This window comes from Netta rufina, assembly GCF_964035555.1.
Source record: "Netta rufina genome assembly, chromosome: 21".
Lineage (NCBI taxonomy): Eukaryota > Metazoa > Chordata > Aves > Anseriformes > Anatidae > Netta > Netta rufina.
Genome location: NC_140145.1, coordinates 8,204,187 through 8,336,491, shown reverse-complemented (window position 1 = coordinate 8,336,491; position 132,305 = coordinate 8,204,187). Strand labels below are relative to the sequence as shown.

The window sequence follows — 132,305 nt, the reverse complement described above, 5'->3', positions numbered from 1 at the left end:
TGCATTCATGCACGAGCACCTAATTAGCTCACACCTGAGCACTCAATTAGCTCAGGGGGCTCGGTCAGGACCAGAAAGGCTCTTGAGATTTCACAGCAGGCGCCTGTGATACGCACCTGGACAGAGGTCAGGAGAGGGGGTCACAGCCACCCGCTGGATGTGCACAACTGCCACGTTATCAAGGCTGCAGGCAGTGCAGTGAGCTGAGCTGCTCCAGCATACACACGTCCTCCCTGAGCAACTCTTTTCCTAGGGAGAAGCATTTCTCAAGATCCCAGGCTTTATGGAATTGTAGAAATTTTCCCTTTCATTCTCCTTAAATTCTGTATCAAACTTAAACAGACGGATCAGACGTTTAGTGAATGTGTGCCAAGATTGCTCCAAATCACAAGAGAATCACGAACAGTTTAATAATGAATATCCTCAAAATACCTCATTTTGTCCCTCATCCTACAGCCATCCCTAGAGTTTCCTACCACAAAGTGAAAGAAACCTTTCTCCAGGAAGTGAAAAACTAGAACAGAAATCTGCCCGTGAGCTCTTTTAACCCAGAGGCTGCTGCTCTCCTCTATTGCCAGCCCCATGGCACGAGATCATTTCAGCACCCGGCTCTTCCCCGAGGAGTCTCCTGGGCGACACGCAGGCTGCCGAGGGACACCCACGGGCACCCTCTGAACTCTGCCCCTGGCTCGGGGTTAGCCCAAACCCCCCTCCCAAACTTTGCAGCCACCCTTCAGCCTCAGCAGAGGCAAGAGGCTGCTCTTGCTCACCTCCTGCTCACCAGGACCCCTCCTTTCCCTATCTGCTCCCTCCACATGGGCAGTATCTTTCTGCCTCGCACCACTAATCTCACAAAACATGTTTTTTGCTTCCCAAGCTCCTCCTGGAGCCCTCTTTCTCACTCAAGAGTTCATGGTTTCCCACTTCCTCAAATGGTAGTTGATGACTGTATCTACTCCTCTTTACCTGCAGACCAGACTGTCACTACTGGCAGTTTCAGAGATCCTCTCTGTGAAAGCCTGAAGCACAAACAAAAACTCTTCCAACATCTAATAACCCAAGGAAATAAAAATCTCCAAGAAGACACACTTCTGCAGGGAGGAAGGAGGCCACAGCAGTCACTGGGGCCAGAAACAAGTACGGAAGAAATGCAGGCTGAAGGAGCCACCACCTCACCTTCTGCTCACCTGCTCCTAAATCAGACAAGTCCACAAGCACAAGCCACCCAGCAGCACACCCTGTGTCTCAGGGCTATGTGCCATTGGCTCACAACTGCTTCCAGCACTGCTCCTGTTGCACTAAGAGTATTCAAAGTCACGAACAAAGAAAGTATCAGATCAGTGAAGACAAGTCAGCCCTTGGTGCTGTCTAGAGACCCCTCTCTCCATCCTCATCTTCCCTGGAGGCACATCCTTATCTGTCTGGGTGACTGCACAGGCTACAGTCAGACCAGGAACCATGCTAAGAGTTAAATAGTGTGTTGCCTCCTGGCCTGGTTTAACTCAGTGGCACAGACATAGGTCTGCTATGAGTTTTTGCAATTACTTTCCAGGTTAATTAATCTGAGAATGGATTTACACAGGTTAGAAAAAAATGCTGCTTAGAGAGAGAAGTGTTCCTGTTACAGACGTAACCTGAAGATGTCAACCACACTTGATCACTAATGAAAAAGAGCATGAAAAAATGACTTTTTTTCTTTTTTTTTTTTTTTTTAGAGCCATCAAGTAGAAGCAGAATTGCAACTGCTCTTTTTGAACAAGAAGTTTCAATTTTTATCAGATGCACCTGAGAATATTCTGAACGTTACTTGACACAGGAAAAGATTTCTGCTGACAACAGTGCTGCTGGCATGCTCTTGCAGTTATTGATTTCATCACCTTGTACTTCTCACGACCTTATTTTTTTGTTGCTTGGAAAGCAAGATGACTGGCGTGTTTCTCAAAGTATCCACGGGCTGTTCAAACAAGCAGTTTCATGAAGCAGGGAGTAAATAACTTAAAATCTAAACATCAGTTACAGACAAAGAAAAGTAGTTTCTCTGTGTCCTTCTCAAGGGACTCAGGCTGGATCTCTTCTGCAAGATATCTCCCTTCTTGAGTCCACCATCTTGGACTCTATTGGACTTCCATTTCCCGTGGAAAAACAAAGAGTTCTTCTCCTTTCCCATGAGGGCTATTTACTCAGTCTGGAGATTCTCACAGGGAGGATTTATCCTCCACTGCTGAAACTCTCCCGTTCTCTCTCTTTTTATTCCTGACACACACCTGCATGTAACTCCTTGTACTGCTGTCACTAATTATTCTCATTATTCACATGTAGGTATAAGATACATCTCTTGTCTGCCCAGACTGCTACTCATCTACATTCCTCTCCATCTGCCAGTAGCTCTTTGGTGTTAATCCAACCCACAGCTGATTTCAGTCCAGTCATGAGCCCGTAAAGGCCATGTAAAGGGACTGTGGAAATTAAACTTTAGACCCCTGCCCTGACATAGTGACATTCAAAACGTACCAAGGTCACATCTGTCTCTTTATGGCATTGTAGGTTAGAAACATTTCACATTCCACCCAGTAACATGGTCTAGTGCTACCTTTAAGTGACGCCCAAAAGGGACCACACATTTTCCAAGCAATAGCAGACAACCCTGACCAGTACAGACCTCAAGTGGCTGTTGGAGGTACCCATTTTAGGCACTTGTCTTGTTCTCTTTCAGTTCCAAGTGATCATCCTCTAGGCATTACTGCTGTCTGCAATCCCCAGTCCACCCTTTACTGGGCTATCAAGTGCAACAGAAAGCATCAGCTCCCAACTGAATGACAGCTGAGTCACAAAACACTCAGACATTTCTGAAGCACTGAATATGCTCCTGCAGCAAATGCCTGAGCAATGCAGATGCATCATCCAGAGAGGCGCCAGAGCAGCTACTGAAATAGAAAGGAGGCAAGGAGCAGAGGACGTAAATAAGAGATAAACTATTTTGGCAAGGAAATGAACAGTGGAAAAGGGAGAAGTCAGCTCTCCGTTAACATTTTGTTTTTCTTTCTCACAGTAATCATACCTTTAGGTCAACATCTAAGGAAAACAAGGGCAAGAGTTCAACTGGTTGAAAGAGGAAACTGCTTCTAAACCACAGCACATGCACACTGAAGCACAGGAAATCAGCAACATCAGCCTGCATTCTGAAAATGAGTTTGAGAATAAAGAAACGTGCAACCTGCAGTGAAAAATGTTCCATTCAACTTCCTTTTTAATACTTGCTGTGACTTTGCAGTGTAAATAAGAAATAGGTTACTACTTGCCAGTGAAAAATTAACAGAAATCAGCCTCAGCCTCAATATATATCCTTGTAACTGGCACTTGTGCACACCCAGCCACAATGGAAAATGAAATCTTTCAGGAGTTACTAGAAAAACATACAGATCTTTTTTTTTTTTTTTTTTTTTTTCTCCTCCCCTCACCTTAGGAAGAATATTATTTGCCAGAGGCTTGTAGAAAGGTAATGTGTTGGCTAGCGGAGAATTTCATCATGTAAAGACCCAGAAAGCCAAGACTGAGGCCTCTGCCCTTCCCTCTCTGGAATTACCAACTGGCAATTCTTTCCAGCTGTAGGAAAACAAAACATTCACGGTACTTAGACTTGACCCACATAGGAAAAGGTTCCAACAGCAACACCCTCAGCCAACCAGCCCGGCACCTGACCTTGCCTTAGCTCTGGAGGCTGATGGTGCTCTAAGCCCTTACCTGTTAGCACAGCTGACGTGTCCCACGCACGCTCAGACAACAGAGCCACAGCACAGGGAGCAGCGGAGCACGGACATACTGGAGCTGCTCTGGCCAAGCCGGCAGTGTCGAAGCAACCCGCTAGCAGCTGCACAGCTCCATTCCAGCTTATCCATCCTGTTATAATAAGAGACAGGAAATTTCTTTTTTGAGAGTGTAATCCAATTAACCTCCAAGTAAATCTGCCCCAACAGGCTCTCAGGCCTAACAAAACACTTCATTGCTCCTATCTGATGCTCTTTTACGTCAGCACCCAGCGCTTAATGAAGAACTACTTATGCCCTTTTTCTGATAAGCTTTCCTGAACAGCAGACTTCCATTTTACTTACTCCTGCTAACCACCATGCTGTCTGCACTCCCAGAGTCCAATACAAGAACCTGCCAGCTTCTGACCACATGGAAGGAATTATAACCCAAGGTTTGTGAATCTTCCTGGCATATGAGAAAGACATAAGCAGCTGATATCACTCCTGATTAAAATAGCATTACGAAATGTATCCATCCTCCCCTACAAGTTAAAAAATAAAAAGCTACCTCAGATGCAGCAATTCTTGTCAGCCAAGACCCACTGTCACACCTCCTACTCCTTGGCTATATATCACAGCAAAAAATAGCCAAAATCTGTCAGGCTGAGCTGACCTACTAGACGATAATGTTCAAACCTGGAATGATTTAGAGCCAGGACCAAAGCTAAGACAGCTGGTGTGATGGGGATGGGTGATCAGCACTCTTCCATATGTGTGTGATGTACAAAGGTCATTCATTAATGACCCTCACAGCTCAGAGGCCTCCCAGTTGTCTGCAGCAGCTTCTCCACCTGTCACACCTGGACCCCAAACATCCTACTAACGCATGAGGCTGGCAATTAATGACTCCAAAAGAGTCACTTGCAAATCTATGGAGATGGCATAACTGTGCCACTGTCAGAGTGCACTGAAGTCAGGCCTATGCAGCAGGGCCACAATGTTGACAAGGCTTTTGCACAGGGGATTTTATTCAAAACGCAAATCACAAATAAATTTAGAAGCAGACACAGCAAGACTTCCATGGAAACAGCACAAAAACCCAGCTGTGGCTTGGATGACTGAAAAATCTTGGCCGTCTTCACTAATCCCTTAAGTGCCATCCAATTACTGCAAATGTGTTTGGCATCTACTACAGCAATTGTGAAGAATTAAATGATCGAATGGCACTCATCGGAAATTACAAGTCACAGAACACTGTAATGCATTTACGAAAAAACATCTAAAAAGGAAAATAGCATAACCCACTGCAAGAACTGACCTCTTTGAGAGCCTTAAGGGACAACAAAAGGAATCTGAGTAATGAGGGATAGTTAATTCAGAGAAAAACCTAGAAGAAGAAGAAAAAAAAAAAAAAAAAAAAAACGAAGAAGAGAGAGTATAACAAGATTGGCTGAAGGAGCTGGGCTTGTTTAGCCTCAAGAAGAGAAAAGTCTTCTTGCAACTCCTTATTCTTAGCACAAACTTATACAATTAGCAATCTTTCCTAAGGGAAAGTAATCAAAAAAGTACCAACAGGTTTTTTTTTCTGTGCAAAATCTTACGAAGTGTGATCTGAGTGTAGAGATCTCTAGGTGCTTCAGACAGATAGGACTTTGGTATGGAACGGTGAAGGTCTGGTAGGGAGGATGGGCTAGATGGCTCCTAGGGAGACTGGCAGCAAAAGCACAGCTGCTGGCATATCACAGTCCTTTCACAACAGCACAGCTATCTGTCCCAAGTGTTGCTCAGTACAAGACCTGTCTAGAGCTGTGGAAAAAAACAGGCAACAAATTTTCTTCTCCTAAGAAAAGCCAACATGGCCCACAACTTAAAAATAAATTAGTAAGTGAATAAATAAGGAAGCTATGAAAAAGTAGGTGGCTTCTTTATAATGCTGCCACCTCAGTCACTCAGCTGCTTGCTTGCCTGAAGCCCTTCAAAGGCATTCTCTTTCCAACCAGCACATTCTGCTTTTCATGTACTTAATGCCTCATTGAAATCCATTCACTCAGGAACATGCAAACTGTTCTACCAAAACATAGACTGAAAGATGGACAGTAGCTCCAGAGATGCTACCTGGGAAATGGTACGACAAAATACACAAACTTTTAACCATGAAGTGTTATACACAGGCAGGGGTCTTTTGAAATAATTTATTTAAAAAATATATATATTAAATAAAAATAAAAAAAAAAAAGAGGAGTAACAGTTAGGGGGGACAGTAAAGCCATTCGGACCAGACAAAGCACATTCTTTCCAAATGGTACAGAGCTGTTATCATAAAAAAACCTGCCATAAGTGGTTCTTTGATTCAAGATGAGACTTTCTGTTCTGAACTCTCTCCTAGTTAGTCTCAATCCCTGACAGTTGTAAACAGATTTGGAGTGACTCACACCTTGTATGCAGCTCCAAGGAACTCTACAATCAATCAGAGAGAAAAAATCAGGAAAGAATGGCTGCTGCTGTTGACTGAGCTGGATGACAGCACAAATTCTCACCACCTCTCTCTCTCTTGTACAGCTGAAACTGACATGGGCGCCTTACACTCCTCAGCTAATACCTTTGCTCTGGTTGTTTTCTCTTTTGCGCTAAGCAAGCAGGCCAGTGCACTTAGCACCTTTAACTTCCACCTGTTTGGCAGCCAAATTTAGAGGTGGGACATATCCAGAGTTGTACAGCCTGCAGAATGCCTAACACATCATGAAGGTGATCTCTGTAATAGCTTTGAAGAGATATATTAATAGTACTATCCAAGTACTAAACACAAATAATACAAGGAAACTTAAAGGCAGACCACAGCTCGTTAACTTTAGCTTTCCGTCAGGCAATACTGGTTAAGCCAAAGGAGACAGCAAATAGTTTTGCCTTCTGAAGGTCTGGACAAAAATCTGTGTTTATTCTACTGCTGTGTGTAAATGCATATCAGATTTGTGAGGTTTTTGGTTAGCCAAACATGACAGAAAAAGCCAAGAGGAGACCTTTCATACAGGAAGAGACTGTCTAAATTGGCAATAAGGCCCATAATGCAAATTTTTATTTGTGACCATATCAGGATCTGAAAGCAACTGAAAACGCAAAACCAGAAACGACCCTGTAAAGTACAAAACCCAAATTACCACATATACACTTCTCATTCCAAGAACCAGAGATATCAAGGAACATATTCTACTGTATTAAAATAGACAAATTTATATATATATTCTCATATATAAGTATATACACTTATATGCAAAATGCTTGTCTCTACATTTTCATTAGCAATAGCAGAATAGGAAGCTTCCACTAATCTATTTCTATTTTAATCTATTCAGAAGCTACTCAGTATTAAAATCATTTTAAGAACCACTCAGCATCACAATTAAGACTATAATCCAATATAACAGGCTCCAAGCTGATTTTTTCCTAGCATTTCTACATTAAAGCAAAATATGTCATGGGGAGTCTAGTTTATCAACGCCAGACAGCCCTTCTATGATGAGTGGTGAGCTCAAATTAAACAAGCATGCAACTAGATTGCCCAAAAGCGCAGGGCCCCTATGGTCAGAACAGGAACTTGGAGGAGTCCCAAAGTCTGGAGTCCTATAGATCTACCCCAGCTCAGGGAACAAGAATCATTTTGCATCTTAGCCAGACTTTGACTCTGGTATTTCCAAAAAGATGGTGGCAGAATGCAGAGGGTTCTACTTTGGCCAGCTTAGTCTTGTGCAGGAAGTATCTTCTTGCTGCTATCTTCTTGCTCCATCATGATCTTGTATTTTCTTTTGAAAAAGCCAAACTGAGAGAAACAAACAAACAAACAAACAAAAACAACTTAAGTCTTTGTGAATGCATTATTTTTTCCCTTTTCTTAAAAATAAAAAGAAAATTCCAAGTTTTTCCCTGTCAGAGTCGCAGTAAGTGAATGAATAAATGCAGGATGCAACCCAGGTATGACTTCTGACAGTGTTATAAGCCTAAAGGCTGACATTGTTCAAAACTCTTCAGAACATCTATAAACACCTCAAAACATCCAAGCATTCGGGAAAGCACTTCAAAACAGGTCTTTAGAGGCTACACTGCAACGCTCAAAATAGCTCAAAATGTAAGACTGAGGTCTTTCAATGAGCATTTGAAAAAAATGTTTTCATACTTGGAGAAATCTTAAAATCATGCATGCATCTTACAAAAAGATTTCTGTTTTGTTGTGTGTGCGTGAAGGATACCCACCTTCCAGAGGAGCAGAATAATGAACAACAGCAAGAGAAGTCCACCAATAGAGCTTTGTATGACAATAGGTACAGGATCAAACACTTCCTCTTTCAGGAAGATAAGAGTTATCTGAAACAGAATCAAGGCCAAATTATCACATACTGAAGCCCGGTTATCTTTTTCTCATCAGCTTTTAACTGAGAAAGCTATTTAGTTTGAGCTAGCATTCAAACTTTAAACTCTATGCTAGATGCTCCATTAATCTACCTCTGCAGATACTTTGTAATGCAATATGAAAGGGTTTTTTGTTTTGTTTTGTTTTATGGTTTTTATTATTCCAAGACTAGTCAAGGGAATTAAATTTACTAAGTCTTCATTAGGAGTTTACAGTGATTACAACAGTCACCAGTGACAATTTTCAGAATAAAAACCATGACTTTCCAAGGGAGAGAGGACTATTATTCATGTTGAAATCCTTGAGAAGACAAGAGGTCTCTGTATTAGCCAGACATGTTAGAGGATAAACAGAGTTCCACATAGAACTTCTCAGATTGTTGATCTGCACTAGCAAATATCCTCCCTTTGTTTTCATCCTATGATCAAAACCTGATTTTACTAAATTCAATAGTGGAAAAGCTATTTGCTTTAAAGGGCCCAGGATTTAATTTTGGGGACCTCATTGGTTCTCTGGGTTCAGCAAAACCATCTGGATTTGTCACTTGTTACTGCCCCTAAAAAAGGACCAAGCTGCCTGCACAATGCTCAGATACCTCAGTATTATGTTCCTCTTCTTTCAGCCCCTGATATAGTTGCCTGTCGAAGGTGATTTTTGCAGGGATCAGGAGGTCAATTCTTCTTTTTAAGAACTATGTAGTAAGAAGTAGAAGGAACAAAACATGAAAAGACTTTTTAGTCTTTTCTGGAGGGAAAAGAAAAAAAAAGTGTCACATGTTGCAACAGCAAATCCTTCTTCAGACTACAAGAACTACCCTGTGTAGTGCTGCCACCAAGCTGAACACTGCGTACATCTCCTTCCACGCGACTATCAGTAATGAGAAATTGTCTAGACCAAACCTTGTGGTATTGGAACAATCATTTCACGGGCGGCAATTTCTGAAGGAAGTAAGGAGAATGCAGCAGCTCTTCTAAGAGCCAAGTGCCTCCTGGGAGGCTCTGCCATGAATAAAACATCACTTTTGCTCCACAGGGTCAGAAAATAGCATCATACGCAGAAGAGCAAAATCTCTGCTGGGATGCAGAAGAAATCCTTGCATGAAACCTCTGGCAGCTAGCAGATTTTAGCAAACAAACCCAGAGAAGTGTGGTCTTTCGCATATACCTGGTCTGCATTAATTAAGGACAATTCAGCTGCCACGGTGATGTTTTCATTATCTGCTTGGATGGAACAATACACACACTGATACTTCACGTCCTGAGTGACCTGCAACGAGAGGGATGTCAACCACGGGTAAACTCCCTGGATGCCACGGGTACCCACCCTGTCACCTTGTGGTAAACTGCTGCAACAGCAGCAGGGACCAACCTGGCTCACCTCTAGTTCTGTGCTGTTGGAATAGTCCCTTAGATGAAGCACCAGTTCATCGCTGATTCTGCACTCTGTTGTACCCTGAAATTGAACAGTTACAGCTCAGTGCCTTGACCACGATGCCGATGCATACAGAGCGGTGTGGTAGCGCTGCAAAGGCTGGGACAGCCCCAACCCAGAGGAATCACAGAATCATTAAGGTTGGAAAAGACCTTCAAGATCATCTGGTCCAACCATCCCCCTACCACCAATACCACCCACTGAACCATGTCCCCAAGCACCACATCCAACCTTTCCATATACAACCCCAGGGCTGGTGACCCAACACCTCCCTGGGCAACCTGTTCCAATGCCTGACTGCTCTTTCTGAGAAGAAATGTCTTCTCATTTCCAACTTGAACCTCTCCTGATGCAACTTGAGGCCATTCTCTCTTGTCCTTCAGCACAAGAACCGGGCTGCATTTGGAAGAGTGTTGCCAGCAGGCCAAGAGAGGTGATCCTCCTGCCCTACTCAGCTCTGATGAGGCCACACGTGGAGTGCTGTGTCCAGTTGTGGGCTTCCCGGTACGAGAGGGACATGGAACTACTGGAGTGAGCTCAGAGGAGGGCTAAGATGATTAGAGGACCAGAGCACCTGTTTTACAAAGGCAGGCTGTTGTACCAGGCCTGTTTACCCTGGGAAAGGGAAGACTGAGTGGAGACCACATTAATATACATAAAGATCTGAGGGGAGTGTGTTGAGAGGATGCAGCCAGACTCTTTTCAGTCGTACCCAGCGTCAGGACGAGATGCAAGAGGCACAAACAGGAGGTTCTGGCTCAATATGAGGGGGTCACTTTGCTGTGAGGGTGACAGAGCGCTGGGACAGGCTGCGGATTCTCCTCTGGAGAAATCCAAGCCCCGCTGGACGCCACCCTGCGCAAGGTGCTCCGGGCGATCCCTCTCACAACATGGTGCAGGGACCGCCTCCTCTCCCCGCCTCCCTTCCACCATCGGCCATTTTGAGCCCGTCCCCGCCCCGCCCCGCTCCCGCCCGCCGCAGTCTCGCGAGGCCCCGTTTGAAACGGCGGCGGGCGGGCGGGCTCGGCGGCTCCCCTCAGGCAGGCCCGGCCCGGCCATGCCGCTGCAGCCGCGGCTCCTCCGCACGTACTCGCGGCGCGGCGGCCACCTCCGCCCGCTGCCTCAGCCCTCCCGCTGGATTTCGCCGCCTCAGGACCGCAGGCGGCTCTTCAGCTCCACCTCGACCGCCTCCAGCTCCGCTTGCTCCAGCGCCCCCTCCGCCGCTTCGGACGACCCCGATTTCTCTCCTCCCGACAAGCGCCGCCGGCAGCCGCTGGGTGAGCGCCCCGCCCAGGCTCGGTGTCTGCGGAGCCGGCGCGGCGCCGCCACACAGGAGAAGGATGGGAAGGAGAACCGGCCGCCCGCCCTCAGCTCCCCGTCGCCTTCCCCGCTGCCTCCCTGCGCCGCCCGCCGCCGCCGCTGCCGCCGCCAGGGGCCGTCCCGCGGGGCTCGGCGCCCCCTGCTCTGCAGCACCCCGCAGTGGGCGCCCCGCCGGGGCCGCCGCACGCCGCCGGCCGAGCTGAGCGGCAGGCTGGAGGAGGGGGGCTCGGGGCTGCAGGGCAGCCTGGAGCTCTTCTCGTCGCCCCGAGAGGGGCAGGACGCCTCGCTCGGCAGCGGGCCCGGCACGCCCGAGTCGTCGAGGGGAGAGGTGGAGGTGGAGGCGTCGCCACAAAGGGCCGGCAGGGTTCTGAGGGCGTCCGTGCGGGGAGCCCTGTTCCTGCAGCAAAGCACAAGCGTTCCTCCCGCTCACGGCGAGCCCCTGCACTCCACCCCCTATGGTGGTGGCAGGGCTGAAGAGCCAGGCGATGATGTAAAGAGAGGTTCAGCAGAAGGAAGCCTGAGTGCTCAGGGAGGGAAAATCAAGCTCCAGCCGACGCCGGTGGTGGTCTTGAACCGTCAGGAAGTGCCACTGTGGCTGACGAGCATGAAAGCTGACAAAAAGGCAGGTGCTCAACCTTCCTGCCAGAAGCCAGCGTCGCCTTTGGGCCCTCAAGGAATGGTGGAGTATAAAAACAAACGAACCAAGGTCGGTTCTGCAGAGGGAAGTGCCTGTAGAAGAGCTTGCATCAGTGGCTTCAGTGCCAGGCGGTGGGATAGGCAAATGAGGCTCTGTCCCCAAAGACTCAAAAACAAGAGACAGCAGCAGGCTAATAACTCTTTTTTCAGACCCCAACTAAGACCAAAAGGAAGGAAGAAGGGTGGTCAGGAAATGTCTGTAGATACAAGAGACAACGATTGTTCATTCCTCAGTAACTCCTATGCCTGGGGTAGACTTCGAGCGTCTCTGTCCTTCCATAAGAAAAAGAAAGTTACTGCAGATGAGTGTTCCTACAATAGCATCCTTTGTACCCCTTCTGTGAATTCCGAGGTTACAGGGCACCAAGCAACCCCAAATTCTAGTATGGCTCAGTACTGTGCTTTATCTGCTTCCTCCATGGTACTGCTGGTTCCCAGGAATGCCTGTTCAGGCCTGGAGGTAATGCTTACAGATGCAGAGAAGGTTTTGGGGGAATGCCAGCAGGAGAGACCTATCACTTTTGAGGAATGCATTCCTTTAGATAAGATGAAAGATTGCAAGAAAATTGGAGAAGGGGTGTTCGGAGAGGTTTTCCAGATTGACAGTAATAGAGGACCTGTGGCCTTAAAAATAATTCCCATTGAGGGGACTGAAAGAGTGAATGGTGAAGCTCAAAAAAGCTTTGGAGAGATTCTACCAGAGATAATAATTTCAAAGGAACTCAGTCTTCTGTCTGAAGAGTCTGTGAACAGGACTGTAGGGTTTGTTAGCTTGTACTCTGTGCACTGTGTTCAAGGGGCCTATCCTAAGTATCTCTTAGAAGCTTGGGACAAATATGATAAAGTAACAGGATCAGAAAATGATCGGCCAGACCTTTTTGGGAAAGAGCAACTCTTCATGGTTCTGGAGTTTGAATTTGGAGGCAGTGACTTGGAGAACATGAGAAAAAGATTGAATTCGGTGGCTTCAGCAAAAAGCATTTTGCACCAGGTGACTGCTTCCCTGGCTGTGGCAGAACAGGAACTGCACTTTGAGCACAGAGACTTACACTGGGGGAACGTGCTGGTAAAGAAAACAGATGTCAAAGAGCTTAATTATGTGTTAAATGGGACGACGTGCACAATCCCCACAAGTGGGATCCATGTCAACATCATAGATTATACCTTGTCTCGGCTGGAGAAAGATGGGTTAACTGTTTTTTGTGACCTTTCCACTGACGAAGAGCTGTTCCAAGGCACAGGAGACTACCAGTTTGATATCTACAGGCAAATGAAAGCAGAGAACTCCAACAGCTGGACTGACTATAATCCACACAGCAATGTCCTCTGGTTGCACTATTTGTCAGATAAACTTTTGAAAGATGTGGTTTACAAGAAAAAAGAATCAAATTCTGCCTTGAGAAAAATTAAGCAGCAGCTCGTTAAGTTTCGTAAAGAAGTATTGACCTTTGGGTCTGCCAGTGAAGTTTTGCATAGCAGCAGCCTCTTCCAGTGAGTAAAGGAGCACAATGCTTCCAAGAACTAAGTCACTGATGCCCCTTTCCCCTTTGTCATTTTTCTCTATGGTCTTTTTAAATGTTGGCATGATGAAGAAATGTTACAATCAGTTACCAGTATGAAAAATGTGTAAAAATGCACAAAAAAAGCCACCTGCTTTAAGATGTCTCCATATGTACTTTTTTGAGGGGTGAGGGTGAAAGGGAACAGACTTGAGATTGGAGGTGGGGGAAAAAGATCTCTTCAGGCTTATTAGTTCATGTCCTGAATTCCACTTAGATTATTAGAAGCTCTTCCCTTACTATATTTATTTCTTACAAATTAAAACAAACAAACAAAAAGATAGGCAAAGGTAAATATTGTTAGCCCAGTTAGGGATAGAAAGGGAGAGAATACCTACCTTTTGACTTAGTTTTTAAAATGAACTTTTGCTCAGTTTGCCCCAACATGTACTTGGAATAATGCTATAAAATTTCCTGAAGTTTCTGTAGTGTAGTTTTTAAAAAAATCCTAATCTGCAATAATACAACCTTTTTTCCTCTGTAAGGGCCAGTGAAGAGGTATTGTGTTATGGGGAAAAACAAAAACAAAAACAAAAAACACAAACAAGAAGTACCTGTGTTCCTGATGCATTTTTCAGAGTTGCTATGTTCTGACCTTGTACAATGACAGGAACCCAAATCTGTAACTTGATGGTAGCATTAAAGCGATTTTCTCCATTTATCTACGGAAGAAAATGCACAAGGTAAGTGTTCCTTAGTCCTGATTGCAGACAGATGAGATGAACTAAATTTGAAGCTATACTTACATTAAATTTAAATTCTTTGTTTTCAAGTAGTCCTTGGCGAACGTTCATGTACATTAAAGACACTGGCCTGCAGAGGAAGATAAATTAAAACTAAGTGAACGTTGAATTTAATTATTATTGAACATCAGTACATCCAGTGACCCACATGCATTAAGGAATAAGGAGGTAGCATGATCAAATTTGTTAAACAGGAATGTTAGTTTCACAGTCTGTATATGGGCATATATGCAGTCTATCAATTAGATGCATCTTTGAAGCAATCTTGAAGGTATTTTTAAATCAGTTAAATAGTTAAGGGTTTATATTTGACCCTAGTTATCTCCCTGCCTATGATGTTTTGTTGTTCCATCTTCCAGACTCTTTACTTTTGCTGTCTTATACCACAGAAAGCAACTTGACAATCTGCAGCGCTTGAAACTATTAAGATGGAAATTGTGCTGGAATCCTACCAGGCATCCTCTCAACCCTTTTTCCTCTAATTGACTAAAGTAATATAATGTAATTGAATATTCTTAAAACTTACTTGGTAAGAACTGCAGTGAACGCATATCTGACATCAAGGACATGTTTTTCAGTCAGAATGGTGGTATTTTCATTTATGCTTTAAAAGAAAAAAAAAAAATAATTTGATGAAACAGCTTTATTATCTGCCTGCCTTGGTTTTCTATTTCTATGGTTGCCAGATTGTGGATATTTGCTATACAAGAGGGATGGAAACACGGAATGGCAGTAACTTATGAAAGAAGGGGTGCCATCCTGCTCTCCTGTGGGTTAACATACTGCAGTAATGTTGGAGTAGCCCTTCATTACTATGGATTTTGGAAGCTGCCATTGCCTTGGAATATTTCTCTACATATTCCCATTTGTGAATATGTAATAATGCCTTAATTAATCAAAATTTAAAAGCTTCTCACGCTTCAAAAAATTTGGACATTAAACTCATGTATAAACCTTTGCCTTAAAGTGTACTTGCAGTGAAGTTGCCAGAGATGAGTCCTCATTTCCTTTTTAAAAATGCTTTTTAATAAAGTGCTGTGTGCTAATCAGTCCCATTCAAGTTAATTAGAGGAATGTGACAAGAAAGGAATAGTAACTTCCCTGTATTAGAAAGCCCTGATCGAGAAAAATAACTTGAATACATCCTCATCCTGACTATTTGGAATAATAGTTCTACTTGGAACAGAGCTGGATTATGTTACTCATCTGTTTTCTCTGATAACAAAGGAGGATGTCAGAACCAAGTTTTCCAGTTTAGGAAACACAAGGTTTTAAATATATACTATACTTAAATTAGGAACTTAAGGGATATTCTATCTTTTACTGAAATAATGAAGTAAGAGCAAAGCTAAAATAATAAAGGAAAGATTTTTTATATGGGTCCAAATGCTTTAGAAGATTGAAAAGGACAAGTACAATTTTGTGAAACTAGTGACAGATAAATAGTATGGATACTGAATAGGAATTACAGAATTTCTTTTACAGTGTATTTTGTGTTGAAAATAGCAATACTCACTTGGTGATATTAACAGTGATAGCAGACTTATTTGGGAATACACTTTCATCTAATTGCCAAATCACGGAGAACTTTGCCTATTTTGAGGAAAGAGAAAGATATAACAAAATATTGATTACCCTGTAAATACAGTCTTTAACTCACCAGGATACTGTTAAAACGTGATGGATAATGTATTTTCTGCTCAGCATTCCTTTCTGGAAGAGTTAAAGTGCAGGAATTTGGAAACTATCACTTGTGCATTTGGGTGATAAGCTGAATTTGAAAGAAGAGATGCTATGGCCTAACTGTAAAGGTGGGGGATGCCAGCACAGCTACTCAAAGTACCATTTAGAGGAAGGGAAAAATGAAAATTATCATCTCCACTTACTGTTGTCTTCTTGAATACTGGATGCCCAATTCTGCAGTTCAAGGATAACTCCACAGAAGTGAATGGTATTGGCAGGCCACAGTGAACAGCAGGAGAGGATGGCTGCCAACAGAACAAGGATGCTCTTCAATAGCAATAAAAATAAACTGGGAAATTCAATTCTGTCTGCTCCCATAAAATGAATTAGGTGCAAGTAGCCCAATAAAAGCTTGGGAGTCTTAGATAAATCTAGTAATTCAGGCTGTATTTCTGACGACTAAAATACTGTCCCTCCCCCAACCTTGCTTCAAGATTTACTTAGGTAGTAAATGAATGGGTGGCAGAGTTGTGTTTTCTTTCAGCACTGTTTTCTTTCTGCAACTAGCTGAACAATTGTTTTGTGATCTTACCTCAGCTGTCACCTTCTTAAAATGGAGATTTTTAGGATAGTACAAGACCATAGTTGTCATGTATGAGTCATCTCCACTGTTATTTAGTAAAAAATTCATGGACACTTCTTTAGTGTAGCCCACCACTAATTCGTTTCTAGAAGCAAAGAGAAAAGTATTAGGCTTCATGTAAAAGAAGTTACATGTAATTTCATAAAGTTTGTTTTTAAATAAGAGACCTATTTTGGTTCTGGTAATAACTCCCTTGAAGTACTTTCACACACAGGATAATGCAACAGCTCAATTAATTATTCATTATTGTTCAGGGTGTGTAGGAAAATGCTTTCTTCTTAATATTGAAAGCAGTTATCTCCAAACTTTAGGTAACATTTTTTCGTTTCTCTTTTACATCAACAGCTTTTAAACATTGTTCCAGATGATTAATTTTCCAGTGAATCTCTAGGGTGACTTTTTACAATGAAGTAAACAAAATGCCTTATGCACAAAGATGGCCTTTAAATATGAATGCTAAATAAAAAAATCCAAGTAATACAACTACTTTGACTCACTGAATCTGACTTGTCAAAGTTAAATGAGCAGTACAGATGGTCTTGTTGCAGTCCTTCTTGTAAGGCAACTGAAAGCAAACACAGATCAAGTTAAAATTTAACAGTCCTGATTTTTCCAAGGTAGCAGGTTTAACACATCTTTACGTATACACATACATACAGGGGTCCTTCTCTGAAAATCAAAATTCCCATGACCTCAGTTAAGGAGAAGTTGGACAAAAAGGACCCTCTAGTGATGTAGTAAGTAGTGAAGTTTGTAATTTAACTCCCAGGAAAAGTTCTGATTTCATTAGGACATAAAGTCTTCAGCGGGGGTAAGGTCTTGTTAAACAATTGCCAGTTGTTTACACCTGGATTGCCACAGGACAATAATGTTAATTTTCAGGGACAATGTGTTTTTCTTGAATAAACATTTTCATATGATACATGTATGCCATTTTATAGGCTCACTATTTTGTAGCGATGAGGTTACTTCCTTTAGCAATAGTTTTATTCAACAATAAAAATCTGTCTGTGGCTGATGTTTCTGCAGAAGTTCAGTGAAAATTAATAGTTAGCTTTGGGGTGCACAAGTAATACGCCAAACTGACCAACAATCAAGAATCTCATGAATTATTCTTAGGATATAAATGTATCATCATAATGTCTAAGTCTATGGCAACTATGGTAATTAGTGTTCATTATCACTCAGTGCTAAGTGTGATACTAACTTTTCTGTCCTACACTTTATTGCCTGCTAATTAAATATTGAACTGTGGTTTAAGACACCTATTAAGCAGCCAAAGATGCCTCTTTACAGAGCTTTGTGATTGGGATTTTAGACTAACTGTGAAAAAGGGCCAGATTAATGTGTACTGAACTGCAAGTGAGGAAACAGGATCTCAAACTTAGAGGTTCAGTTTACTGGGAGTTTGCAGCCTTCCAACTATTGCTTTGAAACGAGTAAATCTAAACAAATTATATACGTATAGCTAATTTTCATTATTTTTAAAATCCATTCACTCAAAAATTTTGTAGGTATTACTACTAAATACACCGTTCAAATGATGAAAAGTATTTCACAAAACATAAAACCAATCTGCCTGCTTCACAGGTAGCATCTAATCTCATCTTAAACAGAGACCCAGGAGGAATGTGGTCAAAAGTGAAAGGTTGGATCCTAGAGAGGAGATTCTCTTAATAGGGTAATAGTATCTGTTTGGGGGAAACCCGGGCCTAAAGTCTACCTGGAATACAATAATGATAACTAGAAAAGCTAGCAGAGGGGAGAAGGCAACATACATAGGCTAAGAAAAACATGATTATTATTATTTTTTTTAATAGTAAAGACTGCATTCTGGAAAGAGAAGAGCTCTTCAGTATTTTATTACCTGAAAATGCATTTCTGATGGCTGATATTTATCAAGCACAGGAACAGCAAACTCCGTACTATCGTTTTTCTCACAGAGCTCATATTTAACTCTCAGATAAACATTGGAAAAACAGTCGAAGTCACATGGCTACAAGAAAGGAAGAACATGAAACTGATAAAATATCTGGATATTAAAATGCAAAACAGTCTTCACACATTACATCTGTTTCAGCTTCTGTCATGTGGCAAGTTTAGGGACCTTCTGACTCAGATGTTGCCTTTGGGCCACTGATTTTAATAGCCATCAGTGGACCATAAATTTGTCAAATGTTTTTTGAGGGATTTTACACATTTGGCTCTCATGACATCATCTGGGTAATGCATTCACTGATTCAGTTATACATTGTAAATAATGGTTTCCTTTATGTTTGTTTTAATCCTTTAGAGCTTCATGACTCTCTGACAACTCTTGCATTATAAATAGTTCACACAAACCCAACAGGATGACAGTTTGATTTATAGGAATACAAATCAAGATGGTACACATCCCCCTCAGCTATAAAACATGCTTAGCAAGTCTAACACCCAGAAAACCACCCAATTATAGTAATTTTGCATTTCAAGGGAGATTAATCATCATGCAGATTCCGTTAAAAATCCTCTCTCCTCTTAACCCTTCTTTCTGTAGTGAGTCTGACCAACATCACCTACCAGCGTGAAAAGCTGCAGCTCAGAGCATGTGTGCTCTCTGACTAAGAGCTTTCCACTTGTTGTGGTGTTCTGATCCTTAAACTGTAATCTCTTCTTTGCCATTTTCACGTCTAAGTCCACCGTGTAGAGAATATGTAACTGTGAAAACACTGGAAACACAGACAGGAATTTCTTGTGTGCTCAGAACAAAGCAATTGCAAAGCGTCAGTGAATGAAGGGGAACAGAGTTCGGATCTGTAGCTCCAGCATTCACAGAGGATGAAAAAAACATAGTGATATATTTCCAACATCTTCCCACAAGCCAAGCAAAATGGAAAAGCTTTTCCAATGACCCCTACATTGCCTGCTCATGCACCCTACAAAGGATCTGAAAGTTTAGGCTGAGATAGAATATGCAAGATTTTCAAAATTCTTTTTCAGATGTACCAGAAATTGTCCACAATGCCAAGTTTCTAATACGGTGTAGGACCATAGATTTTAGTCTGATCACAATTCCCATTTATTACCTTGTTGAGACACTGGTAAAGCTGAGGTTATATTGAAACACAGTTTTGCTGTAACAATGCTGCTGTTCTGGAAAATTACTATTCTCTCAGGGTTGAATCTCATGCTGGTGAGAAAGTGAACAACTGGTCTCGAGCTAGTCAGTGGAGAGCAAATAAGAAACAAAATTAAATTTTTGAAACATTCAGGAAAAAATATTTTAAGAAATCCTGGCAGCAAGCTTAACAAGTGCTCAGCTTTTCCATGATATTTCACCTGGACCAAGCTAGCCTATTTACAGAAGTTCCAGTTTCTGCTGGGAACACTGAGAATGTACAAAATCCCATGAGCCTGAAGGAACAGACAGCCAAAATACACCAATATAGCTAGAGTTTCAGAATTAAACTCACTGTTTATGTTTCCATTAGATGAACTCATTATCTAGTGGTAAAAATTCTCTCTTTATCTACAATTTGTTTCCAAATACAAAATGCAAGAACAAAATCAAATCTGCTCATCATGTTTTAGCCCTTGCAAACTCCTCAAGTCATTCAGCTACCAGACATCTGACTGAAAATAAGGCAAGGTTTGTCAAGAAGATTTTTTGTCTAAATGACTAAAACCATCAGTGCTGAATTATAGACGTTAACCAATTAACATACATCTTAATGTTCATTATCTCATACTTGCTCGAAGCCTTAGGCATTCAAAGGCAAAAGCTTTTGCAACTTGAGCTAACAACTTTACATTTTATATGATTTCTTCTAGCACTGGGAAAGATTTTTTAATGTCTGTCCAATGCCAAATTAAAAATAGAATCATTACACAGTGCTTGGAACACAGATTCTAAATTTGTCTTTGAAACATTTCCCCAACACACTAAAATGTAGCACTCATTACCTACCGGAGCACAACCACATTCTCCAGTGATCCTACTGTAATATCATGGAGACCATCATTAGTGAAATCAAAACCACCATCAATGGATTGTCCAAAATACTGGAGTCCTGCTGATATTTCAGAGGCTTTTACTCTCTAATAGGAGAGACACAACAGCAAATATAAGTCAGGATCTCCCTCCTGTCCTTTGAAAAATACACTTCTTTTCATAAGGCTGTTGTGAGGTTGATTTTGTAACACTCCTGACACACAAAATATTGGCTATTAACTTATAATAGATGGGCAGGCTTAAAAAATAATACATTTTTCTATAGGCAGCACATGAATCCAGCTCCCTTGCCTAAGCAGACAAGCGAATAACTGCAATTAAGGAGCAGGTCTGCTGCAGAAGCCTGTGGACTCATATAAACCATCCAACACCTGCAAATTTCTCACTCATCAACAGAAATGTGATGTGAAAGTCCTTCCTCCCAGCCTCTTGCTACAAAAACACAAGCTTTTCCCTCCCATAGTGGACTGGAGGCAAGTCCCAACAAGACACATACTTGAGAATAAGAGCTCCTGATCTTGTCCTTTTCACCATTAAAGATGTAAATGCTGCCAAAAGAGGAACTGTTTGAAAGATGACCTTCAAGGGGGGCACCAACTGCAATATCCTCATATCCGTCCCCGTTGATGTCTCCAATGCTGGCCATGGTAAACCCAAACCTTGCAAACTGAGTGGTCACCTGCACATTTAAATGTCCTTCCAAGGTGAATGAACCAGTCTGAAATACACCCGAGAAAGAAATCCCTTTAGACAACTGTAACTTTAGTAACTCTTACATAAGGGGGAAAAAAAAAAAAAAAAAAAAAAAGGCCTCACTACACATTGGTAGTACTTAAAATGTGAACAATAAAGCCCTAAACAATAAGAGATTCAAGATAACAGCTAATTTTCAGACCAAAAGCTTGATCCAACTCCATGCAAATTCTCCCACAGAAGCAGTGTCCCTGGACAGCCCTATGCAAGCAGACACACTTAAGGTACTATCTGTTTTTAAATCATGAGCAGATTGAGTTGATCCCCTGCTCGTTTCAAGCACTACGTTACAGAAATAAGCCACAAGAGGGTGCAAGTTGTTTGAATTCGAATGGATGCCCAGACCGTTTTCTGCTTCCAACAATTTGGTACGTGCCCTGAGCAAATTTTAGCAGTGCACCACCGAGAGCTTATCCTGGTCTGCATGTTCAGTTCTCACTCAAACTGATGCAATTAACATATATCCTGGATATATGCATCTGGTATACTGGATCCAGTAGCTGGGCCCACAAAAAGTTTTGTTTTCTTCAGTCCTGGGAAGTAAAGTTTTAGCAGCCACCAATGTATACATTTAGTGCAAACATTGAAAAAAAAAACCACAAAAACATTGTTTGGCAGAGCAAAGTATACACCAAAAAATGCCTAGGTACAGGCAAAAGACACAATTTTATCACACTGTGATATCTGTGTACCTCAGGCACAGAATGGTTTTATTTCTATTTTTTTTCTCTTTCATATTCTAATGACTAAGACAGGACTGCTGGCTTCATCCTGCAGTCCTCTACCATACAGGGAGAGCACTCTCAGTGAGAGCACAAAGGAGGAATGTTTTATTTGTCACTACTTAGGCATGGTTGGAAAATCCCCAACATGGAGTGTTTACGCTACCAGTGTTTTTACCTCTGTCTCCAGGCGATAGACGTAAACCCTTCCTTCTTCCCCTTGGATGTGATAAAATGGAGCTCCAACAAGGAGAAGATCTGTCTCCCCATCACGGTTCACATCAAGCGGGCAGAGCTCAGAGCCAAAATAAGATCCGACCTGGGCTCCAGAAAAAGACAAGCAGCTCTTTCACTGGAATTCTCTATATATAGCTTTGTAGAATTAGCGTCCTTTGCAACAGTAAGGCAATTTTTAGAACAAAACATCACATATCTACTTATATGTGGATCACTTCACTATTATTTATTACATTACTGCCATCCTCGGGGACAGATCCTGTAACCAGCATAACAGTACCAAAACCATTATTCAACAATGTGACAGAATAAAAAGTAAAATAACACAGTTGATGACGTCTTTCCCCATGAGCCATGAGAACAGAACATAAATATAGTACACCCCACTTAGCTAAATGTCTTCCCACTCTTTTTCCAAATTTCATGATTTCTTCTGGTGTTCCCAAAGTATTATGGAGTGAACTAAGACTGTATAATCCACATCTAGCTAAATCAGATGCTTGGCAGTTCTCTGATTCCTACTTGTAAGACCTCTAACCAATGAAAATATGGTGAGGTAAGTGTGCCAGTACCCTCCAGCAGCCTGCTGCGAGCAGTTCAACTTTGATAATTTCCCCCAGCTGAGCAACTTGTCCCAGAAACTTAGACTTCAACAAATCTCATCTAAAAAAATGAGGCTGCCTGACCATAGTGGGTTTAACAGTGATAATAAGGCTAATGGATTTATTCAAACATTTATAATGGCTTTACTCTTGCTTCAAAGGGTGTAAATTTGTCTGGAGAAAATGAGGCTGTTGCTTGAGCAATCTAGATGTATGCAGCACCCCTGACCCCTACTGACTTGCTTCCCCCTGCGTGAGTGAAGCACCGTACCTGTTCTCCTTGCAGGGTTTGTTTCAAGTGGCCATCCTGAAACACCAATACCTTCCCTGTCATGCTGTGCCGTGGAGCTCCAGCCACATACAAGGGTCCATATGCTGTGCGCACCACTGCCACGCTGTATCCTGGTGCATTCACACAAGGAGCAAAAAGATCATACATGTCAGTACCGTACTCTATACCTGAAGGAAGAAGCCCACAGAGCTTGGACTGAGGTAATCGACTAAACTGCTGCTCTGAAAAACCTGCTTGAACTCTTGAGGACTTTTCTTAGCATTTGTCGCAGTTCCTGAATGCTTATCCAATACACAAACCTTTTTTTTTTTTTTTTTAATTATTATCTCTGCAAGCTAGCAGGCTTAGAATCCTTCATAGAAGTGAGGGAAACATTATATTCCATATAAAATGCAAAAATAGATCTGTTATGGGGCTTTTGTAACAGGAAGGTAATGAGAGAAGGATTATCCTGACACAACCAGTCCACAGCACCTCATATGACCTGGAAGAACTGCAAGACCAAGGCTACAGTCAGGAGATACAGGGATCATAAGGCTACAAAGCACTGGGGTGAATAAGCAAGGCCTTATTTGTCACTACGCCAAGAACATTATTGATTCACAAACTGTTTCTTCTCCAGACACTCACAGCAAGTCATTTATACTTATCAGCTCACAAAAATGCCCTTCACTGTGTTCTTATGCTGTGAAACCAAATGGATGCGTTAACAGAATAGCACCACAATGCATCATAAGAGCAAATAGGCTGTACAAGGAGACAGTGTTTGCATTAGAATCTCTGTTCCTGTTATGGAAAATATTAAAAATTCAGCTAGAGCTGTAGATGGTCTCCACGTAAATGCTGTCAGTGCCAGCACACGCTGCAATACATATAAACAAACAGAACTGCAGTCAGGTTGTCACTGATCTCAAGAGAGGGGTAAGTTGCTTACCTAGGTAACTATACTTTGCTTTTTTGGCTTCTTCTTTTGATTCATTCAAGAAAACAGCTTTCTTGGCTGCCAGATCATACAGCAGAATTCCACCAGACCAGTCAAAGGCACCAACAGCACCAAACATTAAGACTCGCTGCAGAAATAACATAGTGCAAATTAAAATGGAGGAAGAGAGGGCAATTGCCAGTGCTGGTGACCTCTATCAGTCTGCAAAGCTCCTTAGTAGGTTGCAATGTTTTCTGGATTACAACTCTGCACTGTTTCCTGGACCATGTAGCATGGGCAGTTTTACTGGCTCCTAGTATTGAAGGTGCAAGGTGACTGCCCAACACCAGAGAAGCAGCTGCACATCTCCCAGTTCTCTACACGTCATTGTTTGCAAAATCTGATCACTGTTATCCCTACAGCCAATGCAACTAAATGTTCATTAGCTACCTCAGCTTCCACTGTCTTCCCCTCCTGACAAGGACAGAGATCATGCTTTTCTTGGATGGACCAGTGTTTTAAGCCAGAGGATTCTGAAAGAGCAGAATTATTTTATTTGCAACATGATGGAGTCCCTGATCTTGTACTCTGGAGACACAAATGCCAACTAAATCAAAGCTGTCAACTGAAGTTAGCTCTTTCATGCATTGGAATAAAAAGGATCCAGTAGTTATAACAGGGGTCATGTGAGACAGATCCCATCCTAAAATAAAATTCACAACTGACATTTAAAAAGTGATATTTTTTACTTAATTGACACATTCAAAGCAAGCAATGGCTTGCAAATGAGATTTGACTGCATAGTTCTCAAACTTCTTTATCAGCATCATTTCTTGCGTAAGACCTTCTGAATCCTTCCAAGTATCAAAACGGCAGCACAACATGCAACTATTTAGCAGGGTTAAATGCAGAACACTTGCCTTATCCAAAATCTGCACACTGAAACCAGATTGTGCAAGTTCATATTCCAGAGCATCACCCTGAGTACCTGACAATGCAAAAGAAACAGGGTGAGCCACTTTTTCCTTATACCTCAGAAGTTATCAACGAAATAGAAAAACTTCTGTTTACCTTCTATCCCAATAATACTCTGCTGTAGGGTCGAAAGCAGCCCATCTAATGCTGAATAATTGGTCACCTGAAATACATTAGTGTCATCTGGACCAGATGCAATCAGCCGCAACTCATTCAGGGCCTTTGGTTTTTTGAAGGCATCCCCCACCTGCAGAAGAGATGCAAATTAATCAGAAGCAGCAACCTTTAGAGTGCTCTTATTCTCCCATGTACTTAAGGATGGAATCACTTGAGTTGGTGTTAAAAATTTCAGCTTCAACCACCCTACATAAACCCAGAAATAGTAATTGATTTGGAAGCCAGTGAATTAGACAATTTGAATGTCTCCTGGAACCAGACCTTTACAAAACATTTACAGAACATCTTCATGTAACTGGCTGGTGCAGTATTTGGTGTATATAACTTTGTTGTACCCAACAACGAAGTTTGGAAATCAGTAAGTCACATGGAATCATAAAATCAAACATCTTCCTCTGTAAGAGAAAGGATGAGAAGAGGTAGCTGAATGACATTACTAGAAGGCAAGGGTAATAAATAGTGTGAGAAGAAACCTACCAGAGACTTGAACTGAGAAACCCTCACGCCTGACATACTTTTTGATCACATTTGTTTTTCTTTATCATTTATCAGTTCATATAATAGCTTTATCTTTCAATTGTTTATTTTATGCATGCTTGTTCCCTTATTTACTGGAGGTGCACATGGTTCAGTTCTCCTTTTATCCCCCTGCCTGGTGCCACCCAGAAATGGAAGTAAGATATGATCCAAGTAGGTTCCCAACTCACCCCAATAGCATAGCGCTCAATTCCTGCCATTTTGGGTGAATTTATCACTGTTGTCAAGTTCATTTCATCCAGAAGTATTTCCCCATCTGTAAGCACGATCATGATCTTGGCTGCATCCTTTCGGGATCCGTGACTTTCAATGAAGATAGAATCCCTGGTAAAACATAAAAAAAAAAAAAAAAAAAAAAATTTGCAGCTAACAGTCATAGCAAGGAGACAAGAAATTTTCTTTCACATTCATTTATCTTAAAATGGCCAAGAGCTGTCTCTTTCTATAACTTCCTGAGTCCCCTCATACCAGCAATTTCACACTGACAGATGACTTTTACAACCTTCTAAAACATGGCACAGAAACTGCTGCCTGCCATTCAACCTCTTCCAAATAAACAGGACTGCTTTCAGGACCTGAATATTCATGGAAGTCCCTCTCCCTTACTCGTGAAATGCCCCAGAAATCACCTTCATCATTTCTTGAGCTCCTTTTTTTCTGTTACTTACAGGGCATGTTGCATGGCAGATGCTGTTTTTGTCACATTGCACACCTGCACAATATCAAGTACTTTCTGGAGGGTGGCATTTGGATTCCAGTTTTCTCGCAGGTCAAACTCAGTTCTGATTTCAAAGCCATACTGCACCACTGCAAAATCACACTGGAAGAAAGCAGCAGGTAAGCATCTGCTTGTGACAACTGTTGATTCAGAGAATGAGAGCTCTCTGCAACAACTAGCCCAGAAATCCCAAAAGAAAATATTGTCCAGACTGTGTAGAAAGAACATATTCCTAATGAGCAAGTGGCTCTTAAATATGTGTAATGCAGAAACAAGGATTGTTGTAAATATTTTATAGGTGAGGAAAATTAAAACACTGTCAGCACAGACAGAAAAAAATTGTTTTGGGAAACACAAATTTGTTTTTAAGTACTTGCATTTTCCTGTTATGTTTTTGGCACATGTGCAGGTTTCAGAGAGGATTATGTAATATTAGTGCATTGTTTCTTCATTTTCCAGGATGATCTGATTATTGTTGCTTTTGTACTTGTGGGTATAGATGTTATGATATGGGAACAGAGACAGGAAACAAGAAAGTCACGACCGTCACCTTGTACGAAAGGAGAGATGGTGCTCACTGGGCTCCAAGCATGACAGCATAGCAGGGCTAGGGATTTCTATGCAAACAAACCACAGACTTTTCTCTCTACAGTGTTGTTAGGATCAAGACTGAGGACCTACTGCTATGTAAGCAAAATGACATCAAGAACACATGCAAGCTACAGAAGTGCCTTCCCATCCTAATGGAAATAAACCTGCACGGTCCCAAATTCTGGCGAAGAGGCAGGTTAAATGAAGCACAGCACACTTTGTACTTTTAGCCTGCTGAAGAGAGTAGGGAGTACCTCAAAGCACTTCTCATACAGTGTTTTCATCATCTTGTGGATGAATGCTTTTGCTCTTTCAAAATCCTCTGGCTCAATGCTCCCTGATCCATCCAAAATAAAAGCAATCTCTGTCCCAGAGCCTGCCAGGATATGGAAAATAAAGGAGTAAGGAGAAGGCTCCCTGGAGCTCAGTAATGTTGGTCAGGACCAAGTTCTTTATCCAGTGTTATCAATCAACACACAAATAATCTCACTCCAACAGCAACTGAATGGCACCAAGACTGCCCACTGTCATTTCAGCGTGAGCCACAGCTCAGCTCTGGAAGCTTACAGCACAGCAACCCCCCAGATTTCATCAGTTCATGACAGTCCACAGCATGATTCTGTTGAAAGATACTTCACCACGTACGCAAGCTATTTTCCTCCTCCTCCTCTTTGTCGCTCTCCATCCAGGAAGGAAGCGTGCTGCCACCATTGTCATTAATGTTTCTGCGTCCTGGTGTCTCAGTTGGCATACTTTCATCTGAAACAGAAAAAAAAAATTGAATATAGGTGACAGGGAACAGGGAGAGAAAACAAAGAGTGAACTGAAACCTTGCATTATTGCCCATGCAGTGTTCCTGCACCTTGCTGCCTGGCAGCTGAACTCTTCCTCATCCCTGCAGGATATAGAGGATCATATTGCTTTCAGGTTCAAGAGTATGGGTGCTATGGAAAAAGCTGTGAGTTTTGAAGGCTGTGGACATCAGGTCTTCATCTTAAAAAAACAGCTACAGTTTAACAGAAATAAATTGCTCCCAGTACACCCAGAAGTGTAAGTATCATAACAGAAACACTGAAAGGAAGATGAATGTGTACATTTTAAAGCACCTATTGCAATCTATCTGTCTTTCCATACTAATGTTTTGGCTGCAGGTCACAGATACAGAATGTGATCTCTTGTCCTCCTGGTTGGCTGGCTAAGGAGGACTGTTATGAATGTAACAGAAATATTTTTTATTTGTTTTACTGTTGCTGGGCAGGTGACTGCAAGAACAGGCTAAGACCTGGATGGATGTATTTACGTTCCCTAAGCAATGAAGCCACCCACCATCACAGATCCACTCTATAAGTTACAGTGAAGAGAGATGTGTGAGGAGTGGAATTTCTTCTACCTGACTCAATCAGAGCGTCTCTCTGCAACTCTGAAAGGAAACCGTCAAAATCTTCATATGCAGACAACATGAGCCAGTCACTTCTAGCCTTCTGCAGATCTTCTGGGACCCACTGGTTGCTAACGAACTCTCCAATCTAGGGAGAAAAGCCAACAGCCATGGTGACTGCACGTTTCATACACACACAGAAAATTGCCTTAATTAAAAACTTGACAGCCTGAATGGGAGGGAGTTTTCTGAAAGCTTGGTAAAGCAGCCCTGATCCTAGATTGCACAGAAAAACCTTATTTGCAAAGAAAAGGCTAAGAAAAGCTTTAGAGCCATAAGAATTATACAAGTCAGACACTTCTATTTCTACAACTTATTCCTTGACACCCTCCAAACCAAGCTCTCTGGAATCAAGAAGACAGAGGCCTGGGAGAGTCAAGGGAGCCACGAGAGCATCTCAGATTGGACATCCTGCAGTTCTAATGCAACACTTTTTCTTCCATCCACTGCTAAAGCATAGAAGTAGACACATGGGGTGGATGGAAACATCTCTATCCAACACATGAGCTTACAAGCAAAAAAATGTGGCTTTGACGTTTCTTCCTACTCACCTTAGGAGCATAGAGTTTGACCTTAGCCATTTTGAGGGAGTTCATCACATTTCTCAGCTGATGGACTTCTACAAACACTTGTCCAGATACCATGACAATGATTATCTTGTCAGTCTGTCTGGAGTCATGGCTTTCATTAAAGACTTCATCCCTGTAGAAAAACAAGCCTAGAGGTATTTTATGGGACAAGCTATGTCTTCAGAGCCAGGAATCTATGCTGCTGGCAGGGTGCTGATGTTCACTGAACTCTCAGCACACACAAGTCTGGACAATACAGACATGCAAAGCACATGCTCACATTATGCTTCCAGGGATGCTGGCTATCCACAACTGATAGCTCTGCCTTCACAAGCAACACACGGGGCATTTTTACAATGAAGTTCAGTGTTGTCAGAGTCATGCTGTTGGGATGAAAATGGAGTCAAGGAGGAAAGCAAGACTCCCAGGGAGACCCAGCAGATGAGTGAAAAATATGGGAAAGGCCTCAGATCTACAAGCACATGCTGAAAGCAAGACCCAGGTGACTGCATTTTCATGCTGACGCTCCTATGTCAGCCAGGAAGGACTTTACACTTTGCCTCTTGGCAATTTCTCCTTGTGAAAGCCAGAGTTTGACCTGAGAGACCCCCAGACAGATAGATTCACAGGCCTCTGTTGGCAGAGTCTGTCACTAAGAGAAGCATTGGAAAAGTGATAGCTGTGAGGGTGTGAGAAGAATAGAGAGGAGGTGCAGGAGGCTGTATTGATGTACACGAAATGCAACAAATCACTTGAGTGTCCCAGGGGCGTCCCGAGACACGTGAACTTACAATACATGCTGCAGTGAGGCTGCAATGTCAGTCTGTGAACTCTGTTGCTTCATATTTCGGACCTTGAAGAGAGCAGTTAATCTGTTGCAGCTTTCTTGCAGGCTCAGTTCAGTTCGGGTCTGTGCTCCATACTGCACCACAGCAAACCTGACCTGGAGAAAGAAGATGGCAAAGCCATCTTGGTCAGACAAGGATCTCTAAGTATCTCAGAGCGTCAAGTTCAGTCCCAAACTTTACTGCACAAACACGGAAGGCCTACATTGCAAATAGTAGGCAGATCAACTATCTTTATCTCTCTGTCACACATTTGTATTCTGGTGTTCCCTTTTGGATCAGCTCCAGGAACTGACTTAATTTTCTTTGGCTTAAAATGATTTTTCTGTCTGAACTTGCTGTATTTATTTTATCTGTCTGGCCAGATCTTTTGCGACCTCATGGCTCAGCCTCACTTTGTCCCCAAATATCAGGCTTTATTTAAATCATTCAAAGTAATGGTTTATAAGCCTCACACATTTGTACGTCTACTGCTTCAAGGTGCCCTGAGAGATGTGCCTGGTAAAACATGCTACTGGCGTGAAAACTCACTCCTAGATCTTCCACTCCCATCTTCAGCTACTCCTCATCCTTGGATCACTAACATTTAACTCTTGCATTACAATATGTAGATTTATTACCAGCATCCCTACGAGTAGTTCAAACAGCAGTATGAGAACTGGGGGACTCTTTCCATTCTTCATTAGAGCTCTGGTCATCCTGCCTACCAGAAAACAAGACTGAGCAGTTTCACACACCTTTGAGCATTTCTGCCACGTTGACTTCATCATATTGATGACTGAGTTCTTGGTGTTTTGAAAATCATCTGACTTGGCGTTCTCTGATCCACCCAGAATGACAGCAATCTCTGTTCCCAGTTCTGTCAATGCAGTTAAATATAAAAGAACATTTGAAAAGGCACCAAAACATCCTAACATTTAGCAAGAGTTCAAGAACATTGACATAAACAACAAATCAGAAACAAACAAACAAATATTTGACCACTTCCAGCCATTCTGAAAGTAGGTCTAGCTGATGATGTGATCTACACGGTAGTAACAAGTTTTATTTTTAAAAAATCTCAGTTAATGATGATGGTAATAGTGATTGAAGTTTACCATAACCTTCAAAACCTCAACCTTTTCCCTCCCCAGCTCTCTCCTGTCACACAAATACAAGCTGCTTTCAAGGAAGTAATGTTTGTTCATGTCCAGTACTTACCTTTGCACATGTGGTTGCTCCATGCACCGCCAAAGTGCTCACCACAAGTAATGCTGACATTGTTTGTGCTCACAGAGCTGCTGGTGGCAGTAAACTTGTCTTTGCTGTTTCTGCTTTGAATGCCGTTTAATTTGGTCTCAACTTAAAAATAAAGAAAGCAAGAATAAAAAAGACAGTCTACATTTAAAAAATACTCTTCTAATTAACATAACTTAAAATCAGCATCTGTTTCCTAGTGAAGATGAAATGAGACCTTATAGGTGTCTAATGTAATCTTCTCAGATTCTTTGCAATGACTGCAAGTAGCAGAGCAAGGCCATACAACCAGCGCTCTGCTCCCTTGATTAAATGCCACAATAGCTCAGGCAAGTTGGAAAGAACAACCTTGACTGATCAAGCATTTTTAAAAATCCCAGTGGATGTCTGTCATATCCATTTGCTAAGAATATAAATGCTTTTCTAAATCCAGGCTTAAGAGCTGGATCTTTTGTATGCACGGGAGACCACAACAGAAAATCCCTGGTGCTTTGTGCTAGTCTTCAGGGCTGAACCCTGTAACCCTGCTGAAGTCAGTATAATACATCATAAAATTCAACTCTTAAGTCTCTCCCAGCGGACCATAGACCTTCCTGCTTAGGAACTCAGAAGGGCCCCGCTGTTAGGTCACAGCCTCATGCTGCTATTTCTGGCCCTCTGCAAAGGCACTGTGCTGGCTCTGCTCCCGTACCCATCCTGGTGAGGTTGAGGAAAGCTGTGCTGCGCAAGTCGGCGGTGAGCAGAGTACAGACTCCGTTCATGTCCTCTGTAGTGGTGAAGGCCCGGCGATGCTTCTTCTGCAGGCAAGTCTGTGGGGTGGCAGGGAAGGCTAATGAATAACGAGCAGAGCCATAGACAGAGGACGACTGAAGATGCCATCTGGTGAAGGTTCAGTATCCCCTGCACAGCACTAAAGGCACCCTAGCAAGAGTAAAAAAGCAAGCGGTGACTCCCTTCCCTGCTGTGATCCCTGCTGCATCAGCTTAGCCAGGACCTGAGCTCCCACAAAGTGTGAGTCTGGGGTACCCCCAGGCTGAAGGTGGCAGCCTCCAAGTCAGTGGCTCTCAAGCCTTCTCTGCCAGTCGTCCCTTCTCTTCTGAGTGGGGCTGGCTGCAGGGAAGTACGAGGTGCACTGCGATCCCCAGATGATGAAAATGAAAAGGACCCTTCTGAGTTTTCTCTCTTGGCTGGCAAGGCACCAGCTGGCTTTCCAACCAATCAGTGTCCAGCCAAGAGCTTTCGGTCTTTGTCCTTCTTTTATGTCTGCTCATTTGTATTTCCCTGCAAACATACACAGTGTTTTGGAAAAATCCAGTCATTCCCAGCCATGGATGTTTTCAGTCCCTTACCAGGATCCAGTCGGAATTCCTTTCAATAGCTATGCCACCATCCTGGACGTTTTTGGAGCCTTTAATTTTTCCTGAAATTGAATGAACGATTGAATGAACAAGGGAGGGAAGGAGGGGAGAACAGTGTGGGTGAAAAAATATTGAAATGGATATGGTACTTATCAGCCTTGGGCAGATAGAATAAGAGTCAGTGTTATCAGCAGCTACAGCAATAATTAATATGTTGGAAACAAAAAACTTTGCCTCTACTTCAACAAAGATTAGGTGAAGACATAGCTGTGGCAGAAGAGGTCTTGCAGCCTCCAAAGACATCACTCCCAACCTCTGGGACAATGGGTTTGCATTTCTCTCCATGAAGTGCTGAGCTAAGGGACCTAGCAATGTGCTCGGTACTCTCTGAAACACCTTCCTTCCACACATCCTCATGCCCATGTCAAATCAAGTGTTGGGAAGTAGGACTGTACCTTGCAAAGGTATCTCCTGGCACTGGATCCTGTCCTGCAGAACAGTGCACTTTCTCAGCCTGCCCAACCCATTGTCTACTGAGGAAGTAACCAAAATCCTGTGGAACAAGAGAAAAAGTGGAAAAGAGGGAAGGTGGCACAATCAGGAAGAGTCCTTTGATACTGAAGAGTGCTAAAAAAAATCTGTGGGTTAGGGTGCCACACCGTATCCTGACAACATGTCTCTCAATTAATTGGACACCGGTGTGGTTTTGAGCTGAACAAGCTACTAAGAAAACATTTATTTTCTCCTATAAATCTTCAACCTTCACATTTGTTCCCCTAAAGCCTCTGAACTGGTAGTGCTCCAAGCTGGTTGCACACCCAGCCATCACTAGAAGACACCAGTAGCAAATTGCATCTTTGGAAATCGGAACATACAATATCCACACCACCTAGTTTGTTCAGTTTCTCTTTCAGATCCTTGAGGAAGGGAAGAATGAGGTTCTCCCTCACCACACTGCTGTCCCAAAGGGGTTCTGTCTGGGCTGTTGGCAGGGAAAGTTTCCACCACGCAGCCAGCAGCTCTTCTGCAGCAGTCTCTGGTCACAGCAGACAGGAGTTTTGCCACTGACTGAACTGGGTTAAAGAAGGGGTTTTACTCTCATCCCCCACTTCTCTGTCACTGCAAGTAGGACTTGATTTGAACAACGAATTCAGGAAAGCTATCCCAGACCAAGGAAGAAGTCTGGAAGTGACTTGCCCATAAAATACTGGAGATAAAAGGAGGCTAGAATGCAGTAAGGAAGTCCAAACCCCATCCTAGGAAATGGCAGCACTGTCATATGAAATGGAGACTGCTCTGTGAGTCAGCCGCTTTGTGCTGACAGGATAGGAAAGGTTTCTTTACTCCAGAGCTATCTGCTGCACAGCCTTACTACTTTGCTAAGCGTAATATAGGTTATCTCTATAGCAACCACTTGTGGTTGGCTTCTATTCACCAGCCTAGCTATCCTTTTCTGTTCCCCTACAAACCCAACAGTCAAAATATAGCAGTTTCTAGCTCTTTATGGTCTTCAGACCAAGCTCACAACATAACTTTTGGCAGCTGGTGGGTAGACACGACTGCTGCAGCCCTAAAAACCACATGATATACCAGGGAGCTCTGCAAAAAACCAGTTGCTTGCTTCTGCCATCTAGTTAAAAGAGCAGACGGCCTTTTTTGCACAGTGCTATGACTTAGCAGAGGGTGAGGGGAGAAGCATCATGAAGGCTAACAAGCTGACAATGGACACGTAATGATTAAACATTAATATCAGCCCCTAAGAACCAAAGAACAATTCTGGGTCCCAGGCAGAGGAACCTGTATTAACAGTTGTAGAAAATGAGAAGCTACATGAGCTCAGACCACGATCATTCACAAAGACCTGGGAAGCCTGGATATGTTTTTCTTTCTTCTGTTGCTTACATGGTTTTGTTCCCATCTGAGTGCTGAAGAACCTTGGGCCACAACGGAGAGTCTGTGTGTGGTGTGATCCACTTCTTGCCAGTGTCAACATTAAAGCTCCTCAAGGACTTGATCACTGAAAACAAAAATAAATGAGCACAGATGGTGACCTGCAGAGTCCTCATTACCAGCACAGGCTCTTGAGCCAGCCGTCCCTGAACCCTACCCACCATGATGGCACAGAGACAGCTGGTGGGAAGGAGAGTTACCAAGCCATGGAGATTTCATTCATTTAGATTAACAAATAATTTTCTTGCCCAACCTAACGGAAGATAAAGAAATGCAAGTCCTGTTTTGGCATCCATGGTCGACCTTTATAACAGAACAAAACATTCCTTGTAACTGACCTGGCACCCTAAAGGCTAAAGGTAATCTTTTATTTTTATTTTTATTTTTTTTAATGAACTTACTTTCTTTGTGCAAGGCAACTCACAAAAACAGGGTTGATATTGGTGTTTTAACTGTCAGATTCTGTGGCAAGACAACCTTTGTTGCTGTTCACATCTCAGCTCTTGATTTCTTGCACAGGCTGGGAGCATGGTGCTATGACAAACACTGTGAGTTCCAGCACTGAGCTGTGCTGTATGACCAAATCCCTATCAACGATGTGACAGCTTCGAAAACCTCATACTAACCTCAGATGAGTGTGGCCACAAACTCCATGCCTGACTGAAACTAGTAAAGAACAAAATGTGAATTTTATCCATCTAGAATCTCTGCTGATTCTAACTTCACTCAGAGCTGAATATGAGGTTATTCAATTAATTCCATATCATTTCCCAGGCTGGCTACGAATGCACCGGTGGAAGAAGTAAAACACCACAGTCAGGGCAAAGACATGCAACATGCCCTGACTGCGGTGAATTTTCAGTCTGCTTCTGCTTCCCGAAACGTCCCATACTTAGGGACATGACATGCATCCCTTTCAGAGTGTAGGCAAACCATCCTGAACTACCTCCTTACTTTGCTTATCTCCTTTCACCAACTAAAAGGCCTAAATTAACTCAGACATGCTTCTAGGCATCTGTATACGCTTTCACTGTAGTAGTCTAAAAATTCCATACATTTACAAAGGCTTCCAGTAAAACTCCTTCAAAGCAAAACAGAAACAGAGCTCCAGATATGCTGGAATGAGTTCAGCTGTCTTTGAAGTAAGGGGCAACTCTCAAGCAGACAACAAAAAAAATAAATAAATGATTGCCACAGATGATCTCACTCGTGAATATTCCTGTGCTCACATGGTATTTGGCCTGGGAACAGGACTCTTCAAGTCTGCACCTAGTTGTGCTCCTGTCATGCTGCAAAGCCACATTATTTAAACTTTGTGCTCCTGACTCCCTGTTCGCAGGGATTTCCAACACAAATGACTCAGCTTTTAGCCATTCAGGTGTTTGAATTAAGCGAAGTGTACTGTACTTAACCTGAGGGGAAAAATTGCGTGTAATAAATTAACCAACTATACCAGCAAATTATTTGTAGTTTACATGCTTATACCCTTGGCACAGATCTTTTAGATAAGTTCCAGGAACCTAACCGAGACCACCAAGACAGACAACTGCACTTTGCTGCACTGCCACTTTGAACAGCAAAACCCACAAATGCTAAAAAGCTTGCTAAAGGAGAGTGATAGAAAAGAACAACTGGAGCACACAAAGAGAGAAGCCTCCACCAGTTACTCCCCCTTACTTTTGCATAACCCAAATAAAGACAGATCAAAATTTGAAAAAAAAAATATTAGTAAGTTCTCTGGGCACCTCTCTTAATAACTTACAAGTTTAACGAAGCTGGGAGCTACCTAAGCTCCTTACGACAAGCACAAGAACAGAAGTACTAGCAGAAATAAAACATCATCATCTAACATGTAGAAGTCAAATGCAAATAAGGAAAATAGTAGAGCATCAACCCTGATATTAACTCTATACTCACAGTAAAACAAGTTACAGAGAACTTTGACTGACATCTCATTAAACAAATAAAATTAATAGCATTTTTTTCCCAAACACATTGGAATTACAAAGCTTGCCAGAAAGTCTGTGATGCTGATGAGGGTGTGAAATGAATACTTAAACAATATTCTTTCTGTACAGATGGAGTAGATCTATACAGTATTGGATCTTTTGCAAAAGAAACCAGACAAACAAGAATTCTGTCATACAGAATCAATCTAGCATTTATTGGTGCTGTTGCTGGAAGCGAGGCCAGTAACATGCCAAGTGCAGTTGTCAATTGCTGGAGTAGCACCAGAAGGGTGTCACCCATTCTGGGACAAGAAGCTAGAGACGACTTCATGACAGAATTGTCCCCCCAGAGCTACAGGACAGAACACTGTGGATACTGACTCTGGCTCGGGAAATATTCCTAATTCATACCTATACCTTACTTTATGCATTCTTATTCTCACACAAAGGTTCTGAATTTTCTTGTAAAAAAAGTCCTATTCTAGAGCACTTATTAAGGAGATCAGTAAGCCAAAAACTCATGGGAAGTCCCTCTGATAGCACACACTGCTTAACCCACAGTGCACCCACCTACTTCATGATGAGCAAACAGCCAAAGAAATAAAAAAATTATAGAAGGCTAAAGATTACTTCTTGTTTTGAATTTGGGTGGAATTTCACCCTGCAGCCACTTTTCTCCCACTAAGGATGAGCACTATAAAACTATAAATGCAGAGATAAGACTCACTCATTAGGAAGAGCAGGTACAAGAACAACCTCATCGTTCCCAGCTTTAAGATGAAGTGAGGAGGAGGAGTGGAGGTACCAGGCAAAAGCAGCTCTCTTCCTCTGATGATTCTCCAGGTCTACACGTCTCATCGTGCTCGCTGAGACAAAGTGACTCTACTGTAGATTGCCTAACCGAGGTTTCAAGGCGTACACTAGTGACATTTTAATAAAACTGCAGATGCAAATAGCTACAGAAAGGCAAACTTATGTTACTGCATGGTAATTTTTAGCATTTCTATTTGTCTCTATCAGCAACCTTAGTATACCTAGCATGATAAGATACATCTGGAAAAGCCTCTAGGGCTTTTGCACTGTCCACCTTCTCCTTTGGTGCTTGCCACGTGGACATGCCACATAAAATAGAAATTTGCAGACAGATCCACTTGAGTGAGCTCACAGCAGCAATTTAAGAAAGATATCAGCTCTCAGATGCCCCTCATCATAGTAATTTTTTAATGCAGAGGTTTGAGTTCCCCCCATCACACACACACACACATAGCACTGGTGTTCCCTTTTTATTTAATATATTATTATTAACAGAAATATTGACACCTTGTGGCAGGATGCCCAGGGTATGTTAAGGGATCCTGCACATTTCTACTCCCTGTACCAACAATTCTTTGGCTTCTATTAATCCCTCATCTCTCTGTATTGTTGCCCCTAGTTTGGAGCAGACTAGCCCAAAATTAATCCCAGATAGTTCATGGTATCAGGGTACTGCACAGCAAGCAGTATTTGTATGCAGGGGGTTGTTATTGCAAGTGCAATGGTGAATGCTATTAACTGGTGAAGTAATAAATAGTAAATACACATTAGTGAATTAGAAATAGTAAATGTTAAGCAATCAGAAGAGTTAACTGCAGAGAAAATCCTTTGCAAAGGTTGGACCAGGGAAGAGAAGAAAGCCATTCCAGAGATATGATGCTCTTTGCTCAGAAAGTGTAAATTCTCCAAATATTCTTAGAAAATAGTGCAATATGTACTTTTTCTAGCTACCTCCAACTCCCTTCCTTTAAGGAATCACTGTGTTTAACACACATGCAACAACCACCAGAGCCTCGCAGTCCAGAAGGGCCAGTAGTATTCCATATTCCACATACCTAAACTGAAAAAGATTACACCAAAACAAGCAAAGAAAACACTCCTTGCACTTCGATTTTAATAACAGTTAGGTGCCAGCCATGAGGCAGCCACAGTCACACCTTTCTGATGCTTTGCTGCTGAAGCAGCCAGGAGGTGGCAAAAGTGAATAGTTTTCTTTAAAATGTTTTTTTTTTTTTTTTTTTTTTCTAATTTATTTATTTATTTTTTTTTAGTCCCAGAGCAACAAATGATATTTTTTTAAGTAGAGCAAAGAACAAAACTGATTACTAATAACAAGAACAGCCCAGCTGAGAAATCTGCCAGCCACCTTGCTTTGGAAATAGCTCTTTGTGGCTGATGTAGACAATATATAAAGCATCTGTTCTTTGTCTTAGCCCTTTTGCTTGTCACATTGTAAAGGCTCCTTTAGCCAGCTACAGAGGCAATGGAAAGTATGCTCAGTTGCACGTCAGGTCATGAAGAGATGAAGAGAGAAGGAATCAGCCAGACAGATACATACACCTCCTCATACTGGCTGCAGCCTCAGAGCATGCTTTGAAAAAACAGGGAAAGGAACAACGATAAAACATGCACAGCATTTGAGTGACAAGAAAAAACTGCTTGAAACCTTACCCCTGAGGAAAACAGCCTTATGGGGAGTTAGGAACCATACAAACTGGGCATGGAGCTTGTTTTAAGAAAATTACACAGATAAGCAGTGAGATGGATCACTGTGCAGTGGGAGATGTTTGAAGCTTGGTAGAGAGGCCACAGGAAGCAATGACCTGGCAAAGTGTGACTGAAAAGTAGTTTGGAAGCAATACAGTCTTGCATTCATCTCCCAACCATACCAGGCAACTTAGACCAAATCACACAGGAGGATTTGAGCATCCATAACCCTGCAGGGAAGGTAATGAGAGCTGCTGGTGTCTTTTCTCCGTGGCATAGCTTGGTTTTCAGTGCCTTTATGGCTCATACATAGAGGAGAGAGGAGAGAAACTGCAGGTATTCATTCACATAGGTTTGATAATAATTTTTTTTTTTTTTTTTTTTTAATGAGAATGTTGCAAAGCCTCCCAGTTAGCATAGGGATGGATTGAAGACAGGTTCCATGTAGGTGAGTAGGTAAATACCAGAAGCAGAAGGGAAAGGACACTTCACCATTTGATAGTTTCTTGTGTAATGGACTGAAGAGTTTCTTGACAAAACATTATGATCTCTTAGGAGTGGATCCCAGAATCTTGTTGGGCCATCAGATCCACGAAGTTGCTTGTCATTCCTTCCTCTTCCAAGGAACAGCAGACGTCCCGCAGAGTAAACCCCAGACAGCCTACCTGTTTGTTACGTGACCAAAATGGGAAGTGGCTTAGATGGTGAAACCAAAGAAAAGCCTTGTGCATTGACTGAGGATACAAAAAACCTAGGAGGTTACTGATGTTGATCTCAACAGTACTGACTTACCTCAGCTTTATAGGAGGACCCCACTGCAGAAAGGGAACTCCTCAAAAATCTTTTTTTCCATGAACACAAATAACTGTACAACAGTCTGGGCATTGCTAAACCTTCTGATCAATTTGATGTAGTTGTTTGTTGCATCTGCCTGTCCCTGTCTACTGTTCATCTTCCTTCATGTGTGAGCTTCAGAGGGCTGGGACTGGTGTTCTGTGCGTGGCTGTGAAACACAAGGACTAGCAAGGGCCTGTTTCACAGTAAGCACTCAAATTATAGGATTTTTTTATTATTTTTTTGATGCAGATCAAAATATTAGTAAGCTTAAGAAAGTGATTTAAAAAGAAGCAGGTCCAAGGAAAATTTGAAGAAGCAGGTGATCTTGAAAGCAAGCTGTCACAGCCCACAGCTACCAAAGCCACTGCTGACAAACCCAATTTCTCTTTTGTTGTATTAAGACTCCAAGCACAGATGGCATATCTGATTCTGCATTTCTTGAGAATCTCAAAGCGTCCCTACTACAGCAAAGCACCATGCACAGCAATAGATTACCATGTCAGATGATCCTTTTGTGCAATATGAGCACCTTGCCAAATCTTGGGAACACTTAGGACAAAGCCATAGATGGAAAAAGCAGCTGAAGGTTTTACAAAGCAAGAAGACAGCAGAAGCTGGAGTGAGAAATGTTCGTTACAATTCAGATACCCAACAGAGGGAAGCTGCAGAGGGAATTGCCCAGCACAGGGGAAGTATCTGTTTGAAGTGACAGGGAATAAATTGTAAAAGCAATGCTTTTGCTGCCAGTCATGTAGGTGTAAGTAAGCAACAGGATTAAAATGGTTGTCTCCAAGAGAGAAACCTCCCAGGTTCGTTTGCTCAGAGAAGAAATGAGAGACAGGAGATCTCGACTTGCTTAGTTTATCTTACTGAAGGAAAGGTGCTGCCAGCATTTGTAGTCTGCAGCGTTTTCAGGTTTGTCACTACCCATTCCTTCTACGAAGCATGCATCCAATGCAACATAGTCTGTTACAGTTTCAGATGTGGCATGAGGCAGGGAAAACAAGAGTTAATTTGCATGGCAGCGAGGTCATCACAATACTGGGTGAAATATAACAAGGAATTTGGTAACGCCTAACAGTCCACACTGATCACATCTTCTATTTCTTTTTGGAAGAGGCTGAGGCTCTGAGAATACATTCAAGGATGAACACTTTCAATTAAGTAAACTTGCAATACTGATAGTTTACAGAAATACTACATTATTTTTAAATATAGGTTGGAAGTGAGACAGTTTCATTTTTTTTTACTCCTCTTCAGAGTTTAAGATGTTTCCCACCATGAAGTGATAGGAAACAATTAAGTTCTGGTAGCCATTTACAGCAAGGTAAGAAACCCACTAAGACTGACAGGAAATGTTAACCACATGAAGCATTTTGGCCCCCCTCTCTCTCAGAAGTGATGTGCAGAATTCTACTGCTGTTTTCTGCAAAGACAAAGCAATCTCTTAAGGGCACGTTTCAGAAATTCACGTTATGAGGTTACAGTTCCAGAAGATTCACATCACTTCTGTGTTTTTAAGTGATGTGCACATCATGCAAATGCTTTCATTACCATACCATAAAACAGGAACTCAGATGTGGTCTAAACACCCAGCTCTGCGGACACTAAGACAAAGACTTTTAGTAGGTATTAAGACAAAGATTTAGTGTGGCTCTTGATGACTGAAGCTAGAGTATTTGTCCACTCACATCTCACACCAGTAGTGTTTTGCACAGAAACCAGCTACATCGTTGGTAACTCTTTATGCCTCTAAAATACTTTTTATTCCAAAGCACTTCAGTGCAGTCTCTTGTGACAAAAGAAAAAATCAACCTGTTCTTAGGCAGGTCAACTCCATCCTTCACTTGTTTATGGCAAACAGCATTATTTCTATGCAGCTGACAAAGCACTGCCCTCCCAAAGGCCACTCCCCGCTGCCACTATGATCTTGCTCTTGCACCTTTAAACATAGTAATAAGAAAGTGTCAGGCAGAGAAGGTTGAGATAAAATGGCTTCTTCAGAGGAAATTCATAATTAAAGTGCTTGAAAACACTTAAAGCCACAGGCTGAACCACAGTCTTCGGTGAAATGCACTTTAATACTGGCAATGCCTTCAATTCTTCAAGCTGCTATAGGAAGACTACTCCTTTGAAGACGCTAAAGATTTCTGGTTTGTCCCTCTAGAGGCATCATCTCAGTTGCTGATAGCTGGGGCTGCAGTAGTGACTGCTCCTCTGAAACAGCTGATCTCAGTTGTTTCTGTGTCACCTGTTTCCTTGATCTTGTCTCTATAGCAGGAGACATAAAAACAGCAGCCCTTTGTCAGCAGGAAGCTGGCAAAGGGATCCAGTTTTTAGAAGAGCGCGGGTTTAGGGAAAATCCAACATATACCAGATAAATTACTTTAAGCGCTGTAACCTCCCCATTCCTAGAATACCAGCATCAAGGAAGAACTTTTGCTGAAAGAGCAGGAGGCTGTGTTTAACTCCAGTAGAGATTCTGACCAAGTTCCACCACCTAGTAAAATATTTCTAGTGAAATTAACAACTGTCCACAGAGAGCTGCTTCCCAGGTATAAGGAGGGAAGCAAACACAATGATCTAAGGCAGAATTTGTCAAAGTTGCCAGTGTTAGTTCCCTGACTTATGTTGTAAAAGCTTTGATTTTTAACACTTGTGGTATGAGCGGACCTATATTTTACCTTTCTTACAAAAAGCAACATGCATTTTGGCTGCTGATCTGAGTCAAAGGGAAGAAAAGCTCTTGCTGGCCTGCCTAAAATGTATTACTGAAGACATAACATGCAAAGAATAGCCACTGAGCAAGAAGCCAAAAGGATACTGAAGAACTTTCTTAATGATTTGATTTACCTTCTGGATTTATTTCTGAGTCACTGGTGTTTCCAGGGTCCTCCTTAAGAACTCCCACCTCCTTTGCCCAATTTGTCCATTTAATTTCCTCTACTCTGGAGAAACAAAATGCAACAGACACTGATGCATGGAACACAGCATTTCATCCCAGATCTCATTGTCCTGCAGCATCCCAACCCAGCTTCTTCCTGCCAACACAATCCTAGTGTAGCAATGGCACCCATGGAGCTTTTCCTTGAGTAAAGATCTTCTGTAGTCTAAGCTCTGGGAGGTCGGTATCTATCTCCCTGCACGTGGTATGCTGGTCTATGTAATTTGCTTGTTTTAAGGTACTCCAGTTCCTCCCAGGGAATATACTTAATACAAAGGAGCATCTTAAATTCCACTTTCTATACTCGTTTCACAGCACATAATGCCCTCAAGTTACAGAAGTGGTGCTAGCACTTGTTTTGCTGGGTGGAAAAAAAGTTCATCTGCACTTCCAGCCCCCGTGCGAGGGGAGGAGTGCTGCCCCCTCGTGTTGCTCTCATGTTGCATGCTCCTGAGCTAAGGGGCTACCAGCCTCCAGACCTCCCACCACAGCTTTACTAGCAGCAGAGAAGAAAGCTTCGTTGCAGACAGCCTGCCACCAGAACCACCTGCACAGATGCAGGTTAGGCAGCACACGTCGTGGTGACTTGCCTTTGAACTTCCAGCACTGCAATCACCAGCCAATTTCCATGCACCCAGGAACATGTGATTGGGTCCCTCTGCCAAGTCACCCCTGACATTCACTGGGGTGGTTCAGGGGAATCCATTACTAGGATGGAGTTCAAGGGGTACTGGTACATCTGGCTTACCTGAAGCACCACCTCTCATCTTTCTTATTGAGGCCCACTGACATAAAGCAGCCAGATCTCCTCTTCCCACCTTGGCGCCACAACCAGGCCTTCTCTATTTCCAGAATAGCAATAGCCCTCTGAAAGAAGAAACCCATGTCAGGGAGAAAACAGGGCATACAGAGCCCAGAGCCTCATTTTGATTAAACCTTCCTGAATCAGCAAGTACTTTGACTTGGAAAATCGCTTTGGAGCTCAATCCCAAAGTGTTCCTTAGCTTAACATTATCAGACCAAAAAAAAAAAAAAAAAAAAAAACAATTCTCTCATGTTAATTATGCATGTGGATCTGAACAGGCTAGTAGTCAAGCAAAGAGCATAAGCTTTAAATACACCTAAAAATGATGTTAGGGTTTATCCTTTGAGTGTAAATTTATATAAAAAAGAGAATTTTACAACTGAGGTTCAGGACTGTCATCTGTCATCTCTGATTTTATGAGACTCGAGTAGGAGTTGGGACCATGACATAACTGCTGAGCAGCACTGTCTCTCACCTGCAGCTTCCAGACGCTTTTGCTATCACCAGAAATGTCAGTGACAGTCTCACTCATGAGCGCAATCAGCATGTTGAGCAAAAGAACATAAGTGAGGATCACGAAAAGCAGCAGCAGAAGCATGACGAAGTATCTGAATCTGGCATGTTCCTGGAAATCCAGGTCACCCATCCCAATGGTGATCTTGAAGAGCTCCAGGGAGACGCTGAGCAGCCCCCCGTACATAGCATGGCTTCCAGCATTCTCCATCTGAGCAACAGACTTGTTCTGAGACAGTGCAGGAGCATCCCCCATCAGGGTAACCAGAGCTATGAGAAAAATAGAAAAAAGAAAGAATCCTCCTTAGAAAAACATTACTTCTTGCAGCCCAGCCTATAACATGATGTTGATTTAAGTTGCTACCTGCAGCAAAGCCAAAGAGGAAGATCATATAAACCAAGAGGAAACGCAGCAGATCTCTCAGGATAGTCTGAAATAAATCAGAAGGAAACGCCATTCTTTATCTCACATGAAATCACCAAGAGTATCTCCTGTTCTCACAAGTCATAAAACAAACCCCTGTAACAATGCCAACACAAAAAGCAAGCAGAAAATGCCTTTATCCAGTTTAAGAAACTACTAGTGCATGTTAAGGTACTTCCTCATGGAAGTTACAGTTTTGAGAACTTAACCTGAGAGCACTACAAGAACATATTTGTTTCTATATTTGTATGAATAGGCTCTTTGAAACTAATAAATAATTCTGTCATTTCCCCAGTATGGCCGTTTCCAAATCACTTCAACGCACATGGCTCTTTCTTTTCTATTTCCATTGGGTTTCACACAAGTGGTGATTAGAATCCTTCTCTGGCACCTCATTTCTACCTTGCCTTTCTAATCCCAGACTCCCATATGGATCTGAAAACACTTCTCAGCCCAAGCATAACAGTTCCAGGGAACTCATGCTGACTTTGACTGTTAGTTTTGAGTTGCTTTCTGACCAACAAGTGTCAGCTGCTCTAACTTGCTATAATTAAAGATAATCAAACTAATGGTTTCCACCATTACGCTTCCTTGAAGAAATCGATCTAATCTCCTTCTGCAACTTCTTTATTTCCAGGCTCAATACATCAATTCTATTATGGTTTTCATGGTCATAAGAGAATAAACATAATTGAAGGACTTCTATTAGTTCCCCACACCTAAAAGTTTTTCACACTAAGTTTCTTCCAAGTACTGACCTTCTGTATCATGACACTGTAAATCCCGGTGCGCTGAAAGCCCCGAGTGTAATACAGCATGTTCACCCATCCCAAAAGCAGGGAGAACACCATCACTGCCACGTAGTTTTCTGAGCTTGCACCGTACAGGACTGCTGACAACAGCAAGGAGAAAGCCTGGATGAAGCTGGAGAGAAATATGATGAGTGACAAACTGACTTACTTCAACAAAAAGGCCCACTTGCAGATCTGTTCTGTTATGCAGGGAAAAGCAAACACATTTTTCCAGGCTACGTGGAGTATATAAAGTCACAGCTAATCAGACTCATAGTTTATATAAGCAAATCCTGTTATAACCAAACCCATACGCTGTTGCAGTTTTGTTATGAACTGGTTAATCTCACTGTGTGGAAACTCTTAACTGTTTGCTATAACAAATGCAACTAATATGAAATGCAAAAGCATTTTCACGTATGAATACATGCACATATACATGCAAACACATGCGTCTGAACATTTCTCTTCAGGAAAATGAGAAATTATCCCCGTTTGACAAAATCTGAGCCACAGAGGCTGTGTGATTAAAAACTTGAGTTCTTTTTCAGCAAGTAATTTTTTTTAACTGTCAAATAATTGAAGACCTGGCCTTTACTATGTTCTGACCAAATCCAAAGACAAACCCTATCCAGCAAAGTCCATTACAACAAAGGGTTACAACAAGATGCAGCAGGTAGGAAAAACAAGCAGGGTAGGGATGGAAAGAGGAGACAGTGGCAGAGAATCAATCTTTCCTGCTCACCATCTCTCTAGTAATGTTAGGGCAACTTAGCTGCACACAGCAGAGAACCAATTTCACCCGTGCTTTCATTGCACTAAAAACCTCAAGAGACATACATCAAGATCTCAATACAGCTGTCAGAACACATAGTCTTCAGGGACTGGCGTCTCCTCCGCAGGTACAGACTCTAAGAGAGAAAAATCAATGGTAGCCATTCATTAGAACAACAGAGCACGTTCGAGGCTGATTGCTGCCTGGCATAGCCTATTGCACAGGAGAGAGGTTTGCTCCATAAGCTTCTCCTCAAGCTTTCATTTTCAAGATCCCAAATTTCAGCTAGTCACTCTTCCAAGATGAAAACAAGGCCATAATTTATCAAAGATCAAGAACAAACAACTCAGCTCTATAGCTTTATCAAAAGCATTAATAGCACTAAATGCTAAGCATGCATTTTAGTATCATAAATCACAAAACCCCCTCCTAATTATTTACTGTTGTGAGCCTATTCTTCCTCTTCTGCAGGAACCTGGCTTATGCCACCCTGTCATTGCCAGATCACACTGATACTGTGTCTCAGAGCAGGATTCTCTCCTGCCACCCACTCACACGTCCTAATGTCAGGAGAACCAAATCTGTTGCCTTTATGTCAGTAATGTTTTGTTTTGTGTTTCCTTTCATGCAGTGCAACTAGATGAGAGATGCCAATACCTGAGCAAAAATTAGATAAATGCCTCCTAGCAAGATAATGATCAGTCCAGAGACCCACAGGAAGCCTCCGGCTGTGAACTCCACTGGAAATGAAGGCTGCAAGAAAAGAAAAGAAAAAAATAATACTGAAGACGGACAGCAGTAGTGGTGATAACCACCCCAAGCCTTTTAAAACACATCTCCATCCATTCAGGCCTTGCTAGATAAAAGAACACCGGGCTTACCTTTACCCGTAAGGGCTGATAGTAGGCAATGGCTGTAAATATGATCATGAATGACAAGTATGAGATAAAACTGAAGTAGAATCTCTTGGAAGCAAATGTTTCCCACTTTTGCTGAAGCAATTTGTTCAGTGGCTCCAAAACCACCATCTTGTACCGATTCTATGAAGAAAAAAAAAATCAAACCAGAAAAACACCACCAACAACAATAAATATATCTATGTGTCAACAGGAATGCAAATTCACCAGAGGATTGTCTTTTTCAGAGTTAGAGTTCAGTGGCTGCAATTATGGAATCTCTAAGAGTTTATTCAATCAGGCCTTTCAGTATGAAAAAAATTAACCATCCCATAGGAATTTAATTCTGCTTGGCTTCACCATGGTATTTGAACAAACCTCAGCTTAGGACAACCAAAGGATCAAAAACACCTCTCATTTTATAGATTATCCAAGTCATTCTAAGCAAATTACAAATAGTAATGTATGCAAATACTTCACCATGCATTTATTTTCCAGAGAAACAATCGTATAAAAGATCGCATTAACTTGAAATTTGCATGATTAAAAAACAACAATATAAAAAGGTAGGAAAAAACATTGCTGTCTTCAACTTTTAGTAAAAAGCACTCACTGGCGTGTCACTGCTGTATGCCAGAATCTCCAGCACAGAGTTTTCCTCAAAGCTGTCTAGAGAGGACAAGTCATAGAGGGAGACGTGGATGGGCCCATATGTCCATTCGGTGAACTTGCGTGACAGGTGCCTGTACACTGGGTCTTTGATCTCTCGTTGGATGATGTGTTTGAAGATCTGAAGAGAAACCAGACTCATACCAGAAAAACGTGTATTTGAGGAAGATACAGACTGACCCAAGCATACACAAATCACCTTCAAACAATGTCTTGCCTTCTGCATTGCATACTTTGTTGTATTCAAACACCAGACTGGCTAAAAGCAGGCAACATAACTACATGTTGTATCAGCTCTTCCAGGAGCAGAACCAATTTCAGACCAGACCGGCTACCTTGACTGGGACACAGCAGCAGCAGCCAGCTGGGGCTCAGCAGGACACTGACTGGGGCAGACAGGATGAGGCCTCTTTTGTGTCTCCTGTGGCACTGCCACTATCAGCAGCTTTACTACAGGTTGGGTACAAGATACTTCTACATCAACCCCACTGCTAGGCTGAGGATGTATGCTGCAGTCACCCTTGTTTCTCAGCAATCCCAGGAATTCCCTTTACTCATCTTTACCTCCACTTTGCCTGTCTTGGCAGCAAGCTGTAGAGGATTTAATCCGTCATAATTCACTATCTCTTCCAGTTTCCATGTTGGGTCAAGCTTCACACCTGCCTTCAAGATCTCAACGTATACTGTGCTCACAAACTTGGTGTTCTCCTCAGTGTCATCTGCAATCATCACCAGGGCATGCAGGACTGTATTGCCCTGTGTGTCTTGCTCCTGGATCCTGGCTTTTTGGTGAGGGTTGTTTAGAAGATATTCCACCACCTCAAGCTGGTTGGTACAAGCAGCCAAGGAGAGGGGAAGTTCACCTGAAGAGATTAGGACAGTAGTTAGAGGGGAAGCAGGAATGACAAAAAAACAAATTTTAAGCAATAAAAAAGCAATTCTGGGAAAATATAGCCTGCAGTTTTACCACTGGACCACAGAACAAATTATTTTCCAGTGTCTCTAGATTCAGTAAGGATTCTACAGTAAACAGTTACTCCTTATTTTTGGGAGCATTTTTCTAGACACTTAATTTGACTGCACTAACCTTACATTTGTCTCTGCGTGAAGCCCCTTGGATGGGGTTAAATACATAAAACCAAAAATGATGTCAAGTGCTCATTGGACACCTTGGTCTGTGAAGTCCAGCCATTCAAATAAGAGAAGAGCTCCTTGATTACAGGACAGTGAAGATGGTAATTCAAACCCAGCTAGAACTAGTGTCATTGAATAAGGCATTAAAAAAACAAAGGAATGTGTTCCACACTGACTCACCAAAATAAAAGCAAACTCCCTCTTTCTTCTTCCTGAAGAATTCGCCATGGGCTCTGGCATGGACGTCAGCTCCATTCTCTACCAGAAGTTTCACTAAGTCCAGGCTCCTTTTCTCTATTGCAATATGGAGTGCTGTCTGGCCTACGGAAACAAGCAAAACCTGTAACTCATTGCCAATACCCAAGGGAACAGGCAAAGGACTCTTCAGTAAAACACTGTTTCCACAGCTGCTTTATGTTCTGCACAGCAATCCTACAGTCTTAGTGCTGGGCAGGGGGTGGGTGACTACTGATAACTTTCAACAACTTTATTGGAAAAGCACACTGCGAACAATGAGCTAGAAAACAAGCCCCAAGACTATCAGGAATTCAGTGCAAAACCAGACAATTCCCCCTGTCTGGTACTAAAATTCCAAAGAGCTAGGAGAGGAGGATAAAGACAACCATACATGTACATGACTACGTTGCATATCTGCTATTAAAAGGATAACCTAGCAAGCAGAACTCATTCGTTAACAGCTATACAGTATTCCTTTTTCACTTTTAGAAATGCATTCTAAGCTTTCCTATTTCTTAAGCAAATTCTCTCATATTTGTGGGTTCATTAAACAAGTATCATTTTTGTTTTATAGACTAAAAACAAACTTGTAGAAATGAAGTGTATAATTCAAGGCTGAAAAGGACAGTAACAGAACCAGAAATCAGATCTAAAAAAGGGTGAGCAGGCTGTTACCGTAATTGCACCAGAACTCTGGAATGGCAGTGCACATAAACACCAGTTCCCTTTCTTTTTGTTGTACCTGCACACCTCACCTGCCTGATGGGGAGACTCATCTGACACAGCATCAGCAAAACCTTACCTCTGTAGTAGCAGTCAGAGCATGCCACATTGACGAGTGGCCTGGGATTCTGTGTCTTTTGGTCTATTTCCAGCAACAGTGGGATTGTGTCATTTTTTCCATTTTTTAAATTCAGCAGGGCTTTCATTAAGCAGGTCTTCCCAGTCTTTGCATCTAGCAGGACAAAAAAGCAGTTTATGGATGTGCTTCACACACACCTATATTACCTGATTCAGCGTGCCCTGGACTTAACTGTCACTGCAGGAGCAAACACAATAGTTACTTTAAGGGCCTCAGTATTTTCAGTCTGCAGTACAGCTGTAGGAACTATTTAATTAATGGCATTCTCCAACCTCAGATGGACATTAAGGGAATAAAAGAATAGACAGAAAGCTGGAGAAAGTAAAAAGACAAGAGCAGATTGCCCTGCTTCCCACTTGTACATTAACAAGTGCTACCTCTGCTCACCCAGTTTATGAAGTACTGAGTAGGAATCTACCTGTGTATTCAGAATTGGTGAGAAATTTTGAGGTCCTCCTCAAATACTCAAGTAAGCCATTCAGTGCCTCGGGGCTGCCCCTGGAGACTGCGCTGAACAGCCTGTCTCTGTCAAAGCGATTGGGGTCCTTCTGGCTGCAGGAGAAATGCAAAGTGTTAATAAATTCTGGAGAGCATAATACAAGCAACAAGTTTTAGAGGGCTGGTATAAGAAAGGAGGGAGGCAAAAGGGTTTGACAGAAAAACAACTATTTTATTTTTGAGTTAAAGGAAAAATAGAGACAGTTATTTCCCACAATGCTTTTAAGTGATTGCTGTTTCCATCAGCTGGAGCTCGTCCCAGATCCAGTCTGATGTGCAACCCTGGAACATATCCAGAGCACAGAAAAAGAGGCTCAAGATAGCTACAGGATCAGAATCAGTCCCATCACAGGGTGTGAAGCTCTCTATAAGCTAGCTAGTTTATATCCCTCCTCAACAAGAACAGTTCAGTTGTATAGGGCTCCATGCTAAGTTGCTCTTACACTCAACTTAGCTTACTTGGTGCTATTTGGTTCAGATAAACCCCAAATACACAACACACACCATACACTTACCTTCCAGGTGCAGAGGGAAAAGGCTAATATGTTCCCTTCTACCTTTTACTACCTCCCACAAGACGCCCATAATATTCCTGAATTGGCATTTTTACTTTCAACTTTGGTAAAGCTTATTGGCAAGGGACAGGATGTATTATATCAGCACAGGTCAGTACAGATCAACAGGGATCCCACCCTTGTGAAATAACCAACAGTCACTCACTTGCTGACAAGTCCAGGCCGATAGTTCAGATTAATCATGACTTTAGGAGGGAAGTCACTGCTTTCCTTCTGATAAGGTGTCTCCAGGGGCTGTGGCTCTCCTTTCTTTCCATGTAGCCCTGATCTTTCTTCCTTTTTACTTGATGTAGGTTTATCTTCAGGGATACTGTCATCTGTTTCTAGCAATCCCATCAGTCTGTTCCGCTGACCCGGGCCTGGCTGCCCATTTGTGAAGTTATCCATTTCTAGCAGAGATGGTCTTGCAGATCACCAGACGTTCCCCACAGGGAGACTAAACCTGTAAGGGAGTGGGAGAATTTACACAATTTGTTCACAAACATAGAATGTGTACTGTGTGGCACAGACATACAGAAAACCATGTTTCCACATCCAGTGTTCCTACAATTGACTACGTGTCTCTTGAGAGAGATATTCAGTAAAACTCTGCACAATTGGGAGTATTTGAGTAAAGGATCAAGGTCTTAAACGGGGTACCCCTGAAGTAGCAGTCCAAAAGCAGTACACGAAATACAGGCTATTCATCTGCAGAACATCTGAACCCCCTTTGTGAGATTACCTCACCTGTTGGCAACAGCACAGGTTCCTTACATAAAAGGCAAGGAGAGTGGATCTTTAGGAGACCATGATCGTTGTTCTTGTCTCAGTGCAGCCAATGCAGGCCAGTCACCAAATGGCTAAAAAGATAAGACTAACCATAGGCTTTCTTTGCAACAGAGTACTAAGTTTGTTCATGTTTTCTGCTGGTAATAAACTGCAGTATTTTGACAGGGGAAACATGCACAAATTATGTTCCTCTCATGTATTTTTACACTGCAACCTGGAGCAAAATGTGAGAGATCTTCGTGGTGTTGGCTATCCCTGTGAGTGTGGGTTTGAACTTTCAGCTCCACAGCACAGGAGTATACACACCACAGGTGCTGCATGGACATTTGGAGCCTAAACACAGCTCAGCACCCACTAGAGCAAAACTGGACCCAGATCTGCTGTACAGAGCACCTCAGTATTCATCAGAGCACCCAGCCAGCCCACTTGTCTCGTCTAATATGGCCTGAACTCCATTTTTACCCTTTTGAAACATCTCCTCATATTTATCTGGATACATCTCAGATCCACACCCAACTCAAGCTATCTGCAGTCAGGATATGACAGAATGTTCACACAGTTCATGAGGCAGCAAGGAAACATCCACAATTACCAACCTGAACCAGAGCTTAATAACTCCGTCTTATTCACATGTACTCCCTCCAAATGGTTAACAGATTTTCTCTGAAGAGAAATCTCCCTTGCTGGGACTACAGCCAGACTCCATAGCCTATACCAGCAAAGAGGTAAACGGACACAGCATAAGCATTCTGGCTTAGATTAGGATGCAGGGAAGCATAGTTAGCTTTAGGCAGAAAACAGCAACAAAACATCTTTATGCAGCTCACAGCAAGAAATCCAAGGGCTGATTCCATGACGAACCGTTATAAGTCAGCCATTCAGTTTAGTCTGTACTCTAATGACAAACATTCCTCTGTACACACAAGCATACACCCTACAATCCCGTTTCAGTCTTATTTTCTCCCCCAAAACACTTACTGGTACGTTCGTCAATCCTTCAGAGGGCTATTTGTACTTCCATAATAGTTTGCTTGTGGTTTTCTGTCTTCCTTTCCCCCAAATCATTTCTCAGCTGCAGTTTCCATTTCTCCACAGCGCTCAAGAGAGTTATTTATTGTCAGTCTTTTACAGACAGAATGTCTGGTTTAAAAGCAAGAGCAAGATGGTTCTTGAAAAAAAAAGACCCTGAAATATATACATCCACTTTGTGTTTTCCTAGGAAACAGACAGCTCACTCTGTCAGCTCAACTTTCACTTCTCTACTCAAGAGCTGAGTTGTTTCCTTCTGCGACTTTACCAAGCCATTTTGAGTAGTGCAGCACAAAAAAAGCCCTGCTGTCAAAAGCGGAAGAGCACAGCACTTACCCCAAGTTGCTGCAAGCTCCACCCAAGAACTGATCTGACGGGGGATCCCAACCGATCCTTCAGAGGTTAAATAATCTCTTCGTAGAAACCAAGTCAAGTAAGTGTTAATAAGCATGAAAGCAGACCCCAAATTATTTACATCCATGGGTGAGAGCCCTCTTCTTCTGCAGAGAAGACCATGCTCATATTAGCATTCTTTTGATGGTGCAGCATTGAACTTCTGGTTGGTGGTGGTCCATGAGAGAATCCAGGCTGCCTGTGAGAAGAAATAACCGCTGACTGTTATTATTTACTCAACTGTATAGCTTTTTGCAAAGTGAAGAAGGGCTTGCACAGGAAATGACTAGATAGATTTCTCAGTAAAAGAGAGAGCCAATGAGTGCGGTGCTCTTATATGGGAAAGCTGGCTGGCTATTGCAAATTCATAATGCTTAACCCCTGCCTGCACACACAGAGAGGCGACATCTTGTGGCTTTCAACAACAGCCCATTTAGATCTCAAGGCAGGAGGCTGACTGGACCCTGACAGCTCTAGAGGCTGTGGTTTAGCTGTGAGGTTTGTCACAAGACCCTCAGCCCCAGGGCAAGAATGCAAAGAAACATGTGAAGTCAACTGTTTCCGTGGGAAGTCAGTTCTCACACAGCTTCACACACCACAGTTACGAGGCAAAGAAAAACAATGGCAGACAAACTAGCCAGGATGTTAGCCTAAGCATCAGCTGCTCATCACAAGGACAAGAGACTTCAAGAAGCACGCCCCACTTCCTAAACACTTCGGCTACTGGTTACTTAATTTGCCACTGGTGCCCACTTCTTAATGTGCTGGTTCTCCAAAGGAAGGGAAGTTTTGGAGAGGCTGCTTCTGGGAAAACGGATGTACAACTGGTCGTAGTTGAGACCATGCATGCACAATAGCACCCTTTCACTTATCACTCCCTATACAGGACCTCTGGGCACAGAAAACCTGAGGCCACATGAAGTGTCTTGGCTCTTTTTGTCCTACTTTTAACAGAAGTGAGACGAAAAAACAATATGATCATTATTTCCAGCAGCATCAGTGCAGGATGACATTCAGCACCTTCTGTGGCCTTCCCCAGAACGAAACGGCTGAGGAGTGATTCTCACCCATACTCTGTAGAGGACTGGTGGTTTACAAAGCCATGTATGTGATTTAGAGCTCACCTAGAAAATCTCATTAACTAACAGAATGGTACCGAGCTCTTTTAATCGATAGCTTGATAACAGGGGCACATCCCACAGGAAGTTTCAAAGCTTAGTCAACACTTGATCCCAAACCATTGAGAACATATGTGCCACATCATAACATGCTGAACTCTGGCTATGGATTTCTCCTTCCAAAGCTGCCACAAGCCCAAACAGAACCCAAAGCAATTCTCTTTTGACAGGACTGCAGGAGGGTGTGGGGTCTCCTGGAATGTGGCCCTGTTGCACTTAATTTACTTAGGTACCAGACATAGAATCAGGCCTGGGAGTTTGGCTCAGACTTAATGGATTTCAATCCTCTTGGGCTTTTCCCCCAGCTTTCATGAGAGTCAGCTCACCATTCTAACTAAGGAACGAACTCAGCCCACAAAAGTGCATCATAACAGACTTCTTTCTGCGCATCTGGTTTTAATAGCTTACACAGAGGAAGGGGAATGTGCAGCTTGCTGGGAAAGGAGTCACTGCCAGCTGAGAGGTCAATGCAGCAAAACAGAAACATGGAGCTGCTGGGAGAACACAGAAACCTTGGTATGCGTGCACACATGCGCACACGCTTTCACAGGGAGGACACCATGGTAAACACTCCCATTTCCATTTCAGAGGAGGGAGAACCGAGGCACAAAAACCGCAAGGTCTGCCCCGATGCATACTTGTCAGCAACTGAGCATTCTGAGGCCAGTAACGTGATTATGTCACTGCTGTGCACTAGCTAGGTGAGCTAGTTATAATGCTTCACAAGTACTTGCCACCAGTATTTAAAGTCCTGGTAGCTGTTAGGACTCAGGAGAAAGCTATCCAAAGCTACATATGAGGAGAAAAAAAAAGAAGCAATTGATTTTCACCTATGTGCTAGCATGAATTTTCAAAAGCAATACATGACCCTCTTGCCTTTTGAGGCTTTTATTTGGGGGAACAAGGAGGAATCTTGCAATTGATCTGTACTTATTCTAGTGATGAAACCAATTCTGATATCACATAAGTTTCTCCTAACAGGAGACACATTCTGTGGAAACCCTGAATCCAGGAAGAGAAAAGTCAAATTCTAAACTTCCAAACTTCTAAATTCTAAATTTAGAATTTCCAAATTCTAAACAAGTGAAATTTTAAGTCAAATCAAAGGAAGCATTTCATGATGATAATTACAGTAAAAGTACAGACAACATACGCTCTATGAAGAAGCACAGTAACCCATGGTAGGAAAAAACAATGACCAGAACCTGCTTAAAGAGAAAGCAACAGAAAGAGTAAGGAAGACCACTTTCTGCAAAGATGTGAACACGCACACCTCCTAAAATATGTATTCTCTGTTCACCTATGTGCCCACCAAATACTGACAAATGTAATGCTCTTATGGTCAATACCACATTTTCTGTAGGCTGTAAATAGAATATCAAAGCCACTTACAGATGTTTGCAGTTTAATGACAGCATTGATCTGCAGCCACTCGAAGAGGTAGCACCATCATCTTCACAGAAGAAGGAAGGCTGTAATAGCAGCATGCAGGTCATTAATGTTTTCTCCAGAACAGGTGGGCAAGCACTTCATTCAAAACTCACGCAGATCACAGGGCTAAAAGAGAAGACTGTTTCATTTAAAGCTGTACTTTCAGGCCTGGAGAAATATCAATTGTTTTTGCATTGCCAGACATTTTTTCATACAACCGTTATGGAAAACCCACACTGAATTGAATGAATTTTAGCACCTTGATTTATGATAGTTACACAGATGGAATCTTGTATCATCAGAGGGATCAGTCCCTGCTCAATTTAAAATCTAAATATTCCTAAATATAATACCTTGTCAAAACATGTCTGATGGCCCCAGTGACTCAGTTTATTTACAAGACGGTATTTTGTCAACCACTAGTCTTATATCATTATATTTAAATGCTCCCATCTACATACTTCTCAAGCCTTTGAAGGAACTATCCACTTCTCATATTCTTTAAATTGTATTATCTTTGTACTCGATGCATCCGTTTCTGTAGGCTTACAGCCTAAAGAAATAACTATCAAAAACCTGCAAAACACGAAATCCAAGGTTTCAAATGACTCTTCCGTGGAGCAATAGTGACATCCAGTGGCTACCACGTGAACCTCAATTCTTGATGCTTAAGAAAACAGCCTCTACAAGACATGCTCGAAAAAAAAGCAGTAGTTGTAGGCATACATTTCTGAGAAATAGTCATTCACTTAGTCTTTGTATTAAAATAGTTATCAGCAATAGTTATTATTTAGAAACTCAAATTCCAACTAAGGCTGGTTTTGATGATGCCTGAAGAATTTTCCATAAATACAAAATTGTGCATCCAAGAATCTTCGAATGCAGATACTACACAGTGACTTTGGAACAGGAGACAATGCACAAATACCGAGGTATTCCCAGTGTTTCCTTGCCTTAACCCTCGTTTTTCCTATAGGACTTCCCCTTTGGGGCAGTTGCTAGCACAGGACACCACTGAACATATCCAAACCCCAGTATAACAGCATTATCTCATTTGTCTTCTTAAAAAAGGTTGAAGGGTTTTTGTTTGTTGTTTGGTTGTTGTTTTTATTTTTTATTTTTTTTAGGTACAAAGGACAAAACCCACGAAGTCCTGGAATTAGAGAGAGTGCAACACAGAACTAGAAATTAACTGAAGCATAAGAAACAATGCAAAGGCCAGTCACAAAGCTCAAGTTACAGCAGGATAAAGGACGTTACTGGAATCTGTTATCTATATGGGGGCATTAGGATTATTCTATTTTAATGGCACTTACATTCTGGTTAAAGCCTATTAAACTCTTTACTTTATATACATTTCCCTAATTCACATAATTTGGGATAAAGTGGTTTTTTGTTTGATTTTTTTTTTTAAATTAATGAAGAAATCTCTTGCAGTCTCCTATTCCACCTCGTGAGATCCACCTCTCCATTAGCTAGCTGGGAGACCAGAAACCACAGCTCCTACAAGAGAAATGGGAACTCCAACACCAGCATCCCTGCGTTCTCGCAGTGAGCCCTTTCAGTCCAGCTCAGACTGCCCCTCCCTCATCTAGGGTAGCACTGCAACGTGACGGCATCCCTGGATGTCACTTGAGTCATTTTGCTGTTCTGGGCCATTTCTAGTAAGCCAAACGCAGAGCTGGTTAACTTTCAGTATGCCCCTCACTTAAGCAATCTTCCTAGCAGGCTGGGGAAAACAGCCTATTGCCACGTTCATTCTGCACATAACCAGTTCAGGCTGCCTGGAGCAGGCCCAAGCTGCTCCCCAGTCACAGCATCTCAACCTTCCTCCCTTGTCCCATGGCCCAGTGCCTCGGGTGCAACAACAGCCTGAAGCAGGATCTGTACGTGTGGCTCTGCCGGTGAGCCGTCCACTAACAGCAGTGGCAACGGCTCAACAGAGGCTTGGTTTGGGCAGAGAAGAGGTGGAGTGAGCATACGCTGGGGGATCTGGTGCAGACCTGCTCTGATGTCTACGCACCACGTTCCCAGTCTCTGCTCTTGCAGAGGGTGTCTGCATTCTACACTGCATTTGAACGCTTCAGCAACAGTTCTCATTCAGTAAACGACTCTGGGAAAAAAAAAAAAAAAAAAAAAAAAAAGAAAAAGGACACCTGCTACTTACTGAATTCTGTCTAACCAGAACCAAAATACCCTTGAACCTGCAGCCTTCATTATCTGATTAGTTAGCAACTGCATCTGTTACCATGCAGCACAGTTTAATTATTAAAAGAATTGAGAAACGGAATCTATTAATTATGAGCCATGAAAGATAAAGCAGCTGGTTTTAGCATAGAGCAAATCAGGAGCAGAAAGAGATAAGTAATGTAAATTTATTTAGGGCCATGTCCCCTCTGGACTGTAAATTGCTCATGGAATTTGTCCACTAAGGACAGCTGGGCTATTAAAGACACTCTGAAGTGTCTAAAGTATGAAAAGCACAAAACCAATAAATTAAAGAAAAAGGTATTGCAGGAAATCAGGTAATTGAAGGAAAGCATCTCTGATAGAAATAGCAATTGTTCTTTGAACTCAGGTTTCTGCTAGCACAGCTACATATAGCAGTCAGGGAATTAAATGTTGCTAAAAAACTATCAGCCCTGTAACCAGCAATACTTCACTTGGTTACAATGGGCAGCTTAACTTTTTTTTTGTCTTTATGACTGCGTCCCTATTAAGAACACACTGCTAATATGGGTACATTACTATACCAGGCATCTCCAACAGATGCTCAGTAACATTAAATTGAAATTTAAGTGGAACAAGCTAGGGCACTAAAGTGGACAAGAAAGTCAGATGGTGCATAACACGTGGTACCAGTACGGAACAAAGTGCACCAGCACAGCGCCACGTACACAGGTACCAAAACTCACTTTGAGCAGCTAAGCAGCTATCAAAATTCAGTAGATAAGTACCTTGAAAGCCACAATCCTTACAACCTGGGCAAAGCTACGTAGAAGGGCACCAGAATGGCTACACTCCCTTTTTAAGACCCACCATTATACATTGAACTAAACCAGTCTCAACATCACCTTAAATCTCCCCACAGCCATTTGGATGTAAGATCCTTTGACACACCCCCATTAAAAAGCCCTTCCGTGCTCTCCAGCTTTTAGCATTAGAAATGCTTCTGTAAAATGCTAGTACTCAACCCAAGGACACCCTTTTACCCAATGCTTCACCATTCAGGGCAGCCACTTCCAGAGCCGACTAGCTATAGAGGCCTCCAAACTTGTCTGCAACACAGCAATAGCACTTGCTGCAGTTCATCCTTCCAGCTGTTCCAGCTGAGTCAGTAGTGGAACACCCCACCTCCCTTTATACACTTCACTTTGGTCACTTCTGGAATAGTGAAACTGCAGTTTCTCTCCATTAAAAAAATGCCTAACTAGCAAGTTTACTTACATAGCTTACACAACAGTTAAAGTGGGAATTCACCTCACGTCAGTGTCAGGCAATGTAATCATTTACTCACTTCTCAGGTCCATTAACCCATTTAAACATACTGCAGTTTACAAACTACAGTAAACCCACCCCAGCGAATTGAGTCATACAACCTTCACTTGGTTTGGTATTGGCTTTCTGGAGCCTTTAACAGAATGCACTATCCTTCCTGGAAATAAATTGTGTTAAATTCTAGGCAGAATTAATATGGTATTACCGCTTAATTTAAGACTTTAATCCATGTATATTTCATCTACAGTGTCATTACCCATGAAAAGAGGCTTGGAAAAGAGCCAGTGTGAGCATGTCACTTAAATATACTCATTTTACTAGCTTGAACAGAGACAAGACAACAAATTGTAATGTGCAACAGAAAACTTTATTAGCATTTCAACACACAGTTCAGCAGTAACTTAAGCTTGCATTAACCTTGCATTTAATTTAAGACATTAGAAGGACTACAGTGCAAACACAAGTGCTACCAGCAATCTCATCAAGCAAGATGCACAGTAACTAACGGCCACCCCTCAGGCGCAGCACAAGGTGGAGGGTGGATTCCTTCTGGATGTTGTAGTCAGACAGGGTGCGCCCGTCTTCAAGCTGCTTGCCTGCAAAGATCAGCCTCTGCTGGTCAGGGGGAATGCCTTCCTTGTCCTGGATCTTGGCCTTCACATTCTCAATGGTGTCGCTGGGCTCAACCTCAAGGGTGATGGTCTTGCCAGTCAGGGTCTTCACGAAGATCTGCATACCACCCCTCAGGCGCAGCACAAGATGCAGGGTGGACTCTTTCTGGATGTTGTAGTCAGACAGGGTGCGGCCATCCTCCAGCTGCTTGCCAGCGAAGATCAGCCTCTGCTGGTCGGGAGGAATGCCTTCCTTGTCCTGGATCTTGGCCTTCACATTCTCAATGGTGTCACTGGGCTCGACCTCAAGGGTGATGGTCTTGCCAGTCAAGGTCTTCACGAAAATTTGCATGCCACCCCTCAGGCGCAGCACCAGGTGGAGGGTGGATTCCTTCTGGATGTTGTAATCGGACAGGGTGCGACCATCTTCCAGCTGCTTGCCTGCAAAGATCAGCCTCTGCTGGTCAGGAGGAATGCCTTCCTTGTCCTGGATCTTGGCCTTCACATTCTCAATGGTGTCACTGGGCTCAACCTCAAGGGTGATGGTCTTGCCGGTCAGGGTCTTCACGAAGATCTGCATGCCACCCCTCAGGCGCAGCACAAGGTGAAGAGTAGACTCTTTCTGGATGTTGTAATCGGACAGGGTGCGACCATCTTCCAGCTGCTTACCAGCGAAGATCAACCTCTGCTGGTCAGGAGGAATGCCCTCTTTGTCCTGGATCTTAGCCTTCACATTCTCAATGGTATCGCTGGGCTCAACCTCAAGGGTGATGGTCTTGCCAGTCAGGGTCTTCACGAAGATCTGCATGCCACCCCTCAGGCGCAGCACAAGATGCAGGGTGGACTCTTTCTGGATGTTGTAGTCAGACAGGGTGCGGCCATCCTCCAGCTGCTTGCCAGCGAAGATCAACCTCTGCTGGTCAGGGGGAATGCCTTCCTTGTCCTGGATCTTGGCCTTCACATTCTCAATGGTGTCACTGGGCTCGACCTCAAGGGTGATGGTCTTGCCAGTCAGGGTTTTCACAAAGATCTGCATGCCACCCCTCAGGCGCAGGACAAGGTGGAGGGTGGATTCCTTCTGGATGTTGTAGTCAGACAGGGTGCGCCCGTCTTCAAGCTGCTTGCCTGCAAAGATCAGCCTCTGCTGGTCGGGAGGAATGCCTTCCTTGTCCTGGATCTTGGCCTTCACGTTCTCAATGGTATCGCTGGGCTCAACCTCAAGAGTGATGGTCTTGCCAGTCAGGGTCTTCACAAAGATCTGCATGTTGAACTGCAAAACATACAGAAATTTCAGCCTTAAGTAGGCAGTAAAATACAGTCTCAAAACTCTATGATTTTGAAATACAACTGCTTCTGCTATTTTGCATTATGTGAATAGTATTTAGAATTTTTCTATGTTATTATTGACCAAACGAGCTCTACAACCTTTCTCTAACCGTTGCTGTTAAAGGAACCATCTTTTCTAACGGCCTGTCTCCTCAGGACAGACCCCTGACATTGTCTCTGGGCAGATGGCCCCCAACTGCCAGCCCCTTCCCCTTCCCCTTCCAGCCGCAGCAATGCGGCAGGGGCACCCAGCAGGGGCCGCAGCTGCCGCAGGGCTTCAGGCGAACAACCCGCGACTGCAGCGCGGAGCCAGCGCCCGCCCCGGCCGTGACTCAGCGCCTGCTTCCGGCGCCAACGGCAGGCTCCGCCATTTCCCCTCAACCGCTCCCTCTTCTTCACCAGGCGGTTACGCGGCCACCCTCCCACCCCGTCTGTAACATCGCTCAGGGATTTAGAGCCGCTCCGCACCTCGCCGCCACCGACCAGGAATACAGAAACACCGCCCGACAAACCCCCGGCTGCACTTTCTACTTCCCCGCCCACAAACCTAAGGCTTTTCACCCCGATTTCCGCCCCCCCGCCCGACTCACGTCTTCGGCCCTGGACTCCGCTCCCTCCGAACTCTGTTTCTTTTTGTCTGTAGCTGTGTCTCTGCGCGGTGACGCAGCCCCGCCCGTATTTATGCAGTTCCTGTCAGGGAGGCCCCGCCCCCGAACGTTGACGTGTCCTTCCGCCTCTCAAAATAGTCCCAAGCCAAAGACCCCCGTTGAGCGAAGCACCCGCCTTCGTTCCTCGGTCGTCCCCCTTCCAGGAGCGAGGGGGGTCCCGGGTTCTTCGCGTCAGGCCCCAGCCCCTCAAAAACCCCCAAATTTTGGGGGGCGCGGATGGATCTGGAGGTGCGGTGAAACGAACTCTGCAACCGACTGGAAGCTCGGCACTGATTGGTGCAGCAGTAAGGAAGGCGGGTGCTGATTGGCTGACCGCGAGGAAAACTCTGGAAGATTCGAGCGCTGCCGAGCTCTGATTGGTGCGCGGTGAGGTCAGCCCTGTTGCTAGGGCGGCTCCTGTGGCGGGGGCAGATTTCGGTAGGGGCGGGGGGAGCGCGCATGCGCGTGGGGGCTGTGGGGCCGGGGTCTCTTTTGGGGCCGTGTTTGTGGGGTCGCCTCGCGTCCCCCAGCGGTGCCCGGTGCCTGGCGGGGGGAGGGGGACGGGCACCCCGGGAAGGGACGGGTTACCTCTGGTGTCAGCCTTCTGTTGGCCTCCAGAGGCCCTGCAGCACCTCGCTGGCCCTTTCCTTGAGGGACACGAAGCGTTTCTGTCAGGGCCCGGCGCGGTCCCGTTGTGTGGGGCCGTGGGGGAGCGCCTAGGAGGGCAGAAATGTGTTAGAAAGACTGGAAAACGCTGGCACTTAGAAATTTGGCAAGTGTTTGTGCCTCCCGGTGCGTCATGCGTTACGGGCTGAGTGTGCGCCCTGTCACGAGGCCGTTTCCTGAGCTGCCCTTTGGGCCAGTTTGGGGCGGCTGACGGCTTTTTAGTGCGAGGCTGTGAAGCCCTCGTGAAATGCTGATGTTTCAAACTGAGGCGGCTGTTTACTTGCCTTCAGAACAGGAAGCCTTGAACAGGTTATGGAATAACTTCCTGCTGCAAGCTGATGTGGCGATGTGCTTCACCGTAATTAAAGCTCATTAACCTTTCAGACTGGCTCGTAACTCAACTTATATCATAACTGGAGTATGCAAGAACCAAAAAGGTTTTTGTGTTTCATTTGCTTCTAGCTCCCTCAGTGAACCCAGATGAACTTTCTGGTAAATCCTCTACTCGGGAAGCATGAGCATGCATGTGAGCAGGCAGGATTTAATACGGAGCTACGTGCTGTATTGCCATTAAAACAAACAAAAAAAACCCCTTTGGTTTCTTCTAGCAAGGCTTATGTCTGCTAGCACTTCCTGTTTTACAGTAAAAAGAAAATAATCTTCCTAACAACAATTATTCACAATATAGAGACAGGAAGGGAGGAAAACAGTAACTGGAAAATTGAGAGACGGTTCTGTGGCAATAACCAACCTCTGGAATATTATTCAGCTACAGAAACTTAGAGCAAATGGCAAACTTGAGCAACACTACATTTGTTTTCGTTACGCTGCCAGTTTTGCTCAGTGTTTCCAATAGCTTCTTTTTGTTTGTGTAGTGCCAAGGTGGAAGAGGTTTGATCCAAAGCAGCCAAACAATGCCTTGGAGCCTTGAGAGGAACTAAAAGTAATATTTATAAATGTGAAAGGCCACGTCTGCTAAACTGGAGATTAACCACAGGCTAATCTTAAAGCCTTGAGCTGTGTTTGTGCACATCAGGCTTGCATTAAGGATTTCACTGTGTATTTCCAGAAAATACTGGAGCCCTTCCCTCTGTTTTTTCTAAGTATGGCTCAAGCCTATGACTAAACTGCTTGTGAAAGCAGTTGTTTGTTTTCTGGCTAAATATTCAAATCAACAGATAAGAATAAAATCCTAGCAAGATGGCTCTACCACAGGCAGTTCTTTAAATACGTTGCTAATAACAGCTCCTGAAAGTCATTCTTCAGGGAAATGACATTACCCAAGGCAAGCACAGGCAGCAAAATGCTGCCATTGAATGTAGGCTCTGTTTAGAAACAACAGTGGATTCAATTTGTCAGTTCCATGCAAAAAGCCTCGTTATTTTCCTCAGGTATCCCTCTGTCAGAAGAGATAAACAAAAGAGTTTGGCTTTGTCTGCACAATTCCACGGCCTAGCAGAATTAAACTAATCTCCATAGCCTGCTGGCAAGCTACTCTATGCAGGCCATCGTTAGCATTTTTCAGCCTCCACTGATTGGATTTGTTTAATTGTCCTAACTGTTAAGCTGGGATAGACATCTACATGCCTGTACAAACCCCACCTCCTTTGTTTCTGGGATCTTAAACATCTCTTTTCCTGTTCCTTGGCTTTTTCTCTGTGGTAAATCCGTGTACTCTGACTGTTACACAATTCCTATCTGCACAGATTCATTATTGTACTTTGATGATATTTTATCATCAGGCTGAAAGGTACAATTTTTTTGAAGTCATAATGCAGTTTTTTATACACTGCATGCCAGATTCTGCCTCGTTTTCACACATTATGTGTACAGAACAGTCTCCCAAGCTGATAGTAACACTCTCATGAATTAATTTTACTGAATTTCAGCATTACCTCGGAATTTCTTCAGAAAATATTTCACTATCCAAGCTTGATACAGAGGAGACATGTTTGTTCTTAAATGGTGTACTGTTACTGTTGTGGTTATTCAAAGCAAAAGTATTTAGCATATATCCTGCCCTTCCTTCAGTAGCTCTAGATGAGTAAGAATCAGCAAGCAGCTGACTGTGGACTGCATATAAATAAATGCAAACCTGAAAAAGCAGAAATCCATATCTTGTGACTGGCCTGACTGCACAGGTGGTTCCAGCCTCTGCCAGGGTACGGGGCCTGCCTTTGGGGACACATATTTGTTGCTGAGTGGTTTCAAAAGTAGGTCACTGGGCAGCAGTATAAAATAACCTGCTTTCAGAAGAGAAGAACCTGGGGTCAGAGAAATGTTTCCAACGAATTTGTACATTCTAGAACACAATGTCTGTTTTTTATGTACACTACTAGGTCTGTTTTTATGTACACTAATGCCCTAGCAACAGCACAGCATTTCGACGTGAGCAATGTCAAATGAAGCAATCTGTTTATCTTTAGCTCCAAGGGTTTAACTTGGGACAGCCAGCAAATCAGAGGATCTGAGTAGGAGTAGCAAGTTCAGTACTTTTCCTTTGTTCAAACAAAAATAGGGCTATTTGCCACCAGGAAAAAACAATGTATTTTTCTACCTCATAATATTACTCATACCTACCTCAGGTCTCTTTCACTGCGTATGACGCAGGATAATTATATTTACCTATTTATGCTTATGGAGATAAATATTTTCTCCCTAAACCTGTAACACTGCAGTAAGGCCCAGTCTGCTGAAGTTCCAGCCTTAAGACAAATAGAGCCGTGGCATGTTATTGCTTGTCCTTGTACTGCCAAGCTCAAGGGTTACAAAAATAACGAGGCACAAATTCAAAGTACAGTAAGATGGGCTGTAATATTGAGATTACCAAAAAAAGACAACTCACCGAGTTTTGTTTTTTTGTAAGCCTTATGCTAAAAATACCTTAATAAACAAAGTCCTTCAGAAGCTACCAACTTTAGGAGCTGAAAACTTAAGAAAAACAAATAGCTACATTTGTAATAAAACAAGGGAAATGGACAACACTCATTTGTTTCTTTGTTTAAAGTAGAGTTTGATCGCAAGACACATGGATACAGCTTTGTTTTTGGGGCTGTGCTGCCACCATGAACATGTTTGGGCACGTCCTTCTCTGTAGGTCTAAATAACCCAGAGAAATATGTGTCAATTCGCATGCTTCTGATGTAAGGAGACTTCTGAAGGGCATTTTATAAAGACACCATCAGCCTAAAATCGCAGGTTTGTGCCTGCACGTTATGCCAGTGAAAGCAACAATAACTAGGTCTATTCTAAAAATTACATGTCTGCGTCTTTGCAGTCTATCTCCTGCTTACGAGTCTCTTGGATCTGATCCAAACTGCACTGCAGTTGAAGGAGCTCTCTTTGTTCACGTTCTCTCTGCTGTGTCTGAGCTGATTGAGCATGTGGTTTCTGGGGTGAGGATTTTCAGCAGTATAGCAGAGAAGCATCTTGAAAAAATGGAAAGATAGAAGGAATAATTCTACAATGCTGTTAATAATTATTAATATGTTTCAATTCAGTCTCTCTAACAGTGAACAAAACCAAATATTGTCAAGGCCATTCTGAACAGCCTTCCTCCATCAGCCCCTTTGTCTCCAGATCCAGCTTGGATCCCTTGATGGTAAGGAGAATGGCCAGAAAGCTTGCCCTTTATTAATATTGAGACTAAAATCCAAGCATTGATATTTTTGTCCTCTGTACAAACTATGTGGTACTAACTACCTTAGTTCTTTTAAACATAGTGTTAGCTATAAACTACTTCTAGTTCTGTGCTTGTTAGATGAAAAACATCCACAGTTCTTAATTTTCTTAAACCCACAAACAGGTAGCTGCTTTTAGTGCTGCTTTTGCTGTGAAAATGCCCTTATAGACAGAATCTCAGTGCAGGCTGCAAGCCAGGTCTACATAGCTGAGTCATTGTTATACAAGCAGAGCTGGATGGGGCAGAAAAGCACCTTTGTACTTTAACACTGAAACAGGTCAGCTGTTGAACTTTGAATATCACAATACTCCTAAAGAGACAACTGATTTACTGGACTTTTCTTCCTCTTGTCTTTCCCATCCTCCTTCTGAATAATTCTTTTTTTTTTTTCTTTTTTTTTTTTTCCCCCACTGTCTCAGAAGCTTACATGTAAGAACAAAACATTCTTCATCAAGCTACTTATTTCTACTAGAGTTTGGCAAGCCTTGCATCAGGCTTGGAAGTAATCAATATCCTAGTGAAAGCTGTTAACTCTTTGAAAACAGAGCATTGCCCAACATCCATGTATACTGACAACACAACATGCAATGACTACAATTTAGGACTTGCAATCAGAATACCAGTGAAATTTATCATCAGCCAGAGACCTACTAAAAAGCTCTTGTATTGTTTATTTATGTGAGACCCAATTTTGAGCTTTAAGAGTCCTTTGTAATAAACATGAAACAAATGAAGAAGTAGAAAGAATATTTTGTCTATAACTTTCTGAAACAAGACTGCATTTTGCTCATCCAGTTTCGTCTTGTAGTTCTTTTTCTTGAAACAGAATTTGGCTTCTCAAAATGCCTTCTACATTTAAAATGTGGCAAACTAATTGTGGAGGTGAGCTGAGAGTAATGTATTTGTATATATTACACAGATTCATTACACACTCACTCTGGTTTTCACACAGGAACTGCTTTTTCAGAGTGGACAAATTTTAGTATTTGCTCATCCTGCAGACAGGAGGCCATTTGATCAGCTCCTAAAATATACTCTGCCTTTCAGTTCAGCGCAGGCCCTGTTTTCAGAGGACAAAGCATGGTTCACTGAAACCTGCAACTGCTGTGGGCCGTGCCCCACACTGCAGGCAGATAAAGCCATGGTACAAACTACACAGAGTCAGTTTCAGCTCACAATCTCCAGTTTCACCTCAGTGACTTTTCCTCCCAAAATATAAGGTGACTAACATGAAATCTAGCGTGACTAAAGGAGGTCTGGGAGTGGCTCAGATCAGGAGCTACAGATGAACATGCTGGCATGGACCAGAGCTTGACACGTACAGTGTATTTAAAATGGTTCCATTACGATGAATAATGAGTACAGAGGTTCACATGAGGAATAACAGGAAATCGTAACTCAGTACCCTTTCCTATCATCAGAGAAGGGACGTGCTGAGCCACAGGATTGTTATTTGAGTCCTGGTATGTGCCATCTAAGGAGGCAGCCTACACACTGTAGACGCGTGTTTTTAAAGCTGTTTTCCAGATCAGAGAGTGCTGATGGTCGCTTCACCATCATCCAGTTGCTTTACTGTCTTCGTGGACGAGACAGGACCTTCTGCCCCATACCAAACTGGCAGCTCTCTTGTTTACATCTTTCCCTGTTGCTCATCTTGAGAAGAGCAAGACATAAAGAACTGTTGAAAATACAAGTTATTGATTGTAACTCAGACAAAATAAACTTCCACTCCTGCAGCACTGGGCATTCAGCCTTAGAGTGATTTTATTTTTCCTACTAAATGCAAGTTGAATGCCTGCAAGTTTTATACTTCTCCCCTGAACTGAACAACTTTACTTGAGAAGCAGCTTTATCTTACAGGTGTGCAATAATCTTTTCTAGGTTATTTATCACTAAAGAGGTGCTTTCAGAAGTGTTTTTTAGTGGTGGTGGTTTTTTTTTTTTGGTTTTGTTTATAAAGTCTGTACTATCTTGATCGTTTTCCTTTTTAACTTAAAGACTCTGGCGACAGAATTTCTGAAAAGTTGTCTAGTGGGACTCAGGTTAAAATCTGTTTCTCTGCGAGGCTGCTGTAGTGACTTCAAACCTCAGGGAAGGACAGGGACTCGACGTGCTTCCAAAGGTGCACACCGATACACTGGAGCGCTGTTAAATAGCAACCTTGTTTTTAAACGATGGTGGGCGCATGGCAGAGATGTGAAGCCACATAATTTTAATAGCACCTCAGATGTGCAAAACACCTGAATACATGAGGTGAGGCACATTGTGTTTATAATTAAAGGCAAAACCTCACGCTATCGCTTGTGAACAGCTGGCATTCCGACCACTATAGGCTATGTTACGAGCCAGCAGGGCACCGAGCTCGCCACCCTGATGCTCTGTGGATCTTCACCTCACGATATTCACCGGGGCGAGAGGGCGCACCCAGGGGCTCGGCCCCACGGCGCCGTGAGGGCTTTTTGGCCGCCCGCCGCCGCTGCCCCCCTCAGCCGGGCCTTTTCCTCGGCTGCCCCCTGGCGGCCTCGCCTCAGCCGGGCCTCATGGGGCGAGCCGCGGCGGGCCGGGCGCGGCGGTCCCGGCGGGGCAGCGCCGCCACAGCTTCCCCCGGGGTCGGGAGCCGAGGGGGGCGAGGGAAGAAGGCGGGAGGCTCCCGGACGGAGCCCGGGGAGAAGGAGGCGGCCCCCGGGCCCGACGCCTTCGATCTAGGGGCGCAGAGCGGGCGCTGGGCCGCCTTCCGTGAGCGGCACCGGCTGAGCTGCGAGGAGGCGGCGCGGCTGCTGCTGGACGCTTTGTGAGTGAGTGAGCGGGGCACGGAGAGCTGCCGGGCGGGGGGATCGCCCCCAACGCAAAAAGCGGGTGTCCTGGGAAGCCTGCGGAGCCTCGGGGCCCTCCTTTCGCCAAACGCCCTTGGGGCTGAGCGAGGCTCACCTCCCACATCTCCACCCGTGCGCGGAGCGCAGCGCATCAGCCCCAGGCTACCGGCGGCGGCCGGCTTTGAAAGGAAAATTTGAAAGGAAAAGGGTTTTTCCTCTGCGCTTGGCGTTTGACCTGGCACGTTCGTCCTGCCGAGTTGCTATGGAGGCGCCCTAGGGGAGAGGGAGAAGCGCAGGCTCGGAGATCCCTCGATTCCTTGAAGCTCCCCTGCAACCAAAATACAAAAGGGTGTTTGAAACGCCAGGGGAGCCGCCTCGTCCCTGCTGATCCCAGCTGTTTAATGTAGGAGTATGAGCGGTACTGGGGCAGTTGTAGAAAAACTGGGGGAAAATTCCTCTCCCAGCTCCAAGAGGGCTGTCTTGTGCTAATACCACTTATTTCCATGCATTGCTGATTGTGCTGCAGCTGAGGTCAGCCTCTTGACCTGGACTGTGGCAGGAGAGCACACGTTCTGTACTGCAGGCAGAGCGTACTCTACTTGGACTGTAGCTCTTCTTTCCTTTTCTTTTCGCCATTTTAATTAAACCAGAAATGCAATTGCTGCAGAGGACAAAAGCCATCCTCTACCTCACTCTGGAGCTTTTTATTTAAATGCATTTGAGTGGATACATTTTCAGTTGTTCTGCAAGTGCTCAAAGCAGAACTGAATAATTTAGCAGGCCATCAAAAACTGCATGCTTACATAACCTCTCTGTTGCTTCTCTCTCCAGTGAATACAGAGGTTTGGTCAAACACACAGGAGGCTGTCACTGCGGAGCCATCCGCTTTGAAGTCTGGGCTTCAGCAGATCTGCATGTTTTTAACTGCAAGTGAGTTTTTTTGATTCCCTGTTCTCATAGATGAATATACGCTCATGGTTTTCCAATCAATGCTTTTTAGCAAAAACAACATAAAACAACTGCAGAATATCCTCTGATCTGTTTCCATAGAATAGATGCCTAATTATGTCCTGATCCAATATGGGATCAGTGCTGAAGATTTCAGGTGCTGCATCTGTGGGCTGGACTTCAGGTCTCACATCCATGCTCATGCAGAAAGTGTTGGGAAAGATCTGATGACTACAGGTGCTCAGCCGTCTGCTTTATGTTTCCTCTAAGTACAGTGTACTCAAAGCACATCAATCCTTTTTTAACTTGGTCTTCTCAAGTGAACATTACATTTCTGACCACATGGGCTTCAAACTACAACAGTGTCTGATTTCAGCAGTGATTCCCCCCCTTGCCTGCAATTAGTTTGCATCCAGCTCATGAGTAGGCTCTGTATCTCATTTCCATGTTTGCAAGGTAATTAATGTTGGCAAAGTTGGCAAACTCTGGTATGAAAGATCAAATGGATTTCTCGGGGCTACAGTTTGTCCTTGTCTATTGAGAACTGCATATGAGAATAAAAATAGCATATAATGTTTGCTCTGAGCAAATACCCTCTTGGTGTACCTGCGTAGGGTTAGTCTGTTCCATGGGCATGCTTAGCCAAACACTGATACCATGAGTCCACTTTTGCCACTTACCTTTGATGCCAACAAGGAGCCATTTTAGCTGTCAGTGGAATTTCAGTTGTCAAGAAGTCTGAGCTAGATCTGATTGCTGCACTACACCTTGTCTGCTGCTCCTAGAAAGGTCTTCTCTTTCTTTTACAGCTGCAGCATTTGCACAAAGAAACAGAACAGACACTTCATTGTCCCAGCTTCGCGTTTCAAGTTGCTGAAGGTAGAGTAAGATTGCAGTAAGAACAGGGCCATGAACACTAGCAGAAAGAAACTATCTAATCCATATATATATAATCCAGTATTATCCTCAAAGATGCAAATGGCAGCCAGTTTTCTTGTCCTAAATTTGTCTGTGGCTGACTGGGGAAAAATATATGGATTTTATGCTGTTTGCCATGAGTGTTAGTGCATCTTATTTACTGAGCTGACATTAAAGCTCTTGGAGTTCTGAGCCTTGACCAGGATGGCTATGTATATACACAAAGCACAGAGGTTCAGGAATGGAGTATGAATGTAGAATTCCATATCTCAAGTAAAGTCAAGAATGTGGTGGTATTTTTAGTTTTACATTTTTAGCTACAAACCCATAGAAAGTAATTAATAAATCTATGTGGAAAACCTATACTGCTTTTTGTTTCTGCTTAGGGTGCTGATAATTTGACAACATACACCTTCAACACACATCGTGCCCAGCACACGTTCTGCAAGACCTGTGGTGTACAGAGCTTTTATACTCCTCGCTCTAATCCCGATGGTTATGGTAGGTAGAAACAGTAAACCTGGCAAACTGCGGTAACCAAAGTTAACCACCAAGCAAAGCTTGGATGAAGACTCCATTGGCTGCTAACACTACTGCAGTGAGCAGGCATGGGCCTTCAGAGTTTTTTCCTCAAAAAACATGTAGACATGCAGGCATCTCCTGCTCTTTAGCTACAAAAAGCAGGTTTGCATGTACTCTCTTCCTTCAGGAATAGCTCCCCATTGTCTGGATGAAGGCACCGTGCACAGCATTGTTACGGAGGATATCAATGGCAAGGAATGGGAGAAGGCCATGAAGGAACATAAGACCATCAGAGACATGTCAAAACCCTGATATACCCGTCCAGCGGCTGAACTTGGAGCACTGCCATGGAAATGTAGCTTGGGCTTTCCTTGGTGGTGACGTTACCTGTTTTTTGTTTCTTAAGTAAATCTTTCTGTTTCCTGTCCCATTCATTTGTGACTCCCAGTTTTCAAACTACCTCTGTTCCATAAACTACCCCAGTGGTGGTATTTTGGTAGTTTGCCTTTAGCTATGGTAAAGTTTAAATCAAAATAAACAGAACAAAGGTTTTAAAAAAATCTAGTCTTGGTTTGTATGCATATTTCCTGTGTTTTAAGTCTGGCTTGTAAAAATGTCCTACATAAGATAATCTCTTGCTTAGGGTATAGTACTACCTTACACCATTTTTTTTCTCCATTGACCTGAATGAATTTACAAAGATTTAGAGTTAAAGGGGATTTGAAAGAGCTTACTAGGCTCAAGTTCAGTAAAGCATTTATACAGGTGCTTAGCTGTGTGCCAGAGAGGGACCACTGAAGTTAGTCGTGTGGTTAAGTACTGTTTTGCTTAAGCCTGGACTCACTCATGGTTTTAAGGCTGAGTAGGGATATGCTTGGGCAATGACTCAGGGCCGGGGCACATAATTCATCAATGTCAAACTCTTCTAACAATGGACACATGCTTTAGTACAACCAGGAGCTCATCTGTTGTCTTCAGCAGGAGGAGGAGGATGCGCTCACAGCAACAGATCAGGATCTGCAATCTGGGCTCTAATCTTGACCATGCAATGACTGGCAAAGTAGATGCAGGGAAGATGCCTCCTGCAGATACAAGCCTACATTAATGAGTGCAAAGGCCTACAAAAATGTGAAGCATCGCTGACTTTGCTAAACATAGAATCCTAAACCACTAGTAAAATCTCTATAGTCTAAGGAATTACATCACTGAAAACTGATTTCTCCTTCGCTTACCTTTTAACATGAAGGGAGAGGATCTTGCAGTTGTCTTTTAGGTAAGTGGAACTGCTTTTGAAACATCTCTTGCAATTTTTATATCTCCACATATGCTCTACAAAAGGTCTCGTGCAACTCATTCTTACATCGTATTGAGTCTTTTCTGAGTTGATCTCAAGCCCCATGTTCTGAAGCAAGAAGAAATGCTCATGTTTCTTGGGGGACACTAGGAAGGGAGAGCCTGCAACACAATGTGTCTGAAAGAAGCAGTAGCAGCTTTATGAGTGCGACTAGAGAAAATTGTGTAATTTCTGATGCTTTATTCATAAGTCTTGGCCTTTTGAAGTTCTTACTGAATAAGACAGGTCTTGTGGTTCTAGTTTTATCTGTGGAGACAGCATAATAGAAAAGTCTCTTCTGATATTTGGATTTTACAAAAGCGCCAAGAGGAAAAGTTCCCAGCCATCTTTGCAGTTGTATCTTCCTGGGGAAAAACAGCGTGTGCTATATCTTCTCTAATGCAGAATACTCCTGCGTTTGAATCTTAACTAGGTTAATTCAAATTTCTTATCCTATTTAAGCTTCTGCAGTGAGAAAATAGAGCAGCTATTAAACCCTCTTCATCTCAATGTATCAGGCGACAGGATATTCAGGAGAAAGCTTATGCAAACTGTTTTTGTAGTCTGAAAGAACGCTACATAGAGAATATTGTCCTCCTGAGTAAACAGTTGAGTTTCCTCCAGTGATTGTCCTGGCACAGTCTTTTTTGGCTCATTCTTTCACTCTTGAAGTTGTGAGCGTCGTCTTTTACAGAAGATGGAGTGAATTGATCACCATATAACGTGAGAAAAGCATATAGAGATGGCGAAACCAGAGCAGCTGGCTGCGATGACACCGCATGGCTCTCTAGAAGGACAAATAGTAGAGAAACCATTACAAAAACACTCCTGACCTAACATGAGGGCAGTTTCCAAAGCCTCCTGTGACGTTCACTTGCAATTTACAGGACAGCCAATTTCAGTGAGCAGGGGAGAAGTTTTAAGAGGTAGAAGGCTACCTGCTCTAGGGCCAAAGGGAAGGGAGAAGCCTGTCTGCCCCTGAGTAGCTGGTGTGCTGCCTGGTGTCCAGAGAGGTCCTGCTAGGAAGGATGTGATCAGCTGCAGATTGGTGCTGTGACAGTTTTGTCACATAACTCTTCCTCCCTACATGATATCTCATGCCCGGGTGTTCACATGCTGGGGAAGCAGAAACATGATAGGTGTGCATCTGAGAACACAGAGTGTGCTGCTTCCGATCATAAGCTGCCAGCTGAAACTTAATCTATTTATAGTGCGCCAGCTTAAAAAGTTCAGATTTCAGAAACAAAAACCACAAGGGAATAACGTCACCCTTATCAGAGCAATTTCCATACATAACACTGGCTTTCAGCAGCCTGAAAAGGCAGGCAAGTTTCCCTACATCTTACATCCTGGACCCAGCATAAAACTCAGTGCACTGAAGATCTCTGAGCTATAAATCTGCTCGGCCCTGTCCTGAGAGCACTTGAAGCAACCCGTCTCATCTTTTTGTGTTTCACAAATCACTGGGGATTGTTCACTAGTGACATTCATAATCCATGTGTGTCATTATTTGTGAAGTTCTCTGTGAGTACAACACTTCTGAGTAAAGCCTTCACAATGACGATGAGCTATTCGAACAGGCTAAGCAGGTATCAAGCACCTCACCCTGGCTTGCTCAGTCTCCTCCTCCGTGAGTACGAAGAGTGCATCGCTGGGCAGGAGGCAGGACAGGGGGACATCCAGGACCGAGAGGTACTTCCGGAACAGATTTACTGACTCAAGTACAAGCACACGGCACCCTAGGCAGAGAAAGAGGAGAAATATTTCAAAACAATAATATTGTCATACTCATCGTAAGGTGCTCATCTCTCCAGTTTCAGCGGGCCTTTGCAGGCTCCTCTGTGTTGCTCTTAATAAAGATCCTTTCTGCATAAAAGGGGAGCAAATGCTACTTGTGCTTCTGCCCGGATTGTGTGGAGTGTGCGTCTATGACCATATGTATTTGTGGTCTGTAAAAGGCTAAGCTAGCTCTGAAGAGCAGAGTGGTTTTTTGCTTATAATTTAAATTATTCCTACATATTTAGGCATCAAGGAAGAAGCACAAGATGGCTTTCTGAATGTTGGTACTGTATCTTATAATGAAAATTTAAAATAGCTCTCTGATTCATTGCCAAAAAGGGCATTTCCTCTTTCTACTCCAATTCCTAGCTACAGAAAAAAAATATTTACAAGACTCAGGAATTACTGTATCAAATACAGTAACTCAGGCAGGCAGTTACAGTTTAACAGAATTCCAGGATACATTGTTCAGATGTTTGTGCTAAAGCAGATGAAGGAAATGTATATAAAAATTCTACTGACTTTTTTTTTTCTTTTAAAGAGCCTCTTGAACTCAAAAATTAATTTATTTTTCTTTTGATCCATGGCTAAATTGTCTTCACTGATGAGCTCAGACCTACTGATGGTACCATTAGGAGCTCCACACTTCAGACGTTAAAGACAGCCACAGTTTACACAGGTGGTCAGATATGCAATTAGATTTGCAATGAGATTTTTTTCAGCGTGCCCTTGAACCGTGAAATTGTACAAAGGAGACAAAGAACAATGCTGAATTGCTACAAAGGCTGCCTAATGGGCCATTTCAGTGGGAGCCTATGCTCACATCCAATACTGCTTAGGCTGTTATGTCCCACTTTCAAACAGCCTTTTCCACTCACAAAACTAAAAGTGGTGACTTTTTTTTTCCCAGCACCACGGAGGGTTCCAGGACCATGCTCCCCTTCCAGCCCTCTTTTTGGACTGATCCTAGACCATGAGTTCCCAGCAAGCTGGATACAGCAGAGCAGACACTCAAAGCAGAGTGCTTTTCTCCTGCTCTGGGCACTAAGGGGCAGGGTCAGAGGAGTCCCAGGACATAGCTGGCACTTCCATACGGCCAGACACCAACACGAGCCCGTGCCGTGCCAGGTACCAGAGGAAAACCCTCCTGCAGCACCCAGCAGCTGCTGCAGCCCCGGGCTGCCGGGAGATGGCGGTGTGAGGCAGCTGCGAGCAGCCACCGGGCTGCCCGGCCTTGGCTCGCTTTTGGTACCCCTCTGCCCTCCTGCCTTATCTGTGTCAGCGCTGCTCCCTGCTGTGGCCTCAGCCGTCCGGCCCTTGCAAGGTCATCATCTCCGTCCCTGCAGAGCAGCAGCTGTGCGACGCCATCTGGAAGGGCCAGTGGCGGTGCCAAGCTCCCTGCAGCGAGTCCTGGGACGTGCAGGAGCGCAGGCAGCGTGTGACCTGCACAGCCTGGGCTGCTCCCTGACCTCCCTTCACGCTCCACCTCGACACGTGAGTTGCCACAAGAGTCCAGCTTGCTGCTGCAAAGGATGCTCCGCAGTCAGAAACGTGCTGCTGCTGCACACAGAAATGCCCTGACAGTTCTTATGTTCCCACTAAAGATATTTCTTGTTTCCAAGTAGCAAACTTGTCCTCTTTTCACCCTAACACGCCAACCCTCACACCCTCAAGGCTTGCAGGTTGTGTGCCTGCTGTACACAGACCTAGGAGAAACCAAACCTGGTGCTGTGCTGCCAGTAGGGCTGTGGCAAGGACTCCTCTCCCTTCGCTGCAGAGATCCTCTGGGCTGCCCAGCAGCCCCCTCTGCTCAGTGCATAGTTTCAGAGAGTTTTTTTGGTGCTGCGCTATGGCTCAGCAGAGGAAAGGCACTGATGCTGATTCTCTTGCTCTCGTAGTTGCCATTCCTACCTGCTTGCATTTTAGTCTTTAAGTGGGGGGGGGACAGAGATAGAGCAAACATGGTGCAATGGGTCTTGCCTTTCCTGGACCCTGGCAATGCCTCGTGAATTCCTGTTTGCAAGGCCTGGTGTAGGGTTATCCACTACCAATCTTTAAAGCCTGGGCTGCTCTGTTAAACAGAGCTCTGTGCTCTCTTTCCTCACCATTTTTCCCCATGAAATACTAATGCATGCAGCAACTGCCCCCTTCAGTTCCCCAAAGCTCAGCCATAAGCGCCCAAAACAACTGGAAGTGAACTCAGAATTATCAGCCCGGCTTTCTGGGCCCCCATCAGCCAGCCAGGCAAAGCAACGGGCATTTGAGCTGCACAAAATGACAGGCACCATGAGAGTCATCTGTGCTAGTGATATGACAAGGATCTCCACATGCTGACAGCAAAGGCTGCTCTGCATGAGAACGTGAGATGAAATGAAGCAGGGAAGGAATGTACAGTCCAGTAAGAGATGGAAAAGGGTTCAGAGAAACAGGCTGCTCCCTGCCAACCAGGGTAAGAGAAGCGCTGCCATTGATGAGTCCACTCCTGTGACACCAGCAGGTGAAGCTTTTCAGAGCCTGTTGTGCCTGTGACCTGGGCAGGACGGGATTAACAGTGTAATACAACCTCTCTAGGTTGGCAGAAAGGGCAAAATCAATATAGCTGGTGGATTAGCCCTAGAATAGAAGTGCATGAAGCCTGAAGCCTATTTGGCTTGGCTTTCTTCTTCCAAATCACTTATGCAGCAGGTATGCCTAGAATGAAAAAATTATTAACAGATGTGTGTGTGCTAAGGGCTTGTACTGCTCCTGACAGACGTTAGCACACCAATTCTTTTGAAAGAGCGGTGGTTATAGCCGGACAGGGCCAGTAGCAGGGGCGGATGCATATCCAGCAGCTGTCTCGTCTTCTTGAAACAAGCCTACGTGCTTGCCCCTAGCCTGGAGAACTTGATTACAGATTATAAAAAGCCTGTTGTCTTTATGCTGGCTAAGGGTATTAGAAAGCAAAGCAGGATATTTAGGGTGCTCATTTGCATATCAGTGAGGCAATGCAAGGCTTAGCTGGCTTCTGCATTTGCAGAGATTTTCTCCGGATTCCCTGATCACATGGGCTTACACAGGTTCACCTGCAAATACTTCCCTCTTACCAACAAGAGAGCAGGACATTTCCATGGCCTGAACGTGCCTTTCAGCTCTACCCAGACAGCCTCAATCCCAGCATCACTCTTGTTTCATTAAGCCCCTCTGATGCACAGCCCTGCACGCCTGCCAGATCAAATTATAAATACCAGGAATTTCAATGAGACTGGAACTATATTTGGAAAGGCTTAGCGTAAGCAGCAGCATGGGAGCTCCCCGTTCCTTTGGCGTTTGTAGGTCATGTCAGATGTGATGTAATCAGAGCAGCAAGGCTTTCATATAGCTTCAGGAGTTTCTTGATGCTGCTACAGAAATGGAAATGTTATCTATATGTTGCTCTGTTTTAAACCTGAACCAATTTGATGCACAGCCCATCCAGCCTATTCCAGACCACAGTGCATCTATCAAACCAGCACGAACAGAGCATGAAGCTGGTTCAGTCTAGATAAGGCCTGACATCCAGCAGTGACATCCACCACTGCAGTTCCTTGTTCCTTGTCCTTACTGCACACAGCATCTACACAGCTCTGCTGCATCCCAAAGATGAACAAATTGAAGTTCCTGGGAAAGAAGTTGGCATTAATACCCATGTTTCGTAGACGGGGGAATTGAAGAGACCAGAGTGAGAAATCAGTCAGGGCATTGTGCCATATTGGCTCCAGCTCTCTCCACTAGATCTTGGTCTGCAACATGTTACTAGCAGGGACTTAAAACTGATTTTGGACTTATATTCAAGCAAGACATCAACAAGCATAGAGCAAACACTGGGTCACACCACTGATACAACCCCAAAGGACAGGAAAGACACCAGCTCCTCAAACCAGACAGCAAAGTGACTGTGGAGGAGCCTGAGCTGGTGAAATGCTGCAGGGATATAAAAGAGCAAGGAAGAGTTCAGCTGTGGGTTTCATTTGCATTTCAAATAGAGCTGAGTTAGGCATAGGAAACCCTGGACAGAACATGCATGTAAAAAGTTGCTTAATGCCTGCAGGGTCGTGGATGTTTTGTGTGACATACCTTCAGGTAACTTCTGCTCTGAATGCAGGTACCTGTGAATGAAGAGAGAAATGTAGGTAAATAATCAATGAAGTTACTCAAATCCTGATTTTATAGCTACAAACTCTGCATGCTACATTAATCCATTTCTCTTAATACACACATTTACAATGGCTGATCAGGAGCAGACACCGGATGCGTATGTCAGGTAGTGGTAAGCCTCATTCCCCACAATTCTGCCTTTACTTTTCTCATGCTGGCTGCTGGGACACAGCACAAATAACTTCCATATATCCAATTCACTCTCAAATACCTCACATTGTACTAAGGGAAGCTGTAGGAGGCTGCCAAAGGCTATTCACCTCTGAGAGCATTTGCTCTTTAAAGTCCTTGCCTGCTGCCCAGGGACATAGCTGGCAGTTCCTGCTTGGGGACCAGCTTCCTTTTATCTAACCCATGCTGGCACTGGAACATCCAAGAAGCTCTGACTGGTTGCTCACTAAGACTTTGATCTTTTCATTACTTTTTCCTGGGAAGATTCTGTATAAAAATGTGTTCCATGGAAATAGAATGAGGGGACAAGCACAGGACACGTGAAAAGTGATGGTACTCCCATTAAGAAGTGTAAGCAAACAATCCTGATATGCTGAAAGTGTCTGAGGGTGTTAGCTTCAATTCTCTTTTAATTCTCATGATTTTCCTGTTCTAGCCTGTGGTTTGTGGCCTCAAAGCACTTATGCTTACATCACCACTTGCACTGCCTCCAGATTTGGCCCATCACAGAGATGGGAGGAAGCAGGCCTCCAGCAGATGGCACTCAGAGCTGTCCCACACCCAGGTTTGCTCTTCCATAAGAAAAATCCAAACAATGGAACATTTGCCAAAAAGAGAAAGGAAATAAAAAAAGGAAAATTATTTAACCCTGTGTAATATTTAAAAAGATTGTTATCATCTTATAGTGGTGTATTTAACGAAGGACAATGTGACAGTTCATGTGTAAATCAACCAGGATAAAACATACATTATATGCAAACTGTTATGTTTCTCTAGTCACTTTCAAACTGGGATTATCTCTGGCTATTGGTTAAGTTCAAGGAAAAGGATTAGCTACACAGGCGTAGACAAAATAGGAAGCACTGAGTAATGAATACCCAAAGCAATTCAAAGCAAAAGTCAAGCCAGAAATGCAGGTCATGACAGAACTCAAACAGCAATCAGAAGACATATGCCTTAAATAGATTCTCCTGATGATGCTCCCTCCTTCTCCAGAGCCAAAGATCTGCAAGCAACACCATTTCATACTAAACAATGGCCTTGTAACACTGACTTGGCCACCTTCTACCCCACCACCCAAACCCTGCTGTTCAGACATTGCCAGCAATTTTTCAGGGCTGGGGGGAAAGGTTTAAGTATCTCCATTAATGTCAGCTCTTCTCTTCTGCTCGAGGCTTCTTTCCCCCAGCGAGGCTGTGGCCACCCAAAGAGGTGATTCAGCACTTGGTAAAGCTAGCAGGGTGGGAACTTTTTAGAACAACCTTGAAGAGAGAAAGCAGTGAGAGGTTGTGAAATTTGGCTAACTATCCCAAGTCCTAGTACCTGTTCTATAGAAGGACCTTGAAAGCACTGACTGACAACAAATGAAAGGTGAAGAGCTGCTCAAAGAGTGAATTATTAATAACTATCCCTGGCCACTAGAAACAGGAACAAAGAGAGATCCAGTCAGTATGGAAAAGTTTCAGCAGGAGTAGAGGGTATCTTCAACAGAAGGACAGTTTTTATCCAGCAGAAAATTAAGGAGCTTGTGTTTCTATAAAGATTCAGAGAGACACAACCTATTTGGTTACTGAAAGATCCGTAATGCTACAGCCAGGCAGACATGACACTGATCTGGAAGAATAGGCACAGAGAAATTCTGATTCTCTCCTTATCCTTTTAGTCCTGAGCCAAATGCTTCAGTACTCAGCAAGGCTCCGTGCAGAGGTCTGGGAATGGGCTCCACCCAGATGCAGAGGAATTGCAGCCTTGCTCATCTGTATTTCTCAGGCTAGAGATGGCAACGAACTGTGGTTGCAGAGAGCGAGAGCGAGAGAGAGAGAGCACAACACAAAACTCTTCCTCCTGCACACATTCATAAAACTAGCCAATCCTCTCCCAAATCAATCTCTTACTCCCATCTCCACCCTGCTGGAGCTGTCTCCATGGGACACTTCCAAGTAGGGGAGAGGTTGCAGCTGTCTGTTGTTGCCATTTTGGGAATGTTGTTTTATGGATTGGACTTGCTGTGGTTTGGGCGAAATGAAAGAGTTTGGCATAAAATCTCGACAAGTCAAACACAAACAGGCTCTTTTTTTTGGAGCTTTTTCCTTTTTTTTTTTTTTTTTCCAGACAGACCTTTTCTAAATTGTTTTTCTTTTCAAATACAAAGTGATCTAAGGTGGTTTGTTCCCACCCACCCACCAAGTGCTAGAGGCCAGCCAACTACAGGACTCCTCGCACTGCACCCCCTTTATTACACCTGTAGGAGGTTTCAGACCCATGTCTGAAGGCAACTGAGACCCTCTGCAATGAACTCTAAGAGGCAGTGAGAACTGTAATGGCACCCACCACCTCTGCATTGCAAGGACTCAGCCCCAGCTCCCTCCCCCAGGACCAGCAGCTATCTGAAAGCTATTGCTCTCCGGAGCTATTACCTGCGTCTGCCCAGCAGAAAAACGGCAACGGTTCATCGACCCCCCTCCTGCAAACTGCAGAGCTGAGTCAGCTCCCACATTCCCTCTTTATTCAGTCAACCTCAAGGAAAGCTGTGAGCAAAGCGGGTGGCTAGCTCCCAAGTACAGACCACTGCTACCTCCCCGTGATGGCAAGAAGGAACAAGTCAAGATGGAGCTGAGACCTCGGTGCTGGGGAATGCAGAACTCCTCTGGGGTAGGAGCAGGACTGACGCCCTGGTGGGTGGACTGCAGTTTTGGTGATGCTCTCTTCAGGGAGAAATTGTTCACTGAAATCAATGACTTCACTCTCCAATTAGTCTCCCGTGCCAAAGGCAAAAACCTTCACTGCGCTGCGCTGGATGCTGTACAGCAGTGGGGAAATGCAGTTTTCAAAAGCATGGCAAAAGAATGGACAATCTCAAAGATATCTTGGGGCTCAGTTTAGGATCCTAACCTCTAATCTGCCCAATCAATCTGATGGAACAGATGTGAAAGAGGAAGAACAGTCAGTCTCCTAGGAATCTCTGAGACATGAGAGGGATATACTTGCCAGATGTTGAGTGTTTACTATCTGGAACGCCTCCCCCCGCCCTAACCGGACTTTCTGGCTGCCTTTCCGTGCACCCTGAAATACACCAAGTAACAACATGCAGCTTTTTAAACACTGTTCAGGCACTCCATACTCATGCGTGCTGCAGCGGCAAAATATGGTTCTGCCAGTCAGAAAAAAAGGTGGCGATTCAGAGATTTTCCAGCTGACAGAGCTTCTCTTTGGCTCTGTGCTTTGGTCCCTGCACTGTCTGGGAGAAGAATGTGCAGTGTCACTGCTCCTGTCATGCTGCTAGCAGCCTAGTGATGCTGGGAAGGGCATTCCTTGAGGCTGTTTCTTTGGAAAAAAATACTTCTTGGGGGGGGGGAATCCCTGCTGACTACCAACAATAGGATGCCCTGCGCTCAACTTTATCCTAACGGCTCTCAACAAGATCACTGAAGGGCACTGAGGTGAATGAGCTTAGTCAAATTAAGGAAGGAGGGAGCAAGGACAAAGGAATGAGATAAAATCTAGGAGGAAATACCCAGCTAGACATCAACAGAATGTATGCCAGGCATGGGGCAGTCACACAAAGGGAAAGGACAGAGAATCAGACGGTAAAAAGAGGAGGACATTTCTTGACCTTATGAGCACAGTGTGGGTGCAATCCCAGCCACCATTCATAAATTCCCCTATTACTTAAGACAATTAAGACTATTAAAACAAACACCAGGAGTGAGCTGGACTGTCAAAGGACAAACAGAAGCATATGATACTGGAAGCTGTTATTTCTTCAACACTGCTCTTTATTTTGCAGAGACTGTAGAACTCTGTCAGGGCCTAAAAAATCCCAAACACACACACCAGGGACATGGGAAATCATTTTCCAAGGTGGAACAAATAATAGCCAGTTTGGAAAAAGGATTTGCTGGGAAAAGGCAAGGGAAATGCAAGACTGCAGCCTGCTTTGAAAACATAAATGAGATGTCACTGATTTGAAATGTGTGGGCTACAGCTGCTTAAAAGGAGCGAGACAGCAGAGTTCCATTCTAGCCCTGCACTGTAAGAAGCTAACCAATAAAAATGGTAGATGGTGTCCCATTCACTATCATCAAGCTAATCATTGAAGAAACAGCTTGCTTCTTGCTCAATGTGTCCTTAAAGACCTGACCTTGGAGACTCAATACGAGCAGAACTGTGCTTTGTAGGGATGTAATCCAGTTGCTGGCTTTTGAGAGCTGTACCCACTGAGTCTGTGGGATTTGTCTGGACACTGCGCTGTTCATTTTGATGTACTTACATGTAATCGGCATTTAATCAATCCTCCTCTTTCAAGGAGCCCTGGTGCAACCCACCTGCACAACGCCATGTCCCGTGGCATTCATAAATGGGGCGTTCAAACGTCAGGCTGTCACACCTAAGTGCAAAAAGGCATCAGTGGCACTCAAGCTGCATCATAATCAACTCCAGAGAGATAAAGAACTAAGCTCACAAATATCACCTCTGCACAGTCTCATTTACAACCTACCACTGAGCTGACGGATGGTAAGAAACATCCTGCAGGACTGAGAGGTGTTTTTCCAAATGGAGTTGACGAGAATAGGCTCAGCTAATGATTCTTTGATGTAGCTTTTTATACGGCATCGTTGATATAAGTTTTATGGATGCAGTTGCTATAACAACATAATGCACAGTGGTTAAATATAGCACCTCCTATTTTCCACTCAGTTTGCTCTGCCCTAAGCAGACAAGGACTATTCTTTACTGTTCTAGCTGGGATGAAATGGATTTGATTGCTTGCTGAAGAAAACAAGTGGTACAGTCCTGCCTCCCCCTCACAAAGACCATTCCTCTCCACCTTAAGCAAGCCAACAACAAAATCAACAGCCCTCCTTTTGCTAGGCTACTGGACAAGAGGGCTTGTATAAAATCAAAACACGCGATGACGTGCAGAACTAAAACTTCTTGATATTCCATGTGATCTCAGTGCAAACGCTGTCATTTCAAATAGCAGGAAAGAGAGGTTGTCAAACATTCCTGTCACGTAGTATTTACCACACTTGTTATCGTAGTGCCTCGCTACTGACCCAATGCTGAGAAAGGGAGCTAAGTGATGGTGATGTCACTCGAGACCTTCTCTTCCTTGTGGGTGTGTGTACAGGGTCCAGCCTCTCTTGGCCATAGGGAAGCTCCTATTGTGGGGATAAGGGAATGATGTTGCCAAGTCAAGGCCACGGGGAAAGAAACAGAGCTAGAGGCCTGTGTCCAATTCTCCCTTCTTTGCTGTAGTGTTTTGTTTTGTTTTGTTTTCCAGTCTGGGAGGCAGAACTGAAATACTCCCAGGGGAGAATTAAATCAAATAGAGATCTCTGTTCCTCAGCAGTCCTCCTTTTTTTTTTTTTCTTCCCTTATTTTTCCCTTGCAAAGGAATAAATCCACCCTCGAACTCTGGCATGGCACAGATCTGAAGCCTAGGCATGTAACAGCAGTTGGGACTCCCCACAAGGTGTCAAGAGGATGTTTGGTGCAAGTGTAAGGCACACTGCTTCCAAGTAGTTCCTGCTCCTCTGAACGCAGCCTCTATCCCAGACCCTAGGAAGGATATTTACACCCTTAGCGGATAATGCCAAGCCATCTGCTCAGTTATGACCATTTCCTGAACTGTTTTGTTCCTTGATGCTGTTCAATAATTTCTATCTCCTGAAGCAAGGACTTGCAGGTTGGATATGTCCTGTTGTACCTCTGCTTCTGCAGCAAGAAACCTCTTAGTGGGCATAAGGCAGATCCTCCCTAGACTGGGAGCATCCCAAAGACCTGGGGATCGCGGCACCGGCCCTCTGCTTCACCCTTTCCACTTACAGCCACAGTGGAGGCAGAACCCTGCAGACCTTGTTTAAAGATGGTTAATAAATACATTGCACATGATACCGGGAGGGAAGAGTTCATTTGCCTTTTTCTTGCCATGTAGCACTGGGGCCCTGGGGGCAGCAAGCACTGTTTTGCAAAGCCCTGCTAGCAGGGAGGTATGTGAGAAGCCTCAGCATATGCTCCCAGTGCTGCCTGCACTAGCTGATACGCGAGAATTCATCAGGGTACTGAAAATCAGGAGCGATACAGTCACGCTCTACTTCCTCCATGACACAAACTGAAAAATAATGAGAGCAAGCAAGCCACTAAAAATAAACTTAACCTTTCAGTGGCCACAGCATCACTCCTGCCAAACACAAATGACTGGGCTGCCATGCTTATTTCTGCTGATTCAGGACCGGAAAAGAGACAAGACACAAACCAGCCCTTAATTACTGAGAGCTGCTTATAACCCCAGTGGCCATTATCAGCAGACATCTCATCTGCCCAGGACAATATTCTGCTGTAGACTAAGGACTAATACAAAGATCTGAGCTCAAGGTGCTTGCAGATAACGAATACTTCCTAGTAACAAACTCTGAAACAAGAAAAAGGTTAATAGCCCTGGTGCTCACTCAGGAAACCTAAAGCGCGAAGGTAGGAAAGTGATTTCTGCACAGCCACAAAGCAAGACAGCAGAAGAGCTGGAATCAAAATCGAGAGCTCTTCCTAAACAGCTGCTAGCTTGTTTTCCCTGTATCTCTTCAGGATGTAGGGGAACACCTCACAGTCTTTCCTCTATTCCTGTTTGCTGGCTGTATGGAGACTGACAAGCAAACACTGAGGTCCAGGCAGCTGGAAGCTCTGCCCTCCCTCTGTGCCAACAGCGTGAGCACTGGCCATCAATCTTTGTCCTTCAGTTGCTCCTCAAACAACATTGTGCTGCAAAGCATCTCCCTGCTTAATGCAAACAAACACACTGTTTGCTTTAACTTCACCTCCTTTCTTTCTGTTAGGATATTTCAGGAGTTACTGGAAAAGGACATGATCTCCTCTAACACTGAGTTCTAGGCATCAGATAGGATCAAAAACTCAGCATCTTCCCAGAGGAGCTCGGTGGGTCACATAAGGGTTATGTGGCACTGCTGCTTTCGTCAGGCAAGTGACAAAGGCAAATGACTGTGATGTTCGAGAGCCAGAGTTATTTGAATTGCACAGATGATTCAGAAAACAAATGTGTGCTAAAAATACAAGATATACTTGCAAAGAGTTCCTCTCATACCTGGAAAAGGCAGGGGCAGCTCTGGGGGAGATCTCTCTAGGACACAATAAAGTCTGAATGAACAGACAGTTACAATACAGTTGTCTTGCCAGGAAACATTTGGGTGATTTTAATACAGGAGATTTTAGTCTAGCATCCTTCCTACATCACAGCACAGAGACAGAGGCTCTCCGAATTTAAAGAATAAAGCAGTAAAACAATCAACTGACTTACAAGAAGCAGTAAATAGGAACTGTTCTAGGGAAAGAGCAATGTCCTTGGCCCAAAGTGGTAAATGCAGATACCCAGATGGGATGGCAACATCCTCTGGAACAATGGTGCAGACCTCTTCAAAATCCACCAACGAGCCCCAGCTCTGGCATCAGCTATTCACACACTCTACTCAAACCAGAAATGAAAAGTTATCTGTTACATATTTTAGTGGAATTGCATCCACTACACAGTGCTAGGAATCAGGAGGTCCTGGTGGATCACTGGGATCAAGAAAAAGAAGAGCAGTAGAGGCCCCAAGGAAAGGAAGACTAGCAAAGCACCAGCAGGTGGATTAATAAAGGATGCTGTGGGTCATTTACAACACTGTGGGAATTCCTCCAAATAATATCATGTCCCATGGCCTGGAACTCAGGTGTAACAGCAAAGTTAAAACTTCTGTTGTCTCTAGCTAGTCATTATCTGCTGACACACGAACACCCCCTTCACTTGCTGTAACACTACAGCAAGGCCTCCAACAAAACACGCAGAACACTGTACCTTAAAGCAGTGTAAAGAGAAATGTGGTTAGCATGACCACTCACTCCTCCTGCATCAAAGCTTACCACCTGCAAAACAAAACCACAGAAACAATAAACGTTTTGAAGAAAGAGACAGCACAGTAACCAACTTCAACATCTAAAGCAGCACTGCCCCAGCCCATTGTCTCCAAAGAGTTGTTTTTGTGTTGCACAACAAAACCTTGTGTGTGAACTCATGCTATAGAAACACAACTAAACAAGTCAGTGAAGACACTTTGGAACCAATGACTACCCAGTCTAAGAGCTTAAACAACAGGAAAAGGAGAAGTATCATGTTCCCAGCAGCAGGATGCACTTGTTACCTATGGTCCAAAGGCTACTTTCAGCTACTTTCAGAGTCTTGACTCAAATGGTCCAGCTCCATGAATCACTTTTGGATCTGAGAACATACCAGAATGCCTGTGGATTGCAAGGTGAAGGCGATAGTTTGCTGTGTTGTGAGCCAGGACATATTGCTCTAACAACAACAACACAATTATGTATTACTGTCCTGATTGTAACGAGGTTTCATCACAGGATAACATAGTGATAAAATAATCTGATATGAGAAGAAGCCTTTTTAAAGAATTGTCTGACTACACTTTTTGTACAGCCAAGTCAGGCTGTTAGCTGAATGAGAAGGTCGTGTTGGTTTTTTTTGCTTCTCTGCAGGGAGAAACGGGCACTTCATAACGCAGAAGTAATGTGTGAATGCAGCATTAACAAGTCACTGTCCAAAGCACAGAGCACCCTTGGCTCCCTGCCCTCAAACCTACCAGTAACGTGTTAGGGGTGAAGCATCCACCTTAAGGGCTCACTGCCCAGTATTGTGAAGAGAGTATTTAAAATAACCCAGAAGACAAACTGGCAGCACAGAGTGTAGAGCAGGCAGGGTATTCGTGGTGCTACTTGTATGCTTTCCAGATGGTGAACAGCCTAAAGTTAGGTTTTCACTGTGCAAGAGGCCAAACAGCAGAGTTCTTCACAGCTCTCTTCCCTGTGACCAGGAAGAAATTACAGCCTCCCTACATTTCAATCAATATCTGCTTCCTTGCCAGCTTGTTCTCTCTTCAGGGAAGGAAATGCTATTGCCTTGCTTAGTCACCACAGCTCCCTTCTCAAAATCTATTCTTTAAGCAGGGCCTGAAGTACTGGGTTAAAGATCAAGGGAAGATCAAAAGCTACCCTGCCCGTCCTGCAACTTTCTACTCCACCCTCCAACAGGAGAGGCCCTCAAACACGGGAGATATTGTGTAAAGAGGGAGAGGAAACACAGAGACAGTGATAAGAAACACTTCAAAAAACAAAAACTCCAGACAAACCTGCTTATAAACCCACCCACCCAGTACAAGTCCGCAGTTAGACTTTCCACTTTGCTCAGTGGCTGTAGCAACGTTGCCACCCAGCAGCAGGGTTATTCATTACCAGCAGGAAGTCAGGGGACCCAAAATGGTTTTGTTCAGGTTCTAAGAAGCATTTCCTGGTCATCCCCTTTATAAGAAAAATTACGTCTTCTGCTTTGGCTGCTTTTTTTGCACATTACCTGAGAGGCTCTCTGCAGGGACTGCATGCTCTGGTATGGTGCTCAGGCCTCCCTAGGATTATCAGCTTTCTGAGCAACTCATCTGGGAAAGATGTTATTAAATTCTGCACAGTTCAGGGAGCCAGCATAGCACCGTGTATTTTACAGATAAGAAAAGACATCCTTGAAGTCACTTCTACCTAGAGTGGCACTCTCCTAAAATGGCAATGTATTCATCCCACCGCCGGCAGAATAAATTCCTGAGCAGGTGATTAACAGTGTGAGTCTGCTTGGGGTTGGGCTCGCACTAAACCTTTTAACTGAACAGGGACAAAGAGAGGTTTTGTCTCTTCTGCCTGACCATTTATGTCCATTTAACCTGTACAAATACAACATCTTTGAGATTACTACTCTGCTGTCAAATGTGGTTGAAATTGGCTAATGGGCTCTAAAGTCTTTTGAAACATGCACATGCACACACACAAATACAATTGCAGTACTCTTGTTTCCTTGGGAAACCAAGCTAAAAACTCAAGGCAAGCCAAAGTACACATTTTCTCTTCTATGGGGAACATGAGAGAACAAACCAAAGACCAAGATAAGAGACTGCAGTGAGCAGATGAAATAAGCTGAACGCTGTTTTGACAAAACTGGCTCAGGCCAATTTTTGGGTTAGGAAAATTTATGTTGGTAGCACGAAGCTGAGTTAGTAAATATTCTTGATGTGGAAATTATCTGTTCAGAAACACCTTTGGAGGTTTTCCTTCTCCACATCTGTTTTGAAATAGGAGCTGCTGTTCTTAGTGCTGCTGCAGTTATATAACAGCTGAACCAACTAAAGGGATCGCATGAAGTTAATTTTCAAATGATGTTGTCTAATTTACTGTTAGGACATTTGCAACTGAATAGCCTACCTCCTCGGTATACAAACCTGTGCACACAATTACCTGCACACTGACCTGGCCACAGTGGCATTTACTTTACCTGCAAAGAGGTCATCTTTGAAACACTAGCCCTTGCCCTTAGATCCTTCAGGCTGACTCTGACTGAGTTCTCCCACCTATGTGGAGCTTCTAGGTCTGTGGTCTAAAGAGGGCATCGATTCCGCAGCATCACTGTGGTGCTCCTTAAAGCAGGCTCCTTAAGCAAGACTTAAAGCAGGCAGCAATCACATGGAAATACATTCCTCTGGCTTCAGGGATTAATTTCATTGATAACAAATCTGAATTTCTTTCTCACATGCTAAAGATATTTTCACATGGGAGCATTTGCTTCTTCCACGTGGTGCAGCTAGCTGGTGTGCTTGCTTGGAACACTTAACCTGAACCAGGCTGCTGAGGAAATCAAGCAAACAATCAGGGCAGGATGAAAAAACCTGAACATCTTGAAACTGTCTGGGTTAAAAACAGGCTTAGCAAGTTCTGGGAGCAAAAGGCTAGGATAGGAAATACACTTGATGTGGAAATTATTGCTCAATGAAATCTTCAGGGCAAGAGGGAGTTCCCTCCCCACACCTGTTCTGAAATGGGAGCTGCTGCCATTGGTGTTGCTGGGTTTTCTTCTGGGTGACCTTGGTATTCAGGAAATAGAGCTTTCACTAGTGGAAACTAGAGCAGCAGCCAAGACAAACAGGTCCACAAATCCCTTCCGGAGGGGGGAGAGCACAGAGGAAATTACTCAATGGCAAGCAGAAGAGAAAACTCCTGAGAGGTCTGTAGTCCATGCTCCCTCTACATACCATGTGTATTGGAGAAGAAAAGCACTCAAAGCTGTGGGTCTCCCTCACTCTTTCTGGCATCATCTAGTGCTTCAAACAGAGAACACATCTGCTCAAGTACACTGGTGGGGATAGAAATGTCTCTTTCTTTTTCAAAAAGGGCCATCTCATAAAATGCTACAGCAAGAAGCTCCGTTTCTAATGTCTTTCCTCTGAGCATCATGTTGTAGTCCCAACTTACACTGCAGAAACCAGTGACATTCAAGCTCCCTTTGATCCTTGATTGTGAAGGTGTTTTTTTGGAGATGTTTCTTATTGCTAGGGAAGCTAAAGATTAAAAAGAATGGACAATTGGATGACAGAAAAAAAATAATCAACTACACTGCATATCCGGTGTTCTGTAAAAGCACTGAAAACTGTGTATAAGCATCAAACATTCAATGCTCCTGAATTTTAGGGGAGTGTGGAGTCCAAGATCCAAAGCATCAAAGCTGAACTCGCCCTCTCAGCTCCTACTTGGATGCCATTTGTAGAAAAGTCTGACTTTCTTGACTGATTTGGAGCTGACCAAAGACAATGGGACTCTTCCACAAGCAGCTGAATGGATGTTTCCATCAGTCTGTAGTGGTTGGCATCTTAAAAGAATGTGGCATTGCTGAATGCTGGTCTTGGCACTGCATCTGCCCCAAACACAGTCTGTATGTTACCTCCTAACCTAAGCTCTGCTATCATCAAACCTGAGATCCTGAAGAGTAGAATTTCACAGCCTAGAGGCTGTCTGGGGCCTGCACTGTACTACATAACTTGTTTTTTACACACCAAATACTTTTTAATACGGACTGAGACAAACTATCCTTGGCTGCCTCTCCCGGTACCACTGGCTTAGAAATACAGCAGGCAGGAAATCATTTCCAAAGTCTATAAATTAGTTTTGGCATTGAGTACACCAACCATTAATTTCTGTGCCTGCACTATACAGCTTGGATGAAATCTGTCCCTGTAGCTCTCAAAAAGATTGAGTTACTCTTGGACTTCCAGGGCAATTGAGGAAATGAGTAACTATGCAATGGAACAAAAATATGCATCGCATGGTGTAACTCCATGCCTTGCAATCTTTCCTTTCGGACACGTCGGAATTACAGCCTGCTTCTCCACTGCCAGATGACACACGTGTTCTGTAAATAAAAGATATCATTGTCTACGATAAGACTATAGGGAGAGCTGGGGAAAGTTGTTCCATCGGGATAGCTAAGACAATATATGTCTTCCAATCATGTGAACTCCACTGTTAGCTTGGTGGGTTTGAAGCTCTGTTAACTTACGTTTTAACAAGGTTCTGTTAACGTTTTAAGTTAATTCTATCAATTTCAACGTTACTGAAAAATAGACTCAGTTTACCCTTCAAGACAAGCCCATTGTCTCAGAACAGCAGAGATGCTCAACTACTGACAAACAACAAGTTCTGAAATTTTAAAATGCTGAATGTTGGACACTGGCAATTAGGTACTTGCTTTCCATTCTTGGCAAACTAGGTCTGTTCCTTCCTGAAAGGTATTACAGCAGACACCTGAGACGTGCGTGATTATTTGTGACAAAATAGTGCAACTTTACAGAGTGCTTCATTACCATCATTCCCATGAAGATGCTTCAGGGGCCACTGATGCTGCTGACGTGTTCTGCTACAGCAATTTGTCCTCACTGCTGCTCAGGGAACTGCTGAGGGAATGCAATGGGCCTGCCGCAGTGCTCCTCATTACTAAAGCTACACCCTCCACCAGCAGCACAGCAGGGTGAGCACTAGTGGTTGTGCATGTTTCTTACTTTGAAACCCCCACACTGGATTTTTCAGCTCACGCTATGTAAGTGCCAGACTCCTGCCTCCTCCAGCACAAACAGCTTGAGTTTAATTTCCTCTGAGGCAAAGATCTAACCCTCTCTAACCATCTAGAGAAAGTTTAAGTGTTTTCAGAGTTTCTGCTGGGATTCTGGTGCACTTGTCCTAGTGCCCTGGAGAGTCACAAACATGCAATACAAATCCTCTTGTGTTAGGAGCTTTCAGATCAGATTAAAACTTTTCTGTTCATTGGATCAAAAGGCACAAAACGACTCCAGGAAAACTGGATTTTTCTCTGTGCACAGCAATGTATTTCATGGAAAATTAAACACAGAATCAATACAGAATTGGACGCATGTTGCTGTTTTTCGTTCTTATGGGGCTTTCATGCTACAGGAGATGTGGCTTCTTGTTTTGTAAATTGCTGCAAGGCTTTAAGGGTTTTGTGATTTTGATGATCAGTGTGTGACAGTGACAGGCATGATCACAGCAAGGTTCAACAGAAAATAATGGAGCACAACTTTTTCTGTACCTTTTTCCTGTTCCGTGGAGAAAATCCTATTCCTAGGAACTGTGGTTCAACACCCTTCAATCCTGACCAGTATGCCTGCTAAACTAGCCTTCTAGCAACAGTGACAAAATACTGCTTTAAAATGTTGAAAACATTTGAGGAGTTACTAAAGCAAAGAAGCAAAACCTTAACTTTGAAGACTTCAAAGAAAGCTTTCAGAGTAAAGGGAAAGCCTAGAACACTAGTTCAAAAGCACTGTGGAAACTGCCCATGCGGTAGGAAATTTCACATTACCAGGTTGATGTTATTGTCTTCTATATGCTTCAGCACAAAGGCAGCAAGGAGCTGTGTGTCCCATTCAACAGAAGGATTATCTGGAAGATCCCTGAAAAAATGAGAAGTGCAATTAGTCACTCAATTCCTGAGAACTTTACAAAGACTATGCCAGAAAAGAGAGATGCTCTTATCAGAGACTGAAATCAAGAAAAACTTATTTACCATATAAAACCACCAAACCTTACTTAAGAGTCTTACAAGCTTGTATACTGGGGGGGTTGGAAGCGAACCAACAGAGAACACCCTTCTCATAGAAGCTCTCTCTCGTACCATTATGGTAGACTTTCTGACTGCTTTACCCCAAGCAACACCTATTTTGTTCAATAATTCCTGTTCTCTGTTCATTCCTGTCAAATTTCTCTCTATATACACAAAGAAATAACCACTAGATCTTTATTTAAAAGACCTTTCAAAACTCATTTACCCCGGAGACTTTCCAATTGTAATCTACTGGTGAATTACATATGAAAAGTAACAATTAAAGTGCTACTCCTTTGTACAGGAATAATCCATTAACCTCAACCAAAGGACAACGTATCTGTAATTACATTGCATGGATTTGATAGTAGTTTGTCATCTTTTTTTTTTTTAATCTTTGCATACCAACTCATCTGTGACTGAACACTCTGCCTGGGTATTTCAGATTGCAAGCTCCTAGGGGCAGGGACCATGAGCCAAATGCAAAATAACACCAGGAAGCCAACAGAATTATTCCATATTTACACAACTGAGAGCTGAATTTGACCCCCTCAGTAATTATGTATGAATGATGCCAAGAAAACACTGCTTGCAAAGTTAGGTTATTAGTAACAGCAGCATAACGTGCAGCTGCTAACGACCGATGATGACATGTTAAACTGGTCTTTTTCTCAGACCTTTTCCGTCCTCTGATAGTCTGATAATTGCTGTGAGGTGGTTTAGCAAAAATGACTACACAGCCTTCTCACACAGACACACCAGGTTGGACTCTGAACTGATCCAGCTGTTTGCTGCAGTGAGCAGCGGCGCCACTTCCCAACACTCTTAGTGCCTTGCTGACTCCCAAGACAGCAAGAACTCTAACATCTGCAACAGAACAACAGGAAAATGTCTCCTTGGCACATTCCAAAATAAAGCTCAGCCTGGGTTTTCGTGAGAGGCCTTCTGGCCACAGATTTTCCCCCTGTTGTTAATAGTAGTTGTAGTAAAAGGAGGAGCCTGAAGTACAAACTGACCATTAGGATGTTGACCACTGTATTAAATACCCATGTTCAGCATGGGCCAAAATAATGTGCTGTTAAAAACCCCTGCAACAAGAGACAGTGTTTCTACAATACTAACATTTTACCATTCTAGTTATGGTCCCGGTAGTGACATTACCAGCAACAGAAATTTTTTCTTGTTGTTTGCCATTCCCTCTTGTGCAGACAGCATCCTCGTCTGGTGTATACAAGGCGCTGAATTTCATCACAGGAAAGGTTCTTTGGTACATCTAGCGGCTGTCTTATCAGGTTAACAAATCTGCATCTAATCTGCTCAAGACAAAAACTTTCACATCTCGTGTTTGAAGATGAAGTGGCCCTGAAGGTATTACAAGTCCCACCATGTCACAGCAAGCTTTAAACAGAGCGCATTTTAAAAATGTGCTTCAACTAAAATATCCCAAGTAACATGTACACTGAGCAGAGTCTAAATGCAAGTCTAAGAGTGCTCCAGTTACTTGAATGGTACCTTTGAGGTTGTGTGAAGGCTTAATCGGATAATACTGAAGTGGTAAATTTGTCTAAAAGGGATTCTCCACTGGCCACTTACAATGCAAATACCATCGCCCATTTTGGGCAGTGGATATATGGAGCTGTGGAAGAAGCGACGAGTCTCATTAAAGCAGGAGTGGTGTTCCAACAGTGAGAGGTCAGAAAAAAAAACAGGGCTTGGAATTTATGATGTCCAGGAGGCTCTTGGTGCCATAGCCACTGCACTCAGCTTCTTTGGGCTGTCTCCAAAAAGGCTGTTGGGTAGTGGAGCAGGTTTTAACTAGTTTAGACAGATAAAGATCATCCTCCTTCAATGGAAATGAACAGCTGGAGGCAAGGGTTTAGAATCCCTGGAAACAAAACAATCTGAAGGCATGAGCAAATTAACTCTGTGAACACCAAACTGATTAAGCGGGAGTATTCTGCAAAGAAAAATCTACTTCTACATACTTACTGCTGCTCACTCACTCCCAGTAAGGAAAATATTTTTTTCCTTGCATTGTACTATTTGTCAAGCACCAAAGACAGAGAAGCTGATCCTGCCAAACCAGACACACATGTACATAAGCATATTTATAACTCATTAATAGCTACGATGGCCCACTGATGTATTCTTAGCTCATTCTGCAAACATGAAAAGTGGCACGCAGGTTAAATGACATGCCCAAACTCACCCAGAGAAGTCAAGAGCAGAGCAGCGAATACATCGATCTCACTCCTCCAGGATTTTTATTTTTATTTATTTCTCTTTTTTGTAAGAGTTTGCATAATATTCCGTAAAGTCAAAAAATTAGGAGTTACCATGATAGTAGGGACCCCATGGAAAGCATGAGAGACCAATGGCTTTCTGCCTGTGCTCTGGAGATAAATAACAGAGTCCAGGTAAGGATGAAAAGATGATGAAGAAAACCAAGTTCACGTACACTGTATGGCAATGCACACAGGAGATATTCTTACAGGAGGTCTCTGCATGCCCTGGGAACTTCTTAGGTGCATACTAAGTTTGAAAACTGCTGTACTTCACAAAGTCTCCTATTCAGTAGAAATATTTTTCCCTAATATTCTAAATCAGTACTTGTCAAACCTGAGAAGTCCACTGACTTCCTAAACTATTCAAGTAAGTTGCATCCGTAATGCTTATACTTTCAGGACTTAGTATCAGAAACATTCAGCATTTCAGTGGTTAATTCTGCAGTCTGCCTTTCTGGCTAAGGCAGATAATACCTCAGAGCTGAAGGTCGAAGGGCTGAGATAAAGGACTACAAAGGAGTGAAAACTAGCACATTCCCTGGAGCAGACTGGAGCTTGTCCCAGGAGACAGCATTCCCCACGCTCTCCCTCCCTGTGCTCTGCCCCAGAGAGCTCCTTGTTGCTGCTGTCAGTCACCAAGACAGACTGAGATATAAATCCTGCATGGGAAGGCCTCCCAGGTCATGCTGCTGGCGGTGCTGGTGGGAAGGGTACAGAGGTTCGGTCACTTGGCCTCATTTCCACCGAACGCTTATGGACTGGGAGCGATGTTTGTGGGATTCCACATGAGTGACAGTGAACGCAGGTGGCTGCTTGGATCCAGCCTGTGGTGACCTGGGAAAAACAGGGAGATGCATAGGAGGCAAAAATATTTTTAATGAAATAAGGTTTCTCTCCAGAAATGTTGCATTTTTCCAGCTGTTTTCAGTGGAAGGCATGTTGTGCACAGCACAGGGAACTGACAGCTCTGCCAAGGGATCTATAGATTGCAAGGAGAGAAATGGCAAATTATGAAGCCGCAGCTTCTGCAGCATGGCGTAGTGTCTGTCTCTGCTCACTGCCTTCAACACACCCAGCCACAGGAAACATTGTGCTTCTGAAAACAAGAATACTCCAGCTTTCCATTGATCCACCCTGGGCAACACCACCATCATCGGTGAGAACCCCATGAGACCTCCTGGTTTCCTCCCTCTCACCTCCTTTCTCTCCTCCTTGCCAAGCTCAGCAGGCAGAGCAGATGCTGGTATCTGCAGTTCCCCTCCCCAGGGTCTGCACAGGAAGAACACCACAGTGGGGAGCCACAGCAAATCCTATCAGCAAGTTAAACCAAAATTCAACCTTGTGCAGATCTTGCCTTGCAGTCTTAGAGCTGGCTGAATGAAAGAAACATAAAAAATCATTGCTTGATGCCAGCTCCTCTCCAGGCCTCCTCCTCTTGCCTGCTGGGGAGCGTAGCTCATCTTCTGCCTCAGCCTTGGCCATTAAAACACTGCGCATGTTGCCAGTGATGCTGTCCCTGCCAGTAGCCCAGACGATTTGTCGGGTCGTCTTTCTAGGAATGTTTAGGCTGAAGACAGCTAGATTCCTGTCATTGGGAAGGTGCCTTTCGGCCAAGACAGAGATGTAAAAACCTTCACAGAGATATATTGCCAAGTGACAACTTTCTTACATGATATACTGCTCACTCCCTGTCCAATTTTCCACTGCTCATCTTCCACAGATCTTCTAGTAACAGCCAGCGCATTTATACAATCTTCTTTCAAAGCCTTCCACGGAATTCATTCTGCTCATAAACTAAGCTCTCATGACTACCCTAAAGGTTAAGTGAAATAAGCAGTCTACGTGATGCCCACGTGCCTTCACAGGGAGCGAATGGGCTGTCCTATACGGGACACTTACAGTTAGAGATCTGTCCGTCCTTCAACTTGTTGAACTGGGAAATCTTCAGGTCCCTGGGTGCATTCAGAAGCTGTGCAGTTGACGTTTACCCTAGTGGGGACCGACAACACCATCTCTGCCTTGACATGAAACCTTTTTAGGTTATAACTCTATAAGGTTCCTTCTAGATGGCACCTAGTTCTGCATTACTACATTATGAAACACCACAGCAAATCTTGCAAGGTACTACCAAGATTTTCCATTCCACTACACACCGACAGGGTCAAGATGAAGGAGCTTTCCCATTTCTTATCGCCTTTTTATCCTGAAGCCCTGCAGCATGACCTTAATCAATCCAAGGCTGGGGACCAGGAAACATTTTTGCATAATTTCTCCTCAGTCCTCGTCTCCCCTGTGAACGATTTTACATTAAACCAGCACAAAGGTCGGGAGATGGATGGCGGATTACATAGGAAACAGGTGAAGTGCTGTGCAATAGGTTCCCAGCCGAGAACAATGACCGCAATGTGTTTGCTGGAACAAAGGATGCCCTTTGTATAAAGTTAACTGTATAAAATGAACATCTGGGCAATTGAAACTGGATCAAAAAGCAAAAGATCCCACAGAACAAAATGACGTGAGTGCACAATTAGTGAAAAAGCCATGTGATGACTAGAGGCAATCAGTGACCTTTATATCACAGCATCAAAGTAATTGAAAAAAACGAGTAAACAGAAATTATTTCATGCTCCCTAAAGTAGAGCAGAGAACTTTTATTTTTGAGATTATACTATGATAAGTTAAGACACGCTAGCCCTAGATCTTGAAGCAGAACCTCTAAATCCCTCCTTCAATAACTATTTATAAATTTCTCTTCCTATAATGGACAATTACAAACAGAAGGGAGGCACTGCTGTTAGGCTACATGTACATCTCGGATACAAACGAAAAGATCCCACTTAGAGAAACAAGCAGCATCTCACTCCATCATGCTAAACAGAGAAGAGATGTGTGCCTGTTGGAATGTAACCATCTACAATTTAGGAGAGGGAATAAAGCGGGGTGCTAACTGTAAAATGATCAAATTAAAGCCAACTAAAACAGAGAAGCCCACGGTGCAGTTTTTACACTGGCAGCTTCCTCCCTTTCCCCATAGTAAAGAAACCCAAATTATTCTAAGATTTGTCTTTTAAGAATAGAAATAAGAATCTTAAGTTTTTGTGTAGGTAGAGAATAAAATAAGTGGCAAAATGTCAATGACTACACTATTTAGAAATTCAATGCATTTCAAATATTTCACAAAAAAAAAAAAAAAAAAAAAAAGAATGGACATAAACCTCTGCTCCCATCCTTAACTTCTGTAATGTATAATTTGGGGCCTACTTTATTCGAATTTCAAAGGTAAGTTAAGTAAGTTTAGATGCCTACAAGACAAGTTAAGTGCTGACCTCACTAACGTGGCCATAGCAGGCAAAAGTCATGCATAAAGGGAAAGCAGACAACAGCAGCACTTCATTCAGCTTCCTCAGGTGTGCAGGCAAGCTGTACGTGCTTCTCCGCTGAGCTATGTAAAAACACAGTGCAGCTCCGTCGGACGGTGCTCCACGTCCCTCTGGGCCTCCCCAGAAGTAACAGGTAATTAGAGCTCTAGGGAACAAAGTTTTTGACATGGGCACGATCACGTGTTTGTCTGAGAAATAATCATAGAACCATAAATCACAGAAATCCCAAGTTGGAGGGGACCAAAAGGATCAGAGTCCTGCCCCTGGCTCCGCACGGGACAACCCAAAATTCAGCCCCCATGTCTACTTCTTGAACTCCATCAGTGCCTGCCTCTCCGCTCCCCCTTGTGAGGAAAATAAGCATCCTTTGGGTTTAAATTCAAAGGAATTATTACAGAACACAGGCCTGCTTGTTTGCAAGACCCATCCAAATGTCCCTGTACTCATTTATTTTTGTAATGAATTATTGATGATTTCTCAGCAGAGTTTAATGTCTATTCACAGAGATGACACAATTGCTTATCATAATTTGAAATCTGGTATTCATTTGACGTCTGTGCCTCAGTGCCCTGTTGATAAATGACAGCACAAAGCTCTGTAGGAACAAGTTCATATTCAATGTCTTTAAACAAAAACAATTGATGGTACCTTTCAAGAACAGAAATGCATAGAAACTACAGTGGCTAAAGCTAGTTTAAAAAGTAACTTTTAAAACCTAGTTTACAGGTGGCATCAAGTCCAGCCATGTAAGGCAGGAAACAAAACTCAGCGCAACTAATCCTGAGCTGACCACTGATTCAGTCGCAGCTTTTCCTATCTTCTACTCATCACGACTGTGAAATGGAAATAATTGTATGTTCAAACCTATGTAAATCAGTTTGAGATCCTTCTAAGAAAAGTGCCGTGGCCCAAAACATACGAAATTCTGCAAAAAGCTCCAAAATGTAGAGCACAGTGAACAGCTCTGCCCCTGTGGCGCAGTGGAACTCTGCAACGAGGGTAATGTCTTCTGGAGCAGTTAGCACTTCCTCAGGGGCTGGCGCCAAACAGAGAACAAACTCCCAAATCAGATGTCATCACAAATCACTTTGCTCTCAGCTGCAAATACCAGGAATACTCCCTGGAACATATCCTTTCTAGCAGAAACACAGCAATATTTAAAGTTTAAAATACCCCAGACACTCCAGTGTGAGTAATAAAGCTGAGACATCTGGGCCAAGCGTTATCCCAACAATGGAGACCCTGCTCGCCAAGGCACATGGCGGGGATTTGGGTGTGTCACCTACAGGGCACCTTGCTCTGGTCATCTAGTAGCAAGGTGTCACCATGCAATGCTGCAGCTAAGGAACAGATTTCCAGCATACATCTCCAGCTCCTTGTTAGATCCTTGGTTTCACCCAGCAAATCTCATCTCTGGCCGATGAACACTTAGAACAGAGCCACCAACGCTGTGCTGCAAACGTGCAACAGGAGGAGAAACATCACTGGGGAGTCTCGTGCAAGTGTCGCACTCGGGTGTGACATCCATGTTATAACTGTGCTGCTGGAATGTGCTCAGGGACTGTGTGGGCATCGCGGCTGATTGATCAACTGCCCATGCCAGTGAGCACCACGTATCTTGGTGTCATGGACAGCTTTGAATTCAGCTGCCAGTGAAAGGAGAGGCCTCCAGTTCAATTGTTTCAATCCACGCTGAGAAGCCCCAGCTTCAATTTAAGCAGAAATCTGCAGTGGGTTATTTGCAAGAACCAGGCAGTGCCACGGCGTGTCAGGAACCCTGATGAGACTGGTAGCAACAAAACAATCAAGTTCAAGTCCCTAAAGAAAACTCAATTATGGAAAAATTGAACAGGTCCTCTCCCATACCTTTCACCCTCAAGCTGGGTGCTGTGTTTTCAGCTACGTTGCCAACTTTCATTCACGTATGAGTTGCATTCATTTTGCACACCCTCGACATGCCATGCCAAGGCCATTTACAGCCCTTTTTCCCTGACAGCCATGATGTGACCAAATACATTGTGTGCACCTGGACTGAGTGGGGCCCAGAGATGCCACACCAGTGGCCTGTTTTCAGCCACTCCCCATTTAACCTGTTTCTGCAGCACCGCAGACTCGCCAGCAGTGACTCGCCAAGCGCTGGACAAGAAACCTCCCTTTCATTTCATAGAAGCTGGATTTCTGCATGATTTCTGCAACTTTGTTGCGGGCCATTATAGAGTTCACTGAAAATATCTGCCAGAGGCCAGATTTAGTAGTCCCTGGAGGTTTGGTGCTGCCATGCTGAATTATGAGTCAGCACTTCTTCCTCTGGCCCACTGAAATGTGGTTTGGGCAGCAGACAATAGCACAGCGTGAAATCAAACCAACTCCTTTTACATCGCAGAGAGGTACAAAGGAAAGCAGATCACTGAAGTTCCTATCTAGTTCAGAAAAACATGCCAGGAAAACAAGAAGTCTCCAGCATTCTTGTGTCTGTTGGTAAAGTGCATTTCTGGCATTGGTCCCAAGTGACTGACAAACAACATCTATCAGCATTATATCTGGCAATCTCATCTGTAGCCTTCCAATAAAAGAAACATCTTCAGACACTCAACTGTCTGGCATGCTGGAGCACAACTGCTGGGCAAAGGCATACCTGAAACAGCACTTCAGTTCTACACCTTCCTATGGCCAAGATAACGTGTGATGGAAACACTCGGTGGAAAGCCTGAGCAGCATGCACGGACTACAGCACTTGGTAGCCTTTGGCAATTTTCTTCCACGTTCCCAGAACAATCTGCTCGTCTGTGTCAGCTCCCAGATGGGGGATAAACTGATCTGAAACCAAAAAACGATGGACTCGCCTCATCAACACCTAGCTCTTGGACCCAACTGTTGACCACTTTGGCATGTCTGTGCCCGCTCTGGTACTTCTGACAGTAATGGGGAAGAACATAGACCGCATCTCTCCAAAATCACCAACTGTACTGTAAGAAATGAGCATCATAAGGCCTAGATGGAGTGATCAGGCAGCTCCCGGAATAGCTCACAGCAGCACTCACTTCCTCGTTATTAATACTGGCTTTACCATAGTGCCTCGGAATTAATCTGGGGCCTGACAGTCTACACTGTCCCAAGTGAGAACAAAAAGCCAGGCAACCCTACAATTAAAACTTATGTTTTAAATTTGAAATACAAATCACCAGCAAAATTAGGACTCTGAGGAGCAGACCACAGGACTTTACTCTTCCCTTACTCATTTCTTTTGTTTTGCAAAATGCTTTGAAAGAAGAACAGAGAAGCATGGCACAGCTTGGGACATAGCACACTAATCCATGCACAGAGAAGCTGTCTCCCACCACCAAGAACTGCCTTCCCCAGTCCTGGCACTGCTGGTTCAGGAAGGACAGATGCCCAGTTTCAGAAGGCAGGGCAGGTGGGCTCACCCTCCTGGCAGAGATGCAGGAAGCAGACAGGTGGAACAGGAAGGCAGCGTGTTCTCCCTAGCTAGGGTTTTACTACAGTGCTGGCACTTGAAGTTCCCAACACACATTGTAACATGCCCAGTGGAAAGGATATAAACCCAAGGGCAAGGAACAGAAAGTCTCTCACAACAGCCAGCAAAATCCTTCAGAGGCAAATGACTGAAATACCATGACCCATATGTGCCACTTTGTGACCTCAGTAGCCAATACTGGGATAATAAACACACCACACTGTACAGGCAAGAACCGCAGTTCTGATCCTGCCCCAGGTAAGTCATACAGAATGTTGCTGATGACTTCATGACATGAGCCAGACCCCCAAAGAGAAGAAAAGACAGAGGTGTAACTGCCTCTACCAAAGATATGGGCCTTGGTCAATTTCACGTAGCACGCAAATGCTGTCAGATGCTGTCAGAAACCTTCAGAGAAAGCCTGTAGCCAAATCAATCCCTCGGCCATTTCAATTAATCATCTAGGAAAAAAAAGTGCAGAATAGTCACTTCGTGGACATTTATTTCTCATGCCAAAACTAACGTAAATGCAGATGCAACTTCAGCAGAGATCTCAACAGGATGATGGCCTAATTCCAAACGCAGCTTCCCATGTCACATTTCAGCTTCCCAGTACCAATTCTATCCAAAGAGAGGTTTCCCAAATCCCCAAACTCCCACAACAACCATCTCCTGCAATCCATTTGACCTAAGTAATGAGAAAGGAGCGTTATTTCTTGAAAGCACAGCACAGCCACCCTTTGTAACACTGAGGTACCGATGCCTTGAGCTCTCTAGCTAGGTGCCAACTTTGTTATAATCATCAAATCACTTCCTTTTATAAGACAACTTGTATCTAGAAGTTAAACATCTCTCTTAACTGCGAGCTTGATCCCACAAACTTTACCCACATGCAAAGTTTCTACTCATGCAAACGATCCTCTGCAGGCACCGTCTTGCCAGCCCCATTCATGTGAATGCCCCAATTAAACGATTACATGAGCAAGCTCCAGGCCAGGTCCCGCTCATTCCCTGGAGCTGGTGAATAGCTGCGCTGCCTTCCACAGCAGCCCAGCCAGAAACTATGCTTGGAACTCGATTTGCAACAGCTAAGTGGGACTCGGCAACAATGCACAAAACGAGCACAACGCGACGACCTTTATCGGGTGGCCTTCCTCTCCTCCTCGCTCGGATTTAATGCGAACGTTATGCAATGGCTTTGCTATAGCAACAGCTCCGGCGATCGGCAGTAACCCCGGCGCTGCCCGGCGCTGCCGCAGGGCCGTGATGCAGCTGCTGAACTTTGGCCCACTAGCGAGCCTCCCACTCGCCTGGCACTGCGCTCCGGCCTGTTTACACTGCTCACATGATGGGAGGCTCCTGGCAGCCTTCTGCAGCCAGCAGGATTTCTAGGACCAGGCCAAGATTGCCAAAGGCTTGAAACGATTAACTCTTGCGAGCAGGGGCTGCACGCTCCAGCAGCTGCCTGCGAAGGGCCCGGGAGAAAGGAAGCTGCGCAGCGGGAGGGGAGCTTCCCTCTGCCAACACCGCTGGATGCTGAGCACGATGAAGACACTCAGCGAGGGGAGGAGGGTGGTAAGGAAATCAATAAGCTTTAGAGAAAGAACAGGATCTTTTTTTTTCTTAATGAGCAGCAGATGAGCGAGGATAATGAACTGGAGCTGGGAACTTAATACCCTCATGGAGCCAAGCACCGCATGCTGCGAATTGCATGTACCTGGGTCACACAGGGGGGCACGAAGCCACCGGTGCCCAACTGTGATCGTGCAGCCTCTGAGCCCTGGCCTCTGCAGCACTGCACATACCAGGGGGCACAGGGAATACCTGGGAGGCAGGGAGGCTGTGCTCTACAAATGCCTTTAAAATGGTTGTTAGAATCTTACAGCACAATCCCATAGCAAAAGGCTGCAGAGGACCAGCCTGCAGCCACGCCACCACTGCGTGAACTGGAGCACTGACACTTTACCACTTCAGCAGCGTTTCTTTCTGCACAGTAAGAACTCATTAACTAACCCCCCTAGAAGGCTGGCATGGGGAAGTAAGCATGTAATAACCTCAACATTTTATAATGAACGAATAAAGAGCTCAGGTAGCTCTCCCTTGAGAGCCTGAGGCAAGAGAGCAGAGCCTGGAATGGAGCATGTGAGTCCCGGAGCACATGGCTGCAGCACAGAGCTGCAACACCCACACTCACTCCAGGAACACACTCACCTGCCTGGGGCAAATAACTCATTTTTCAACAGACTTCTCATAGGTGCTCTGCAGAACCTCAGGTATTTCTGGGCACTTGAGTTGCACAGAAAATTCCTTAACGGCCACACGTTGACAGCTGCAAATTAGCCACCAACATCAATAGGAGCTGCTTGGAAGAACCCTTCAAAACCTGCCAGTGGTCAAAGTGTCAACCTCTGTCTGCATCACCTAATTGTGCTCTGGACTGCATTGAGAACACAGCCCTGAATGACTGCTTCTGTCAATATTCTTGGCCACTTTTTCTTATGTACTTGTTAGTTAGGAGTAGTATACATAACCTCATTTATGCAGTATTTTAGGGCAATTCTCCAGTAAAATCTTGTTCCCTGTAGAAGGTTGCATGCATTTCTCTCCTTTGCTATGATGATAAGTTCATTATAGCAAGACTGGACTCTGCAGAAACAGCCCCGTAAAGAACTCCCTTTGACAGTTAGATGTTCATCCATGGTTATATCTACATCTAAATATAAATGGTTCATAAAAACTGAGGAAGGGAAATCTGTTAGGTCTGGCTAAAAATCAAAGCACTGCAAAACTTCGAATCTTATACTGAGAGTCGGTGACTCAGTCTCATCTTTGCAGCATGAGGATCGCTGCAATGAACTGTTCTCTGCTCCTTACTGGTATGGCTGGCTGAATTCGCTGCTTTTCATGGATAAGCTCTGCATGTAGCACTCCCATTCAGCCCTCAATCTATTGGCACAAATTCTGCAAACCCTTCACCTCTCTTCCCCACAGATCAAACCTCTGCCTGCCAATGTTTTATCTTGCACTATTATACAATCTTTTCCAAGACAAATGATAAACCAGCCTTGGCAGCCCTTCATGTGGCTACTTACGAGAATAAGAGAAATGCTGAATCTTTGGCTTGTGAAACAGAAATACAGGAAGAAAATATTTATAACAATGCTACTGTTTAAATGAGAGACCGTAATTTATTACAGATGTGACCCTTCCTTCTAGTACGAAGGTCTAATCTTCCTGATGCCGTGTAATGACATGAACTAGAATGGTCTTAATGAATAATACATCCAACTTCAACTGTGAATTGCCCCCTTCTATTTCCTGCCATTTGGTACTCCAAAACGAGCATGCTTTGCTTCTTTTAAGTGTTATTTGCCAGACATTTCAGTGCTCAGCAGACCTAAAAACTGATTTACAGGAAAACATTCATCCTTCATCTGAAAACAGACTAAATACTTACACTTTTAGCACAACTCAGTTAAATATTAACAATTCAAGAAAACAGCACATAACTCAGCCAAGATTTGTTAAGCTTACAGTCACAAAAAAATACAAGAAATGTGCATGGAGGGGAGGCTATGTAACCAGCTGAATGGCTGCAACACAAATATTAATTGCAGAGAATCTGACTGCAACACTGAAATGAAAGAGTATTGAAACTACTGCATAAGGAGCATGCAGGCAGAATGAGATAGTTAATATGTGACTTGTTAGAAGGAGGGGCATGACTTGGCATGGAACTGTAATCAAACTGTTTTCATTTAATGGTTCAGCTGGTACAGAAGGATCAGATAACAAAATCTTCAACCCAAATCCAAACCCCAGTTCAGTTTTTGAAAATTTATTTCAGTTTCCTGCACTGCAGTCAAAAATATATTTTTCTTCCTTCAAATCAAATCTGATTAAAGAAGCTACAGCAGGAAGAATACTCGAAGATGTCCAGCAAACATTTCTCACGTTCCTGGTATGTTGTGCAATAAAACTAAGCTCATGCATCTTAAAACACCATCACAAATTTGCAAAATTTCATATGCATTATGTATGTGACAACAAAAACATACACTTCCTATTTGCAACAAGTTCTGTTTTCTTCTTTTAAAAAAGCTGGTGTTGCATCAGCAAAACAGCTACGTTTTTCCTACAGAACACATTGTACAAATGCTCAAAATTGGCTTTAATATCTCCCCCAAGAACAACAGCAATACTCCATGAGCAAGCTGGTAAATCCCACCCCACTCCTCTGACAGACTGAGCATCTTTTATACAGTTTTAATAATAATAATGAAAACCTATGACCTATATGTTTTCTAACAATTTATCAGCACTACTTACCTCCTAACAGACTATCTTGTTCTATTCATAGTTGTGTTATGTTGGGAATTCTGGATCGCTGGCACTCTTTGGTGGTGGGTTGGGTTCTTTTAAACAAAATTCCTATTTGGTGGTGGGGTTATGTTAAATATACTCCCAACCTAGCAACTGTCCCTTTAAGGAACTTTTTTTTTTTTTTTTTATTAGTCTGCTCTAATCTGAAGTACCGCACCCACCAATTTCTATTTCAAGCTTACACTGGAACAGAAAAACTTCTTAATTTCATGTATACTGATTGAACTAAGGCCAAAGGGAATAAAACCACTTAGCTTTTCACATGAACTCAAAAGAAGAAAGGCCTCCTTGGCAATATAATTACAGAGCACAAACCTTCTAAGAGGAAATGAACGACAGGGATTTATATGATTAGACTTTATTTTTCCCCTTTTTTATGAAGGCTAGGGCTCTCCTTCGCTCACCCCTTCCAGTCTAACAGCATACAATAAGGAAACTCTTACCAGGCAGGAACTGGGACTGTTACAGAGAGACGTTTCATTGGGTTGGAACACTTGGTTCCCTAGAGAAGGGTGAGCCCTTCTCACGTTGCCACACAAACGCTGGCAACGCTCAGGCCTGTGGCTGGCAACGCTCAAGGGTGGTGACCAGTTTACTGAGCAGTCCTGGCAATGCTGTGGTTGACCTGGGTGAGACTAACCCCCATTGGGCTGACTACAGCATCGTAAGCAGAAGGAAACCATTGCAACAAATGGCAAAGCTAATTAAAGTAGGTTCCTCCACTAAAAGGCCCTTATCAAACTTCCCCGTCTCACGTTTACAACCTTGGGCCTACCTAAGCATTCAACCAAGTAACTTATCAACGTTTCCTGTGTACCATGTGCCATTGATCTGTACATCTTTATTACCTGCAGGCTGCCTGAGGCTTCCACAAAAAGCAGTCAGGTGATAAACACCTACTTTCACTGTGTCACAACCCCAGCATCTCCGCTGATGGCCTGTTAGTTACAAGGTACAATGTGAAGCGCATGTTTTACCTGTTAAGTTAAAGTGGGTTTAAACCTGCTAACTTTAAAAGGTTGTCCTCAAAAATATACAATAATGCAGCTGTGGAGATCATTGGAGACGCTAAACATAACAGCTCCCTGAGGTGATCTGAAGGGAGCTGGATAAAGGGCTTTTTTGCAAGAACCTGGATAGCAGAACCTGCTTCTGTTTGGATTTAAGTCTGCCTTGTTCTCCTATGAGAATCAGCAGGACAGTGCTCTGCAATGGATTGGTATAGTACACCTGGCCATTGGTCCTGAACAATGCTGCTTGTCCTTGCAATGATTACACAGAATGCTCAATGGAGGTGTTTCATAAATTAAAATAAATAGTATCAAGGCTTGTGTTAGCTGCACTGTCACACAGCATGAATAAAACACTCCAGTGGATACTCTTGGCAAGTATTCAACAGGGATTTGGTCAGTGCTATTGCTATGCAAGCTGCATTTTAAATGGCACACCAGCAGTTTAAAAACCTCATTTCTGTCTACTGTTATTACAAGTAACTCCTAAGACTCCTCAAATAGCAAGAGCTGCATTATGTATTTCTGTCACACAGCACAAAGGAAGAAAAAGAGACATTTCAGAAAATAGTTATGTACTGCTGTAAAGCCGTAACACTGGATAGGGCTCTAGGGGACAGGTGCTACTTAAAAATTACTCAACACATTTTTAAAAGTTAAATTCAAATCATCTGAATTTTGTTTATGCAATTTCTAGCACCAGGCTATCCCTCATTTTGCATGCTGAACGATGAATTTTGATGCAGTAAATGCCTGGACCTTTATTTGGCTTTACAATTTATACATCCTTTAGAGGATTTCACAAAATTATGACAAAATTTCTAGGCATGGTCATTTCCCTTGTCATCCCAAACAGACAAAGGTTGTTTCAGTTCACTGCTAAGGCACTGAAGCATGTACAGATCTCAGCTGATTACAGAGAGCCTGTAACGCCCTGAGGCAGGAGAGACTGTCAACACAGCTGTCCTTGTGTACTAAGGCAAATGTCCTGCTGGGCAACCTCTGAATCAGAATGGAAAAGCACCTTCTGAAATGGATTAGGGACAAGGGCAAAGACTGTAAATGGGCCATGCAGAAAAAAATAATAATAATAAATAAATATATATATATATGGAGTTTCTGTGAAGTTGTTAGAAAGTACCTTGACCCTGGACTGTTTTGCCAGTCTAAGTACTTTATTTTATTTTATTTCTCGTCACCTGTTGCTACCAGAAGTGATCTAAATGAACATCCCCTGAGCCTGTCTTGCTTTAGACACACGAGACCACGAAGAATATACGAAAAGCTGGCAATGAAGAGAGATTCAGAGATCTGCATGCTAATGGCATCATTAGTTCTTGCAAGACAAGCAGTCTTGCTGCATCAGCGCAGAGCAGCTCACACGCCCATCTGCCCGGCTGAGAGGCAGGGCTAACTCACCCGCGCGGGGCTGTGCTCATGCAGCAGTACTGCTCAGGGACCCTCGTCACTTACCCCCGCATAGCGACACTCTGGGGCACACTCCCATGCACGTACCTGTCCTCATCTCGGGGAGGACAGTCCCTCTGTCCCTTCCCACCTGTTCTGCTAACTAAGAGATGAACAGAGACCGTTCTAATGGAAATGTGCTGCTCTGCCAAACCTTCACTGAGAGATCTCCAAGCCTTAACAGCCACCTCACCCTCCGTTTGAGGTACAGCAGAGATTATGCATGGCACTATATGGCAATAACGTGACTTGGAGAGGACAGAAAACCTAGTGCTGCTGCAGCCAATGGCAAAAGTCCTGCTCCTTAGCAGGGCTTTTCTTAGGGACTTGTCTCACATGACACACTGGGCAGCAGAAGCAAACTGGAGTCATCCTGTCTCCCAGTCTTTGTCCATAACCATCGAACACGACTATCTCCTGAATTTAAATCCTGAGGGTTAAACATCCTCAAGTACATTACTGTTAATGAAGATCATTTTAAGGCCAAAGTAATCTGGGCTACATGTTTAAACATTAAGTTCTGTAGGTTTACTTTCCTAATCTCTCTCTTTTTTCTTTTTAATTAGTTTTCTGGTCATCTGTGGCTTAGAAAATGATTGATTCAGTAGGTATGTACTCCCACATCTGGGCTTTCTTTAAACAAAGTCACAAAAATGATGAATCTTCCCCTCCACAATACTTTATTGCTTCCTATGTCCACGCTTTCGGTATTTAATCATAACTAGTGGATCACACACTCACATCTCAGCATGCACAGTTCACGGGATAAGCCAAAAAGCATTTTAAGTTGAAGGCTTGCCCAGACATCTCTTATCACAAAAATATGAAATTTTCTTTTGCTCCAAGTCACTGATAAAAAATTTACTGCATGGAACATTTGAAGAAGAATTGGGGAGAAAGAAAAACAGCCACTGGAAACCAGAATCTCTAAAACCAGGCAAAAGACTGGCAGGGAGCATTTCAGAGTCTTGTCTCTCTCAGTTAGGCTGCTCAGATGGCCAGCGACTGCCCTGAAACTACCGAAGTGGGTGCCTTACAGGCAAACTCCAACAACAACGTGAGAAGTGCCCAACATGGCAACTCAAGCACCTTAAACATCCCATTATTGAGCCTGCTTTCCACATCTGTCATTGTTCTGGTGACTGTTTCCCAATTGTTTTTCAAATGTCAACATCCTTTTTTTTTTTTTTTTTTTTAATATAGGCTTTAGACCAAGTTATGGAACCTGAACAAGAGACTCCGAAACAATATGTGAAGAGGCCCTAACATCTCCTGACTCCTGTTACTCCCTTGTTCACACAGTCCCATTCACATTCGTAGCTACAGATTTGCCCTGGGAGATGATGTTTAACTGTCTACCTGCAGTTATTTCGTAAGAGCTTTTCAGTGTCACTTCATACAGTCAGCATGCCCAAGAGTTTCACATGGAAATACTTTTATGACTAACTTTTGACAAGTGAATGAATGATCTTATAATGACTCTCACGGTTATATATATTTGTCAATATAGCCACTTTCTCAGAATAGTTTTTGCTATTTGTAATTCACTAGTTTGCTGATAGGTTCCCGGGTTTTGGTTTTGTTTTTTCAAAAACTGAGAAATACATACGCACAGGTGAAGAGATTTGTTAAGTGACACCGCAAAGCATCCACTGAGCTAGGCTTGGCTTAAAATAAAGGAATCTTGGCTCTCATTTCTGTGTTCAGGTTACTGAACACACTGCCTCAAGCAAATGAGTGTGTAATAACTACTTCAACCCCTTCACCTGTTTATATAGTTGTGGGTACAAATGAAAACAGCTCAAAGATGCAGCATCAGCAGATAGGACAGGTACCTCCTGCAGCCATCAAGTTCATTTGCCTGGCGTGATAAAGAACTGATAGCCCTGCATCTGCCTGCAGGTTCTGCTGAGAGGGCAAAAAGAGCCACTGGCCATTACCTTTCCACTACTGAACCGGAGCACGTGAACTCACTCATATGGATTCAGTATTTGCCCTTGAACTGGCGTAGGCTGCATTTGGCACTCTGCTCTTAGATCAATATATAACCCAAGCGTAATCTTATCTGGCAGGAACGGGGATATTAGGGGGAGGAGCACAGGCTCTAGAGGTGAGGAGAGCAGCTCTTCTAAATGTTAATGGGTTAAGAATAGAAAGGTCAAATGCCTGCCTTATCAGAAGGCCCCATGTGCAAACAGGCACCGAGCTGCAGCAATCAAAGCACAAGCTGGGTATAAATGTCAGGAGTTAGTTACTGTAGTGGTAAACAGCAAAAGCAGAATGGTGGAACTGGGAAACCTCCGGAGACATTTGTAGCTAAGTCAGGTCAGTGGGAAAGTCCAACTGCCCAGACTGGCTGGAGATTGTAACTGCTGCGGAGCCAGACATCACTTGTGAGCTGGGTGAAGGACCCAGCAAGGATACTTTGAAGGAAACAGTGAGTATCAACAGAATGAGCCACTGTAGAAGGGGGTACGAACACGTGTATCAGACATCCTGTGCTGGTAGAGCATGGCTCCAGATTGCTCTTGCAAGAGCATAGCCATCCTGGAATAAGGATACATGACAATGGAGACAAGAAGTCCTTCCCCACCTCCTTGTAGATACAGAGAGCACTAAACAGAGCAGAAGCTGTATGAGGATTTTGCACAGAGGGTCTGCAGAGCTTCAACTCTGCTCTACAATACCACTTTGAGCATAATGCACAAAGGATTAGGGTGGAATAAGAGATGACACAGCGCAGGAAAGGATGTATCTCCCTTAACTACAATACATTTTTAGCCCTGTCCTAACTAATCCTCTTACTGGCATCCAAGGAAAGAGGCCGAAAGTTGCATCACATCAGACAGTAATCTCCCTGCAGATACAAGCAATCAATTTGAAGCAACAACAGAATATACCAACAAGCACCACTGTGCAAGCACTACACCGCTGGGAGTAACGCTGCCTAGGACCTATGTCTACAGTTCACCAGTGCTTTCAGTCTGGCACCTTTGGCTTGCAATAGGTTTTCATTGAAAGCAATCAACCAGACACCTCCCCTTCTCAGAAAAGATCAGCAGTGAGCAGCCATGTTTGAGAGTGCTGTTCCCTCTGTCCTGGCACAGCGATCACCCCAGGAGATGGCTACCTGGGCTTGGGAAACAGATACAGGATAGCTACCTGGCATGGTTCCTTCCTTACTGCAGAACAAAGAGCACCATTCTTCTTTGCCTGTTCCCAGATGTAAACAACTATCAAAGGACAAGGTTAATTACTGGTTAAAACACTAAGAAGGAATAATAACTACAAATAATGCAAGGCTAAATATATTGTATCCCACAAAAGGGATAAACAAGGTCCGTCCTCATAGCTCAGAGATCATATTCTAACCATTAAATAGTTAGTTTAATTAGTAAAGATAGTATTACATTGAAGAACAACAACAACAAAAAAGCACACATATGAAGCCACTGCTCACTAAAAGACAATTTTAGTTCAGTGCCCTCATGTTTGTTCCACAGAGCACCTACTCCGCAGTTAACTGGGCTAGTCTCTAACCCCAGCCATAGGAGAGAACGACATAACCTACTTAAATCTGCAGGCTGCATCCTTTCTGCAGCAGAGCTCCCAAATGGGCACAAACGGCTTATTTTGTACACCAGCATTACTCGGCATCTGTTTATCCTGCAGTCTTCTGCAAGCATCTGTTCATTGGCTGACATGATGCTCTGCTCTTCTGCATTACCAACCTCATTTTCTGTCTTGAAACTTCACAGTTTATTAATTTGAAAGAGCACTTATATACAGCAGCAGACATTTTTCATACGCCTGGTATTACTGAGTGCTATTAGCAGCTGATGTTTCAACCCAGAAGCTATTGTATTTTCAGTGATAGCTCCAGTATGCTAATGATTTGTGATGTTTTCAGTGGGGGGAAAAAAACCTTTGTAAATACGGAGGATTTTATGCTTGTTACTCACAGCAAGAATGACCAGCCGTCTTTATTGTGAGTCACATCCCAAAAGCTTCATGTGAGTGATAGCCTTAAGAGATGTAACATACGTTCTGGAGAGTTTCTACGGAAGAAGGAGCTTCAGGAATAGTTCACAGGTGGGAAACTGAGTACATTTTGTTTCTCTGTGGAAGGCAACAAGAAGGGAAGGTGCCCAGATGCCAGGGATCTAGCCCTTGCACAGAAGTCCCACTGGAATTGTTCTACTCAGATTGAGCCACTCCTGTGGCTCAGGAGCCTGATATTAACTTCAGTCCTCCCTCCTCTAAGATTTACAGCGACATAATGTGAGAAACTCCTATTAACAACCCATCGTCATGTGTAGGAAAAAAATAAATGTCGCAATCTGAAAATTGCCAGTGTTTTTCTTTGATGAGCTCCATGTTCCTGTTCTAGACTCAGTATTTTCCTTTACTTCTGAGCCTGAAGGCTGTAGTACTTCCCCATTTCCATAACCAATCATATCTGTGCAAACTGAGGCAAGAAAAAAAAAAAGTGCAAAACTCTTATTTCGCTGTGCAGAGGAAGATGTGCTAAAAAAGTTCACAGGTGCCGCACAGCCTATTGCTCTAACAGTCTGTTCTCAGCAGGATGAAGACCACTGACTGTGCAGGAGCGGATTCAAGTCAAACAGTCCAGGAAGTCACTCCTAACTCTCATTTCTTGAGCTAGGAGTTCAATTCAACTTAGTTCAATTTAGAGAGTAAGAAATACAATACAAGCCTTCCAGCAACCTAGTGACATTTTTGGAGTCGCTACAAAGTTGAATGAAGGAACTCTTCATCCTTGGATGAAGCTATGGAGATTCTCCTACAGCTCTTTCTGTCTTCATTATGTAGAAGGCATTATTCAAAATGCTGTGTCAGCTCAGATCTTTATTGTGAGTACGTGTCTGCCTGCTACAAGTCCTCTCTATGCCTCCAAGTCTGACGTGCGCTGTCATTTTCTTGGCTCTCAGTCACAGATGCCAACAGTGTAAGAGCACAATGGTATTACAGAACTTTCTTCATCCCCATTCAACATTGCACATTTCAAAAGACGATTGTATGAGCGTATTTACTGCAGCCAGAAGTGTTTAAAGATTCAAAGGCATTGGACAACTAAAGCATCCAGCCTAGCACAACATTAAAAGCATGCTCAGGGGAGACAGTATGCAATTTTCTGACCTGTATTATTTCCATGCTGTCATTATTTTGAGGCATTGGATATTCTGCTCTTCGGTTTAAAGCCAGGAATGGCACTTGAAATTTTACCATCATAAACTTTCTCAACAGACTTTGCATTTTCATTATTCTGTCCATGTAAGCCACAAGGATATTTTTCTTCCCTAAATGCCCACTCTGCAGGGAATGGTTGTGAAACTCCATTATTTCCAGGAATTGCTGGCAATCTACTGCTGTCTGTTCTTCTCAGTATTGACTGTATTTTCCTTGTTCAGCTTTAAAAGCCAAACTTGGTTTGCAAAAATGTCTGGGCTTCTCAATGCCAGAAATGAATAAAGACTAGAACAGGACAGAATTAGATGTTTTTATTATGCTGAAAAGCCTTTCAATCACATTAAAGTCCATAAAAAAAAAAAACATTAATATAAAACTGGAAATTGATGCTCAGCCTTAAATCCTATTATTCAGAAATTTTTGTAGACTTTACAAATAGCCTTTCTAAGCTCCATCTTACCTGAGCCCTATGACCAGAACGAAGTACAACTTTTGAATTTATAAGCACTTGGATTTTGATTATTCAGTAAAGTCAAATTCATTTGCAGAGAGAGGCTGCCTGAGCTCTCCAACATGCATGATGTCTGCTACAATTTGGTCTTCAATAAGCAGAATTAAAGAACGTTCAAATCTTTTCTCAGCTACCCAGGAAGAGAATACTCTCCAAGGTATATGGTAAAGAAAGCTGCGAGATCTCAAAAAGATTCTGGATGGTTCAAATCTTTTATCAGTCATGATCTGAAAGTTATAACTGAAAATTCCCTATCTGTTATCTGTCACACTGTGATCTCAGCCACACACTGCAGTAGCTTCAAAGAATACAAGGGCTTTACTCCAAATTTACTTCAGCAGAACAAAAGATTGGAATCTGGCCCCGTCCAAACAAAAACCAGACAATGGTACACACTAGAAGAACAATTATCAGTGGATAGGGTCTAAAAACAATGAAGACCTCTGTGATTCTGAAGCGCTTCAGTAACTGAAAAGATTCCACCCCTATTGTTCTTTCTCTCCAAAATATGTTGGACTTCATTCTGTGCTCCTGAGGCACTCCTGACAGCTCTGAAAGTGAGTCTAAGAAACTCACAATATCTTGAGTTTCTGTGGCTAAATATTCTCTTGATTTCAATTTGGGAAAGTTATAATGTATGGAGAGATGTCTGAGGCCTGCTTTCTGGGAAGAGGAAATCAACCATACACAATGTCAACTGAGTTCATTCCTAAATGCAAACCACATTGGGCTGTCGAGCACGATAATAAAAACCTGCTGACCTAGTTTCCTGCAGAACAAAATCCTCTGTCTCCCTCCTCCCATTCCAAACCTAAATCTGATCTCCTTCTTTGGCAAAATAAATTAACCCTTTGGCTAGAAAGGAAAACTCTAATAATGAACTTTAACACACATACAGCATTTGACACTGTTAAAATAGTATATAAACAGTAACTGGTCCATCTCCACATCTGTGTAAAAAGGTAGGGTTATTAGAGGGTGAAAGTGAGACATACAACTTAAAATTTCTCTTCCTTCAAAAGGATTTTGTAGTGTGAAATGCCATGCTCTAAGCACTGCTTGGTAACCCTTCTACATTCTCTCTATGCAAAGATAAAACCTTCATTCATGATGTGGCAAAACAATAACGGCACAGCTGAGCCTTTTCAAAAGCTGCTCCATCAAACCATTCAAGAAAGGACTATTGTTCTTCCCAAATTTTGCACTGTCAACTTACAAGTCCATTCTGGTAGATGAGAGCTGACTGAATTTGCTTCAAGTGTTTGGTGAAAGCATTCACTTTTAATGGTTTCACTTCCTCAGTGATGCAATGCTTCATTTAAAGAGATGCCTGGGGGAACTTCAGAATGGACACAATGCAAAAATAACTGGGCATATCACAACATACTCAGCCAAGAAAATACAGATGGGAATTCTCTGGTAGGATGCTTCAAAAGGCAGCTCTGGATCACGCTGCCACAAAGCAGCGGTCAGCCAGAAGTGTTTGGGGAGCCTCAGACTCTAGAGTGCTGCGAACACCTTTACTACTTCACACTGAAATGGTCAACTGGAGCTTTCAATCACCTGTCAAATTGGCTTTTATTAAAGAAAGAACAGAGATAAAAATGCTATGCTCAACTGCTAAATAGCTTTACAAGCAGTCTTACAACGAGGTGGCAAAATGCAACCTGCAAGTGAAATTGCTAACAGAGCTCTCTCTTACTGCAGCCAGAGCTTTCATCATCATTATGAGCAAGGAAACCCTGCAGTAAGTACAGTTTCATCACGCCTTGTTCCTTTACGACATGAGATAGCTTCGCCAACATCCAAACAGCACATGACACCCCAGGACCTGAAACCCCTCCATCACCACATGCTCCATTGGCATCTGTTCCACAAAAGGCGCAGCAGCTGAGTTCCTGACGAGCTTCCAAACAGGAATCTCTGTAAGGCAAAGTCTGAGAGCCTCTGCTTTAGAAAACAAGAAGACAGCCTCATTTACTAGCATGCCGTTGAAGAAAAGACTGGAAAGTGCTAACTACCAGGCATGCTAGCAGTGACTTTCCACCTGTGAAGTTGCTGTCTCTCTCACTTTGTCAGGCTGCAGGGAAGCTCTTATGAGAACGGCTTGCAGAGCACAGCCAGCGCTTCACATGGTGCACTGCGTAGTTTGAAAGTACAGAACAGAGAACCTGGATTAAACAGCTCTGCAAAGGTTGTTGCAATTATGTCTGTTCTCTGGCTGCTGCATTTTCACAAGTAAACACCATACAAGTTTCTGCTCCAACTTTTAAAATGAGGAAGGCAAAATTCCGAGTTCTCATTGAGTCATTATTAACATCGGTCAGGGTTAGGAATGTGGTGATGGAAAAAGAGCATCTTTATTCATCATATCTGGTCCCTGAGGGTTATGAGTTGTATATGCTTATTTTATTGACACAAACAAGTTTTAATTTCTATTGTCTTGCAGAGGAAGAGCAGGCTGAATTCAATTCTGGCTCACACATCATCTGCAATCCTAGCCAAATCCCAGACACACAACTTTTATTACTGGGAGGATGTCAGAGGCAAAAGACACAGCTGGATATTCAGATCCCAGACTGAGTTTTGCTGTGTTGGCAGTTAGACAAACCAGCTTTTGATTTGTATGTAAACAGAGCCAATCTGAACTGGAAGGTCATTAAGAGAAACCATATTTTACACAACATCCATTGTACAATTGCCTTTCCAACTTTCGCCATACTAACATTTTTTTAAAGACGTCTTTGTCTTCTTTTGTTGACTGTTTCAGTGCCAATTTCTGGTCCTACTGAAGTCAATGGCCAACTCCTACTGATTTTGATGGGACCAGAAGGTGGCTCTCAGGAAAGAAAGAAACAAGTCCAAGTTTCTACCTTTCTACCACCTATGTAGAAGAATTGAGTTGATGTAGACCCAAAACAAATGTTGTATAAAAAACAGAATTTGTAAGTCTACACAAACAGAAGCATCCTCACAAAAATTCCACTGAGTCTTTACAGTGTCTGCTGTCCAAGCATCGTTCACTTTCATCTTGATTAAAGTCTTTTATTTTTCATAGGAATACCGATCTCGTTTTATTACCCAGAAGCAACATCCACAAATAAAATCTTTTTTTCTGTCCTGACTCTGTCTCTTTAAGTTAAAAAAAAAAAAACAAAAAACAAACAAACAAAAAAAAAAAAACAAACAAAACAAACAAACAAAAAAAAACAGAAAGGTCCCACTAAATGCCCTGAAATTTTTAAGCGGGGAGGGAGGGAGTAACTTCTCAGGAATTTCCTTTATGCCAAATCCTGTCCCTTAGGCCCCAGTATTGAGGATGCCCTTCTGCAGCACATCAACTCAACCCTTTGAGCCTGGCATAGGAGGGGATGCTTCCCACCCATCCCTCAGGCACTGTATGTACTACTTCCCAAGTTCTTTCACTAGCTGCCAGCGTAGGAGATGCCCTCTGACTTCAATGGGAATTTTGAAACTGAAGTGAAGAAACGAGGATTATATTGCTGGCATTCAGCAAGACAGCATAGCGTGGCCTCTAAAGTGGCCCAACAGCCTTCAACACTGCGCCTTGTAATTGGAAACATTCTGTGCTTAACCAGCCTAATAAAGGCCTCACTCCCAAGGCTCAGATATTGATTATTCCATATTTTTTCTAGGGACTGTCTGAACTAGCAAAGTTAGATGAAGGGTATGGGAATAAACCAACTGTTTTTAATGTCATAAAGCCCTTGGACATGCTGAAGCTTCTTGTCTACCAGGAACCAAGGCAATTCCAGGGAAGTTACTGCAATTACCTCCAATTAAAGTGTAAACACACACACACTAGCTGTAAGTGCTACTTAGTACACCCAGGGTACTGGCCTTTAGGAAAAACAGGAATTGAGGGAATTGCCCTTCACTAGACTGAATCCCAAAGGGGAGGTTTGACCAAGAGAGACTGAAAATCCCCTTCCTCTGTTTTCCTGCACAGTAACTACCTGTCAGGCAGAAAATGCACATCCATTGCAAATGCAACTGAACGTTTCCAAACCATGTCATAGCCTCAGATCTCACAGCCCTGTTTTAACTGAGGCACTCAGCATTTTGTACTTTAGCTACAATTAAATTAAGATTATAAGAACACAGAAAGAAACCACACAATTCTTGTGAACAAGGCGTTAACGCCCAGTCCATTATTGTAAGAAGGCTTTTAAGAGTGTTCCCAGTATAAATCGGAATACATTTTCCCTGAGTAAGCTGGGTGGAATGCAGAGATTCAAAAGCTTAAATTGAATCCGTGCTAGAATTTTTTGCTTGTTCCTCCCTTTGATTAACTTACTGTGACTACTTGGTGTAACTGCTACTCTTTAAGGAAAAAAGTTAACCATTTTATCTTCTCTGATAAAAGACTCCAGCTGCCTATAAATGCCAGCAAGGCATTTGCAGCTATAGGTTAAAATGAGCGACTAGCAGAGATGCTGCTGGGCATCGCAATATGGATTATCAAAGCAGCGAACCTTCCAGGGGCAGGGAGGAAACGCCTGTCATTCTGCATTAGTCCCCCAGAGTGTCTGTTATCAAAACATGCTGCATTGTTCCACTGGCAAAATAATTAGGTTGTTATACTTTGTTATGCTTAAAAGGCAACACTTGGGCATAACTGTTAAAAAATAATAATCTTATGGCTGTATCATTCTAAATTGGTAGTTTACTAGCATCATAAAGAAATTCTACTCCAAATATTTTAATCTGAAAACCTTATAGTTTATACTGGAAACCAGAAAACCCAAAGACACTTCTTTCTGCATGGACACGAGTAGTCTAGTCACAAAACTGCTCCAGTCAGCACATCTGTGCTAGCAGGAGACATCAGCTTAGGATGTGAACCACCAGCAAATGCAGAATGGGTCACTGACGTTATCTGTGCTCCAAAGAAGATGCCTGTCTTTAACATCTGTGGAGCACTTCTAAAAGCCATGAATGAGAGAATAGTAAAAGGCATTTCTGAAAGTAGAAAACAGGTGAGAATAAAAAAATGATTTCTAGTGGATTGTCCCGTCCTAGCGCATTTCCCTGTCTTCAGCCCTAGTCAGTTCTGCCAGGCTTCTGAAACACTGTCATTATACACAGCCTAATTTATTTTATTTTCTTACTATCAATGTACCAGTTCTGATGGTTTTTGAGTCAAATCCAACTTGCATCAGCTTAGTGGGATGGCTGGGATCCCTATTCTCATATTTCATGTTTTTGGGTAAGTACTGAAGTTTTTATTCTGCTAAAATAATCTTCAGCATTAAAAGTATGAATCTCAATAGTTTTTGATCTCAATGTATTTTGATTAGATTTCTGTAGAGACACATTGTACCTAATCAGTACTTCTTCACTTCCCCCAGCATTTATTCAGAGTCCTTGGAGAGGGACTATTGCTCACTGCTCTACAGAGGTAATCTGGGGGACACGTCCCTTTAGCACTGAAAAGATCATTTCCCCTTTCACCACAAACCCTTCCCCCTTTTTGTACAGCACGAAAGTTAGTTATGCTAGAACGCTGAGAAAGGACCTGATTCACAGAAGCCTCCGGGAAGCAAAAAGGGCAAATTTCCTTAGTGAGGAAAATGGCTTTCTTACATCAAAATAGCTAAACCTACTTACTGCAATACAAGCTTTTGTTTCAGAAAGCAGCTTTCCTAGAGGGCAGACAGAAGAATTTCCAGAATTCAATTCCAGAATTTCAACCCCCAGAAGAATTTTCTCTTAAATTATTGCATAGAGCAATGGTTACAATAGCAGAAGCCTGAAAGCAGATTTTGATATAAGCCTTTGCATAAAGTGCCATAAAGATGCATAAAGATGACCTAAAATATCAGTAAATAGCATTTGTATTCAGGATGATTCTGGGTATGTTTGATTCAGAAAATGCAGATTGATTTCACTGTAATACACACTGAACGTGTAACCAGTTTTCATCTAAGATTTTCTGTTCCCCCTGACATCATTCTTAATTACAGAAATCTCTGCAAAAAAAATGAAGAACCTTACAGCGTGGCTGAGATAGATAAGACCAAGGGAATCCCGTCACTCACTAATGAAATATGCAGCTCTACTAGAAAAATCGCACTGTAGCAATTGTAATCAGCACATAACTCAGTGCTTTAGAATTAGCAATAAAATAAAATGTCAAAGTATAATACCAGCAGGAACATAGGAAGACAAAGTGCAACTAATTACCACAATTACTGTAGCAGAATAAAAGCTATTAAACACTAGTCCCAAAGCACAACATACAAGAACAGGGAAAGAAGAAACATCAGGGAATAATATAAACTTTCTGATTAGAAACACGTAAGTAAAATAAATAAATTTAAAAGAAAAATCTCAGATACATTCAGCAAGATGACAGAGGTCTGCAAATGAGTGAGTCAGAAACTGGTATGAAATCACTGATTGTTTCCCCACCAGACTTAGAGGCCACGATTTTGTTGTTGAACTTCTCCTGGTGCCCTCAGTTTTCAGGCAAGCTTTCGTAATTGCAGTACGTACTCTCACTATACAGCTTACATATTCAGCTCTCATGCACTCAGCATGTTGCATTCAAATCCATAAAACCATGAAAGAACATCCTAAGTACAGCAAAACCAAACTGGATCGATTGGACGTACTCCTTAACTGTCTATATTCATGTTTTTGAATTTTAATCCAAATTATATATTTCATTCTCCAAAGGGTCCAACTGTTTTTATATCTTTTTTATTGTCACAGTCAGATACATACATTATTTATTTAAGGATATGTTTTTCCCATGACCTTACAGACACTTCTCTGACATGGGGAGCTTGGGGAAGGAAGTTTGTTGCAAGTTAAACATGAGGAAGTACAGTATTAGCCTGTTTACCTTGCATGGAAAAAAAAAAAAAAAAAAAAAAAAAAAGACCACCAACAAAGAATAATTATATTAAAAAATAATAAAAAATAGTTTCTTTGCTGTCTCATAAAAACTTGCAGTTAGCCTGTGAATCTGCATGGGAAAATGTCCTCCTTCCAGAGCATTGTCTAACTAGAGCCCTTTTGGACTTAAGTGAAATAATAATAATAAAAAGTGTATGCAATGCAATTTCCATGGAAACTCAGAAATAGATCTAACATTACTTGCAGTAAGTCTTTGTGCCGTGAGTGGAAAATTTTCTAGTTTACACAAATCCCAGCTATTATTTTCTTTGCAGTGCAAACACAGGCCAAATATTTTCTGTCATATTAAAGATACAAATGTTCAGTTTTACTTTCTGTCCGGTACAAATGTGCACAGAAGGTACAGAAGCTGCAGCAAAATTTCTGATACTTATCTTTCCATTAACCCAAAACAGATATTAGGAAAAAAAAAAAAAAAAAAAAAAAAAAAAAAGAATAATTTTGGCTTTCTTTTCACTTGTTCTTTTCAGAAAGTGAAAACAACTTATAAAACAACTCCTGTTTACATGCAACATTACAGACTGGAAGACAGCCAGAGCATTGGCAGATGTGCCCAGCATTAATGGGAGCTTAACTAACTCTTCATATTAGATCAATTAGATGCTAATGTTTTCCATACAGCAGGAGAGAGAGCTTGCTAGCTCAGGAGCATCTATTCAGATTAATTACCTACAGATATGTATCAAAATTGTTGTATTTCACGAATTTTAACAGCTCATGAAAAGCTAATGCTATAAAATTACTCCTGATAGGCCACCTTTCGACGCTGCCAGCCCCAGTGCTGCCATCACTGAACTAATATCTATCATATAGATGATGTTTGTGCTCACAGTACTTTTGCTATCTTTGGAGAACCTACAGCTTTACCGAAATAACAGGTATTATATGCAAGTCCAGTAGTTGACATACACTTAGGGCTGTCAAATAACCAATTCTTCCTTTATGTTGTTATTGTACTAAGTACAGACACAGAATCAGTGACCGTGAGTTTACTGGACTTGCAGAGGTACTTGGTAGTTTGCATGCACAGAAAACAAATGTACTAGGAGATTATAGCAAAGAGTGCATTAAAGGCAGGTTTGTTTCTGTTTTCAGAGTTGGCATTTTCATGGCAAGGCAAAAACTTTCTCAGTAGTATTTTGCAAAGGTCTTGGAAAACTGTAAGTACTACTGACTGGGCTAAATGATAATGGATTTCTGTGTTCTATTACTTCTCCTTACACTCTGTTATCTGTGAGCCTACCCTAGAAAAGAAATGAATTTAGAAAGGCAGTCTGACCTGTGAACCATGTAACTGATAACATTAAAATTTAGCAGTCGGTGGGTGTGGGCTAAAAAAGAGGTATGTCTTTGATTAGCAAGACTTTGTTAGGATGAATCAAGATTTACTTGTGAACAAGAGCTTACAAAGAAATCCAGTTTCAAAATCCCATATTAGTATCCTTGTTAGGAAGGTAAAAGCAAGACACATACTGTCATACTGGATCTAGAAGGTCTAAATTGCGTTTTGACTCACAGATCAAAACCCTTTGTAATAGACAATTGACTTGAGCAGGGGATTATGCATAACTGCTCTTTGTGACTGTTTAGGGGAAAAAAAAAAAAAAAAAAAAAGCTTGCTTAGATTACAGTAATTCAAACTGTAGTTCTCAAAGTCCTTAAAATTCCATTTACCAAAGACAGCATTTTCAGGATGTGAGCAGAGGAAGCTGCCCATTGAGACATTAAAGGAAGGGCATGATATCTAAGGCACTGAACATCACCTGCAAAATGCTGAGTAGTGGAAATCAACAAAGAGACCTCAGTCAAACTGGAACATGTCCAGCCTCTCCTTGGGTTGGATTTTAACAAAATGTTCAAAGGAACTTTCTTGATGCAACCATATAATCTCAATTATAATTGTTCATGTAATTGTTCATCAAGTCGTGTGATTTTTTTTTTTCCTCCAATCTCATCTGCTCTGGCTTTCTCAACTAGAAGCAAACTCCCTACGAAACAGACTTTCAAGTCCAAAACCATTGCAATGACTTGTGACCTAATAACTGGGTTTGGAGACTAGAGCATCTTCATTTCACTGTGTTCTCAAGACCAGGCAGAACAACAACCACAAAAGCATGCGGGAGTGCCACATCAAAGAACAGCACCCAAATCAGCCCTTATGTAAACATTTTTATCCTCACTTTGTTACTGAAGCATTCTTTCCTGCATATTCTAAAGTAAAAGAAAGGAAGACAAAGCATCTGTGTGTTTTAACGTAACTGAGGACTTGCTTTTTACTTGTGGAAGCTCTCTTCTTGCTAAGCTGAACCTTGCCTTTGCCCCACATCTCACAGTAAGATCACTTACTCAGACTTGTTCTTCTAAAGATGGAAGGAGTTCTGCTCTGTTCAACAAATACTCATGTCCTTCACGCAGATCATTTGCTCCTGTATTACCAGAGCAATTTAAACTTTAAACCACAGCTGGCAGCAAAGTCTAAAACATGCCGAAAGAACAACAGAACTTTTGGCAAAACTTAGCTGTCCCTTTTTTGTTTGCGGTGCAGTCAAATGCTTTTTAAATTGGATCCTTCTGCAACCACAGAAATGTCCAGCACTGGAGCTGGCTACTATTTTAGACATATGGTATCAGATTTGCCAGTTGATTTAGTCTTTGTATTTGTAATAGAATTATCATTCTAATAAGAATTATTTAATTCTCATATTTTAGCTATATTCACTTCACTGGAGATCTGCAGAACTGTAGCAGTTTTTGTGAAAATCAAGTCAGTACCGTGCCACTATAAGATAAAGCCATCAATCTCTCATTTTTATAGCCACAAGAAGGTCCATTCTTGCAACACATAAAATGATCAAAATGTGCCAAAGGCACAGAGTTTACGCTGCCATTTCTATCATTAACAAAGTGACTTTTCTCTTACATGAGTTTCAAACCTCACTCCCTTGCTACTCTTCCCTCATCCAGCAATAGAAATAATTGTGGCAGTCCACAAATTAATTCTGTACAGAGCAAGTCCTAGTTCTGAGCTGGGTTGCTCCAACTATTAAGCCTACTGTGGGAATGGTAACTGAAAGTGGGCTGTAAAACTTTTCTCCTGCAAAATCAGTTCTTCATTTGGTGTAGTTTTGGAGCCATGGTAATTACATGCCAGCTCAGGAGACATCTCTGCAAGCGTGGTGTCTGAGCTGTACTATTCACAAGTAGGAAGAGCCCAGTGCTCTAAACTAAAATAGTCCAAAACAGGCTGTCTGCATGTCAATCTGCTCATCTGCAATAACTGTGTGCTACGTGGTCAAGTACGTCCTTTTTACGTTCCTGGATATGCCCTCTACAACAAAAGGACTTTTCTACAGGAGATTCATGTGGGCCTCCATTATTTAGGGTTGAAATGTGGGTACAGTTTGCGATTATATTTGTGCAGATTTTACTTGTCTTTAAGTGAGGGAACAAATACAGTAACTACATTAAATACACACTGAAGAATCAGTGCAAAGTAGTTGTCTGATAGAGACTGAACTAGTCCTGACCTAGGAATCCTGGCTATACTTGAGAGAGTCATTGTTTAAGGCAAAGGACTGCTTAATAAAGCTTTGGTCTTTAACACAGATTGCATCACAGATTGACTGACTGAAGCTTTCTCTTTACAAGTTCACACACAACTCAAAATGTCATGTTGATTTTATACCTGCCTGGCCAAGTGAGATTACAGAGCAAGTCAATCACCTTGCCTTTCAGACAGATTTCCCCTTTTACATCTTGAAAATTCTACTCACTCACTTGTAGATTATGCAAAGAAAGAGGAAGCAGCATGACTCAGCTCCACACTACAATGGCTGGAGCAGATCCAGACCTAGCAATCCTTTGGGCTTTCCTTACCAAAATACAAGTCTGCAGCTTGGATAATGTAAAGCATGCAGTGTTTGCATAAGAAATGTTAGATGGCAGCATGCCAGCTACAGTCCTTAAGCATTGTGCTAGTTCTTTTCATTTACAGAACATTATCTTCTGCAGAGTTAGGATGAGAACAAAATAAAAACACAAAGGGGTCTAATCTTAAAGAGTGCCTATGTAAAACAAAATGCTGAAGAGGAACAGCCTTCTGAACCATATTCCCTAGACATCAATTTCTGTGGAAATCTTGTGGTAGATAACATTAATTTAGCAAGTTTCACATCATGCCATACTGGTGAATATTTCTGTATATTGTGTAAATTAGAGAAGGGGGAGCAGAGGTATAGAAAGCTACAGACTTTAAGAAAAACAGGAGCTTTGAGTAAGTTTAAAGAACCTTGAGTCCCAGTGCTTTGTCTAAACCACTGGAAAATACAGCTACTTCAAAAACTCAGTGTTATCTCAAAATCATTCCTGATCTTCTACCATTTTGCTAACACCTGATCCACAGCTGTTTTTTCATTAAGCGTGTCCACAATATGAGCTATTGCAGAGCATATAACGCACTGTAAACACACTTAAATGCTCCGTATAAACAAGCTCTGAGCAAAATTCAGCAAGAACTTCAGTTGACTCCATGAATACACAACAAAGTTAGATGATTTGATGGTTATCTCACAGCAATCTAACATCTGAGATAAAGGCCTCAAACCTAAACTGCTTTTTCAGAACACTATTTTACATCCTAGTCCCATGTCCAAAAGCTCTGGGAAATGGCATTCATCTGTCTTTTCAAGCACTGCATCCGCTGGTAGAAATTACGTATCGGTCACTGCTTTCACAGATGTGCATCAAAGTAGCAAAAAAGTACTAAGGAGGCATGATCCGAGCTATTTCTCTCGTATTACTTGCAAAAAGCAGCCCAGTGGACTGCGTACGTTGGAGGATGATTGAGCAGTATCGGGAAACTTGCATCACATACTAACCAACCTCATGTTGCATTAGAGGATGAAAGGCCAGTAGGCTGCTGGGCGCTGTGGAAATTTCAAAAGATAGTTCATTTAGCAAACTTTATGCTTAGCAAAGCTTAGCTTCTCCTTATCCCCCCAGAAAAGTTCTGGGCATTGTCATATGATTGCACTACAAAACATGAAGTTATCCAAAGCCAGTTCATGAGAAGTGAGCGGAAACATCTCTTTTCATTCCAAAGGAAAAACAACTCCTATGCTGTTTTCCTAAGTGAGCTGAAAACTTGGAGAGAAACCTAAAGCTAAAAAAAGCAAAGAACTCAAGAGGATTTGTATTCTGGACTGTGGTTTCTGTTGCCTTAGCTCAAGGGAAAATATGTTCATGGGAAAAAGGCCTGCCAGGAGCCAGATTTTTTTCAACTCTGACTTTTTTAGTTGGCATGGCTTTAAATCAGTCTGTTTCTATTAAAGATACTTCTTCATAACCAAAAATGTTCGTTATGGATTTTATGATAGCTGTTTACAATTGAAACAACCAGTTGTGTCTCCCCAAAACACACACACACGGAAGTTACTGCTGTCTGAGTAACTTCTTTGACTGGACAGGACTACTTCTGAAAAAGTGCTCTGTTAGAGTGGTGGCTATCAAAAATACACAGGGCACTGTATTGTTTTACAGTCAGCATGACAGCAGATCTGTTTATACTGTTATCTTATCATGGAACTCAGACTTAAGCATAAGCTATCTGTAACTACATTATAATCACGTGAGAGGATAAGTGCAACCTAATGATAGTGCCAATCCTCTGAACAGTTTTATTTTCAGCCACTGGCAATTCAGAGAAGACTTCTCTGTAAGCGTCTTTGATAACAATGTGAAAACTGTAACACAATGTGATCATGCTGCCCAAACAGACCTTGCCAGACCCCTACAACTATGGCTATCATTAATCAAAGTGCTGTATCAACACAGTTTACCCAAAGGACACCAATCCCCATTATACACTTTAATTGTCTTCTCTATTAATTAGATTTCCTGAAGTTAAGAGTTAACAAAAACTTATTATACGGTCTTTTTTTTTTTTTTTTTTTTGAGATTCCTCAGAACTTTATAGAATGATACAGTAAGCTTTCATGGAACATTAAAGCGAACTTCACCCCTTATTTAAAAACTGCAACTAATGCTATAAATGAAAATTGCTTACCTGTGATCAACAACTGTTACATTGGAAGCAGGAATTCCCAGAAGAGAACAACTCTGTTCCAGTTCTTTCTTACGAATCTCTCCTTGATTGTAGTAGTTTCCTGAAAATAACAAACAGCAACATCGTCTAGTTTAGTTTAGGTCACCTCAAAGCAATAAGTATGAGCATCACATTAAAAAAAGGGCATCATTTCAGGAACGGCATCATTGCGGAGGAGAAACTCCATAAATTTTCCTAAGTAACACCCATCTCAATTCAGGCAAAAATGCTGAGGCAATCTTCTGCCAACCTTTACCACATGAGCTTGTTTGGCAAAGGCATCAGAAACTGCCATGTCTAATCAGATCAGTTGTCCAAGGAGCCCAGTATCTTCCTTCTGGTAGTGGCCAAAGTCATGCTCCTGCTAAAGACATGGGAGATCTTCCAAAAAACAACTCTGGAATAATTTGCTTCCAACCACCTGTTTGATTAGTGGTATTTTATTCCTTGAAACATCAAAACTTCTAGTTCTTCAGTTTTATTTTAATTGGGGCTTTCTGTTTTATTTTTGTACATGCCTAATCCTCTTCTGAGCATTGTTAATTTTTTAGCAATATTTAATAGCTCTTTTGATGAATTCCAAACACTAACTATACTTTGTGACAAAACAAGGAATCTTCTGACGGAATATACATGGACTAACTGTTCACACATTATTTGAACTCAAGTCACCAGTATAGTACAAAAGAATTGAGCAAGATCTTTTCATAAACACGGGAGAAACGTCCTTTCTAGTGAGGTGACTGAAAGTTGTTATCATTGGCAAATTTCCAGGTTGTCTCTGTGAAAGAGGTTATTGGGCCTTAGTCCACTTTAAAGACACGTAAATTCATAACAAATCAGTAATAATTAACCTTCTCAGAAAGGGCCAAAGAGTCACTCCTCCTTCACCATTGGAAATGGTGCCATGAACTCCCTCCTGTACTCTTAACAGCACAGGCCTGTAGAGCCAAGTTGAACAGCAAGTCCGAAGTCCTTGAAAAAGAACTGTCCCAAGGTATATTCTTTAAGTGACTAAAGTTTATAGTATATCCTGGACCACTTCTAATAAACACATGTTGTCATGTAACACTAAGACACCACAACAGAAGATGGTGATGAAATTAAAAGGATTTTAGGAAAGGAATTCCATCATAAAATTCTGTTTTGAGACAAAGATTTTTCAGAAACCTGCATCATTCGCAGAGGAAATTCTGGCAGAAACTACAATCGCAAAGAACTTATAGAATCAAAAAAAAAAAGACAGTAAACTTAATTGAGATAAAGCATTTTGGAAAAGTTACAACATAATAAATATCCTTAGACCAACAACTAGTAGGGAAACACTTAAAACACAGCCTCCTTTTTCTCTGAATTCTCCTCTTCCCATCCTGCCCTCACATCACCTTCCTTTTTCTTTGTAGCAGCCATGCAAAGTCCATGCCAGAGCTGCAAAGGCCCCTTCCAGAATGTTACCCCGTGCAAACCAATACTTAGAAACCAATTCTAACTTTGAAGTAAAAAAAAAAAAAAAAAGAAATATACAGCAGAGTATTAATGTATGATTCAAGTCTGTAGTCAGCTGTCTTGAATTACACTAGAACCTTTTTTTTTTTTTTATTGTTGTGGGCATGAGTCATCTACATCTAGCATTTCTCTATAGCAGTGTTGCAGTCTGAGCACTTACTAGCAAGCTTTGTATAATATGCAAAGAGGTGAAAAATAACCAGAAAAACAAACAAACAAACAAAAACTCTTCTTGCAGACTATGAGTGAATGATTTTAGGAAACTATTACAATGATTATCTGTGGGTTTGCTGAAAAACACATCAGCTTGGTCTGCAGCATGCAGCTTGGATCACAAGTTCCAGCTGAGCAGAGTTAAATTAAGTGTGCACCTTTCCTGGATGAATTATGAGTACTACAGGGCTTATTTTAGACTGATTTATTTCATGGACTTTCATGATACTAGTGTTTTAAGATAACATATCTTATGCTGCAATATAGCGTAGTAACAGACTGCACGGGATATTTTACCCAAATGGTACCACTGTTATCAAAATACCTAACTTTTCCTGAACTCAAAGGTACAGATCCATGTTGCTAACAAGAAAAAATGGGCAGCTGTTGAGAGCAAAAACAGCTGAATAGCTGATGCTGCTGGACCTCGTCCATGGAGCACTCACAATAGAGAGTCAGCTACTACAGAGAGCAAAGCACATTTATACGGAGTTATTAGTTCAATCAAAGATTACTTAGTGTGGAAAAGACTGTTTTCTTTCACAGGGCTGTAACTCTGATTCATTTCTAAGGCATTTTGATTGATATCTGAGAACTACATTACAACGGATCCTAAGTAATGATTGTGTTTCAGTGTCACAATTTACGGAGTCTTTGATCAACTCGCTTGTCATCATCAATCATACAAACAATGACAGGATGAACCATCTGAATCACCCCAAAGACTATTAAGAGGCACAAGAAAAACTGTTAGCTCAGTGAATGCATTTTCCTATATGGGCTGCTAGTTCCATTACGAAGGTATGCAAGACATGCAATAGAAGACAGTGTCAAACATACTTAATGTTTCATGTCACTGAATTGGGAGTGCTGTAAAGAACAATAAAAAAGAGAATGTGAATAAAATAAGCAGAAGCACAATAGTTATTTGGAAAGTTTTCTAATTGCAGCAACGTTTTAGTCCTGAAAACTGCAATAGCAAGGTTGCACGTCAATAATCTCTTCGTTGCTCTGAAAAAGTCAAACAGGATCCATGGAGTTTTGTACCTCAGCAAAGACAACTGAAAGCTTGCTCTGCTCTGCACTAAATCTTCAATAGGAGGGATACAGTAAAGTCACTACACCATCAGAGTTCATCAATAGCTTAATCTTGGTCTTCTCACCGCGATAGTCTGTTACGACAGAAAGGTATGAGAACAAAGAACAAAAGTTGGCAGTGAACAAACTGGAGCTTTCCAAACTACAGAGGTCCCTTTTCCCAAATACAAGTTGCTGTCACTGCGGGATGGAAATGTTTGTAGCCTAAGATACACAACAAACATAAAATATCTTTAGCTTTCACCACAGACTTATGAATTCTAGTACGGCAGTATGTGTCTGAAAGATCATTTAAGATGAGGTTGCTTCCTATACCCGAAAAACTGAACAAGGTAATCATAATGAAATGCAGAACAGTAGCGTTGCATCAGGCACAAATGCACAACCTTGAATTCATCAGAAGAATAACTTAATAAGTATCAGTTGTGCATTAAAAAAAAAAAAAAGTAATCTTGGGTTTTAGTAGATTATGAGAACAAAAGACAACAGCGTCAAGCGCTGTGGAAGTCCCTTGTGATATTTGTCCTCTGAGAATCCTTCCATTCGATTCAGCCCCAGACAAGCCTCAGCAAGACCAACGATTCGACTCTTCAGTTACTGTGCTTCAAAAATAGACGTGAGACGACTGGAAGAGAGTCCAAAGGAGAGCAATGAGAATGACCAGAAGTTTAGAAAACATGATTTATGAGGAAGATTGAAAGGAATTGTGTTGTTTAGTCTAGAGAAGATAAGACAGGAGAGGCAGATAACAGCCTTAAAAAAATGTCAAAAGCTGCTATGGAGGGATACTCTGATTTCCATCTTCACGGTAGATCAAACAAATAAGCAAGCTTAAATCATTCCAAAGATTCAGGAGAAAAGCGATTTGAAGAAAAGCTAATGTAGCACTGAAACAGACCACACGGGCTGAAAAACCTCCCTGGAGGTCCTGGAGAACATTCATCTCCAGGAAATGAGGACACCACTGAGGCTGCCTTTGAGCCAGCGGATGGACAGCATGACCTCTTTGGGGCTGTTCTTCTATGATTAGACTGACACGCAACTGGTATCTTTAGATGTGTTACTGGGAATGTATTGTTACGGTGCATTAAAACCTGATCATCTAAAGCAAGTCCTCTACAAGATGACAAAATCACAAGATGCAAAGAGTAAAACAATGCATTTCTAAAAACTAATGATATTTCCATGCAATTTGAAAGTGTGTCAGTGCTGCAGCATAAGATTTGATTGTGGAACCATAGTGGTTTGGATACACAAGGGGATTTTAACACTTCTCAAGCTACTAAAACCCTACAGGAAGCTGCATTTTGGCCGCAGACACATATGCATGGTCACATCATGGGGTGGCTGGATATGACGATGTGCCACAGCCCAGAATAGTGCCCAAACCCCGAGACGAGAGGCACGGCAGGGCCTTTGCTGCACAGTTCTTCCCCAGGGAGGCCGGGAGGGTCGGCACGGCAATGACGTCACGCGGGGGCACCACGCTGACGTCACAGCCCTTACAGCCCCGCGCTGACGTCACGGCCGGGCCGCCACCCAAAAGGGGAAGGTGGAGGGGGGGCAGCCGGCTGTCCCCGCCGCGTCCCCCCGTCCCCTCACCTGCGGAGCAGCACAGCACCGCGGGGCGGCCGCCGGCCCTGCCCAAGGCGAGCAGCGTGGGGGCGAAGAACATGGCCTCGTCATCGGGGTGCGCCGTCAGCACCAAGGCGCGGGCAACAGCGGCTTCCCCCGCCGCGCTTCCCCTCGGGGCGGCCGCGAAACGGCGGCGCAGGCGACGCGTGACCCCGAGCAGCACCAGGACCGGCACCAGGACCAGCCCCAGCAGTCCCAGAAACAGCCCCCAGCCCCACCGCCCCGCTGCCATAGCGACCGGCGCCTCACGCTGCTCCCCCGCCGGACCCGCAAGGGCCCGCACGAAGGTTCCGCGGCACCAGAGGTCCCCCCGCCTCCTCCTCTTCCTCCTCCTCCCCGCCCATCTCTGTCCCGCCTCCGGGCGGGGCCGCGCACCGGCTGCTCAGCTCCAGGGCTGGCCAGGGGAAGGGGAGCTCACGGGGCACCCCTCCTCGGTCCAGCTGGGGAGCGGGACCCCTCAGGAGGGGTTATAATAGGGGCCAAGCCCGTTAGTGCGGGAAGCCAGGGAGAATAGGGCCAGCCAGCCCTGCACGCACCACCTGACCCTACTTAAACGTTAACGAGTAATGAGCAGCAGTGACAAACTCAGGCTGTGCGGTGTGTACCTTCTGTCCCTGTACTGTGTGGCTGCGGAAGACGCGC

At 43.0% G+C, this 132,305-nt stretch overlaps 6 protein-coding genes and 1 long non-coding RNA gene across 8 annotated transcripts; 2 read left to right on the top strand and 5 right to left on the bottom strand.

Annotated features, from left to right (window-relative positions):
- Positions 1–10,636: 10,636 nt before the first annotated feature.
- HASPIN (histone H3 associated protein kinase) lies at positions 10,637–13,090 on the top strand (the record flags this gene model as incomplete). The annotated part of the gene is made up of 1 exon (XM_084299953.1): positions 10,637–13,090. One exon carries the CDS (start codon positions 10,637–10,639, stop codon positions 13,088–13,090), a length of 2,454 nt encoding a protein of 817 aa, XP_084156079.1.
- Positions 13,091–13,399: 309 nt separating this feature from the next.
- Positions 13,400–37,202, bottom strand: ITGAE (integrin subunit alpha E; the record flags this gene model as incomplete). The annotated part of the gene is made up of 32 exons (XM_084299952.1): positions 13,400–13,405; positions 13,709–13,816; positions 13,901–13,967; positions 14,424–14,501; positions 15,414–15,490; positions 16,173–16,308; positions 16,721–16,788; positions 18,091–18,219; positions 18,783–18,931; positions 19,289–19,422; positions 20,170–20,300; positions 20,711–20,932; positions 21,868–22,008; positions 22,800–22,930; positions 23,755–23,886; positions 24,659–24,730; positions 24,814–24,964; positions 25,602–25,755; positions 26,100–26,251; positions 26,995–27,116; positions 27,386–27,499; positions 28,131–28,266; positions 28,730–28,880; positions 29,539–29,690; positions 30,330–30,451; positions 30,793–30,933; positions 31,520–31,637; positions 32,178–32,248; positions 32,642–32,739; positions 34,089–34,203; positions 36,813–36,930; positions 37,137–37,202. 32 exons carry the CDS (start codon positions 37,200–37,202, stop codon positions 13,400–13,402), a joined length of 3,762 nt encoding a protein of 1,253 aa, XP_084156078.1.
- A 3,984-nt stretch (positions 37,203–41,186) lies between these two features.
- On the bottom strand, positions 41,187–52,617 carry LOC311217387 (transient receptor potential cation channel subfamily V member 2-like). Of its 2 annotated transcripts, none has more exons than XM_084299403.1 (17): positions 52,312–52,617; positions 51,930–52,042; positions 50,711–51,007; positions 49,911–50,044; positions 49,433–49,585; positions 48,574–48,714; positions 47,824–48,122; positions 47,204–47,380; positions 46,576–46,734; positions 46,352–46,447; positions 45,760–45,830; positions 44,887–45,052; positions 44,069–44,135; positions 43,667–43,974; positions 43,135–43,253; positions 42,296–42,390; positions 41,187–41,713 (listed from the first exon to the last, which is right to left on the bottom strand). In XM_084299403.1, exons 3-17 carry the CDS (start codon positions 50,950–50,952, stop codon positions 41,583–41,585), a joined length of 2,358 nt encoding a protein of 785 aa, XP_084155529.1. In that variant the 5' UTR covers positions 50,953–51,007; positions 51,930–52,042; positions 52,312–52,617; the 3' UTR covers positions 41,187–41,582. The 2 variants fall into 2 exon arrangements, with proteins under 2 accessions (XP_084155529.1, XP_084155530.1); XM_084299404.1 differs by having other exon boundaries at positions 41,572–41,758.
- Positions 52,618–59,207: 6,590 nt separating this feature from the next.
- On the bottom strand, positions 59,208–61,549 carry UBC (ubiquitin C). The gene is made up of 2 exons (XM_084299730.1): positions 61,390–61,549; positions 59,208–60,743 (listed from the first exon to the last, which is right to left on the bottom strand). The coding sequence occupies exon 2, from the start codon at positions 60,735–60,737 to the stop codon at positions 59,364–59,366; it is 1,374 nt and encodes a 457-aa protein (XP_084155856.1). The 5' UTR covers positions 60,738–60,743; positions 61,390–61,549; the 3' UTR covers positions 59,208–59,363.
- Positions 61,550–61,855: 306 nt separating this feature from the next.
- On the bottom strand, positions 61,856–70,374 carry LOC311217571. The gene is made up of 4 exons (XR_014619045.1): positions 70,236–70,374; positions 68,723–68,935; positions 65,406–65,540; positions 61,856–64,355 (listed from the first exon to the last, which is right to left on the bottom strand). It is a non-coding gene; the product is annotated as an uncharacterized lncRNA (long non-coding RNA).
- On the top strand, positions 68,155–71,556 carry CENPV (centromere protein V). The gene is made up of 5 exons (XM_084299731.1): positions 68,155–68,585; positions 69,439–69,537; positions 70,365–70,434; positions 70,860–70,974; positions 71,183–71,556. The coding sequence occupies exons 1-5, from the start codon at positions 68,335–68,337 to the stop codon at positions 71,305–71,307; spliced, it is 660 nt and encodes a 219-aa protein (XP_084155857.1). The 5' UTR covers positions 68,155–68,334; the 3' UTR covers positions 71,308–71,556.
- Positions 71,557–72,233: 677 nt separating this feature from the next.
- On the bottom strand, positions 72,234–131,895 carry PIGL (phosphatidylinositol glycan anchor biosynthesis class L; the record flags this gene model as incomplete). The annotated part of the gene is made up of 7 exons (XM_084299951.1): positions 72,234–73,115; positions 73,934–74,067; positions 78,203–78,234; positions 86,304–86,371; positions 92,202–92,292; positions 127,173–127,272; positions 131,631–131,895. The coding sequence occupies 7 exons, from the start codon at positions 131,893–131,895 to the stop codon at positions 73,017–73,019; spliced, it is 789 nt and encodes a 262-aa protein (XP_084156077.1). The 3' UTR covers positions 72,234–73,016.
- Between the last annotated feature and the right edge of the window lie 410 nt (positions 131,896–132,305).

Excerpts from the sequence above, each read along its gene's own strand:
- CENPV (XM_084299731.1), top strand. The coding sequence starts at position 68,335 with ATGGGGCGAGCCGCGGCGGGCCGGGCGCGGCGGTCCCGGCGGGGCAGC. Across the intron at positions 69,538-70,364 it reads CTGCATGTTTTTAACTGCAA|CTGCAGCATTTGCACAAAGA; the intron begins GTGAGTTTTTTT and ends TTTCTTTTACAG. Across the intron at positions 70,435-70,859 it reads CGCGTTTCAAGTTGCTGAAG|GGTGCTGATAATTTGACAAC; the intron begins GTAGAGTAAGAT and ends GTTTCTGCTTAG.
- UBC (XM_084299730.1), bottom strand. The coding sequence starts at position 60,737 with ATGCAGATCTTTGTGAAGACCCTGACTGGCAAGACCATCACTCTTGAG.
- LOC311217387 (XM_084299403.1), bottom strand. The coding sequence starts at position 50,952 with ATGGATAACTTCACAAATGGGCAGCCAGGCCCGGGTCAGCGGAACAGA. Across the intron at positions 46,735-47,203 it reads CATACAGCAGTGACACGCCA|AATCGGTACAAGATGGTGGT; the intron begins GTGAGTGCTTTT and ends TTTTCTTCATAG. Across the intron at positions 42,391-43,134 it reads GATGAGAGGTGGTGCTTCAG|AGTAGAGGAAATTAAATGGA; the intron begins GTAAGCCAGATG and ends TTGTTTCTCCAG.